General features: G+C 43.1%; 1 protein-coding gene and 1 long non-coding RNA gene across 5 annotated transcripts; one reads left to right on the top strand and one right to left on the bottom strand.

Moving 5' to 3' along the window:
- Positions 1-510: 510 nt before the first annotated feature.
- Positions 511-100,240, top strand: LOC110535871 (nuclear receptor subfamily 6 group A member 1-A). 3 transcript variants are annotated; one of them, XM_036935694.1, is made up of 11 exons: positions 511-707; positions 18,028-18,075; positions 57,360-57,383; positions 87,189-87,419; positions 88,083-88,138; positions 90,317-90,486; positions 91,020-91,253; positions 91,495-91,749; positions 93,009-93,130; positions 94,951-95,103; positions 95,238-100,240. In XM_036935694.1, the coding sequence occupies exons 1-11, from the start codon at positions 641-643 to the stop codon at positions 95,375-95,377; spliced, it is 1,500 nt and encodes a 499-aa protein (XP_036791589.1). In that variant the 5' UTR covers positions 511-640; the 3' UTR covers positions 95,378-100,240. The 3 variants fall into 3 exon arrangements, with proteins under 3 accessions (XP_036791589.1, XP_036791590.1, XP_036791591.1); XM_036935695.1 differs by lacking the exons at positions 511-707; positions 18,028-18,075 and adding an exon at positions 19,248-19,565; XM_036935696.1 differs by lacking the exons at positions 511-707; positions 18,028-18,075; positions 57,360-57,383 and adding an exon at positions 73,708-74,007.
- LOC110535872 lies at positions 27,323-41,725 on the bottom strand. Of its 2 annotated transcripts, none has more exons than XR_002475333.2 (3): positions 41,333-41,725; positions 32,364-32,448; positions 27,323-27,428 (listed from the first exon to the last, which is right to left on the bottom strand). It is a non-coding gene; the product is annotated as an uncharacterized LOC110535872 (long non-coding RNA). The 2 variants fall into 2 exon arrangements; XR_005034671.1 differs by having other exon boundaries at positions 32,369-32,448.
- Positions 100,241-108,775: the final 8,535 nt, after the last annotated feature.

Raw genomic sequence — 108,775 nt, 5'->3', positions numbered from 1 at the left:
TCCGTTAGTAAGGATTTGAGTTAGATGACAATGCACAAACCACTCATTCTACGAAGCTTAATTAACAATGGTTCGTTTTGGCCAAATAATCTAAATAGATATCAGAAATATAATGGTGATAGACAAGTGACAACAACATTTTGCATACTTTCCCCCAGAATCACCTTTCAATGGTCAATCACGTTGGATTATTATGGCCATTATTTTTCACAGTCCTTGAATACCATTTTAGATTATCCAAGTCAACTTTGTATAACACTTAATAACAATACTTTACCGTTCTAAACTGTTGCAGAAATCTGACGGCCAACTAATTGCCAACTCAGCGGAATGATGCAACTATGTAGGTAGCCGCACCACCCCCAACTACAAACACCGTGGCCAAACCCTACATAACCCAGAATTCCTGCTACAGCGCGTGCGTCATTGCGTAATGTTCAGGGTGCAGGTTTGTGTAGGTATGGGGGTGTGGAAGAACTGTTATTCTTACTGACACTCGAAACCATGGGGCTACGGTCCGTCCAGTGAGACAGGAGCGCATCAACGCAACGAAGACAGCTAATTGCATTATCGAATTTAAAATAGTGGTAATAGGCGCCCTGTTGATAGAAAGGCGCGCATGCAGCTTTTATGAAGGAGGATGGAGATAGAGAAGAGGACGAATGGGTTCGATTACCCAGAGAGAAACAATGCGAAGTCCGTTAACGGTACGTGTTCGCATCCTTGCTCCAATTCCATTAGGAATGTATAGTGGATGTTAACACCAGGCTGCTTGCTTTCTATAGGCTACATTTGATCAAGTTTTTTTATCAGGTTTTGTGCATGCGAATCTATACATGTGGAAAAAACATTTACAGTCATTGGGGAAAACACACAGGCATATACATATATCAATGTCCTTACATTCATGATACATTATTATACAATTACTGTAGCATAGTTAATCATCCTGTTTTCTATCCTACATCATATTCTGCTTATTCTATGTGGGGTGTTATAAGGTGGAAAAATATAGTATCCTTCTCACGAGCTGTTAATTGCCTTTCAAAATGTGTCTTACCTATGGGACTTATCTGACCCAGTGTGCTCCCTGCGATCTATATGATAGGCCTACTTTTGTTAGTCAGTCTTGATTCTTGCATATTTCACACTGTGATGGGTTTGTGGGTCGTTTGTTGAGAATAGAGGTAGGAATGTTTTTATTTGGACGTGGGCAGTCAGCGGTCTTTTGAAGATCGTAAAAGGTGAACTTTTGAACTTGGAGAACGCCCTGAAGCTATTAGGTTCAGTCACAAAATCCTGTGTTGGCTATTACCACCACAAAACATGGAAATGGCTGATGACCAAGACAATGCAGCGAGAGAAAGAGAGAGAAAACATTGCGTTTTAATAATTCAATTAATCCAATTGGAATGACAAATTGGCAACATTGGCTTAGATCTGTAAATTGACCAATTCTCAGTAGAGAGATAAACATATTTGACATCGTTTTAAATCGAATAAATCAACACAGTTAGAGGCTATTAAAGAGTAGCTATACGCCTATATTGTTTGATCATTTTTGGTGAGATGATGCCATCCATAATTGCACTATGTGTGATCTCCTGTCATAGCTATTTATTGAGGACCCAATTCACTATTCCTTATAAGGCTATACATCACATATTCGGTTATATTTCGTTTTTAAAATGATTTCTCTCATGCACGAAGGCAGGTTGACAAATATCGACACGTTGTTTCAAGGGAGGGACATTAGTGTCTCATCCAGGCGCCAGTGCCTCGTGCCCCAGTGTGGGTGTGAAGATTTATTGTCATTTCGAGGATTAAAATTCCTTAGGCCTTGACGAGGAATAGTAATCGAAAATGACTGATCGAATTTAAAGTATATATCACATTATGCTAGTGGACCATAAATTAATTGATTCATCTTATCTTGGCAAGAATAAGGCCGAAATGCACTAATTCATGGTTTAGTATCAATAATGTTAAACCGTGTAGCCCACTGTAGGTTATTTAATATTTAATCTGTGGCATTTATATAGCCTAAGGTTTTGATTCCTTTCATGTATGACAATTCGTTTTTGTGTGTGCAAACATTATTTCAATGACAAATGTGGAGATTCACCAAATTGACTAAAATACGGGATTAATAGCTCATTTTGGGCGGGTTCGATGGAACTGAATGATTTACATTCGTGTACAAATGTTACATTTAAGGTATTTACCTTTACTGTAGTTACATTTATAATACGTTATTAGAAATTGTGCTTATACACTGATCATAAACGTTATCACATAGTTTAAAATAAAATAAAGTAGCTAATTTAAATTAAATTAAGAAAATACAAGTATGGCGTGTTGTTCATGTTTATTTGATTTGGCCTAAACCTCTTAATAAATACACAAGTAAATATGAGTATTTTTTACAGATTCTTTACAAATGATTTCCATATCGTTTGCCAATGGTTAATTAACTTGTTCATTATGCAAATGTAAAACATACTTTTAAATAAGTATATCCTGAAAAAAGGGAAACATAAAAAGGTATCTAAAAAGTAATTAGTGGGCCTAACATATTTACCTAAAAATAATAGTTTGGTCCCCCCTTAAATAGTTATATTCTTCAAGGTTCTGATTTCTTCATCAGAGAATTTGAAATGACCCTAAAAGAACCTGACATGTTCAGTTCTATTACTGTAAAGAAATGCATGTGTCTAGATGTTATGTATGTTATATTCCAAATAAATGTTCTTCTCAAATGAAAATAGAGAAAATGAAATACTTTTAAAAGACTATTCATTTGCATCAATTTAACATTACCATAATTACCATAAAATACTCCAATTGTATTTTATTTTCAAGATTATTATGAAGACCTCATTGTGGAATTCCTTCTCAGTTGGTTTATTGACAATTTCACAATGAAACAATATTACAATTTAGTATAGCACTATATCAGGCCATTACTGTGCTGGCTATGCCAAACCTTTTTAAAAAACAGTATAGTCCTCTGGCGAAGAGCCCTGTTGCACTACACCCTATACTACAGTATCACCAGTCACCACTGACAGAATGTGAAAATATTCTAACCACATACTCATTTACTGCTTATCTAATAGCTTGGCTTATCTCTAAATTCATTCCAAGAGAAACTCAATTCCCATTGATCTGAGTGTCAGGACCTCTACATTTTCCTCTAATCAATGGAACAGGTCTGTTTTAATGTAATTGTCTTCACATTAAGTTAAATAGGAAAATAAGTTTGTGTGAATCTGTTGTGGTTTAGCCTCAGGGTGGTAAGAGGGCCTGGCAGATCTCTGCAGACACAGTGAAAGAGAGTGCTTTGTCAGTCCTCCACTCTGGTAGGGGCTGGGGGAGGTGGGCAAGGGACCATGGGGCTTTCCTTTCCCTGGGGGGACAAACTGTGTTGTGGGTGGAGAAGGAGGAAGGGCAGGATACGACCCCTGTGGTGCTGCTGAATGATGATTGAAGATTACAGTAGGGGAGGTGGGGTAGAAGAGACAGGGGGGGGGGGGGGGGGGGGGGGACACAGCAGGCAGATGTGATCCATCATGTCCTTTTTACCAGATAGATTCTTAACCCGACTCCCGGCCATATCTTAGCTCCATCTCTTACCTCCCAATCTGCATCAACCCCGCTATCAGCAGACACAAGACACTGTCCCTCCCTCTACCCTTTAGTTCATTTTATTTAAACAAATGTTGTTGAGAGTCAATACTATGAAGGAAAGACTAGTGGTGACAAATGACTGATTACGTAATTAACCTGATTAAAACTACTTAGAGTTGGCCTTTACAGAGATCAGGAAAATATATTTTTAGGGCAGAATCATAGTAGAGGAATGACAGAGTGTCATTTTGTTGGGTATAATGGAACAAAACAGGAGGATAGAAGTCATTAGAGAAACAGGTCTTTATGGAAATAATGTGCAGGCATAGTGAGAGGTATTTGCTCTGAGAGAGATCAGCAGGGTTGGGTAGGTTACTTTCTAAATGTAATCCTTTACAGTTACTAGTTACCTGTCCACAATTTTAATCAGTAATGGTGCTTTTGGATTACCCAAACTCAGTAACTTAATCTAATTACAATACTTTCAGTTGCTTTTAGATTACTTTCACTGCAGGTTAGCGTTTTTCGTCATGAATCTTGTTTTGGAGTTAGCTCTCCAGAGTGGTCACTAGCTGGCACAGCCACAAAGTCATAAAATCTGATGTTAAACCCTATCCTTAACCACACTGCTAATCCTAATGCCTAACCCTAACATTCAATTAAACAAGTGCTATTTGCATGTGAAAAATGAATGCCATATGCCGCATTTGCAATAGGCCTATTGTTAAACAAAAATTGGTGACACTTTGATATCTCAATAAATTGTAGCTGTTTAAGTCTATCAATCAATCAATCAAATTTATTTTATATAGCCCTTCGTACATCAGCTGATATCTCAAAGTGCTGTACAGAAACCCAGCCTAAAACCCCAAACAGCAAGCAATGCAGGTGAAGAAGCACGGTGGCTAGGAAAAACTCCCTAGAAAGGCCAAAACCTAGGAAGAAACCTAGAGAGGAACCAGGCTATGTGGGGTGGCCAGTCCTCTTCTGGCTGTGCCGGGTGGAGATTATAACAAAACATGGTCAAGATGTTCAAATGTTCATAAATGACCAGCATGGTCGAATAATAATAAGGCAGAATAGTTGAAACTGGAGCAGCAGCACAGTCAGGTGGACTGGGGACAGCAAGGAGTCATCATGTCAGGTATTCCTGGGGCATGGTCCTAGGGCTCAGGTCCTCCGAGAGAGAGAAAGAAAGAGAGAATTAGAGAGAGCATATGTGGGATGGCCAGTCCTCTTCTGGCTGTGCCGGGTGGAGATTATAACAGAACATGGCCAAGATGTTCAAATGTTCATAAATGATCAGCATGGTCGAATAATAATAAGGCAGAACAGTTGAAACTGGAGCAGCAGCACAGCCAGGTGGACTGGGGACAGCAAGGAGTCATCATGTCAGGTAGTCCTGGGGCATGGTCCTAGGGCTCAGGTCCTCCGAGAGAGAGAAAGAGAGAAGGAGAGAATTAGAGAACGCACACTTAGATTCACACAGGACACCGAATAGGACAGGAGAAGTACTCCAGATATAACAAACTGACCCTAGCCCCCCGACACATCTATCAAATGTGTACAAGTTTGAGCATGTGTCTGTTAGGAGATTGAGCAATAAAAGCCCCACTGGTGGTCTTCTTAAATGAAACTTGTTTTTGAGAGTACAATAGATCTACACCGGGGGAGTTTTTATTCCATAGGCTGGGATTCATGCTATGCAGCTGTTGCAAGAGCGCATTTTTCATTGGCTGTTCACTGGGTCATATTCATTATGCCGATTCTGTTGAAAAACGTTTCTTAAACGGAAGCAAACGGGAGGGACCTAAATTAATGTGTCCAGTAGAAGCTCTTGTTTTGCTCTGTTTGCTTCCTTTTGGTTAAACAGTAAACAGTTTCGATAATGAATACACCACTGGTCGCAAAAACAATGACTGATAGGCAGCTTCAACTTCTTCAATTCAACTATTATTGGGTTAAAATACACATATAGGCCTACATTTGCCATCCACAACAACTATGATCCGTAACTCGCAAATAGCAAAATGATAGATCAGTGCGATTTACATCAATGCGCCACTGAGCCTAGATATCAATAATAAGTGATAGGCTATCTGTATTGACCGTAGGCTACACCACTGCTGTCGTCCTAACCTCCAAGTGTTTATTCAAGTTGGATAATCTTTGTATGCCAACAACAGTCACATCGTTGGAAGACAGATTGGACGGTAGCCTATACAAAAGCCTATTCCGGCTCTTTTCATGCCATCCATCAAACACATTTGGTGTGTCATCATAGTGGTCTCTAAGTTGCGGTCAGACTTGCTCAGGCAGAATCAAACTTACATTTTCACCTTTTTTCAATGCTGATTTGAATGTCATTGAGAAAACAGAAATGTGTCAAACAAATGTTTGTATCTGTAATCTGAATACAATATTTTTGCTGGTAACATAACAGATTACAGTTACCGTTTTTGTGTAATCTTTACATGTAGGCTAATCTGTTACTCCCCAACCCTGAAGATCAGCCACTTCTATTGCTTTGTTATACTGTTAACGGAGATTTATCTGATATGTATATATTTTTTTTAATTCAAAGACACAATGCAGATCTATTATGGATTTGTGTATAGGACCAACATAAAAATGTTCAGCAAATCTATTAGATTTGACAGATTTCTACAAATAAATAGAAATGTATATGTCATTTTGGTATTACAGAATACTGATCATGATACGAGCATCAAGCTCTATTCCTCGTTGTCTTGATAGAGAATGCCATGGCAAAATTCACCAAACAATGACAGTGACTAAATTATGACCATTGCCCAAACATGTACTGCCTCAGCAGAGCTGTTAGTAAGGACACAATGTATTGCTGCTCCTGGGTGCTCCTCCTGTCCCGGTGCACTGACAGTAAGTGCCGTTACCAGGCAACACATTATTTCGGTCATCCCTGTAATGATACAGAGAGCAGAGGATAATTAGATCGACGACTGGTGACCCAGCAACCAGCAGGCCTCAGGAATCAACACTTCACACTGTAGAGTCAACTCAGAACGTACACGACTCACACATAACAATACCGAAATCACCAGACGCATCATAGTATTTAAAACATTCTCCTTTTTCTTTAGTATGAAGATGTAAATCGCAGGACATAATCAAGTCCTTTTGCGTGATTTGTGTCTGTCTTGCAGTCAACACACTGGAAAGCCAATGCATTTGCACCTATGGGCTGAGACTTATGGAGATGTGGCTCTTGAGGCAATAATGGCCAAGTCTCTGTCGACCCCCAAACAACCCAGGAAAGTATTTACAACCTCCACTTGATCCATGAGCTAGAGGAGAGCCACTGAGCCGGCCTCGAGGAATAACAAGGCTAGTTACTGACAGGCAGGCAGAGATGTTTTGTTCCTTTATCCAGCTAGCAGCCCAACAGAACACAGAGTGGAACCCTTAAGGTATGGACAAGGAATTAACAGCTGGTATTGAGATGCAGGGGGGCTGGCGTGGCGAGTCATAAAGTTTTTTGGGGGAGGAGGCAGTACAGTAAGGGCATCAAGGCAGTTGGTACAGTGACATCGCAGATGCGTGAGTCTAGGGCCAGGCTTTTGTCAGGGCTCTGTGATATTCAACACGTTGGCCAGCCAGGAGCCGTAAACGTCTACAATTTGAGTTTGAATTTGGGTGGAGGATGAGTTTACAGGGAGCTGTAAAACACTGAACTTGGTATGTAGAGTAGGGATGCCTTTCCTGTGGATCTCACAAATCAGAGCCAGGGTATTGCTACAGGAGACAGTTGTTACGGGCTATAAAAGAGCGGCTTCCCCTGACTCTGACACATTTATTCAAATTAGCCCCTCAAACTTAGTGCAATCAACACTAGAGTAGTGACGGATGTAGTGTACCTGTGTTTGATATACATCTCTGTCGATAAAGATATGGCAGGTCTCTCACTCATTCATTCTTTTGGAAAGGAAACAGATTTCATTAATGCGACGTTCATTTGTTACCTGAGCCATCTGCACTGATTTAAGGCAGCACAGTGAATTACTGACCCTGACATTTCACAGTCAACAGCAAAGACACACAGTCACATTCCCAATGACTGTTTTAGCAGGAATCTGCTAACAATCTGGGCTTTCTAAACTTTCATCCTCATCACTTCACAATCCTCACAAACTCTTTGTTTGTACATGATTGGCCAGTGGACATTCTCCAACTCTCTTTGAAAACTTGGAGGACTCAGAGAGGCTCAAAACAAAACTCAAGAAGATAACATGTTCCTTATAGTGTCACATGAATGGTGCCATAACTTTTCTCTTATTTATTGGCACTCATTTAATAAGATAATTATTATCATATGCCCTTGAGCCATATGTGTGTGTGTGTGTGTGTGTGTGTGTGTGTGTGTGTGTGTGTGTGTGTGTGTGTGTGTGTGTGTGTGTGTGTGTGTGTGTGTGTGTGTGTGTGTATATACTACGCTATCCAGCCCAGTGCGTGGTAATAAAACTCTGACCCCTGTTATGATGAAAGGGAAGTTGATCCTTTGAGCGTGTCGGTCGACCAGCTGTGAATGACCCCCGCCCAGCCCCTCTGTGGCTCTGACCAGGGCTTGACCTGAGAGCTGAGCTGAGGGGGCTGGTGGGATTAGTGCCGATAAAGACATACAGTCAGCATCTTTAACCAAATCACCTACTCTAACAAATTACACCAACATGGCTAGAGGACAGAAAAAAGCATATAGAAATGAGCGAAAGTGACATTTACATTTTTTCACCCCACTTATATACTGCAGGTCTTAGAATCTCAGATCTACTGAAGACTGCATTTAAGGTTAATAGGTTGTGTTACTCATACTTTAGGATACATTTTAGACTGAGTGCGGGACATAGGCCACGTTTACACAGGCAGCCCAATTCAAATATATTTTTTCAGTAATTGGTCTTTTGATCGATCAGATCAGCTCTGAAAAAGATCTAATGTGGTTGGTCAAAAGGCAAATTAGTGGAAAAAAGATCAGAGACCCTGTTAGAGGGAGTGAGCCGCCCATCCGAGATTAGGGAAGTATGCATTGTTAGGCTGGAGGGAGCAGAGGGGAGGACAGAGTAGACATTGTGCTGCGTGGTATTACATACTGGGGTCAGAGGTCAGGTGTAGAGGCCAGAGGGATGACCACAGCACAGCCTGTGGATCTAATACTGGAGTTCCTCCGCAATCTGTCACATTTCATATCCATGATGGTGTGATGAATAGTGCTGGGCACGGTTTCCCGATAGCGATGGAATGTATCTTTTAACAATGTATCTTTCCTACAATGGCCAAAAATGTTCACTGATTGAGACAGGTTAAAGAAGGTATTTTAAGCCTTGAGAGAATTGAGACATGGATTGTGTAGGTGTGCCATTCAGAGTGTGAATGGGGAAGGCAAAATATTTAAGTGCCCCTGATAAAATGGCGCTGGAGAAGAAGGCAGACGTTTTAAGTGTTTTGTGTGTTTATTTGCATTGTTTGTAACTTATTTTTTAAACTTAATTTGTACATAATGTTGCCGCTACCATCTCTTATGACCGAAAATAACTTCTAGACATCAGGACTGCGATTACTCACCACGGACTGGCAGAATCCTTTTTTTCCTTTAACGAGTCTGACGAGCCCGACACAAACAATATACTGCTTTCTCTGGAAAAAGTCCAGATCCCTGTGATTTGCATGAAGAGGAGGTGGAGTAAAAGAGGCCGGGAGGGTAGGCGATCGAATTAACCCCCACTTTCCTCCATTCTGCTAGCAAACGTGCAATTTTTGGAGAATAAAATAGATGACCTACACAGAAGATTAAACCACCAACGGGACATTCAAAACTGTAACATCTTATGCTTCACGGAGTCGTGGCTGAACGACGACACTATAAACATACAGCTGGCTGGTTATATGCTGCACTGGCAGGATAGAACAGCGGCGTCTGGTAGGACAAGGGGCGGTGACTATGTATTTTTGTAAACAACAGCTGGTGCACGATATCTTGCTCGCCTGAGGTAGAGTATCTCATGATAAGCTGTAGACCTCACTATTTACCTTTTCATAGCTGTTTACATACCACCACAGTCAGAGGCTGGCACTAAGACAGCATTGAATGAGCTGTATTCCGCAATAAGCAAACAAGAAAACGCTCACCCAGAGGCGACGCGCCTAGTAGCCCGGGGACTTTAATGCAGGGAAACTTAAATCCATTTTATCACATTTCTATCAGCATGTTAAATTTCCAACCAGAGGAGAAAACTGGACCACCTCTGCTCCACACACAGAGACGCATAATAAGCTATCCCTCGCCCTCCATTTGGCAAATCTGACCATAATTCTATCCTCCTGATTCCTGCTTACAAGCCAAAATTAAACCAGGAAGCACCAGTGACTAGATCAATAAAAAAGTGGTCAGATGAAGCAGATGCTAAGCTACTGTTTTGCTAGTACAGACTGGAATATATTCTGGGATTCCTCCGATGGCATTGATGAATACAGTCATTGGCTTCATCAATAAGTGCATCGATGACGTTGTCTCCACAGTGACCGTACGTACATACCCCAACCAGAAGCCATGGATTACAGGCAATATCCTCACAGAGCTAAAGGCTAGAGCTGACACTTTCAAGGTGAGGGACTCTAACCAGGAAGCTTATAAGAAATCCCTCTATACCCTGCGACAAACCATCAAACAGGCGAAGCGTCAATACAGGACTAAAATCAAATCGCACTACATCAGCTCTGACGCTCATCGGATGTGGCAGGGCTTGCAAACCATTACAGACTACAAAGGGAAGCACAGCCGAGAGCTGCCCAGTGACACGATCCTACCAGACGAGCTAAACTACTTCTATGCTCGCTTCAAGGCAAGCAACACTGAAACATGCATGAGAGCATTAGCTGTTCCGGAAGACTGTGTGATCACGCTCTCCGCAGCCGATGTGAGTAAGACCTTTAAACAGGTCAACATTTACAAAGCCTCAGGGCCTGACAGATTACCAGGACATGTACTGCGAGCATGCGCTGACCAACTGGCAAGTGTCTTCACTGTCATTTTCAACCTCTCCCTGTCCGAGTCTGTAATACCAACATGTTTTAAGCAGACCACCATTGTGCCTGTGCCCAAGAACACTAAGGTAACCTGCCTAAATGACTACCGACCTGTAGCACTCACGTCTGTAGCCATGAAGTTCTTTGAAAGACTGGTCATGGCTCACATCAACACCATTATCCCAGAAACCCTAGACCCACCCCAATTTGCATACCACCCCAACAGATCCACAGATGATGCCATCTCTATTGCACTCCACACTGCCCTTTCCCACCTGGACAAAAGGAACACCTATGTGAGAATGCTATTAATTGACCACAGCTCAGCATTCAACATCATAGTGCCCTCAAAGCTCATCAATAAGCTAAGGACCCTGGGACTAAACACCTCCGTCTGCAACTGGATCCTGGACTTCCTGACGGGCCACCCCAGGTGGTAAGGGTAGGTAACAACACATCCACCACACTGATCCTCAACACAGGGGCCCCTCAGGGTCCTCTCCTGTACTCCCTGTTCACTCATGACTGCATGGCCAGACACGACTCCAACACCATCATAAAGTTTGCAGATGACACAACAGTGGTAGGCCTGATCACGGACGATGATGAGACAGCCTATAGGGAGGAGGTCAGAGACCTGGCCGTGTGGTGCCAGGACAACAACCTCTCCTTCAATGTGATCAAGACAAAGGAGATGATTGTGGAAAAAGAGAACCGAGCACGCCCCCATTCTCATCGACGGGGCTGCAGTGGAGCAGGTTGAGTGCTTCAATTGCCTTGGTGTTCACATCACCAACAAACTAACATGGTCCAAGCACACCAAGACAGTCGTGAAGAGGGCACGACAAAACCTATTCCCCCTCAGGAGACTGAAAAGAACACTAAGGCTGGTCATGGCTCACATCAACACCATTATCCCAGAAACCCTAGACCAACTCCAATTTGCATACCGTCCCAACAGATCCACAGATGATGCAATCTCTATTGCGATCTCTGCTGGGTTTTAAACGCTCAACGGTTTCCCGTGTGTATCAAAAATGGTCCACCACAGAAAGGACATCCAGCCAACTTCACTGTAGGAAGCATTGGAGTCGACATGGGCCAGCATCCCTGTGGAACGCTTTCGCCACCTTGTAGTCCGTGCCCTGACAAATTGAGGATGATCTGAGGGCAAAAGGGGGTGGAAATCAATATTAGGAAGGTATTCCTAATGTTTTGTACACTCAGTGTAATTATTTCACAATACTGATGATGGTTCAGCTCCTTGAGAGATATTACTTCCTGGCACAGCATTGCGCGCATGTTAGGCTACACATCATTAAATATATTGAGACAAATATATTAGCCTACAAGTAGAAAAATATAACTAAATTGATTGAACATGAAATGTATTTCAATTTGATTGAAATAGTCATATAGTCTACTGTTTATATTTGAATGCCGTCATCTCAGTTTTAATGTGAAGCATCTTTTTATACATCACTTGTTTGTATCAATTTGCAAAGACATTGGCAACTTTGCATTTGTAGTCACTTTGTTCTGAGGTTATCAGCGGTCACATAGAGATTTGGGGCGGCAGGGTAGCCTAGTGGTTAGAGCGTTGGACTAGTAACTGAAAGGTTGCAAGATTAAATCCCTGAGCTGACAAGGTCTGTCGTTCTGCCCCTGAACAAGGCAGTTAACTCACTGTTCCTAGGCTGTCATTGAAAATAAGAATTGATTCTTAACTGACTTGCCTAGTCAAATAAAGGTAAAAGAAATGTAAAAAATGTGATTCTATGTTTAGCGGAGATCTTCTGTGTATAGAGTCCAACAATGCACTTACATGTAGGTAGGTGGTCTATGAGTGGTCTGAGGCAGGCGTTAACTTATGAGGGTTTTCAGGTGCAAGGTGATGATGGTTTTGGAAAACATCTCAGAGATTTAACGAAGCTCCTACAAAGGTTCTTACGATAAACTTAGTCTTAAGATGCATTTGGTAAAACCCGGGCCCTGCATGATTAACCAAAAATGGGGTTATTTTTTGTTTTTTAAACAGCTAATTGACCTGAATCGGTTACATTTTTGAATTCCATTTAGTTTGTGCACATTTCTCTACAAGACACTGCAGCAGGTAGCCTAGTGGTTAGAGCGTTGGATCGAATCCCCGAGCTGACAAGGTCAAAATCTTGTTGTTCTGCCCCTGAACAAGGCAGTTAACCCATTGTTCTCCGGTATGCTGTCATTGTAAATAAAATTTTGTTCTTAACTGGCTTGCCTAGTTAAATAAAGGTTAAATAATTACTTTTTATCAGATCAAGCCTGAACTGTGTGATGGAGTAGGGAGTCACAGTTTCCAACAGGCCAATATTCTACATAGTTTTGCACAGAAAACATGGTAATTAACTACAATGACCATAGTCCATTGCCCTCCTACTTGTCCGGTCTGTGTATCTCGTTTACACCTGCTACGCTAGGTTAGTCTGGGGCAGACATGGAGAGGGAGACAGAACAATGTGCGGTCGAGAGGGATAGAGGGCAGTTGCTTCGCAAGGTATCTCTACCTGAAAATACATTATATAAGTGATTGATAGTTGGTATTCGGCAGTCATGAAAGTATGACTTATTTACTTTGAAGAACTACTAAAATAGTGATTTTGTCAGACAGCATAGGCAGCAGCTCTATAGAAATGAGACGATGACTTGGAATGAAATAATAAAGTCATCAAATAAAACAAATGTAATATACACAGTGGCAATTTTAGCATGTAAATCTTGGTGGGGCAAACTCCCCCCAAATGTTTTGGGATGCATGCCAGCAAAGCCACTACACAACACAACACTAAACAATACATGAATTGCACTAAAAAGGTCATAAACGGTGCACACAAACGGTTAGGGCCTACATAAAGCGGTCCCACCAGCAGAGTCCCAACAGCAGTCCCAACACCTTACCACTGCTACACCTCAGCGGAGCCTTGTCTGGCAGCGAAACAGTTAATTCAGCCTCATTTACTGGCTTTTATAAAAAAAAAACATAGCTGATATGGCTGACTTGCTTAATCAAATATGGTTTCTACTGACAATTGAGATGTTCAAACTATGGCAGAAGGGGACGACGAGAGGATAAGTAGCAATCCATAATTTCAATTAAGACATTACTGAGCGAGCTAGGATGTACATAGTCAATATAACTATTTGTTCAACATTTTTGATATGTACCTCGGCAGAATTCAGAACATGGGCCGTTCTTACAGTATTCTCCCTGTACACCAAGTCAGAACCATAGGATAAATAAAGGGGGCATATAAGCAGAAAATGAAAGCTACATGTGCACAATATGATAAATTATGAGGGAAAAATAAACCAAATTCAGTGCATATGATTAGTTATAAGTCAGGGAAGTAATTTGGGGACCTGTTGGGTAGCACTCCTCTTAGATTTTGGGAGCACTATAGTCACGTAACAGCCCCAGTCAGGTAACATTGACCCTATTGGTAACAATGACCCACGTCAGCCAAATTACCCTCTGTGACCCACCCCAACTTAGGAAGCATTGACCCTCTTAACTTAATGTCAGGTAATACAAAGAGAGCCCACTAATATCAGGTGACAGTGTATCACACCCCCCTATACATCTACCCCATCTGCTTCTTCAAGGCTTTCTAGAGCATGGAGCTGAGGGCAAACTGAAACCTTCCTTAAAGACGTGCTTCACTGTCTCTCGGAACAGGATGACTTGAACACTACCCACAGGCTATTGGTCTGTGACACCACACTGGCTTTTCATAGCAGGTGATTAATTTGCTCCTGTAATGTAGTGGAAACAATTGTATATCCGTGGCTGGTTTCTCCCAGGAATCTCCTGTCCCCGTGGGCCGATATATCACTGATGTCACTCACCATTCCGCTATGGAGAATAAATATTTCCCTGTGTACAGTAAATGTCTTGAGTTCCTAGTAAATTACATTTACTGTACATGGGGAAATATTTACGCTGTCTCCACGCTGTCCCCATAGGATAATTATTCTTGGTTCCAGCTAGAAATCTTTTTGGTTCAAAGTAGAACCCTTTTGGGTTCCATGTAGAACCCTCAGCTTTGCACCCGCACTCGCTCCCATTCCTCATGGACATGACCACTAAGTGGACATGACAGACAGAGTGGGCGGATTCCATTATGCCGCGGGAACCGTTCTACAGAGTGCCTTTCTCTATTTGAACAGTATTTTGCGTTGCGCGGTCATGTCGTCAACAACGCAGCATGGTGCATGGTCCAGAAACATACAACTTGTTTTCATTGGGAAGGCAGATAAGGCATTTTTATCAGAAGCAGAATCCTGCTCATTACTCCACGTGCTTAATTACATCACTTTTATTATGAGCCCATTTCCCCGTGGGGTTTGAACAGGCACCTGCCCAGCAGGCAACACGTTCCAAAGGGAATGAAATCAACTTTCACCCGGTGCAAAAACACACCTACCTGGGCGCCTGGGCCAGATTAATCGAATCCCCTCAGTGGCATGGAGCTCAGAGACACACAAACAAAGGAAACATTACTATCAACAGCACCTCTTTCTCATAAGTGTAGCAAGTTTTCATGTGCACCAACAACATCGCATCCACTTGGAGGATTGCAAACAGGTAAATTACTACATTTAATGATGTTGAAATGCACAAATAACTTGACCAAATATTTCCTTGGTACATGCTAGCCTTGTGCACAGTAAAAAAAAGGCCCTGCTCATGATACTGGGAAAACAGGATAAGAAGAACAATATAAACATTTTGAAGAAATTAATTACTAAATATATGGGGAAAACATGAAGACTCAAAACAATTTGTAATGGGAATTAAATAAGGCTTTCTTGAGTCAACTTGGTCAAATATATGACTACCTCCCTCCCCTTTCTACTGACATGATCAGTCAATCACTCACTCGTTCACTTCATCCTTACCTCCTTTCCTCTCTCTTTGCATCCTCCCCTCTCTCCCCCAGTCCTTCCCTCTCTCTATCCCTCCCTCCCTCTGTGCCAGGCCTCCCAGTGTGACATGTGATAGATGTGATAGTGTGTGTGGGTGAGATAAGGCCAGGGCCAGGCTGACAGGTAGGTAGGGGCCACTCTACTCAGATGACAGGGTGGCGTGCCTCTTCACTGGCCAAGCAGAACACTGGCCATCTGGGGCAGACGATCTGGGACAGTGATGGACTGACTGATCTAGGGGCTAGGTGGATGTTAATGGGGAGAGGCAGTGTGCTGAAATGGAAAGGGGATGGACTTACATGGGGGCCATACTAATGGGAGGGGACTTACTATTACACTCTGTTGCATGTACATTACCATCTATAACCTATGCACCACCATTATCTCACACGTACTCTCACCATATGGATCCTGTTGAAAAGGAATGCTGCCATTGCAAGGCATGTGGAAATGATTGTATTTCTTTGTCATACAGTAACATATTTGGAGCCATGGAGGTCTCTCAAATGAGTTTCAGATTTGATTTACAGTAGTTTTGAAGCTCACTGGTTGTGCTTCTCTTAATCCTTGTTCGGAATACCTGTGTAGGTGAAGATCCTAAATGTTTATATGACATATTCCCAACTGTCCTTTCTTTTAACGTTTTAGTATGGTGCCAAGAGGTTGTTCAATAGGTTATACTGTATTTACATTAGTGGGGGCTGTGGGGGGAGAGCTGAAGCAGTGGGTTAGCTGGTGTTCCCCAGCCTGTAGCATGGCTAATGTGATTAGCTTTAGCATTGGCCCTACTGGAGTCATGTCACGGAGCTGGTTACCAGAGCTGAGCAGCTAATTAGCATGTGTACTGGTGGTAGTAAACCTGCCCTGGAGGGATCCTAGAATCCCCAAACTCACAGGAATACTAGAGCTAGAGGTGAAAGAGTTGTGGAAGAAGTAGTTCTCCCTCTCTCTATCGGAGGACATGTTTATTATTATTTAGAAATGACAACAGTAGGAATCGTACATTGACTGGTTGGTTACGGCAATATGCACAGGTACACCATCTCGCCACTGTGTTTATTTTTTGTAGCTAGAGCTGAGGCCCTAAGTATAGATTTCTCCATGAAAAACCTTTACAGTATTTTGATTACTGGTGTGAGTTCTGTCAAGCATGCCTGACCTTCTTATCCCCGTGGAGGGAAGAGAAAGGACAAGAGCCAGTATGCTATTTTGATTGCGTGCTGATTGTGTTCTGGAGGTTGCAGAGGTTTTAGAGGTGAAAGGTTAAAGATGCGGGCCTTCTTTGTTAACACACAATAGGCTGCAGTGGAGGAGGCTCTGGCACAGTGAGCTGACAGGACAGGCAGCTGAGATTAAGTTGAGACGTGAATAGGTAGGTCTTACTGAAATATACTGTCAGGGTGGCACCTAAGTCCTCAGGGAAACTTAGTCTTAAAACTAAGAACATTTGTCCCTTTGAGGTGCAGGGATGTTTTCTTGTCTTCGGGGGGGGACAAGTACTCAGAGCCACTACTGATCCTACATATCACAGTTTAATATTCTGCTTTTACAGCTATCAATGAATACTTCAGTGTATATAGTCAATCGGGTGTCAGGACGATTAGAAAAGAAGGGGCCACACACCAGAGTGCTTTAGAATTTTTCATTCATGTTTTAGCCAATCTTCTTATTTTGTAAGGGTGTTAATTGTTGGCAATATGGAGTTGAGTGAATGCTTGTTTGTGCTAATTATTGGTTACACTGCATGTGCTTGGGAGCAGGCTGTAATTCATGGCTGTGTGTGTGTGTGTGAGAGAGAGAGAGAGAGAGAGAGAGAGAGAGAGAGAGAGAGAGAGAGAGAGAGAGAGAGAGAGAGAGAGAGAGAAAGAGAGAGAGAGAGAGAGAGAGAGAGAGAGAGAGTAATGGTGTGTGTGTGTCTGAGTTGGGCATATGTGACTGTGCCTGTGAGTCTGATATGGGCATGTGTGTGTGCGTGTTGGTGCATTGTGTTTGCTTGAGGAACACCATATGCCAGTGTTCAGTGGAGGGTGCAGGGGGCGTCTGGCGTGTGTCGGGTCAAGGGTCAGCTGTTGATAGCAGGGCGGTTTGCTGACATGGCGGGGTGGGGGGTGGCCTATAATGGAGGGATATACCGCCAGGGAACTTTACACACACTACTGTTTTGCGTTTGAATGATTGCTTGTCATTGAGTGTGTAAGTGAGAAGTGGACTGGCGTCTAGACCGAGTGCACAGCACAGATGGTATGGCACCGATGGACCAATCACAGAGAGGGTCTCACTTCATAGTCAACATGATGAATTCGTGTCTACAGCAAAAGCTACTGTAAGGGATCTCTGATTGTCCTTCTGTCTTCACATTTCTCCTTTGTTTTTCAGGCTTCTACGGTGACCATCCCTTGGAAGCTGAACCAAATAATGGGATAGGTAAGTTGACTTGTTATGTATTTATACTTCATGATAGGACAAATACATAATGACAAAGTAAGTCATTCATGTGATTTCCTGTTGGCAAATCGCCGATTGATGTTCTTCCGTTCATTTTCAGTTGAAGATTTTCGTTTGGAGTATTGTGACCAATTTGATCCAGATAGATCATGTCTAATTGTGACTGGGGATATTTCTTCCACACATAATTTAATGTTGGACCTGATACATTCAACCAACAGCAATACAGTGTGAATGGCAATATATGTCACAGCTACTGTATGCTTTGTGGATGGCAGTGAAAATTGGCTAAATAACCCCCTCTAGTGGCGAGATAGAATAGTACATGTACAGGTCCTAGGTGTAGTAGGGAGATAGATGCCCAGATAGGATACTATCACTCCCCCAGATGTTATCTGAATAAACATTCATTACTGACAATATTGTGTTAAATGTAACCCATAGTTTAGGATATGTGGATTTCAAAAACAAAAACAACACTCTAGTAAGCCTATAAAACGGAGTTGATTGGGAGCAATGCTATTCTGCTGCCTCACATCACTACATCCTTTGACATCATTGATTTTGGCTCCTTTAATAAATAATGAGGCTGTTTGCTGACTGTATACAACACTCTGTCAATACACAGTGCCCTCGTAAAAACATGCTGAAAAATTAGAGCCACTTTGTGCTTCATATGGCCTGTTTATTTTTTTTTTACTAGTGTAGACAGTTTTCCGGCAACCCAGCTCCCCCTGAAATGTAAAATGTCGGCCCAATTAGAGCCACTTTGTGCTTCATATGGCCTGTTTTTTTTATTTTTATTACTAGTGTAGACAGTTTTGCCGGCAACCCAGCTCCCCCTGAAATGTAAAATATCGGCCCATGCTCGGCTCTTCATCCTTCCAATTTCAGGGGAAAATAATTGATACAGTTTTTGCTGTTCCTCTTGCCTTTCCGATTACTGGATCTGCATAATAACCGTGTCTTCAATGTAGCATGTGACTCCTTCCATCTCCACCAGGGGGACATGTTCATCTGAAAATAGAGTAGGAACCGGCCTACAACATGATGCGCGAGTTGCCTCATAATCCCCTCGGGCGGGTTGAGGATCATGAGAATAAATAGAAAACAATACCCTAAAAAATCTATAAATATATAATTCTTGTGCAATTCATATCTATATGCTACATTGAGGTTTTTATTTTATTATTTTAGGCTATCTGGCATTAGTGGGTAAGCTTTAGGGCAGGGTTTAACCATTTAATTGTTGGACATAAAACACTAAAAATTTCAGCAAATCAGCTGTTCCCACCTATTCAGGCACATAATAGTGAGACACGTGATCGTATACAAATGTAAGCAAGGTTTGAAATTATTATGCTTTAGTCAAATACTATATCTGTTTGGGCTTATTGCAGTCAATTTAGTCTACACATGATTTATAGTTATGTTCTGGCAACCCGAACATCCGCTCAAGAAAAAAACAGGTATGCGACTGAATCTATTTCATGTTCCCTGCTTTACTGCACGTACGCAACTTGTTTTGCCGTTTCCAAAAACATTTGAACATCGATCCATGGAGGCAAAAAAATAACAATGCCGGAGTTTAATTCGATAAGAGAAATGCGGCAAAATGGAGAGTTGAAAATACAGAGAAGTTAGGGCAGAAAAGTAATTTTGGTGAAGTGGTAAAATAGGATGTGTGGTGGTTGTGAGGCGCAATGCAAATGTGAAAGTCACAAGATGGGGACTTTCAATAGAGCTCGTTAGCTTGTAGTCCTAAAACCCAGAAATGAGTTACCTCTGGTTCGTTCAGCTATTCCTATGGGGAAAGAATAGGGTTTTAGTAGAAAAAACAAACATCTCCTAACCCTGTGTTTACCACAGACCTTCTTTAGATGATCTCATAAAACAAAACACACCTCCTAAACATGTTCACCACAGACCTTATTAGGATGATAACACAACTACATGAATATTCCCATAGGATTTGTCCAACAAACCATGGCAGAGTTAGTGCCTACAAAAAAAAAAAAAAAACGGCATTAATATTGCTCTCTATAGACCTAAAATATGTCAAGGGAACTGTAGCCTACTGTTCATCTGGGATAAATGTAAACTGAAATCTGGACACTGACTCTAGGTTTCACATAGCCTTCATATTTACTCCTGCAGAAGTAAGCATTTCTAGCATTAAAATGATACATCAAATGTAGGCAACAGTTTTACTCTGGAACAGATATATGGAGAAGTATGATTTATTTTCAGCATCTTGAGGGAATGCGAATGCACAGGTAGATACCATCTGTAGAGGTGCTATGTCAGCATCATATTTGATAGTATTTCAACCACATGAAATATGCATCCAAGCCGAACATGTTAGGTTGTTTTCAAAGCTTTTTATGTCCTTACAACCGGTCAAACTGACGTCATTGCACAGTAAATCTTTCCAGTTATCTGTTGGTTATTGCAGTTTCTCCCCCTCCCTAAATGTCTTTGCTCCGTGACAGAAGCAGTGATGACTTAACCGATGACAACTACAGTGAGCTCCAAACAGTGACACATTTTTTGGTTTGTTTTGTCTCTGTACTCCAGCACTTTGGATTTTAAATGATTCAATGACTATGAGGTTAAAGTGCAGACTATCCGCTTTAATCTGAGGGTATTTTCATCCAAACCATGTGGGCGGTTTAGAAAATTCAGCACTGTTGTAACCCCATTTTAGTAGTATTTGGACAAATTCACTTATGTGTATTAACGTAGTCAAAAGTGTTGTATTGGGTCCCATATGCCTAGCACACAACGACTACATCAAGCTTGTGACTCTCTTTGTTGTGGTTGTGTTTCATATTGTTTTGTGCCCAACAGAAATGATTGGTAAACAATGTATTGTGTCACTTTAGAGTCACTTTCACTGTAAATAAGAATATAATGTTTCTACATTTAATGTGGATGCTACCATGATTGTTGATAATCCTGAAAGAATCATTAATAATTATGAGTGAGAAAGTTACAGACGCACGAACATCACACCCCCTAAATCAGGCAACAACAAAAAATCCTGCACCCCCTATCCAAAAATCTTTCTGCCATCTCTGACTGTAGACTACAGCGTATGATCTAGGTGCGGGCCTCAGATTTTTGTTACTTTATCACACATAATTGGGCGGTTGTGGATGGGTGTTAGCAATTGCGGGCGGGTGCGGGTGAACAAACAGCTGCCCTATGCACCACTAGTCGCAGCCTCGGTTTCAGATACTGCAAGATAATGGAGTGGAATGGAATATTTGCACATAAGTCCCAAAATATGTAAATTGAACAAATACATGGTAATGAGTTTTCTCTCTATGAACAATCCCCTCAGTTTTGTAAAGGATCTAGTCAGGCAGTTCTTCGTCACCCTATGACCGTGTCTGTGTTCTATGGGCTGCTGTGGGACCATGTGGTTGCAGCCCCTCTTTCTCCTCTCACCGTGGGGCAACAGGCTGGTGGAAAGGGCAGTGCAGGGGTGGGGGTTTTGTCCAATGTTAAGGTCCAGGTTCAGGCGAAGTTCATTTGAGATGCTCCCTTCTCTTCGCCCTGGCTGCGGAGCCAGGTGGCAGAGGTCAGAGGTTAGACTCAGTTCAGAAACTCCTGACCCCACCGTGACTCCATGCTGGCCTGATTGTGTGCAGCTCTACACTGGACTTTCTTAGCAGCCTCTGTGTCCTGGCCCCTATAAACCTGTGGGAGTCAGTAATAAGTGGAAGGAAGCTTGGGGGAACTATTAAACCAGTGCACAGAAAAAGACTGGCATTGTTGCCCCCCTAAGGGAGGAGGCATGGATTTATGAGGCAAAGCCTGATTGGGTTGTAAACTTGAGGAGGCGGGATCAGAGAGTACTCATGGACAACACTAGTCTCCCTCAGCCTATTCACATCTCAGGATGCCTCAGTGCATGGAGTGGGCAGGGGTGATGTGGGGGTCAAGGGGCTGTAGAGTGTGGAGTGTGGAGGGGGGCTGAGGCAAGGCTCCATGAGCTTGTAAATGCTGTGACAGGGGTGGGAATCCAGAGACCCTCATTCAGGGACCAAAACACAGTTCAGAGGGCAAATAGCTGAGTTAGCAACAGCTGTTTTCACCACTACACAGTAGATGAAGTCCTAATCTTGCCACCACTCAAACTCTCCTAAAACAGCAGAGAAGGGGAATGTAAAATTGAGGAATTTAGCAGCTGTGATCTCTCTCGTTCCTTATAAATGCTTTCCCCGTCATCTCTGTGAACCTGTAAAAGGCAGATCAATATTTACTAATGTTAAGCTGGTTTATTTTAATATGGATGTGCTTTCTTGTAGATAATTGCTTTATATGTGGAATTTAATAGTCATATTGTCTTAACTTGTTAGAGATGAGAAAGTATGGTTAATGACGTTTATTGAAAATGTGGAAAAGTGGTCGTCCCTCCCCGATGGGAAAGTGTTTACAACCATGAGCTCGTCTATGGGTGGGTGTCTCGTGTGTCACTCACAGCAGCAGGGATGGCTCCACCCCCTGGTCACCTCTAGTCTGACCTGCCTCTGTCCCAGGCTCCAACCCCCCACACCCTCACCATACCTACTCTGTCCAAGGGACACAGTTGACCAATCACTGCTGATTCTGCCATTTCGGAGGTTATCAGTCGCTTGGAGTGGCTCCCTTTGTCCTATTGTCAGTCATTAGCAGCTGTCCATTCACTACAGTGGAATTGGGCCCGGGAGGACTTTCATTGTTCATCTTTGCCCTGAGAGGGTGCCAGTGGCTTGTCGGTTTTTCGCATTGATCATTACATTATCTCTCATTGTAGCTACTTCAATACCACTTAGATGACTGAACATATTTAATTTGGCCAAATCAATGATTAGGATGAAATGCAATGTAGTTTTCATTGGTAACAGCAAAAAGATACAGTTCCTAGTGAACTTTTACACATTCCCTTGCACAGTTGTCACATTTTGCTGCCTTCAAATGTAATCTGAAAAGGGATTCAATTCTACCAACTCTGCACAACTCTTAGGGTGACATACACTGAGTGAACAAAACATTAGGAACACCTTCTTCATTTCGAGTTGCACCCCCTTTTGCCCTCATAACAGCCTCAATTCATCGGGGCAGAGACTACAAGGGGTCGAAAGCGCTCCACAGGGATGCTGGCCCATGTTGACTCCAATGCTTCCCACAGTTGTGTCAAGCTGGCTGGATGTCCTTTCTGTGGTGGACCATTCTTGATACACACAGGAAACTGTTGAGTGTGAAAAACCCAGCAGTGTTGCAGTTCTTGACACACTCAAATCGGTGTGCTGGTTTTTAATATTTTGTCTTGGAGTCCAGAGTGGCGCCAGCGGTCCAAGCCACTGCATCACAGTGCTAGAGGCATCACTACAGCTCCAGGTTCGATCTGGGTGACCCACGAGGCGGCACACAATTGGCCTATCGTTGTCCGGTTTAGGGAAGGATTTGGCCGGCTGGGATGTCCTTGTCCCATCTCGCTCTAGTGACTCCTTGTGGTCGGCCGAGCACATGCACACTGACTTCAGGTCACCAGCTGTACGGTGTTCCCTCCGACACATTGGTGCGGCTGGCTTCATCGGTGCGGCTGGGTTAATCGAGAAGTGTGTCGAGAAGCAGTGCGGCTTGGTGGGGTCGTGTTTCGGAGGATGCATGGCTCTCGGTATTTGTCTCTCCCGAGTCCCTACGGGAGTTGCAGCAATGGGACAAGACTGTAACTACCAATTGGATACCACAAAATTGGGAGAAAAAAGGGGTAAATAAAAAACTAAATTGTATATATTTTGTACTTGCCCATTCACCCTCCATGTCTCAATTGTCTCAAGGCTTCAAAATCCTTCTTTAACCTGTCTCCTCTGCTTCATCTACACTGATTGAAGTGGATGTAACAGGTGACATCAATAAGGGATCATAGCTTTCACCTGGATTCACCTGGTCCGTCTATGTCAATGAAAGACATAATGTTTTGAACACTCAGTTTATAGCCATTGTTTTTGTCAAAAATTGCCCAAGCTCAGTAAATTTGGTTGGAAATCATTGATGGAGAGCAATATTCAAACCAGATTTAAGGCAGAGACTGGACCACTCGGGGAACACTCAACACCTATTGGAAAGCCATTCTGGTGTGGCTTTGGCATTAAAATGTATGTAATTGTCCCACTGAAAAATAAACTATCCCACGGTATCTATTCAGAAGACTTGAGGCAGCGTTTCCTCTAAATTTTACCCTGGGCTTTTCTCCTTTCATATTTCTTTTGATCCTGACAATCTCCACAGTCCCTGACGGTGACAAGCATACACATAACATGATGCTGCCACCATCTGCTTGCAAATCAGAGACAAGATGTTAATATTACTGTCCATCAATGATCCCCAACCAAATTTACTGAGCTTGAGCAATTTTGACAAAAACAATGGCTATGTGTTGCCCTAAGAGTTGTGCAGAGTTGGTAGAATCTTATTCAAAACTATTTACAAGATGAATTCGTTGCCAAAGGTGCTTCCACCAAGCATTCACTCTGTGAAGACATACCTAATTAAGAGATCTTCATGTTTTATTTGTTCCTACTTTAGACATTTTCTATACTTTTTCTTTCACTTTAAACATGTGGAGCAGGTTGTGTAGATCTGTAGGGGGAAAAAATCGCATTTAATCCGCTTTTAGATTTTATTTTAAGGCAGCAAAACGTGACAACTGTGCAAGGGTGGTGTAGACTTTCACTAGGCACTGTATGTAGGATCAGTAGTGCCTCTGTATTACTTGTCCTCCCTGAAGACAAGAAGACATTATGAAAGATCCCTGAACCTCAAAAGGGACAGATGTTCTTAGTTTTTAAGTCTGCAAGACAGCGTCCCTGAGGATTTAGGTATCACCCTGACAGTGTATTTCAGTAAGACCTACCTATTCATGTCTCAACTTAATCTCAGCTGCCGGTCCCGTCAGCTCACTGTACCATCTCAACGGTTTCCACAGATACTTGTGTTTGTATGGTGATGTCAGCACCCGGTACACGCGTGAACACACGCGTGACTAGTTGGATTATGAGTGAGCGGTGTCGGCGTGTGGGATGTTGTGTTACAGCTTAGACCTGAGTGGTTCTTCTACTCTCAGAGCAGGGGGCTCTGAGACAATGCTGACCTCAGGATCTGCGACTGGAGTTTTGTGTCCATTTCATTGTTGTTTTGTTGCTTCGTTGGCTTTTGTCACTCATCAACCCCTCAATGGTCAAACGGGACATCACGGCTCAGGAACAGCTAGAAGATGCACTACTAATTCACAGCCTCAATTCAAACAACACATTATTTCATGACATAACACTACTATGTGTGATTCATTATTTCCGTTCTATTTCTAGGTGGGCATAGAAAAAACATTATTTTGTTATCCACCTTCTTGATTTATAGTGCATTGGGTTGAATGCATTACACGGCCTGTCCACCCTTGGTAATGTGCAGTTGTAGCCACAAGGGGGTAGTAGTCACACAGTATTGTTTTCACAGGATCTACTTTATGACTTCCAGTTGTAGGTTGGACTCAGTGAACTCAAAACTCATATGGAAATACTTGGCCTCGTCCCAATATATGCTTTTCCATTGTCCTCACATAACTGGGCGAAAAGTTTGACGCACTTTTCGAAAAGTCATTTAAGAACAGACGTTTTTTCATTCCCATACGTCTACGTCATATCAGACTGCCGGCCTTTACTGTTGTTTCAGATTCATTCCTTTATTCATTTGAATTACATCCCTGCGTGAAATGGAGTTGATTATACAGTGAGGAAGGACAGATGCTTGAGCAGTGCATTTTCAGATTTGACATCTGTGTGTGCTGAAAAGAGACTGAAAGAGTAAGTGAAAGTATAAAATGTACCTCTGGGAATTTGACTTTCTTTACTTTTGTCTTGTTTCGTTGTTGTTGCATTTGATTGTCAATGGTCTGTTTTTCCTCTGACACAGAGATCACATGTTATCTTTAAAACGTATTCATTTTCTATTAAAGTTGTCTACAAGGGCATCGTAATTGAAATAATGTTTCTTTGTCAATGCTTGTGTTAGCCATTTTACATTTGAGTCATTTAGCAGATACTCTTATCCAGAGCGATTTACAGTAGCAATTAGGGTTAAGTGCCTTAGGGCACATCGGCAGATTTTTCACATAGTTGGCTCAGGAATTCAAACCAGCAACCTTTCGGTTACTGGCCCAATGCTCTTAACCGCTAGGCTATTCAGCAGTCTTGGTGTATTTGTGAAGTGTCCAAGTGCTGTCCCATCTCTACATTTTCACCTTTAATCATTTATGATCGTCCCAGATTTGATTCATTCCCCATTTTGCTTGATGCAACTTGCCTTGGCGTAAAACTCGGGTTCAAGCCTTCAGAGTGTTTCAAGGTCACCCAGAAGTGGGCCAAGCTGTTCCCGGTGTCAGTCCTTATAACTTCACCGTGTGTGATGACAAAGCCGAGCTCCAGCGGAATAAACATGCAGGTCTTTGTGTGGGTGACTAATGTATGTCACAAGCAGCCCCTTCTGAGTGGAGAGTCTCTTTGCAGTACACCAGCCTCCAAGGACTTACAGTCTCAGAGAAATCTGGGAATGATGTTGTTACAGACTGCTGTAATTGTTGTGTGTGAAATGTGTATCATGTTTTAAAACAGTGAGAGGCATTTTAGTTTCAATAAATCATTTTCTATACCGTTAGTAGGGTATATGACAGGCCATGATTCTAAATAAGAATTTGTTCTTAATTGACCTGCCTGTTAAAATAAAGTTACATGACAAAATTTTTAAAATGAAGGTGGACAGAGTGACAGAATCTACTGTAGTTGCGATACTGGTGTGCTGTGTGTTTTTAAGAAGCTAGTTCAGAGACAGGGGAAACCCAGGCCCGTTTTCGTTGTTCCCTCAGACTCTTTCCCACTGTAAAAAAAAAAAGATAAAACATGCATTGGGTCTGGACTGGCTGAAAAACGTCAATGTGTTGGAGATTTCCCAGCATGTTAACATAACCTTACAGGGCCATTACTGACAGATTATTTCCATATGTCTGTATCTCCTCCAATTACAGAAAAGGCCAAATGAACTTTCCAAAAATCAAGCATGCTGATTGTTTCACTTTTTATTTAAGGTCAATTTGAACCGAAACTGAAAAATGTGTGAAAATGTGTTGTTCCACCCCTGTGATTGTTCTTGCCACATCTGCTGAGTTGAAACTCTATTTCAGGCTCTTTTGTTTTGGCATAAAGAAAGCGTGAACACTCCCAGCTGTTTGGTGAGTGCTTCAGCCGGCCTTCCAATACTGGAGCTCTCTTCTTGACCACAGGTCTCCTCTGAAAAAAGGAGATTCTTTATTTCTAAGCAACTAAATAAAGGGTACATAAAAAAAGGAAGTGAAAGGACAACTAAACAGTTAATCCTGTGACACAGGGTGTCGCTGTCCTCAGCTTCCCGTAACCGAAGGGGAAATCATTCTGAAATAAAAGTACTGTGAAAACGTGCACTGATCTTATGATGAGAAGATTATGAGTCACTTCGCCAAAACACATGATCTACCATAACAACCCAGGGAAATGGAATTACATTGCCTTGCAAAAGTATTCAGACCCCTTGGATTTCTTCACATTTTATTGTGTTAGAAAGTGGGATTAAAATGGATTTAATTGTAATTTTTTTTGTCAACGATCTACACAAAATATTTTTTTTTACGTCAAAGTGAAAGATATTTAAAAAAAATCATAACTAAAATAGAGTCGATGAATAAGTATTCAGCCCCTAAATTAGTTGAGGAGTAAAATGTGGCTTAACACATCACATAAGTTACATTGACTCAGTATGTGTGGAAAAAAAATAGTGGTTGACATACCCGTCCTCTGTCCCCCATACATACAACATAAACTCAGCAAAAAAAGAAACGTCCTCTCACTGTCAACTGAGTTTATTTTCAGCAAAATTGTGTTTTGATTGAAATTGAACATGACAAGATTCAACAACTGAGACATAAACTGAACAAGTTCCACAGACATGTGAGTAACAGAAATTGAAAAATGTGTCCCTGAACAAAGGGGGGGATCAAAATCAAAAATAACAGTCAGTATCTGGCAGAGGTCGACCGATTTTAATCGGAATGGCCAATTAATTAGGGCCGATTTCAAGTTTTCATAACAATCGGTAATCTGCATTTTTGGACACCGATCATGGCCGATTACATTGCACTCCACGAGGAGACTGCGTGGCAAGCTGACTACCTGTTATGTGAGTGCAGCAAGGAGCCAAGGTAAGGTGCTAGCTAGCATTAAACGTATCTTATAAAAAACAATCAATCTTAACATAATCACTAGTTAACTACACATGGTTGATGATATTACTAGTTTATCTAGCTTGTCCTGCTTTGCATATAATCGATGCGGTGCCCATTAATTTGTCATTGAATCATAACCTACTTCGCCAAACGGGTGATTTAACAAGCGCATTCGCGAAAAAAGCGCTGTCATTGCACCAATGTGTACCTAACCATAAACATCAACGCCTTTCTTAAAATCAATACACAAGTATATATATTTTTAAAACTGCATATTTAGTTAATATTGCCTGCTAACATGAATTTATTTTAACTAGGGAAATTGTGTCACTTCTCTTGCGTTCATTGCACGCAGAGTCAGGGTATATGCAACAGTTTGGGCCGCCTGGCTCGTTGCGAACTAATATGCCAGAATTTTACATAATTATGACATAACATTGAAGGGTGTGCAATGTAACAGGAATATTTAGACTTGTGGATGCCACCTGTTAGATAAAATACGGAACGGTTCCGTATTTCACTGAAAGAATAAACATTTTGTTTTCGGAATGATAGTTTCCGGATTTGACCATATTAATGACCTAAGGCTCGTATTTCTGTGTGTTATTATAATTAAGTCTGTGATTTGATAGAGCAGTCTGACTGAGCGGTGGTTGGCAGCAGCAGGCTCGTAAGCATTCATTCAAACAGCACACACTATTTAAACCAAATTGAACATGTTTCATTATTTATTTGAGACTAAATTGATTTTATTGATGTATTATATTAAGTAAAAATAAAAGTGTTCATTGTTCATTCAGTATTGTTGTAATTGTCATTATTACAAATATATATATGAAAATCGGACGATTTAATCGGTATCGATTGGGTATATTGGGTCCTCCAATAATCGGTATCGGTATCAGTGTTGAAAAATCATAATCAGTCGACCTCTAGTATCTGGTGTGGCCACCAGCTGCATTAAGTACTGCAGTGCATCTCCTCCTCATGGACTGCACCAGATTTGCTCGTTCTTGCTGTGAGTGTTACCCCACTCTTCCACCAAGGCACCTGTAGTTCCCAGACATTTCTGGGGGGAATGGCCCTAGCCCTCACCCTCTGTCCAACAGGTCCCAGACGTGCTCAATGGGATTGAGATCCGGGCTCTTCGCTGGCCATAGCAGAACACTGACATTCCTGTCTTGCAGGAAATCACGCACAGAATGAGCAGTATGGCTGGTGGCGTTGGCATGCTGGAGGGTCATGTCAGGATGAGCCTGCAGGAAGGGTACCACATGAGGGAGGAGGATGTCTTCCCTGTAACGCACAGCGTTGAGATTGCCTGCAATGACAACAAGCTCAGTCCGATGATGCTGTGACACACTGCCCCAGACCATAACGACCCTCCACCTCCAAATCGATCCCGTTCCTAAGTACAGGCCTCGGTGTAACGCTCAGTCCTTCGACGATAAACGCGAATCCAACCATCACCCCTGATGAGACAAAACCGCAACTCGTCAGTGAAGAGCACATTTTGCCAGTCCTGTCTGGTCAAGCGACGGTGGGTTTGTGCCCGTTGTTGCCGGTGATGTCTGGTGAGGACCTACCTTAAAACAGGCCTACAAGCCCTCAGTCCAGCCTCTCTCAGCCTATTGAGGACAGTCTGAGCACTGATGGAGGGATTATACGTTCCTGGTGTAACTCGGGCAGTTGTTGTTGCCATCCTGTACCTGTCCTGCAAGTGTGATGTTTGGATGTACCGATCCTGTGCAGGTGTTGTTACACATGGTTTGCCACTGCGAGAACGATCAGCTGTCTGTCCTGTCTACCTGTAGCGCTGTCTTAGGTGTCTCACAGTACGGACATTGCAATTTATTGCCCTGGCCACATCTGCAGTCCTCATGCCTCCTTGCAGCATGCCTAAGGCACATTCACGCAGATGAGCAGGGACCCTGGGCTTCTTTTTTTTTGTGTTTTTCAAAGTCAGTAGAAAGGCCTCTTTAGTGTCCTAAGTTTTCATAACTGTGACCTTAATTGCCTACTGTCTGTAAGCTGTTCGTGTCTTAATGACTGTTCCACAGGTGCATGTTCATTAATTGTTTATGGTTCATTGAACAAGCATGGGAAGCAGTGTTTAAACCCTTTACAATGAAGATCCTGTGAAGTTTTTTTTTATTTTTACAAATTATCTTTGAAAGACAGGGTCCTGAAAAAGGGATGTTTCTTTTTTTGCTGAGTTTATGTAAGGTCCCTCAGTCAAGTATCACAGATTCAACTACAAAGTCCAGGGAGCTTTTCGAAAGCCTCATAAAGGGCAGTGATTGGTAGATGGGTAACAATAACAAATCAGACATTGACTATCTCTTTAAGCATGGTCAATTTAATAATTAGGCTGTTTTTGATGTATTAAACCACCCAAACACATTAAAGATACAGTCGTCCTTCTGAACTGAGCTGCAGGGAAGGAATTGAACCGCTCATGGATGTTGCCATTGGGAATTTTAAAACAGCTACAGAGTTCAATGGCTTTGATCGGAGAAAACTGAGGATGGATCAACAACGTTGTAGTGACTCCACAATAATGACCGAAATGACAGAGTGAAAAGATGAATACAAGTATACAGAAGAAAGATGTTCCGTCCTGCATGCAACAAGGCACTAAAGTAATACTGGAACGAAATATACTTTTTGGCCTAATTGAAAAGCCTTATGTTTGGGGCAAATCCAACACAACACATCAGAGTAACTTCCTCCTTATTTTCAAGCATGGTGGTGGCTGCATCATGTTATGAGTATGCTTGACATCGGCAAAGTTGATTTTTCAGGATTAAAATAATTGGGATGGAGCTAAGCACAGGCAAAATCCTAGAGGAAAACCTGCTTTCCACCAGACTTAGAGATGAATTCACCTTTCAGCAGGACAATAACCTGCAACACAAGGCCAAATCTACACTGGAGTTGCTTACTAAGAATACAGTGAATGTTCCTGAGTGGCCAAGTTACAGTTTTGATTTGACTTAAATCTATGGCAAGACATTAAAATGTATTATTCTTAAAACATTTTTTTGAATTTTTATTTCACTTTGACATTACACAGTAGTTTGTGTAAATTGTTGACAAAAAATTACAATTAAATCAATTTGAATTCCACTTTGTAATATATATATATATTTTTAAGAAATCCAAGGGGTCTGAATACTTTTGCAAGGCACTGTACATGGTAAGTACAATTACATAGTGTTGAATCTTTGCAATGTTGTTTTTACTCCTGGATAGTACAGTAGAGTCTACAGTAGAACATAGAACATTAGTGCTGGCTGTATGTTATCTGTTCTCCTATCCCATCACTCGGGGTGTTTGTACCGCAGTCTGCATTCATTGATCAGTGAGTTGTTCTCATGTAAACCCACCGACAGCAATGAATGTTTATTGCAGCATTATAAGGTAGACCTCTTAACTAAGTCCAGTATGGGAAGTAACAGAAGATGATGTAAAACCAGGATATTTACAGGAAGTGTCTGTCTTCATCCCTCTCTTCTTGCCGAGTGTCTCTTTAAAGGTGGCCCTCAGGGTACATTTAACGGTCGATGGTTTTGGACAGATGCTCAAACTCACCGACAGCGTTGAATGTTTACTGAGGGCACCAGGAGAAATGTCTTGTCCTTTAGTTGCCACACTCACGTCCCTAGATCAGCAACCACTCGCATTTGTTCAGCAACCACTACACCACATAATTTAGGCTGCTGTTTTCAGGCCAGCACTCATTTCTCTTGGCCAGCATGTTCAATGTGGACGCCCAGTTTGTTACCACCCATGTTGTTGTTGAGTTGTTAATAGATTTTGATGAGGTGCCAGCAGGGGAGGAGAGGAGAGTCATGATGTTGGCTTTCCCGAAATAGTGATTCCTGCAGCTGTGGTGAAAACCATAGTCATCTTCCTCTTCTGCTGCTGCTGCGATGAAACTTGTGACTGCTAACAAGACTCTTACCTTACCTAGCCCAGAGCAGCGCCTCTTTCTCCCCCAGCATATTCCATCTCCTCCTCACACACGCTACACATCCCAGTCCCCTGTGCTGTGGGGAGAACAGACGAAGAAAAAGGAAAGAGCCTGAATATAAAATCGAATACGGCACGTCAATCAATCCTCCAAAAATGTCTTGGAGAAATGGAAGCATGTTGTGATGGTTAGCGCGTGTTGTAGAGATCCCCCCCCTACAGCATAAACCATTGCACTGTAGCATTGTTAGTAGTTTGACGGCTGTTCCCTTTACCCTGCTCTGAACCCCAGCTCTGTACTGCACGGGGAACACAGCATCTTCCTGTTTCAGCCTCTTTGAGGTTGGAAACTCATGCGGTCATGTTTTATTCATGCCATTTCCCATTCCTCCTCTTAACTGTGTAACATGCAGCAGGGATTTGAGACACTTCTCTTGCTTTTGTTCTTTTTTTGTAATCTTTGGCACACAAATCTGGCATTTAGGATGGGTGGGAAAAGCCTGGTTCAAATATTATGGAATATAATGCAACTAATTAGTTTTGTTGAGGGTTTTAGAATGTGTCTCGTATAGAGCACTGGATTACAGGCTTCCTGTCTCTGTTAGTTCCATCAAACATGAAATAATGCTATAATTGATTGGTTCTCCAGACCTCAGTTTCCTGCGTTAGCTTTGTCTCTACACCTTAAGGCTGCTTTACGAGACCCATGAAATAATAGACTGTTCGGGTCCTTTTGCATTCTGACACAGTTCACTGAGGCATCACTATGCCTTTACTGCAGTGTTCTGTTGTCATGTTTCTCACATTCAGTCTAATTTCATATATTCCATGAGCGTTAATATCTGTAGCAAGTTAGCTGATTTACAGAGGACTTAACAAAAAATGGTTGGAAAAGCATTCTTCTCTTATGTCTGTCCTCAGTGTTCCCCCAGTTTCAAGGTAAGCAGTGATTGTGTTTCAGCCTGGTCAGAGATTCCTAAAATGAATTTCTCATTGGGTTGGCTGTGGTCCCTACCTTCCTTGGCACTTGTACAATTTAGCTGTCTGCCCCAAGACACACAAGGGCTTTTCATTCTGGAATATCTCTTTCCTTTTCCCCTCTATTCATTTGACTGAACTTTTATCCTGTTTGCATGCAGAACACATTGGCAGGCTGACTCAAATCCACACATGCTGTACTTCCTTATGAAATAGTTCTGTCTCAGACCGCCCAGGCTGATATCACTGAAACAATCTGTCATTTTCCCTCGACTTTGCATTAGGGAGCAAGCTGTGAAATTTGAACTGAGAGTTTGGGACTGTTTGTGAGTGTTTGATTGAGTTACCGATAGTGAACCAGTCTGTAGTGTCTGTAGTGAGAGAGCGAGGTAGGGCCACAGAGTGAACTGGATTTACTTTACCACTGTCACTGAACCCACTTGAACCCTGCGGCATCAGCACATTCCAGAGGTCAGAAATGAGAAAGCACACAGTGTACTCTCTGACTGGCTGACGTCATTGTGCTCAAGTCCATCAACAGGATCCAGGATTGTAACGTTACCTATCTGACACTAAGAAACCAGGTCAGACTTATGAACATTTGATCTAATACAATGTACAATAGACATGAGGGGACTGCATTTAAACGTGTATATATTTCAATATTCCGAGGACATTTTCTTCTGACTGTGGGAATGTGTTGAAGACATTCTGTCACCTACTGTACGCACTCTTAACCTGACACATTCCGGTTCTAAAAATACTCCACCGAGTTTCTTCAGGCATGAGACATGCCCTGACATATACATCACACTACGTGTCTGACTGTCCGTCAGCATTACACAACGACCTGGGACACTGTCATTTAATCTCATAGCTTCTTAACCTTTTACTGCAGTGGGCCACACAGAGTGTTTCTTGGTGGTCTTGAACAAGTCTACTTTGAAACAGAAGTATACACTTCACACGTTTATGGGCTTAAAAGAAAAGACGATACAACTCCCGTACCATGTCAGATATAGAGTTGAAATGAATTCCATTTTGAGTTTGCATCCCAATATTACACTTTTTTTACCCCCTTTTCTCCCCAATTTCGTGGTATCCAATTGTTAGTAATTACTATCTTGTCTCATCGCTACAACTCCCGTACGGGCTCGGGAGAGACGAAGGTCGAAAGCCATGCGTCCTCCGAAACACAACCCAACCAAGCCGCACTGCTTCTTAACACAGCGCGCATCCAACCCGGAAGCCAGCCGCACCAATGTGTCGGAGGAAACGCCGTGCACCTGGCAACCTGGTTAGCGTGCACTGCGCCCGGCACGCCACAGGAGTCGCTGGTGCGCGATGAAACAAGGATATCCCTACCGGCCAAACCCTCCCTAACCTGGATGACGCTAGGCCAATTGTGTGTCCTGGGAGGCCCCGAATATTACACTTTATATGAATCACAGAAGACTGAAATATAGAAAAACTGTTTGACATAGAAACACCAGATTTGTCAGTATTTTATTTATTTATTTTTATTAATTATGAAATTCTGAAAAATATTAATAGCATTCTACCCATGAGGCCACTAGGATCAATTGACTGCAGGAAACTGCTACAGACACATTTAATCACTTCACAGAGTGGTCTGAATTTTGATAGAAAACGCAATCAAACCCAACAAATATGCCTTAATTGCCATGTCAGTCAGAACATGTCCGAACAAGTAAGATCTGACAAATTTTTAACTGGCAGAATTGCAAATCTCTTCTAAATTAACTCATTTTGTATTAGATTTAGTGTTGCAGCGGGGTAGTATCATATGAAGTGTCACGTTATAGTGGAATAGTAGTTGATGTCTCCTACAGTTTCGTCTAGCTGCTATGGTATGCATAGTTGTAGCAGCAGGGTGTAGTATTATGTGATATGGTATGATATTCAGAGGCTCAGGTGGAATATAGGACCACCCCTGGGTTCCCCAGCGCTGAGGGACTACTACTCTGAGATCTCTCCCAGGCAGAGCGCCAAGCCTCAGTCCGCCACGCCAAGCCTCCAGAACTCTCCACGTGCCACCTCTGACTCTGCCAAGGCTCCGGGTGTTTAATTTCCAACTCTCAGCCCGCCAGCTAGAGCCATTTTTTCTCTTTAATGCCAAAAGGCACTGAGTTAACCTTCAATGCTCACAGGCAGCGCATTCTAACCCTCCATGCGGTCACAGTTAACCTCTTCCTTCACATAAAGGGAAGAGGCTAACTGTGTAAGAAGACAAATAACTATTACAGAGGGAGTGTTGTAGTGCTATAGAATGGTACTAAACACTACATCACTCCCCTCGGTCCTTAGTCTGGGCTGTTTGTTATACGGTTCAATATCTATCTCCTCACACATCCACTGCATCTGGTAATCGTTCTCCCTTGTCACACACTCAGACTGCAATCCTCGTTTGTGTAAAACCAGTTGTAAAATGTGTTGGGATCGGACAACATCTCTCTCTCTCTCTACTGATGAAGTGAGATCACTCCCTCGGTCTGCCATCTCATGTCATCTGTTCACTTTTGACCCCACAGTGGATAGGTCCTGTCACCTCAGCCTGGTTCTGCTAGAGCGATCCTGAGAAGAATATGACGTCATCGTCGCTCAGATCTGAAGCAGCACTGGCTCGGTTTAATCAAGCTGATGAATATGTTATAAGCTCTTTCATGAGAAGTTTTGAAGATTGCTAACAGAAAAAGGGATGGAGCCCTTTGTGGGTGTCTACTGGATTTAGCCGTGACATTTCTCTGGTGTCTGCTGTCACGTCTGTCTCATTGGTTAGGTGCACTGGCGCCATAAACACGGGCTTTGTCACAGACCAAAATCCACAAATGTGGTCCTATTATGCATTTTTATCAGAGCTATAGTACGGCCGTAGAGTCCAGTTGAAGATGCTTTAGTTATGTGGTTAAAGAACGCATAACCAACATATTCTTCTTAACATACATTTTTTTCCCCCCTCAAGGTTGACCGCAACAAAAAGTTACACAACATTTGTTTATGGCACATAATCCCTGCTTTAATCTGTTGTGTAGACGCAGTGCAGTCATGGCATCATCTCCAAGCCCAGAGGGTTAGCGTTTCTCCTCTGACGACTGTTTGCACTCACTGCACTCTGGATCACAATAAATAAGGCATGCAGCTGCCCGCCATCTCTCCTTCCCCTCCCTCTATACTCTCCTCCTCCCTCCTCTTCTCCCGCCTGCCTCTCAACCCCCCCCCCCCCCCCCCCCCCCCTGCTGGGGGCGCGAAGGAGGGATGTCTCACACGGTGAGATTTAAAATAGCACGGAGGGGCAGGGAGGAGAGGCACCGCACGACGAAGCAGTGCTGATTTCATATTTCCGTTATCACTAGGAGCCAGTGGACTGAGCCAGCATGGGAATGACCTGAATATAGATGGAACTTTCATTTGTCCTGGAGCTGTGCTGCCTTATGGCAGGTATTGACACGCCAAGTCAACCTTTGTTCTCGGTAGAATTCCACATAAGGCACGAGCAGGATGGCCGTGGATGTTGCCAGGAACCCTTTTGTCTTCTCTGCATGTCAGTAGTTCATGTGTGGGCCGTGGCATCTTATCTTCTGATCTTCCTCTAGAAGACAGACACCTAAGTAAAACTCAGACGACAAACCCGTGCCCATCCATCAGTGTATGGGACCACTCAGAGAGCTGAGCATCTCTATTCCTCAGGAGTCTGCCTCTGCGTCACAGCGTGAGCCTCGGGCCCTGCAGCACACTGATGACAGTGAGGCCCCCGCCTCCACACAAAGTACACTCTGTCCTGACTACTTAGCCTTTCCCATTCTATGTATGCATAGCAGAGCTTGGGCATGGTCAGGTATTGGCATACCATTTGGCAAGTGTCACTCATAATATTGCTGATTTGATTTCACTAAAGTAGCACATTACAACTCTACAATGTCCTGTGCTGTTAATAAACCTCCATGCTTTCCTATTGGCTCAAAGTACATGTAGCTTTCTGCTGTGGTGTACCAGTCAGTGGAGCAGAGTTGAAAGCATTGATCCAGAGAGTTAGTTAGTTGTATAGAGTCTTAACCCCCCTTCCAGGCAGTTCCTTCCTCTAGCTGCATGAAGAAATCTCAGCTGAATTCATGTCTCCTTTCAGATTTCTAAGAGGCGTTAAACCTTTCTGGATTAAAGTAGGTAAGCTGACAGGCAGAAGATTGTATTAGCTGGTGTGTTGGCACAGCTTTGAATTTTATTTCCTTCTCGCTGACCTGGTAGACAGCATTGTTGTGTTTTTCCATTTTAAATTACAGCAAAAACATCCGTAATGTTTCTTTCTCTTCCCATGTTTTCTATCGTTCTCTCCCTTTCTCACTCTACTGTTCTCTCTCTCTCTCTCTCTCTCTCTCTCTCTCTCTCTCTCTCTCTCTCTCTCTCTCTCTCCATCTCCCTCAAAGCACTGACAGCATACTTCTGTGAACACATAATTTATCATCTGCTAAGCCATGCTGATTATAGAGCTTTCCCCACAGCCCTTATCTGTTGCTGAGCCTGCTTTTCACTCCACAGCTGCCAATTATATCCCGGCCCGGCCGGCTGGCCTGCAAACAGACCTGGTCTGTCAGCCAGCTGCAAACTGATGGAGGGCTTGGAAATACATGTTATAGGCTTACCCGTACACAGGGAATAGAACAGTTATGGTTTGATATCGGGACTTGACCTCAGTGAGTGTTGCATTAGGGTGATAGTTGAATAGCATTACCTTAAACCAGGCGATGGATGCCAGGATGATGGTGGTGATGTGACAGTGCTCGGTTATTAGGAGAAGAGCCTGTGGGGAGGGTATGTATTGCATGCAGATAGCGGCTCCCCGGCCTCTCAGCTGATGTAATGTGACGTTTGATTGTCAGTGTAATGGGAAGAGACGTGCACATCAGAGCAATGTGGGTCAGAGAGGCAGATGACCAGCCTGCAGCCTGTATCTGCTGCCGCTGCCTAATCTGCTCTAACACAGCCAGAAGGGACTCCTAATCGACCCTGATATTCACTGAGCCCACATTACGCTCTCTGCTCTCTGGTTCAGCATAGCTGTGGAGGGGGATGGAGCCTCAGTTTGTGACGGACAGCGTTTCCATTATACAAAGATGTATGTTTCCTGATTTATGTTTTCTGATGATATAAGATGTTTCGCTGAGAAATATTCAGTGGAACAACAAAATTATTCAGCTTCAAAGGAAATAATCAAGACCTGATCCATCCCTTGTTTAACGGCCCACGAACCATTAAAACATACTGAAACCGTGTAGGAATGGACTAGGAAGTTGAGAATCCTCTCCTTTCCTTCTGTGATCTCCGATCGAGTACAGAGCGATGACAAGAGACCGTTCAGGAAACTAGAATCTCTATTTATATGTTACGCTTAACAAGGCAAGTTCACTTTAAGCATGCCAAATTCATGCCAGATTTCACACTTGAGATGTATCTCATCTGGGCTCCTTTTTATTTGATGTAAGAACCACACTGATCGGATCCTTCTCCACGGTCTTACAGGTTTTAAAATATTTGTGAAGAATTCGGAAATGTATATTTGAGAATTCTGTGGTGTTGCAGTAAGATATCTACCGTATGCAGTGTGCTGATGGAGAGTGCTGGATTCCAACATGGTCATCAGGGACAGAGATTGTACTAGCGAGAGAGAGAAAGGGACGTTTTGCAAAGGTTTGTAGTGCACATCTGTGGGGTCTTAACAGCCCCGTCATAGCCAGACAGAGGTGACAATGAGGCCTTGAAGTCTGGTGACATTTTATGCTCAGACTGCTTTTTTACAGCTATGGAAAGGCTCTGGAGAATCTGCCACTGCTTCATCAAAGCCAGCAATTTCCTGTCCATTTCAACCCCCATCCCACTACCCTGATTCCACGTCTGCTAATCCCACCCCCGCAAACCCCCTTGCCCCCCCTTGCCACCCTGCCGGCGCCCCTGCTGGCGCCCCGCCTGCCCGTTCCACTCCACTCTGTGCTATGCTGCCCTGGGCTGGGCTAGGCTAGGCTAGGCTATGTGGCTATGCGCTTTGTGTCAGTAGGCTTGCGGCTGAGCATTAACAAAATCCTCATTGTCTAGCGCGGGAGTGGTAACTCGCTGTCTGGTTTTCTATTCAAATCCAGGTAAAGGGGCCTGAGAGATCCAGCCTCATAGCAAAGTCCAGTCCCAGCGCAGGGCAGGCTACAGGGCCGGAGGACAGGTTGCACAAGCTCTCAAACCCTGCACCCGAACACACTCCTATCTCAGCCTCAAAGATCAACAAGTGATAGCGAGTGATTCACAAATGCTTTGACCCTAAAAATCTGTTTCGGACTAAAGCGAATACTTTCAATTCATCAATAGTCTTTCATTGATTCCTCTAATTGTTGACTGAGATTGAATGTAACTTCTTGCTGCCAGACTTCCATCGTGGCAACGCAGATGTCTATCAGAGTAACAAGACTCTACATGTAAAGGCATCTCAAAGAACTACTTGTACTGGGGCTATATCCTGGGGATGTGGTACACATATGCACACCAAATACTTTTTCTCTGTTGATTCTCCCCAGAGCCATAGCTGTTTTTAACGATGCCTATGGAAGACTGTCTGTCTATAGTCCACAGCTGTGCAGTGATAACGTTTGTTTTTAAAGCTGCTTTTCTAGTGTCATCAATGACGTGTCCGTATATTATTGTAGTTTCAAAAAAATACTTGTTGTGGTATTTTCACGTTTTTGTCATAATCCGTCTTTAATGTCTGTCCTCCTCTCTGTCACTGTGTCGGTTTGTTCATGGGATTTGGGCAATGTTTTTGGTGTTACTAGTCCCTCTCTCAGACAGCTTTTGTAGTGGATTAAGGGCTTTGGACAAAGCAGACACGACAAACAAGATAGCTGGGGACAGGCTGTATTTCCTGTCACTCAATACATTCCAACTCCTCCGACCCCCCCCCCCCCCCCCCCCCCCACACACACACACACACACAACATGCTGGAAAAAAACACCAGCCGTTCTTATAATTACACTCCTCTCTCTCTCTTCCTCTTTCACTGCTGTTTATAAACCTTCTTGGACATCCTACGTTGCATTTTTTACTTCTCAGCCTCCGAGCACGTTACTACTTCCCAGCAGCTATGTTTTTTCTGTGTACAACTAGAGTCAAAGAAAGGGGAGGGGGAAGAGAGAGACTCTTTGAAAAGCTAGTCAAAAGTGAAGCATGGTCACCTCTAACCCGGGCCAGGCATCCCCTCCTCCAGCACCCTGAGCAGCAGCTGGCTGCCTATCTCTCACTGCTCTAATGGCTGACACGGCGGTCTGGATGGGGCTGAACGCTTTTGTCCACAGTTCCTTTCAGTCAAACAACTACTACTGCTACTGGGCGCACCCAACATTCCCAGGGACCAGCGTTATGAAACACACGCAGACATACAGGGAAACGCACAGGGATGCATTCATTCACACACACGCACACGAGCACATACTTACACACACACACACACACACACACAGACATACTTTGTCTACCGCACACAATCTCTCTCGAACTCGCTCTTTCACACAGACCCTCTGTTTAAAGCACACATGCTCTCTTTAAGACAAACTGTACCTCGCACGCATACTCTCCAATGCGTACACACACGTTATAATAACCACATACAAGCATGCCCTTTTAAAGACAATCCAATACTTACACAATCCTCTTCTTTATAGACAGTCATATTATCAATAGGTAAGTGGAAATCATAATTGCAGTTCTAGTACACTCAACTAAGCCATCAGTGAGCACATACAATAAGGCGCTCATTCAGAAATAATGCATAGAAGAAAAGCTTAGAAGATTGTGCTAATAAGGCGTATAATGGGGAGAATGTGTTCTATTCAGAGCCACTCAGACATCATGCAGAGGGGAGCGACTGGTACAGTGTGGCCAGAGGTGAATTGTTACAAAATACAGATTGTAAATGAATAGATACTCACTGAAATAATAGCGGATAGTTATTGTTGAAGTTCTCTGCTTGTCTCGTCGATGTTATTGCAGAACGTGGAAAAGTGTATAGGTGGGAGAAAAGGGAAGGAAAAAACCCTCCGTAGCCGGTCGAACAGCCAACTTCCCTCAAGTGCACACGTTGAAAAGTTAGTGTGGAACTGAGGGGAATGGGTTCTTCTCCCTCCCTCCCTCCCTCTCTCCCTGCCTCTGTCCCACACACACACAAACACACATACTCAAACACATTCACACACGCTGTCCGATCTTCTGATGTCCTGCCCGATCTGTCTGTCTCTCTCCCTCTTTCTCTTTCTCTCTCTTTCACACACACTCTAACTCTCTGTTTTTCCTCCCTGTGTCTCACCCCACTCTCTCTCACTCTGTTCCCCCCCCCCCTCCACACACACACACACACACACACACAGACGCATACAAACATGCACATACACACAGAGGAGCTTGGCTACGCAAGTTATTAAACTGCTCCACATTTAATTGCATGAACTATATATGAACCAGTTGATGGACAGGAGCACATTTAGTCATGTGTTAAAGAGGAAGAGCAGTTATTGGCTGAGACTTTGAGAGCCAGGGGCTAGGGCTCAGTGATTGGGCAGTGTTCAGACCATTGAAAGTAGAGCCCTCTCTATTGAATGGCTACTGGTGTGGGTGGGGCCTGTGTTTGGGTGACAGACTGGCTCTGAAAAATGATCCTGAGAGTTCAGCTACTCTGCCAACCAGAGCAGCCTATGCAGAGAGTGGGGTGATGTTTAGTATTTGTGAAAGGAAGGAATCTGCTCACCAGTAGTTTTATCATCGAAATATAGTCAGTATTTTTTTTAATGACACACTTTGGAGTATACAATGAAGAATATAATCTAAAATGTCTTACCCAACTATTTTGAATAAAAACATGTGTAAAATATATTTAGCATCATTGGACGGTACATACAAGAACAATTCTGATCTCATAATAGTTTGAAACGGATTAATTTGAGTCTCCTCGGCTTTTGTCTTGTCTCGCTTGCCAAGGATGGCGATTTCTCTCTTCGCCACCCAGCAGAGGCCGGCTAAACCCCTAGTGTCCCACAGAGCCTTACATCTACATGTCTCCCTGAGATGCACTGGCTGGATACAGCCCCACACTCCTCCCTTTGTGTGTCTTTCCCCCTCTCTCCCTCTCCCCTCATCTCTACCCAGTGATGACGACAGGCCGGGCCCGGCAGTGCTGCCAAGCGCTTTCATTCACACCTGATTAGATCACAGTGACCTCGATAACATCACTCTGCTCCACGCCCTGCGCCACACTGGGACACAAGCCTTTTGTTTGGGATGAGAAAATACTGTGTCTGCACAAATTGACGCTAAATTAGATGGAGGGGATATTAATGTAGAAATGTCTCAAGATGTGAGAGGGGAGAATGTGCACGTTACAGAATAGGTGGATATAATATTAATTATAATATTACTGTAATTGTACAATATTTCTTGTCATTTCAAGTGGAATGTGTACATGTAGGTATGTTATAAAGGACCGAGGTGGAAATATTGATTCATGGAGCCGGTGACGGCTGAAAATGACTGTCTTTCAATGTTTTTACATTTAGTCAGAGTAGAGGAGAGTTTGGGAGCCATGGCTGTGTGTTCGCGCGTGTGTGTGTAGGTGTGTGTTTAGGACACAGGACTGACATCAGTGCCATCTGAGACAACCCTACATCCCGATGACGATGAAAGCTATTTCAGCACAGTGGTTTTATGAGCATGATTGCATCATTCTATTTTCAGTAACCTACATTAACATATTGGGCGATTCCAAGGTGGCATGGCCCCGCAAATATTTTTGGTATCACAGATTATTCTGCCAATTTTCACATAGAAACCTCATTTGGAGGAAGGATATTACATACATACATTTGTATCACAAGTTGTTTTTGAGAAAATCATGATTAAAGTGGCCATTTTAGGGCCTTTTTAGACTTACTGTATACATGCCTCGTGGTACATGGTACAGACAACATTGTGGTGTCATAATACTCTTTATAGTGTGTTCTAAAATATGGATTATGTCTATATTCTGAATTTTTTTTTCAATTATTCAACATTAGAGTGCCCATTTTGATTTTGATTATTGTTTGGACATATTGTTTGAAACAATATACTCTTCAAACACATCACATTTCCAGAGTGGGCTCTCTGCTATTTTTAAAGAAGTTATCCATTTTATACATAGAAATGTACATTATTGTTACGCTCGTCGTCGGATGATAAATGACCGGACCAAGGTGCAGCGTGGTAGGCGTACATTCTCTCTTCATTTGAAAACGTAACACTTGGAAAAAACAAATAAACACAAACCAAATGTAAAGCTAGTCATGCATAAAGCAACAAACAAAGACAAGATCCCACAAAACCCAAAAGGAAACTGACAACTCATATCTGATTCCCAATCAGAGGCAACGATAGACAGCTGCCTCCGATTGGGAATCAAACACACCAACATAGAAACAGAAAACCTAGAATGCCCACCCTAATACAACCTGACCTAACCAAAAATGGAGAAATAAAAAGACTAAGGTCAGGGCGTGACAGTACCCCCCCCCCAAAGGTGCGGACTCCGGCCGCAGAACCTGACTCTATAGGGGAGGTTCCGGGTGGGCATCTATCCTCGGTGGCGGCTCCGGTTCGGAACGTAGCTCCCGCTCCGCACACTGATTCCTCCACCTCTGTGGAACCGGACCGTGGATCGTCGCCGGAGACTCCGGACCGTGAATCGTTGCCGTAGGAACCGACCGTTGCTGGAGGCTCTGGACTGCCGACCGTTGCTGGAGGCTCTGGACTGCCGACCGTTGCTGGAGGCTCTGGACTGCCGACCGTTGCTGGAGGCTCTGGACTGCCGACCGTTGCTGGAGGCTCTGGACTGCCGACCGTTGCTGGAGGCTCTGGACTGCCGACCGTTGCTGGAGGCTCTGGACTGCCGACCGTTGCTGGAGGCTCTGGACTGCCGACCGTTGCTGGAGGCTCTGGACTGCCGACCGTTGCTGGAGGCTCTGGACTGCCGACCGTTGCTGGAGGCTCTGGACTGCCGACCGTCGCTGGAGGCTCCTGAGTGGGGACCGTCGCTGGAGGCTCCTGAGTGGGGACCGTCGCTGGAGGCTCCGGGCCGTGGATCATCACTACAGGCTCCGGGCCGTGGATCTTCACTACAGGCTCCGGGCCGTGGATCTTCACTACAGGCTCCGGGCCGTGGATCTTCACTACAGGCTCCGGGCCGTGGATCATCACTACAGGCTCCGGGCCGTGGATCTTCACTACAGGCTCCGGGCCGTGGATCATCACTGGAGGCTTCATACGTGGAGCCAGAACAGGTCTCACCGGAGTGAGGAGACGTACTGGAAGCCTGGTACATGGAGCTACCACAACACGTCCTGGCTGGATACCCACTTTAGCTCGGTGAGTGTGGAGAGCTGGCACAGGACGCACTGGGCTAAGAAGGCGCACTGGAGGCATAATGCGTAGAGCCAGCGCGGGATATACTGGGCCGTGGAGGCGCACTGGAGACCAGGAGCGCTGAGCCGGCACAATCCGTCCTGGCTGAATGCCCACTCTAGCACGGCAAATGCGGGGAGCTTGCACAGAGCGCACCAGGCTGTGGATGCGCACTGAAGGCACGGTGCGCAGAACCAGAAAACGTGGCACTTGAACCGTGACCAACTCCTCATTGTATTTCCGCCTGTTTCCACGGCAGGCTCTCATGCCCTTCCTTTACCTCCTCCAATGTCCATGATGTCCTCCACTCCGGGGCACGCTGCTTGGTCCGTGGGTGGTGGGATCTTCTGATACGCTCGTCGGAGGAGGATAAATGACCGGACCAAGGTGCAGCGTGGTAGGCTTGCTAAAGTCAGGGCGTGACAATTCTAGGTCATTAACCAATCACAGCCCTCCTGTAGGATTGCACATTCAGCAAATCACCAGCAAAGGGACTTCCCTTTGAATCCATTTTCACATTCACTGTGTGGCGGTGCTCGTGTGGTTTCCAGGTGTTTTATTCCATTCCATTTGCTCCGTTCCAGCCATTATTATGAGCCGTCCTCCCCTCAGCAGCCTCCACTGGTGTCATGTACGGTTCACGGACCATTGGGTCTTACAGGAGGCTCGTATATGTCTAAAAAGTACCTAAAATGGACACTTTCAACATGATTTTCCCACTAATGGTTTGTGTTACAAACGTAAAAAGCATATCAAACATCCTTCCTTCCAGTGAAGTTGCTTTGTGACGATTTGCCAGAACATTCGGAGATACCAAAAATATTTTTGGCCCATGCTGGTATGGAATCGGACGATATTTTCATCTACATGGATATAACTGCATCTCTGTTTGCTATCCATGCTATTTATCAATGTTTCTCTTATATCTTCCTCTGATGAGCTAGTGTGATTTCCACATGTTCAGAGAACCTCTGGTACAGAGCTGAGGCATGGGGGCCGATGGGGAGGGGAGGGGGAGCACGTCATGCAGCTGTGCCTCTGATGACAGGCCTGTCCTCGACCTGCCCTCCATCAGACTAAACACAGACCTGGACAGGCTCTCTGTGCTGCCTGGCCCTAGCTGTTTACTGCCACACGCCATCCTACAGCTCACACGGAACCTACGGTATAGTACAAAAACACGCTATCGTGAGCACGCGCACACACACGCTCGCACTCACACTCGCGCACACACACAAACACACACATAGGGACAATACCAGTATCACTAATTTTTTAAAATCCATTTAAAAAATGTAAACACAAATCAGACCAGGCTGACTATTAGGTTAAAAACCTGCTGTATGTAAAATATTGTGTGCTTTGGGTTCGAGCCCAGGCTCCTTTGCAGCCGTCTGCGACCGGAGGCCCATGGGGCGGCGCACAATTGGTCCAGAGTCGTCCGGGTTAGGGTTTGGGTTTGGGGGGTTTGGCCGGCAGGGATATCCTTGTCTCATCACGCACTAGCGACTACTGTGGCGGGCCGGGCACAGTGCACACTGACCAGGTCGCCAGGTGTACGGTGTTTCCTTCGACACATTGGTGCTCCTGGCTTCTGGGTTGGATGTGTGTTGTGTCAAGAAGCAGTGCGGCTTGGTTGGGTTGTGTTTCGGAGGACGCGTGGCTCTCGACCTTCACCTCTCCGAGTCCGTGCGGGAGTTGCAGCGATGAGACAAGACTGTAATTGGATACCACGAAATTGGGGAGATAAAAGGGGGTTAAAAATATATATATTGTGTGCTTTAGCTTGGAAAATAAATACATGTAACTCTGGAAGACGACATGATGATGTTTGCTTCCGACATTAGGGCTGTTTTCCTAAAGAAGTTTCCTTGCCACGATACTAACGAGTATCGCAACACTGGTAGTAGTCACTTTAATAACTCTACCTACATGTACATACATGTACTACCTCAATTACCTGGACTAACCGGTGACCCCACACATTGACTCTGTACAGGTACCCTCTGTATATAGTCTCGCTATTGTTATTTTACTGCTGCTCTTTAATTACTTGTTCCTTTTATTTCTTATTTGTATTTTTAAACTGCATTGTTGGTTAGGGGCTTGTAAGCAAGCATTTCACTGTTGTATTCGGCGCATGTGACTAATAACATTTGATTTGATTTAATTTAGTATCGTCCCGGCCCTATACACAGACACACACACAAACACTTCCAATGAACACACACACACAAACACACAGTCTCATGTTTTATGGGGATGCTCTGTTCATCATGTCTTCTTTGATACATCAAAGCATTTTTTTTGTGGGTGTGGATGTGGGGATATGGGTTAGAGAGTGCTGCTGGATCACACATTGCCCATGTTGCATCACACTGAGTTGTGTGTTTCAGGGAAAGGTGCAGTGCCTCCTGTTGAGGTTCAAATAGTGGACGTGTCCTCTGTGTATTCATTGGCCATCTGAATGGATGGTCCCAGCAGGGTTTTGTGACCGCAGCAGATCTGAGAGAGTCATGCCTGCCCTTTCTGGGCCACGGGGAAACTAGGTCACTGGGCTGTCAGTTGTGGTAGTGCATGCATGTGCGCGCGCGCGTGTGTGTTTAACGTTGTAAAATAGGGCTTTTACATAAGAGTGGGATGTGTTCAACAGATATGCAGTACCACTGTTGCAGAGATTCTCTCACACTGCAGTACAACGAGATAGACAGAGACTTGGTTGAGATCCCTAACAACGTCAGAAAGGCAGGCTCTTATTATCATAGTCAGTGTGCAGCGTGTAGAGAGAGTGGAGGAGATTAGATGCTTCTGGCCTTTTGAAGTACATTTCCCAGTCATTGTGTGATGGCAAACTCCATCATGTATTTGAGGCAGCACTGATAAGGGGCATCTGTTATAATTGCAGTGGCATTAAAAACCCTCGTGAGAAATAATATAAAACTATCTCCTCTCCTTGTTTAAATGAAAACGTTTCCCTCATTTCCAGTAAGTGTCATTACTGTGTGTTATTGTAAATCCAAAGAGGCCGGCATAACAATGAGCACATAGTTATAGGAATGCATTTCCAAATACCCTATATATACAAAAGTATGTGGACACCCCTTCAAATGAGTGGATTTGGCTATTTCAGCCACACCCGTTGCTGACAGGTGTGTAAAATTGAACACACAGCCATGCAATCTTCATAGACAAACATTGGCAGTAGAATGCTCTTACTGAAGAGCTCAGTGACTTTCAATGTGGCGCCATCATAGGATGCCACCTTTCCAACAAATTTCTGCCCTGCTAGAACTACCCCGGTCAACTGTGCTGTTATTGTGAAGTGGAACGTCTAGGAACAACTATGGCCCGGCCGCGAAGTGGTAGGCCCCACAAGCTCATAGAACGGGACCACCGAGTGATGAAGCGTGTAGCGTGTAAAAATCGTCTGTCCTCGGTTGCAACACTCACTACTGAGTTCCAAACTGCCTCTGGAAACAACTTCAGCACAGGAACCGTTCATCGGAGCTTCATGAAATGGGTTTGGAGCAGTGGAAACGCGTTCTCTGGGGTGAAGAATCACGCCTCACCATCTGGCAGTCAGATGAACAAATCTGGGCTTGGCGGTTGCCAGGAGAACACTACCTGCCCCAATGCATAGTGCCAACTGTAGAGTTTGGTGGAGGAGGAACAATGGTCAGGTGCTGTTTTTCATGGTTTAAGCTAGGCCCCTTAGTTCCAGTGAAGGAAATCGTAACACTACAGCATACAATGACATTCTAGACAATTCTGTGCTTCCAACTTTGTTGCAACAGTTTGGGAAAGGCCCTTCCAGAACAGTTTTTTTTTTTTTTTTAGATCGGTGTGGAAGAACTTGACTGGCCTGCACAGAACCATGACCTCAACCCTATCGAACACCTTTAGGATGAATTGGAACACCGACTTCGTGCCAGGCCTAATCACCCAACATCAGTGCTCGACCTCACTAATGTTCCTGTGGTTGAATGGAAGCAAGTCCCCACAGCAATGTTCCAACATCTAGTGGAAAGCCTTTTCAGAAGAGTGGAGGCTGTTATAGCAGCAAAGGGGGAACCAACTCCATATTAATGCCCATGAATTTGGAATGAGATGCTCGACGAGGAAGTGTGTACATTTGGTCATGTAGTGTATAACATGTAAAAGTCACAGTCCATAATCTGTCCGTTTTCATAGATCCCTTTTACACTTCAGCAACTATTTCACCAGAGTGGTAAAATAATTGTTGGTGTTTTGAGGGTTTGATGGGATAGTTTTTAATCTAACCCCTTGTTTTGTCTCATTTCTCACTTGTTTGGTAACTATCTTTGAGTCAATTTAGTAATAGTCACTAGCCCTCTCTTGGAATGGGAGTTGAAGGAGAAGACTTGTCTCGGAGGACGTTGATATTAGTGCAGTGATCGACCTTCACAGTGTTAAAAGCGGAGCAGGGCTCAAATTGCAGGGCTGGATGTCGAGGTGGTGCAACCATTTGATCTCCTGTGTTGGTGTGTGCTGCTCGGCTCTTTGAACTTCACTTTGGACTGTTGGCTTCTTATGATTGGCTGGGGTTGGGTGTCAGGATAGGGCTTCTCTATGAGTCCTGGCCTGGTGCGTTCACTCACAGTGGGGTGAACGGGGGCACAGGGAGAGGACCTCCCCCCACCCTCCAGGACCCAACGAGTGAGGTCAGGGTAACTGAACGTCCCCAGGGGCCCGAGGGGAGCACCATGACAGGATGTCCCTGAAGAGCTGTGGTGACAGGCATTTAGCCCTCAGATCCTGTTGCAGGGTGTTGTTGATATGCAACAGAGCAGCGCCAGACCAACCACTGCAGACCTCGGAGGTGTCTGAACATGCCCGGCCTGCCCTAGGACATGTACTCACTCCCCACTCATCCAACCCCTACCATACCTGCCTTACTCTGGCCCCATACCTGCCTTACTCTGGCCCCACACCTGACTTACCCTCGCCCCACACCTGACTTACTCTGGCCCTACACCTGACTTACTCTGGCCCCACACCTGACTTACTCTGGCCCCACACCTGACTTACTCTGGACCCACGCCTGACTTACTCTGGCCCTATACCTGATTTACTCTGGCCCTATACCTGATTTACTCTGGCCCCACACCTGACTTACTCTGGCCCCACACCTGACTTAGTCTGGCCCCACACCTGACTTAGTCTGGCCCCACACCTGACTTACTCTGGCCCCACACCTGACTTACTCTGGCCCCACACCTGACTTACTCTGGCCCCACACCTGACTTACTCTGGCCCCACACCTGACTTACTCTGGCCCCACACCTGACTTACTCTGGCCCCACACCTGACTTACTCTCGCCCCACACCTGACTTACTCTCGCCCCACACCTGACTTACTCTCGCCCCACACCTGACTTACTCTGGCCCTACACCTGACTTACTCTGGCCCTATACCTGTCTTACATCTGGCCCCACACCTGTCTTACTCTGGCCCTACACCTGACCTACTCTGGCCCATACCTGACTTACTCTGGCCCCACACCCGACTTACTCTTGCCCCACACCCGACTTACTCTTGCCCCACACCCGACTTACTCTGGCCCCACACCCGACTTACTCTGGCCCCACACCCGACTTACTCTGGCCCCACACCCGACTTACTCTGGCCCCACACCAGACTTACTCTGGCACCACACCCGACTTACTCTGGCCCTATACCTGCCTTATTCTGAGCCCATACCTGATCCACAGCATACACACTTAACATCCCTTCTCCAAATGAATATATATACAGTGGGGCAAAAAAGTATTTAGTCAGCCACCAATTGTGCAAGTTCTCCCACTTAAAAAGATGAGAGGCCTGTAATTTTCATCATAGGTACACTTCAACTATGACAGACAAAATGAGAAAAAAAATCCAGAAAATCACATTGTAGGATTTTTTATGAATTTATTTGCAAATTATGGTGGAAAATAAGTATGGTCAATAACAAAAGTTTATCTCAATACTTTGTTATATACCCTTTGTTGGCAATGACAGAGGTCAAACGTTTTCTGTAAGTCTTCACAAGGTTTTCACACACTGTTGCTGGTATTTTGACCCATTCCTCCATGCAGATCTCCTCTAGAGCATTGATGTTTTGGGGCTGTTGCTGGGCAACACGGACTTTCAACTCCCTCCAAAGATTTTCTATGGGGTTGAGATCTAGAGACTGGCTAGGCCACTCCAGGACCTTGAAATGCTTCTTACGAAGCCACTCCTTCGTTGCCCGGGCGGTGTGTTTGGGATCGTTGTCATGCTGGAAGACCCAACCATGTTTCATCTTCAATGCCCTTGCTGATGGAAGGAGGTTTTTGCTCAAAATCTCAAGATACATGGCCCTATTCATTCTTTCCTTTACACGGATCAGTCGTCCTGGTCCCTTTGCAGAAAAACAGCCCCAAAGCATGATGTTTCCACCCCCATGCTTCACAGAAGGTATGGTGTTCTTTGGATGCAACTCAGCATTCTTTGTCCTCCAAACACGACCAAAAAGGTCTATTTTGGTGTCATATGGTCAGATGAAATTCTCCCAATCTTCTTCTGGATCATCCAAATGCTCTCTAGCAAACTTCAGACGGGCCTGGACATGTACTGGCTTAAGCAGGGAGACACGTCTGGCACTGCAGGATTTGAGTCCCTGGCGGCGTAGTCTGTTACTGATGGTAGGCTTTGTTACTTTGGTCGCAGCTCTCTGCAGGTCATTCACTAGGTCCCCCCGTGTGGTTCTGGGATTTTTGCTCACCGTTCTTGTGATCATTTTGACCCCACGGGGTGAGATCTTGCGTGGAGCCCCAGATCGAGGGAGATTATCAGTGGTCTTGTATGTCTTCCATTTCCTAATAATTGCTCCCACAGTTGATTTCTTCAAACCAAGCTGCTTACCTATTGCAGATTCAGTCTTCCCAGCCTGGTGCAGGTCTACAATTTTGTTTCTGGTGTCCTTTGACAGCTCTTTGGTCTTGGCCATAATGGAGTTCGGAGTGTGACTGTTTGAGGTTGTGGACAGGTGTCTTTTATACTGATAACAAGTTCAAACATGTGCCATTAATACAGGTAACTAGTGGAGGACAGAGGAGCCTCTTAAAGAAGAAGTTACAGGTCTCTGAGAGCCAGAAATCTTGCTTGTTTGTAGGTGACCAAATAATTATTTTCCACCATAATTTGCAAATAAATTAATTAAAAATCCTGCAATGTGATTTTCTGGATTTTCTTCTCTCATTTTGTCTGTCATAGTTGAAGTGTACCTATGATGAAAATTACAGGCCTCTCTCATATTTTTAAGTGGGAGAACTTGCACAATTGGTGGCTGACTAAATACTTTTTTGCCCCACTGTATATCTAACAAAGCTGAAAAGAACCAAACCAATATTTTTTACCCCTTCAGCAGCACACATTTAGTCACTGCATGGTTTACATCAGAATGGGAGGAGATATTCTGTCTGGGCTTGCTTCATGTGGTTGAGTCTTCCACTGTGCACATTTAGAGGCCCAAGAAAGGGAAGCCAACCCAACCAATGAAATACACATTCCCTTCACTTTTATGTTTGTAATGAGACGGTTGGTCATTGTGTGAAGTCTTTGTTGGTTCCTGGGGTTATTGTACTGCATTGTGTTACAGAGATCCTCCCCTCATGTAGCCTGTGAATTATTGAGATGGTTTGGGGAAGCCGGGTGGCTCAACATGAAGAGTATATTTTTAGCCTCTAGTCACTAACTGGAGGTCTGAGAAAGAGGTCTTTAGGGGGGACACTCCCTTTTCTCTCTGTTCTCTCTTCCATACTCACCCCCACTCTTTTATTTTCTTCCAACCCCTCCCATTCTTTTCCTAGCCCTACTCTCAACTCCTCTGGCTTTCTTTCTTTCTCCCTCTTCTCTTTTCCACATCTTTTTACAACTGTTATTTATTTCACATGAGAGGGGAAAATGAAATAAGTAGTGTTCTGATATCAGAAATAGAAATACATCTTGTGATGAATTAGTATACTTCATGGTTCAAGGTTTATATGAAATATTTCAACACATGGCACGAGGGTGCAGTGAGATGGGTTGGACGATACTTATCTCGTCAATCATCTTGGGAAAAAAACGTATACTTAAAAACCGAAAATGAACCAGTCCCCCGTCGTTAACACAATAGAAAGGTCAAATGAACCAGTCCCCCGTCGTTAACACAATAGAAAGGTCAAATGAACCAGTCCCCCGTCGTTAACACAATAGAAAGGTCAAATGAACCAGTCCCCCGTCGTTAACACAATAGAAAGGTCAAATGAACCAGTCCCCCGTCGTTAACACAATAGAAAGGTCAAATGAACCAGTCCCCCGTCGTTACCACAATATAAAGGTCAAATGCATCATTATCTAAATGTTGAAAGTGCGTCGGCTACGGAGAGAAACAAGATGGTGCAGTTTGAGGCAGAGAGCGATGCGGGTGTTAGAGATGGGGGTATGAGCAGGTCCACCTGGGCAGGGGGGATGTTGTGGATGTGTGTGTGCGTCTGTATGTTGTCGTTTGTATAATAATCGTACAAAAAAACCGAATATTTAAAATTTGAGAACCTTGAATCGTCATGGTCGCCTCTCTACTCATGGATACAGAATGTTAGCATCATGAGGAGTCTGCCTATTCTGCCTGTGCCTCTTTGTATGGAAGAGGAGCTGTTGCACTTGCAATGCAAATGTTCACAAGAGGCCATTGGAATAATTAATTGATGCTTTGATATGCGATAATGGAAGTAGTTAGGAATAATTTATATGACAAATATTTTTTGTGTGTCTTCACCATCCACATAGTCCCACTCCTCACTACTTCTTGTCTCTCTCTCTCTCTCTCTCTCTCTCTCTCTCTCTCTCTCTCTCTCTCTCCTCTCTCTCCTCTCTCTCCTCTCTCTCCTCTCTCCTCTCTCCTCTCTCCTCTCTCCTCTCTCCTCTCTCCTCTCTCCTCTCTCCTCTCTCCTCTCTCCTCTCTCCTCTCTCCTCTCTCCTCTCTCCTCTCTCCTCTCTCCTCTCTCTCTCTCTCGTGGCTGAACAGGTCCCATTTATAATACAGCTCCTTCCATAATTCATCCATTCCACTCGATACTCCCCCAATACCTTATTTTCCACTTTGATGCAAATTTGTATAAATTCTGTGTCCCACTGACAAAAACAGAATAAACCAAACAAGCACAAAGAAGAGGAGAGAGGAAGTCAGTGCAGTCAGCATTCATTTCCATAGCCCTGTCTCTGTGATTTGATGCTCTGTGACATATTGAGTCTAATTTGTAGCCTAAAGAACTAAACAGCTATGGCCTATTTTGTTGTTCTGTGTTCGGGTGGGTGATGTCACCATTCCTGCCTTTTTAAGGCTGACCTGTCTTCAGTGGTTAGTGTGAGGATGTCAGTACTATTTCTCTGGACCACTAATAGAGGGTTAAGGGGCAGCAAGCCTTAGTAAGGTGGTCAAGCAGAGATCATAGGCTCAGTCATTATAACAGTCATTATAACAGTCTACTATCTCTGCTCAGCATTCCTGCAACATTATTTTGTGGAAATAGAATTTGATGTCTGAGAAATTAAGTTTATTGATTGGACACAAATTTGCCCTTATAATTTTATAGGATTCATATAATATTCAATAAATAAAAATATCAAAAGTCACCCACAGATTCCCCACTCCCCATGCCAATTTCAACCCGACAACCAATATACAGTATACGTTCTCTATGTCTGACAAGTAATATGGCGCTGCAGCTTGGAGTATTGTTTCTACATACTATGTAATGTATTCCCAGGGAATTTGGTGATGGTTAATTTCACCAATTCAAATAAATTAGTCAATTAAGTTGTTAGGTTTATGTGTCACGGCTGTTGAAGGAAGAGGACCAAGGTGCAGCGTGGTGAGTGTACATGGTATTTTTATTAGACAAGACGCCGAACAAAACAATAAACACTACAAAACAAACCTTGAAGCTAAAGGCTGTGTGCCGTAAACAAAGTCAACTTCCCACAAAGACAGGTGGGAAAAGGGCTACCTAAGTATGGTTCTCAATCAGAGACAACGATAGACAGTTGTCCCTGATTGAGAACCCTACCCAGCCAACACATAGAAATACAAATAATAGAACATAGAATACCCACCCCAAATCACACCCTGACCAAACCAAATAGAGACATAAAAAGGATCTCTAAGGTCAGGCTGTGACATTATGTACCATTATACATCCTGCTATTACCAGGTTCTGACCACTAGATGGTCCTGTTACTGTTACTAGGTGACATTTTTCACCCCTCAATATTAAATGGATAGTTCACCCAAATTACACAATTATATATTGGTTTCCTTACCCTGGAAGCAGTCAATGGACAGCAATCCATGCTTTGGTTTTGTTTACCTTGCCACGGTTTATTTTTTCACCCCAATCTCCAGCGCCCGCTACACTCTCCACCACGTGGCCTCAAACCGCACCATTTTGTTTCTCTCCACCTTGCCACTGTTTCAAATGCTGACTTTTTAGCATTTATAGTACAAATCAAATGCAAGTCAATGGTAACAATTTAATCATGTTCAGTGCATTCAGAAAGTATTCAGACCCCTTCACTTTTTCCAAGAAATGTACAGCCGTATTCTAAAATTGATTAAATTAATTGTGTTCCTCATCAATCTACACACAATACCCCATAATGACAAAAAAACTGAAAAATCACATTTACATTAGTATTCAGACCCTTTACTCAGTAGTTTGTTGAAGCACCTTTGGCAGCCATCACATCTTCAAGTCTTCTTGGGAATGACAATATGAGCTTGGCACACTTGCATTTAGGGAGTTTGTCCCATTCTTTCTGCAGATCCTCTCAATCTCTGTCAGGTTGGATGGGGAGCTTTGCTGCACAGCTATTTTCAGGTCTCTCCAGAGATGTTAGATCGGGTTCCAGTCTTGGCTCAGGCTGGGCCTCTCAAGGACATTCAAAGACCACTCCAAAGCCACTCCTGCATTGTCTTGGCTATGTGCTTAGGGTTGTTGTCCTGTTGGAAGGGGACTTTTCACCCCAGTTTGAGGTCTTGAGTGCTCTGTAACAGGATTTCATTAAGGATCTCTCTGTACTTTGCTCCGTTCATCTTTCTCTCGATCCTGAGTAGTCTCCCAGTCCCTGCTCTGAAAAACATCCCCACAGCATGATAATACCACCACCATGCTTCACCGTCGGAATGGTGCCAGGTTTCCTCCAGACTCATGGTCTGAGAGTCTTAAGGTGCCTTTTGGCAAACTTCAAGTGGGCTGTCATGTGCCTTTTACTGAGGAGTGACTTCCGTCTGGCCACTCTACCATAAAGGCCTGATTGGTTGAGTGCTGCAGAGATGGTTGTACTTTTGGAAGATTCTCCCATCTCCACAGAGAAACTCTGGAGCTCTGTCAGAGTGACCATCGGGTTCTTGGTCATCTCCCTGACCAAGGCCCTTCTCCCCCGATTGCTCAGTTTGGCTGGGTGGCCAACTCTAGGAAGAGTCTTGGTGGTTCCAAACTTCTTCCATTGAAGAATGATTGAGGTCACTGTGTTCTTAGGGACCTTCAAAGCTGCATAAATTTTTTGGTACCCTTCCCCAGATCTGGGCCTCGACACAATTCTGTCTCTGAGTTCTACAGACGATTCCTTCGACCTCATGGCTTGGTTTTTGCTCTGACATGCATTGTCAACTGTGGGACCTTATATAGACAGGGAAAGGGTCAGTTGGGGAAAGGGAAAGGGCCTAGTCAGTTGTACAACGGAATGCATTCAACTGAAATGTGTCTTCCTACAGGTGTGTGCCTTTCCAAATCCTGTCCAATCAATTGAATTTACCACAGGTGGACCCCAATCAAGTTGTAGAAACATCTCAAGGATGATCAATGGAAATAGGATGCACCCGAGTCTCATAGCAAAGGGTCTGAATACTTATGTAAATAAGGTATTTTTTATTTTAATTTTGAATACATTTGCGAAAATGTCTAAAAAAACATTTTTGCTTTTGTCATTATGGGGTATTGTGTGTATAAAAACAAACAAAAGCATGGCCTGTATCCTTTGTCATAGTAAATTACTCTATACACTGTCTTTCCTGTGTTATATATCCCTCTGATCCCCTGTAGTCTGTGTTCACGTGATCTAAGTTTTCGATACGTCTCCATTGGAACGTGTAAGAGCAAGAACACATATTACTAATTTGTGCTTTTGAGTTTCCTGAATGTTCCAAGACATAGCATACCTGCATACCTGTGCTCTCAGACTGTACAGGCCCAGCCTGTCTGCCCAAGAGGCCGGGTGGTACGCTGTGAGTGACAGCTAGACACAACATGGTCCATCAGCTGGGATTGGGGGCCAGAAGATGCTTGACTGAATATGAATGAAAATTAATATGGGTCTTGGCAAGAAAGACTGTAGATTTTTGTGAAGCTATGAAAAAGGCAGAGTGATTCTTTCTATTTGAGTTGAATGGTGTTGATACTAATTACTGTGTGTTAATGTGTTCTGTTTCTCTGTTTGTTTTACAGATGGAATGAATGACAGCAATCTTGGTAAGTGGCACAAACACTTTGTTTATAATTGAATCTATTTTCACAAGGAATCTTCCTGAACCTCCATTCTAACCATGTTCAGTCACTGAACACAGTGGAAGTAAATGATAATGATAATATCTGCATTAGCAAATGCCAGGATTCATGTCCTGCAACTCTTCAGATAAAGCTCCCATCTGGTAAAGTAAACCCCAGCATAGTTTCTCTCTCAGTGAGTCAGAGCAAACAGCAGGTCAGGTCAGCTCAGGACAGGTCAGCTCAGGACAGGTGTTGCTCTCTCTCAGGTCATTGTGTAACTCAGTCAGTCAGTTCACTTCAGGTTTTTAGATTTTTTTATGTGCCTGTAAAGTTGAGTCTGTCTGATTATCACAGTAATACAGACTTGGGGATAGCCTACCAACCAGGCATGGAGGTTTTTTTACATTCCTCCCTTCCACATGCTGCACACAGGAATGTGACTGGGTCTGGGACGTCCAGTCAGGGGTGTGTCACCACCAAGGAGAGGGGTGGGGGTTTGGGAGGGGACTGAAAACAGTTGGACCATCCTGGCTTGGATGAAGCCTGTGCCCATGCCCACCTGATTAGAGGTATTTTCCAGCCAGCCAGGGTGTAATGACAGAATTGTGTTATTGTCCCTTCCTGCAGCCCCGGCTGGACTAATAGTCATGTTAGCCTGGGGCAGTGTGTCATTAGCTCCCCACCCATATCCCAAATAAGAGGCAGGAGCTCTGTCATTTCACAGCTAAATCACAGGGCTCTCTGGAGATCACAGCAACTCTAAAGCCCTTGTGCAGGCGCCTACCCCTCACTCAATATGTAGGGCTTATACAGACTGTATCAACACAGAGACATGACTGTGACATTGATGAAACAGAGGCGAACAGACCTCAATGAGGCAAAACTGTGATATTTGCCGATATAGGCCTACTGTGGTCATTTCATCTAACTGCTATTGGGAAAAATATATTGCTAATAATATTCTAATAATTCTAAGATGATTCATGGTTATCATCACATAGATGATTAACAGGCTAGCGTAGCGTAGCATCCATCAGAGCTCCCACTAATCTGCTGTGATTAGCCTAAGCCCTCTACGCCAGGCTCGGGAAGGAAGGACTGAGTGATGAGAAACTTTTCTCTGCTCAGAGTTTTGCTTATTTGTCTGGAATTGCTTGTCAAACTGGTAATTACACTGCCATTGGTTTGGATCCTCCCTATGGTGCAAAACTGTCCTCACAAGAGCCGCAGACATGCAGGGTTATTTTAATGTCGTGCACAGGCTATGTCATAGAAAAAGCTGTATGGTCTCCTGGTATTGGCACAGTAAAAACTAATATGCAGTTTACAAAAAAAAAAAAAATGTTTTAACAAACATTTTACTCCATATTGATCCACTTTTATATAATTTTATGTGTTCACTCTGTAGGCTTCATAGGACGATGTAAATAGATGGCTCGTTCGTTCTTCCAATATTTGCTTGACTTTATTACTTTAGTTAAAGGGCCATGCTACGGTTGGTGACACCGTCTAATAATAATCCAGGCTCAATTATACAATATACATGACATTCTTTTAGGTCAAGAACATGACCTCCTCCGTTAGGATTCGTGTCTGCTTCACTTTGCCCTTTAGTAGGCTGTGTTGTGTAAGGGCCACAACATGAATAATGTTGGTATTTGCGAGGCAGGCTGTGCTGAGTGGAGAGCTAACTGGAGCAGGAGAATGGCGCTGTTCGGCGAGGTTCACGGCTGTTATTCCTACAGGCGATGAGCGTGAAAGGAACTAATGCCATCTGACAGTTCTGGAGCGGAAAAGGAGGAGAGAGAGAGGGGAGGGGGGGTATGAGAAGAGGTAGATGGGGGGATGATGGAGAGGGGAGGGAAGAGAATACATGGGGGGGGGGGTTGTTGGATGAGGCAGACAGGGAAAGAGGGGATGAGCTAGATATGGGGAAAGCAAGGATGAGCAAGATGGGGGAAGAGAGGGAATGAGCTAGAGAGGAGGGATGGAGCAGCAATGAACTAGATAGTGTAGGGACCTCCACTGTTCACCACCACAAATAATGTAATATGGGCTCTATAGATGTTATCAAGACACATGAAAAGTAGACAGGAAGACGACGGTTTGAAATGCCCGAGGCAAACTCTGACATTTTATCGCAGTCAGGCAAATCCAGTGTGGGTAGTATGTGTGATTTAGCTGGGGACAGATTGGCTACTAGCCTGTCATTCTGAAATTGAGCCTCTAACAGGATTCTTATGATAAGTCCTCAGGGGGGGTTCAGTCTAGAATATTTCTAACAGAGGTGAACCCGGTCATTTCATAGGATGCTGGGATAACTCTTAGGGCTGGAAGATGGAGAGAAAATGGACAGGAACATGAGGGATAGATCGACTGAGAAAAGAGGGTCAAGGCGGCTCGCTAATGAGGATTATAGAGATAGAGAAAAGGGACATGGCAAGTGAGGGAGGGAGAGATAGAGAAAGGGGAAATGGTGGAAGGTGAGAGAAGGATAGACAGCGAGAGGAGAGGAGAGGGACAGGGACAGGGACGCGCGGGAGGATCACACTGTAATTTGGCAGGCTCCAGGCCCACTCAGTCTACAGCCGGCTCCTTTTGAAGGAGGAGTAGCAGACAAGGATCTGCACCCTGCTGTCTGTGAAACCTGTCATTATCATGTTGGCTGAGAGAAGAAAAAAAATGGCTTGATGTCTCATCCTTAAAAACACACAAACCCCTCTGCTCCTAAATACCGGACAGCCCAGACGCTTGATGTCAAGACTACCTCTGTGTTTTAGTAGCTTTACTTATAAAACACAGTGTTTTAGGCCTAACCCTATTAACCCTCTGTGTTTTAGTAGCTTTACTTATAAAACACAGTGTTTTAGGCCTAACCCTATTGAATGTGGTGTAGGTTAGGGGCAATACTAGTCCACTCTGGTTTAAAATGTAGAAATGGAGCCATCAGATGATTTGTTTGTCACATGGGGTGGCAGGGTAGCCTAGTGGTTAGAGTGTTGGACTAGTAACCAGAAGGTTCAAACCCCTGAGCTGACAAGGTAGAACGGCAGAACGACTGTTCCTAGGCCGTCATTGAAAATAATAATTTGTTCTTAACTAACTTGCCTAGTTAAATAAAGATTAATAAAAACATTTGTTATACATCATAGCTGAGGACAATGGCTTTCACCTAGTTTTACCAAAGATATTTTGTTTCAAAACCACACATTTAGTGTGGTGTTATTACTAGTCTTATAGTAGTAAATCTTTAGGTTAGGGATACGACTATAGTGATTCCCTAAAATAGAGACAGCAATGCTCGTCTCTGAAATAAGCAGGGTGTGTTGTTTGATCCCAGGCTTATGGTAAAAGCCAGACTAAAACCCTCAAACACTGCGTCTGTGAGCTGGCCTCATACCCGTTCATCATCTGTCTATCTAGCACGGTATACCTGTCTGTTGTAGGTGACCATAGGTGGAAGAGATTGTAAATTGGTGGTGCCTATGCGTGTCTTTGTTTGTAAAATAGCTAATTGATTCACGTTGGCGTTAGCTATCTCTTGGTCCCCTGGGCGAGTGGTCTTGAGAGGGTTTACTATTATCTGTTGTCTCCCTCTGCTGGTGAATCCTCTGAAGTCTGGTCATGTTGAGGCTGTAGACCCCAAACCGGGTTCTCTGCAGCACTAAACGGCCCTCCCCTCTCCTCCTCTGCTTACGGAATATAACATCATGTTTTATCTGTAGACTGGGTTAAGGGTTACCACCTAAATACTGTCAAAAATAGCTTTTGTTTCCCACATTGTAGAAAGCTAGCTAGTGGTATGGATATTTGAAAAATATAGTTGTTCTTTTTGGGGTTATTTAATAGGCACTCTCAGTAACCAGTGATGTTTTTACACATCTATCCCCACATAGCTATAGGCATATGGATTTTCGTCTTTGAGAAACAGATTGCTAATTGTTGACGTACTGTGCGTTTTAGTTACCGTAACAGGATATGAATGTCTCTAACTCAGTACTGTTCAGTATTGCAGTGTACCCAAAGCCAGGGTGTTACCACTTTACTTGCGTTAGCTAGAATTACACTGATAAATAATGTGCGAGTTTCACCACCCTGGACTGACTGCCAGCTGGAGACTATGGAATGTGTGTGTGTCTGTGTGTGTCTCTCTCTCTACAAGACAAGCCTTCTACTGTATGTTCTATGAGGGCCCAGCTGGCTAGGAAGTTAGGGGTAGTGTATCTTCATCCAGTACTTGTGTGACACCAAATGGTTGTGTCCTGTGACTTTACAGGTAGAAACAGAGAAAGAGTTACAGTATGTTGGCAGTGGTGTATGAATTCACAAAGTCCTGTTTTGTCAAATGCCCTGTGTTCTGTCATTGGTTTGATATTTTTGCTTGGGATGAAAAACAGAATATATTGGAGATATTAGCATAAGTCTTGTCAAATGGATCACAAATGGATTCTAAAGATTCTCTGTTTTTACTGTTCAGTCACGTTGACACTGGCCAGTTCAGTTTTAGTGTCTTCATGTAAGATACTGTAAATCTTCATGTAAGACACTGTACATCTTCATGTAAGATACTGTAAATCTTCATGTAAGACACTGTACATCTTCATGTAAGACACTGTAAATCGTCATGTAAGACACTGTAAATCGTCATGTAAGATACTGTAAATCTTCATGTAAGACACTGTAAATCGTCATGTAAGACACTGTAAATCGTCATGTAAGACACTGTACATCTTCATGTAAGACACTGTAAATCGTCATGTAAGATACTGTAAATCTTCATGTAAGACACTGTACATCTTCATGTAAGACTGCAAAAGTTCAGTGACTTTTTCCACATTTTGTTGTGTTACAGCCTGAATTTCAAATGGATTAAATTGAGATTTTGTGTCACTGGCCTACACACAATATCCCATAATGTCAGTGGAATTATGTTTTTAGACATTTTAACAAATGAATAACGCTGAAATGTATTGCGTCAATAAATATTCAACCCCTTTTTTTATTGCAAGCCTAAATAGGTTCAGGAGTAAAATGTACGTAATAAGTTGCATGGACTCAATAGTTAGTGTTTGACATGATTTTTTAATGACTACTTAATCTCTGTACCCCACATATACAAGTATCTGTAAGATCTGTAAGGTCTGAATTTCAAGCACAGATTCAACCACAAAGACTGGGGAGGTTTTCCAATGCCTCGTAAAGAAGGGCACCTATTGGTAGATGGGTCAAAAAATAGAAGCAGACATTGAATATCCCTTTGAGCATGATGAAGTTATTAATTACAAAGATACAGGCGTCCTTAAAACCTCTTGAAGCTAGGGGGCACTAAGTCGCCAGCAATTTTAATTCTGTGTCGTTAACACACCTGATGCCCAACTTCCATCAACATGTCTCCTTCACCACTAGGGGCGATAGAGTCCTAGACCATTGTTACTCTACCCCACAAGCAAGCATACAAGGCCCTCCCTCGTCCGCCTTTCGGAAAATGAGATCATGACTCCGTACTCCTGCTTCCTGTTTACAAGCAGAAGCTCAAACAAGAAGTACCCGTGACTCTCTGTGTTGAGAAATGGTCATCAGAATCAGAGATCATGCTACAGGACTGCTTTGCAAGCACTGATTGGAATATGTTCCGAGACTCCGCCGATAACATCGACTAGTTAACCACCTCCGTCACTGGCTTCATAAGGAAATTCATCGCCGACATTGTTCCCACAGTGAAGGTTTGCTGCTTTCCCAATCAAAAGCCCTGGATTAACAGAGGTTGGCGCTAAACTTAGCCCGGAGTGCGGTAGCCCTGTGCTTATCGCAGACAACCCTGAGGCTATTGCTGAGGACAGGAACAAGTACAAGAAGTCCCACTACGACCTCTGCGGAGTCATCTAATTAGAAAAAAGACAATATAGGAATACATTGAAATCATATTACACACTCCAAAACATGGCAGGGCAGTTCATTACGGATTACAAAGGAAGACCCAGACATGATCTGCCCAATGCTGCCTCTCTACCAGACCAACTTAACGTATTATATGCACGCTTCGACAATAACAACACCATACCGTGCGTGAGGGCCCTCACCGAACCAAAGGACTGGATGATCTCGCTCTCTGAGGCCAACGTGTGTAAGGTCTTTAATCAGGTCAACACTCGCAAGGCCGTGAGGCCGGACGGAATTACAGGGCGTGTTTTCAGAGTACGCGCAGATCACCTGGCAGTCAGCTGGCAGTCATTTTCAACCTCTCCTTGTCCCAGTCTGTAATCCCCACATGTCTTAAGGTGACCACCATCATTCCTGTTCCCAAGAACTCTAAGGCTTCATGCCACAATGACTACCGCCCTGGAGCACTCGCATCTGTAATCATGAAGTGCTTTGAGAGGCTGGTTATGGCACACATCAACTCCATCATCCCAGACACCCTAGACCCACTCCAATTTGCATTCCGCCCCACAGATCCATAGAAAAAACGCAATCTCAATTCCACTCCACACTGCCCTCCGACCTGTATAAGAGGAATACCTATATGAAAATGTTGTTCATTGACTATAGCTCAGGGTTCAACGCCATAGTGCCCTCCAAGCTCATCACTAAGCACAGGACCCTGGGACTGAACACCTCCTTCTGCAACTGTATCCTGGACTTCCTGACGAGCCGACCCCAGGTAGTGAGGGTAGGCAACATCCCCTCCCCCACACTGACCCTCCACACGGGGGCCCCACAGGGGTGTGTGTTTAGTCCCCTCCTGTACTCCCTGTTCACCCACGGCTGTGGGCAATTCACGAATCTAACACAATCATCAAGTTTGCTGACGAAACGACAGTAGTAGGCCTGATCACCTGCGATGATGAGACAGGTCAGTGACCTGGCAGTGTAGTGGCGGGACAACAACCTCTCCCTTAACATCAGTAAGACCAACGATCTGATTGTGGACTATATGAAATTGGGGGGCGAGCACAACCCCTTCCACATCGACGGGGCTGCAGTGGAGTGGGTCGAGAGCTTCAAGTTCCTCATTGTCCACATCACTTAAAATGGTCCTCACACACACAGTCGTGTAGAAGTCAGGAGGTTGAAAAAGTTTGGCATGGGCCATCAAATCCTTAAAAAGTTCTACAGCTGCACCATTGAGAGCTTCTTGACTGGCTGCATCACTGCTTGGTATGGCAACAGCACCGCCCTCGATTACATGGTGCTACAGAGGGTGGTGCAGACAGCCCAGTACATCACTGGGGAAGAGCTACCTGCCATCCAGGACCTTTATATCAGGCGGTGTGATAGGAATTCCCTGAAAATCATTAAAGACTCTATCCACCCAAGCCATAGACTGTTCTCTCTGCTTCCGCACGGCAAGAGCTACCGGTGCATTAGTTCTGACACCAACAGGCTCCTGACCAGTTTCTATGCTAAGACTGCTAAATGCACAATTCCAAGCGGCTGGAGTGGTATGAAGCTCGCCACCGTTGGACTCTGGAGCAGTGGAAATGCATTCTCTGGAGTGATGCTTCACGCTTCACCATCTGGCAGTCCAACAGACTAATATTTGTTTGGCAGATGCCAGGAGAATGCTACCTGCCCCAATGCATAGTGCCAACTGTAAAGTTTGGTGAAGGAGGAATAATGGTCTGGGTCTGTTTTTCACCGTTCAGGCTAGGCCCCTTAATTCCAGTGAAGAGAAATCTGAATGCTACAGCATACAATGATATTCTAGGCAATTCTTTGCTTCCAACTTTGTGGCAATAGTTTGGGGAAGGCCCTTTCCTGTTTCCCCCGTGCACAAAGCAAGGTCCGTACAGAAATGTTTTTTTGAGATCGGTGTGGAAGAACTTGACTGGCCTGCACAGAGCCCTGACTTCAACCTCCATCGAACACCTTTGGGATGAATTGGATCGCCGACTTCGTGCCAGGCCTAATCATGCACATTGTGAATAAGGTATTGGAACTGACTCTGTATATCGCTTTTTACTTTCTCCTGTTCTTCTTATTTCTTATTTTTATTTATCGTGTTTTTGTTCTACCTCATGTAATTTTTTTGTACTACAAAAAGGCATTTCACTGTACTTGTGCACGTGACAATTAAACTGGAAACTAATCTTTGGGGGTGGACGTGACCCCGGAGCCTGTTGGAGAGTGAGGACAGCCCTCATTAAGGCAAGCTCACTTCACACCCCTATCCTTCACCATCTATCTTACTGACTCACAATTTATATCACCATTATCCTGTATGCCATTGCTTAGAGAAGGAACATATTTGTTGTGTGTTTTAAAAGAGAGAGATTAACTGTAGATGTGTTTGCGGTGTAGAGTGGGTTATGTCTCATTGGTTGTGTCAACTTGCTCTATTAAAATGGGCTGTGGCTTTTTGTGATACAGAATCTATAGTCTTCTCCATATGAATGTGGTTTGAATATTGTGAATATTTTACATTGGGTGTTTGTGGTTTATGTGTAGATGTATGGGTTATTGAGAAAGAAAAGGGGGTATGTCTATTCCTGTTATACAGGATAGTCATTGCCTCCCAACTCAAAAGGAATTTGCCAGTATGCTTGGCCAAACAGGAAAGGGAGGGGGAGGGGAGGGAGGAGCAACAAACTAAATACTACCCTTTGTTACTCTGTTTAGGGAAATGCAAAAAAACGAACAATAAGCTCTTTCCAATTGACATTTGATTCAATTAACATTTCAGAAACAGCTTTACATGATCACTATTGTTGTGTCCTGGCCTTTGTCTAGTGGGATCACCCCTAATGAATACACTTCTCATATATGTCTTGTGGTTATTTCTATTCATCTTCTTAGATCAAGTTGTGAACATTCCCTCAAACATTTTAATAGTTTTTAAGAAATAAGTAAAAAAAAATGACACAAGTAGTCAACTGGGAATCAACTGATGTTATGTGACAGAAAGCGCTGATGTCCCCCAGCCAGTGTTCTCTCTCTGTGTGCTCAGCCTGTTGTGCAAGAGCAGACAGTGGGCCACATATATAACCTCCCTCATTGTTTAACCAGATAAAGCAGGGCTGTTTGGGATTTAGATTAGCAGCGATACAGGGAACAGAAGCCATAAACCAGGCCTGGGACATCCATGAGACATGTGGAGATAGCCTCTACCTGACCTGACCTGTTGAAGAACAGTCATAATGCCTCTCCACATCGTCCTAATAACTAGCCAAGTAAATTGCAGGCAACATTATCCCCGCCGTCTCCTGTGACTTCAAAGTTAAAGGCAAAATAGCTGATTATGCTGTTCATCTTCGCCGTGTGCAGGGGGGGGGGGTGTGAAGGTACTAAGGTCAAGGGTGACATATGGCCAGTTCCCATGGCCGAGCTCCCCACTCATCATCATCAGGCTTGGTTTCCTACTAGCATTGACAAACTGAGGTTATGCCCTTCAAAACATGTAAACAGAGGACATTTCCTTCAGAAGTACAGATTTGCCAAAAACATACAGTATGGCATCTGCCTGTGCCAAGTATAACCTATTAAAGTGTAGAATGGTGCATTGACGGCATGACTAACAATCTCCGTATTTCTAGCATATAAAATCAAAGTGCAATAACACAAACAACCAACATTTGACCTAATTGTGAGTAGTGCATATAAACATAGATTTAATATATAGTAAAGTCCCTGTGGAGTAACCTTGACATAGTGACATATGGCGTGAGACTCTTTAGGGTATTACTGTAAAGTAATCTTGGAGACGGCGAGACTTGTCTATTACACTACTAGAGCAGGTCTGTCGATGGATCAGCAATCTGCTATATTACCAATGGTGTAAAGTGATGGATCAGCAATCTGCTATATTACCAATGGTGTAAAGTGCTTAAGTAAGAATACATTAAAGTACTACTTAAGTCATTTTTTGGGGTATCTGTACTTTGCTATTTATATTTTTGACAACTTTTACTTCACTACGTTCCTAAAGAGAATATTGTACTTTTTACCCCATACATTTTCAAATGTTACATTTTGAGTGCTTAGCAGGACAGGACAATAGTCCAATTCAGACTTATCAAGATTATTCGTGGTCATCCCTACTGCCTCTGGCTTGCGAACTCACTAAGCACAAATGCATCTTTTGTAAATAATCTCTGAGTGTTTGAGTGTTCCCCTGGCTATCAGTAAATTTTAAAAACAAGAAAATGGTGCTGTCTGCTTTGCTTAATATAAGGAATTTTAAGTGATTTTTACTTTTGATACTTGAGTATATTTTAGCGATTACATTTACTTTTGATACTTAAGTATATTTAAAACCAAATACTTTTACTTTTGATACTTAAGTATATTTAAAACCAAATACTTTTACTTTTGATACTTAAGTATATTTAAAACCAAATACTTTTAGACTTTTACTCAAGTAGTATTTTACTAGCTGACTTTCACTTTTACTTGAGTAACTTTCCACTAAGGTATCTATTGTATACTTTTTCCACCACTGTATATTATTACTACGACTGATTTCAAGTTTGAAGTTTTAATGTCACATGCACAGGTACAGTGAAATGCCTTGCAAGCTCTAAACCCAACAATGCAGTAATCAATAACAATGTAATATAAAACTTATAAGGTAGAACTAAAACACACAAGAAATAAAAATAAGAAATAGGAAGAACACGAGAAAGTAAGTAAGCATACAGGGTCAGTCTGTTCCAGTACCATATTTACAATGTGCAGGGATCCTGGAGTGGTGGAGATGGATATGGTGACTGGGAATCGAGATATATGATGAACCGAGTAGCAGCAGCGTATATGATGATTGTATGTGAGTGGTTGTGCTTGTGTGTAGAGTCAGTGTCAATGTATGTGCATATTATGTGTGTGTGTGTGTGAGCAAGTGATGAACTGAGTGTTTGTGTGCGTGAGTGAGTGTGCATAAAGATAAAATAAAATACAAGGGTCAACTCAGATAGTCCGTGTAGCCATTTTGCTAGCTATTTAGCAGACTTCTGGCTTTGGGGATAGAAGCTGTTCAGGAGCCTGTTGGTGACAGAATTGATGCACCGGTGCCGACTGCTTTGCTTGATGTAAGGAATTGTATACAGGTGGGTGAAGGCAGTGTGGAGTGCAATGGAAATTGTGTCGTCTATGGATCTGTTGGGGCGGTATGCAAATTGGAGTGGGTCTAGGGGGGCTGGGATGATGGAGTTGATGTGTGCCACAACCAGCCTCTCAAAGCACTTAATAATTACGGCTTAATAATTACGGATGTGAGTGCTAGAGGGTGGTAGATGGTGGTGATCTTAAAAGATGTGGGGATTACAGACTGGGTCAAGGAGAGGTTGAAAGTTACAGTGAATATGCCTGCCAGCTGTTCTGCGCATGCTCTGAGAACGAGCCCTGGAAGACCGTCGGGCTTTGCGGCTGTTGACCTGATTAAAGACCTTACTCATGTCGGCCTCACAGGGCGGGATCACCCAGTCTTCTGGGTCGGTGGCGGCCCTCACACCCAGCACAGTGTTGTTATTGTCGAAGCGTGCATAAATGCATTGATTTCGTCTGGTAGAGAGGTATCATTGGGCAGATCACGGCTGGGTCTTCCTTTGTAATCTGTAATAGACGGTAGCCCCTGCCACATGTGTTGGAGCCTGTGTAATATGATTCCACCTTATTCCTATATTGTCCTTTTGCTCGTTTGATGACTCTGCGGAGGTCATAGTGGGACGTCTTGTGCTTGTTCCTGTCCTCAGCCGTAGCCTCAGGGTGGTCTGCGATAGCCCTGAGTCCCGTAGCCCTGTGCTTTAGTTTAGCGCCAACCTCAGTGTTAATCCAGGGCTTTTGATTGGGGAAGCAGTGGCCCTTCACTGTGGAGACAACGCCAATACATTTCTTAATGCCAGCTTGTTATTTTTCTTGTCCTGGGGTGGAATGTATAGAACAGTCACGATAACAGCTGAAAACTCCCTTGGTAGGTTAGAAGGGTTGGCATTTGACCATCAGGTATTCCAAAACGGGTGAACAATGACACTTCCACCGCGCTCGAGTCAGCACAGCAGTTGTTGTTGATGAAAAGGCAAACTCCTCCCCCTCTCGATTTCCCTGACTCCACTGTCCTGTCCACATGGTGAATGAAGACTTCGAGTTTGATAGCCATGTGTATCTTGTCCAAGAGTCATGTTTCAGAAAAGCAGAGAATATGGCAGTTTCTAGAGTCCCATTGGTAGCAAATCCACGACCAGAGGTTATCCATCTTATTATCAAGTGACTGTATGTTGGCCAGTAGAATGGAGGGAAGAGGTGGCCGGTTTTGCCTGAAAGACATTAATGGGGGTGTTCACAAATGCTTCCAACTTAAAGTCAATGGCTTTTTAAAATGTTATTAGCCTGTGTGTTTATGCAGTTTTCAAAATTATTCCACCAATCTTATAACCCCTTTGGGTGGATGTCAGTGAAAGAAACTCTACCACAAAAGTGTATTTTGAACACTCAAATATCTGGGCCCTAAAAAACACCCACCATGAACGCCCACTAAATTTGCCAAATAAGAGGCAAACAAAATAAAATCAACACCAAATTTAAAGACAGGCAACAAACTAAAAAGTGGAGCAAAATTAAAACTAGGAAGATCAGATAAATGATTGTTTTTTTACAAATCAAAATAGAAAACGCCAACTAAAGGTGTTTAACCCTCCAAATAGCTCAAGCCAACTGGAGCACTGGGCCAGCCGCTCTTAAATAGGTGAAACACCTTCTGACTAATGAGATGACAAGCCAGCTCAGGTGTAACACATACTGACTAACGAGTTGACAGCAATCGTTGCACCCAGCGTGCTAACGTCCAACCTCAAAATATAATTGGAAAAACCAAAGCCTGTAACAGCTCTCTCTCTCTCTTTCGCTCTCTCTGTGTGTGTCTCTCTGTCTCTTAATTAAATTCAAAGAGGCTTTATTGTAATGGAAAATGTGTTTACATTTTCAAAGCAAGTGAAATAAACAATCAAATTTAACAACAACAAAAAACAATTAGAGTAAAAATATTTCAAAAATATAAAAACATTTCTAGTGTTATATTATCAGCGATGTACAGTGTTTAAGAAATATGCAAATAATTGTAGTACGAATAGTGGGGGAAGATAAATAAACATAAGTATTGGTGGTATTTACAATGTTGTTTGTGCTCAACTGGTTGCTCTTTTCTCATGGGAATGGGCCACAAATCTTGCTGCTGTGATTGCACATTGTGGTATTTCGCCTAATAGATATGGGAGTTTATCAATGTTGGATTCGTTTTCAAATTGTTTGTGGGTCTGTTTGATCTGTGGGAAATGTGGTCTCTAATGTAGTCATACCTTTGGCAGGAGGTTAGGAAGTGCAGCTCAGTTTCCACCTCATTTTGTAAACAGTGAGCACAACAATAAGTTGGGTGAATTTTGGCCCATTCCTCCTGACAGAGCTGGTATAACTGAGTCAGGTTTGTAGGCCTCTTTGCTCACACCCGCTTTTTCAGTTCTGCCCACATAATTTTCTATAGGATTGAGGTCAGGGCTTTGTGATGGCCACTCCAATAGCTTGATTTTGTTGCCCTTAACCTCTAGTGACACCCCATCCCGTGAACGGGACCGTTGTCATCATCAGACACTAATTAGCATAACGCAACGGACATAAATATTCCTATTCATGAAAATCACAAGTGAAATATATTGAGACACAGCTTAGCCTTTTGTTAATCACCCTGTCATCTCAGATTTACAGCCAAAGCTAGACAAGCGTTTGTGTAAGTTTATCGATAGCCTAGCATAGCATTTTGTCCAGCTAGCAGCAGTAACTTGGTCACGGAAATCAGAAAAGCAATCAAATTAAATTGTTTACCTTTGATGAGCTTCGGATGTTTTCACTCACGAGACTCCCAGTTAGATAGCAAATGTTCCTTTTTTCCCAAAATATTATTTTTGTAGGCGAAATAGCTCCGTTTGTTCTTCACATTTGGCTGAGAAATCGCCCGGAAATTGCAGTCACGAAAACGGCGAAAAATATTCAAAATTAGCTCCATAATATCTACAGAAACATGGCAAACGTTGTTTATACTCAATCCGGGACAATTTGTTTTTCAGTAGGACCGATTGGAGTAATGGCTACCTCAGTATTTTACGCGAGAGTCACCCTGGGAGCCATCAGGTGACCACTTGTGCAATGTAGCCGCCTACGGGTATTCTTCAACATAAATGCGTAAAACTACGTCACAATGCTGTAGACACCTTCGGGAATACGGAGAAAGAGTAATCTGGTTGATAGCCCATTCACTGCTCAATAGGGATGCATTGGAACACAGCGCTTACAAAACATCAGGCACTTCCGGATTGGATTTTTCTCAGGCTTTCGCCTGCAACATCAGTTCTATTATACTTACAGACAATATTTTTACAGTTTTGGAAACTTTAGAGTGTTTTCTATCCTAAGCTGTCAATTATATGCATATTCTAGCATCTTGTCCTGACAAAATATCCCGTTTTACTACGGGAATGTTTTTTCTCCAAAAATGAAAATACTGCCCCCTAGTCACAAATTAAGCCATTTTGCCAAAACTTTGGAAGTTTGTCCTCCAACACCACTTTCCATCAATTTGTATAGCAGACCCTCATGCCAAATTGAGTCAAAAGCTTTTTTGAAATCAACAAAGCATGACTTTGTTTTTGTTTTGGCTTGTTTGTTTGTCAATAAGGGTGTGCAGGGGGTATACCTGAACTGAGGATAATGTTGAAGAGTTTAAGAATAGCCTATTTGAATTTGTGGTCTGTATCATTTTGTTTAGTATACCGTCAACACCGCAGGCCTTTTGGGGTTGGAAGGTTTGTATTTTGTCCTGTAGCTCATCCAATGTAATTTGAGAATCCAATGGATTCTGGTCGTCTTTAATAACTGACTCTCTAAGTTTTGTAAATTATCATGTATATGTTTTTATTCTTGGTTCTTTGTTATATGGCCGAAAAAGGTTTGAGAAGTGGTTTATCCATACATCTCCATTTTGGATAGGTAGCTCTTCATGTTGTTGTTTGTTTAGTGTTTTCCAGTTTTCCCAGTGATTTGATTCTATGGATTCTTCAATCACATTGAGCACTTTTCTGTCATGCTATTACTTAGTTTTTTCTTAGTGTATTCTTGTACTGTTTTAGAGTTTCCACAATATTTTCTGTGTCTCTGTGTTTTTGGTTGGATATGTTTCTCAATTTATTTGTAAGGTTTTTGCATTCTTCATCAAAGCATTTCTCATTGTTGTTAGTTTTCTTTTAGGTTTTCTACTTGAATTTTAATGTGATATGTTAGCTGATAGGTCAGTTATACTGTTCATGCTTCCTACTGCAAAGTTTACACCTTCACTATTGCAGCGCTCTCTCTTGGTCTCTCCCTCTCCTCCGTGGCATTTGAATGTGAAAAGCCTCTTATGTGTGACTTACTTAGGTAGGTTATTAGCATTGGCATGGGGGGTGGGCTGTGTGACTGTGGGGCTGTGGGAGAGTGAACAAGTGGCTGCAGCATTAGCAGGGTGGAGCCCAGGAGGGTGGGCTGAGACCTCACTGGACAGGACAAGGGTGATCCTAGGAGAAGAGGGTAATGGGTATAGAATCATTAGGGTAGCAGGGTACAGGGTAGCAGGATAGCAGTAGAGTACGTGGTCCACTGGTTCAGAACTGGACCATTCATAACATGGCTACTTAGAGAGGACACTGGAGGGAATGAAGGAGGAAACCCCAGTGGATTTGTAAGGCATGACCAAATAATTCACAAAACTAGTTCTAGGAGTACACTATACCGAGCAATTCATTGGGGAACTGTATGAGTGGCTGAATGTTGTGATGTAGCTCTGTGGGCTCATTTTCTGGGGTATATTTGTGACAGGAAATGTTGGATCATTATTGTGGACGGAAACATATGCCTGCAGGAACAGATAAATATCATTCATATCTTATCTTGTACTTTTTAAGCCATTTCTAGAGGCTTTGTTTTATTTCTTCCTTTGCACTGTTCCTGGTTTGATACCTAGCACTGACACATTGGTTAACTCTATTTGTTTCCAATTGACAAAATGACTCAATTAGTTAATGTCCGTGTATGTTGTCAGCTTGAACCTGTTTATGCTTGAACCTGTTTATGCTTGAACCTGTTTATGCTTGAACCTGTTTATGCTTGAACCTGTTTATGCTTGAACCTGTTTATGCTTGAACCTGTTTATGCTTGAACCTGTTTATGCTTGAACGTGCACTTTGGTCCTCTGTGAAAAGTGCCAGAGGCAGAGGGAGGGGAGGCTAATTTGGCCAGGGAAAGCATTGTTCATCAACAGAGAAAATAGTACTATCAGTTCCACTCAGATAACCCCTAGTCGTCATTGGACCTCAAGCCAAGCCGTGACCCCATGGCTTGAACTCTGTGGTCATGTGACCAGGCAGTAAAGTGGCCAGTGGTGCTGGCTTAGAAGACTATGCTCAGAGAGAGGGCAGGCTGTGGAGGGAGGAGGTTGTATGTCAGAGCGAGAGAGAGCAAGAGGGTGAACAAGAGAGAGAGAGAAGAGTCATGAGGCCAAGGCTCCCATGCCCTGTGGCTTTTTTTTAGCGGAATCTGTGCTTGAATGGCGTCCTGGCAAACTGGGAGAAGCATGAAATGGATACATGGGAAGGTAAGGGAGGATGCGAGAGTGAAAGGGGTTGGGTCTGTTGCCTTTATGGCTCATACTCTATGCACCCCTAAATATGCATGTATAAATGAGAGAACAGGCTAGCATTTGGTCGGTGCGAATCATTTTGGTTTCCTTTTTTTTTGCCATCATCAGATTCGCTAGCATTCTGGCTAAGCACTTTGTTTTCATTCCATATGTTTAACAATAGATGAGGATCATTCTGGAGTTGAACAAATAATAAATCAATGAATTATGTTGTTGTTCCACTGAGGATTTTAAACAACATGATATTGAGAAAAATAGAATGAACATAATGTTTTTTTTTTGTTAAATGAAATTTAGACAATGGTTTTGTCAAATTATTTTCTTTGTTTCCTATTTTCTTCTTGGAAAAAAGGACTGGTTACAAACCCATTATGTAATTCTGTTTTGACCAGTTTGTTACTTTTGTTGCAGCTATACTTGCCAAGGTATACATGTGATATATTTGTTATTTCAAATATGTTTTTGCATTTTGTTGCATAATCAATGAATTTCTATGAATTAGTGAATACAATATTGTACAAAGTCTTTTCAGAGTATTTCAATATATTTCATTATGTGTGTTAATTTGGGTGTAGTAGAGTATTTGTGTGTATTGGTATGTATATAGTTGATTGTGTTGTTGTGTCCTGGTGAGTGAAGTTACATATGTATTGATCTGTGGTATGTGTCTGTGGCCCATCTGGAAAAGGTTTTTGTCCCCAGTCAGCATTGTTTATGTGATAGAGGAGAGGTTAGGATTGCTTCACTGGGCAGTTTTAACCCCCAGGGTTAGCTTAGCTGTGACTACCTTCCCAAACCTAACGCAGTTTCACTTTATTTCACTTCATGTCAGGGTATATATAATAAGTAGCTAATGTACTGCCTCTCACTGACTGTTGGAGTTTTTACAATATTTTATGTTGATACAAATACCTTTAGTGTAAGTTAATGGAAATTGCTCATTTACAGCCCAAACCAATCCACTCAGTCAGTCCTACTAACTATCATGTCCTTAGACTTTGCAGATGACTCAGACCTCTGCAATGTTCTCATGTCTCTTTCCCAGGTTAGTTACAAATCAATGTAGTGTTTGTTGGGACACAGTGAGGAGTTTTGTTGGTATGGAAGATCTTTTCAATGTGGAATCAGTCATATTATTTCATACATGAGTAGTATATGACTTGTAACTCAGTGTTACCACAGTTTCCACCAGGAATTGGTCTAGAGACACCATGTTGAATGGACAACCAGATCAAGAGCTCTTTGCTGGGCATTACTTGTTTGATGATTGGTTCTACATTTTAGCAGACAAACATTTTGTATTTGAAGCTAGTGCACCAAACCGAAATTAGAAGACACAAGAACTAAATTTAAGAACGGGAAGCATAGAAAGAGCACACATAGAACAGATCTACCGCTCCTTAGACTTGCTTTCATTGAGAATGACAGGCTAATAACTCATATTTCCATGTGAATTTGGTTGGATTGCCCAAAAAGTTACATATTGCAGCTTAAAGAGTTGAATTTTCTGGGAAGGGAGGGGTTACTGTATCTGCTCCCTCCCCCATGCTAATCCTATCCAGTCAGCGTTAGAGGTTGTGTTTCTTCTGCAGCTGAAGGAGGGTTAAATCCAATCAGTCTTTTATAATGCTAAGTAGCCCGCTGATGCCTTTCCTGTCTCTCAACACACCACGTCACTCTGGACTTGCCAGGAAGTCCTTTTTCTTACAAATTCTGGTTGGGGGGAGTGTGTGTGTGGGGATGAGGGGGTAGGGGGATAGAGGCTGTGTGTGTGAAGATCAATAAGAGTGGGGGAGGTCAGGAATCGTGGCTTCTGTAATGCAGGCTAAATATAGCTAATGCCAAAGCCTCTTATTATGGCCGTCTAGGGCCTTTTCGATCATTCCATTCAAACCTTTATGTGAGTTCTGATCCAGACAAACCAAACCATCAAGTCCACCATATCTCAGACTTTTGTCTCCAAGGGAAGTGTTATTTAAACTACCAGTACCCATCCCCCGATGCATACGCACTTTAAATCTAACACAAACACCATCTGATACCCGTTATGAACAAAGGACCTAGTTTGACCTGATAACTTTATTGATTTTTGAAATCTTACTACAACCCCCTTACACACACAGACACACACACACACACACACACACACACAGACACACAGACACACACACACACACACACACACACACACACACACACACACACATAGATAATATAAAGTGCTTGATTGCATTATACGGTGTATTTCCCAATACAGGAAGAGTCTGGTCATAGGAAAGATGGGTGGGAGTTAGCCTGCTGAACCTGTTAGCCTGCTTATTCTGCCTCTAGGAAGCCTCACGTCATACTGAGGAGTTTTGGGGGAAACAGACTTTTATTAAAGAGGGAGTTTATATGGCCCAGTGTTACAAGCGCCTGTGTTGTTAAATACCACCATGTGGTTCATATTGGGTTGTGCTGACTGTTTAGGCTCCACATTAACAAGCACACTGTCAAACTGCTGCACTGGAGCTCTGCAAGCATACTCACGTTTGACAACAAAGAAATAGTATTTAAATATGCAAAATGTCCTACTTTTGTCACCGGTTGGTTGAAACATTGCATTTGGACTTTTATTGAACACTATAGTAATTATATAATCGCTCCGACATAGTGTGCTCCATTCTGTGAAGAGAATCAATTAGATATGTGTCAATGGTCATGTTGAATTTAAAGATTGTGATGAGTGGCCTTTTCTTGATGTATTTTAGGGAACGATTTGTAACTGTTGCCACTGCTGAGAACCCATGAATATTGATTACATTCCAATAATGAGATCAAAGACCTTCAAATGTACCTTTAGGAAATCAATGGCCCTCTCAAAAGTGTTTATGTTAGGGCAGAATGTAGAAGTTGACAGGAGAAAACATAGTGAGCTCTCTCTTCTATCTGTTGTCTCAAGACTTGTTGCTGTTTAGGACAAAAGAGAATTCAAGACAACATTACCCTTCATTCTGTTACTGATTCATTTGTGAACTTAATAAATGTTTTGGAATGAGCTGGATTATGGAAATCAGAAACAACATTTACTTTAATGGAATCTCTGAAATATCTAACAAACTAGTGACTAATACAGTATTAATTAGCATATAATTAACATGGTATCTGGCTGGAGTCTAATTACCCAAATGCTAATGATCCAGGCTATAATCCCTGGTAAGATCTCAGCCCTCCGCCCTGAGACAGTACTGTGTGAGAGGGGTACATTTTATCCAGTATGCGATGTCAACAGGCCAACATTGACATGACAATGAGCCAAATCTACAACAGCATAGAAGTAAAAAATATTAACATAACACTATGGAGACAGAGAGAGACCAAACAGCATGGTGGCTGACTGTTGGAAAGGTGTATCTCTGGCCCATATTGGTTCTATCTTCCTACTATCTCACCACCGGCGGAGAAGAGGTATTCGGAGTGGGCTTCTAGTCCGACTCAGGAGGCGTGCACACCATCCACGCGCTTCCTAGTATATTACTCGCTAATGTAGACAAACTCATGGCGAGGATCTCCTTCCAGAGAGACATCAGGGACTGTTTCACAGAATCATGGCTCTCTCGGGATATACTGTTACCGTCCATACAGCCAGCTGGGTTCTCAGTTCATTGAGCAGACAGGGATAAAGAGTTCTTTGGGAAGAAGAAAAGCGGTGGTGTATGTTTCATAATTAACTACTCATGGTGTGATTGTGATAACATACAGAAACTCAAGTCATTTTGTTCACCCGACCTAGAATACCTCACAATCAAATACAGACCATACTACCTCCCAAGAGAATTCTCTTCGATTATAGTCACAGCCGTGTATATTCCCCCTCAAGCCGATACCACGACGGCCCTCAAGGAACTACACTGGACTTTATGCAAACTGGAACCCACATATCCTGAGGCCACATTTATTGTAGCTGGGGATTTTAACAAAGCAAATTTGAGGAAAATGCTACAAAAGTTCTATCAACACATTGACTGTAGTACTCACTTAGGAAAAACACTAGACCACTAGTGAGATGCCTACAAGGCCCTTCCCTGCCCTCCCTTCGGGAAATCAGATCACGACTCCCATTTTGCTCATCCCTTCCTATTGGCTAGTCTGACAAATCGGAATCCATGCTCCAAGATTGTTTTGATCACGCGGACTGGGATATGTTCCGGGTAGCCTCTGAGAATAACTTTGACATAAACACAGACCCGGTGACTGAGTTAATCAGGAAGTGTATAGGGGATGCTGTTCCCACGGTGACTATTAAAACCTACCCAAACCAGAAACCGTGGATAGCATTCGTGCAAAACTGAAAGCGCAAACCACCGCATTTAACCATGGCAAGGTGACTGGGAATATGGTTGAATACAAACAGTGTAGTTATTCCCTCCGTAAGGCAATCAAATAGGCAAAACGTCAATACAGAGACAAAGTGGAGGCGCAATTCAACGGCTCAGACACGAGACATATGTGGCAAGGTCTACAGACAATCAGGAGGGTAACACAGTGCCACTGATGCGGCCCGCTCCCAAGGACTGTGAGCTCTCGTTCTCCGTGGCCCGACGTGAGTAAGACATTTAAGCATGTTAGCCCTCACAATGCTGACGGCCCAGACAGCATCCCTATCCGCGTCCTCAGAGCATGCACAGACCAGCTGGCTGGAGTGTTTAAGGACATATTCAATCTCTCCCTATCCCAGTCTGCTGTCCCCACTTGCTTCAAGATGTCCACCATTGTTCCTGTACCCAATAAAGCAAAGGTAACTGAACTAAATAACAATTTCTATGAAATGCTTTGAGTGGCTAGTTAAGGATGATATCACCTCTACCTTACCTGACACCCTAGACCCACTGCACACTTCCCTATCCCATCTGGGCAAGACATCAGAATGCTGTTCATTGACTATAGCTCAGCCTCCAACACCATAGTACCTTTCAAGCTCATTATTAAGCTCGGGGCTCTGCGTCTGAACCCCGCCCTGTGAAACTGGGTCCTGGACTTCCTGACCGTTCGCCCCCAGGTGGTGAAGGTAGGAAACAACACCTCGACTTCGCTGATCCTCAACACAGGGGCCCTACAAGGGTGTGTGTTCAGCCCCCTCCTGTACTCCCTGTTCACCCATGACTGCGTGGCCATGCATGTCTCCAACTCAATCATCAAGTTTGCAGACAGCACAACAGTAGTAGGCCTGATTACCAACAATGACAAGACAGCCTACAGTGAGGAGGTGAGGGCCCTGGCGGAGTGGTGCTATGAAAGTAAACCCTCCCTCAACGTCAACAAAACGAAGGAGCTGATCATGGACTTCAGGAAACAGAAGAGGGAGCACACCCCTATCCACATCAATGGGACCGCAAGTTCCCTGGTGTACACATCTCGGACAATCTGCAATGGTCCACCCACACAGACAGTGTGGTGAAGAACTCGCAACAGGGCCTCTTCAACCTCAGGAGGCTGAAGAAATTTGGCTTGGCCCCTAAGACCTTCACAAACTTTTACAGATGCGCAATTGAGAGCATCCTGTCGGGCTGTACCACCCGCAACCGCAGGGCTCTCCAGAGGGTGGTGTGCTGCCCAACGCATCACCGGGGGCACACTGCCTGCCCTTCAGGGCACCTACAGCACCCGGTGTAACAGGAAGGCCAAAAAGATCAAGGACATCAACAGCCTGAGCCACGGCCTGATCACTGTGTTCTTTCCTACTGTATTTTAGTCAATGCCACTCCGACATTGCTCGTCCTAATATTTATACAGTTCTTAATTCCATTATTTTACTTTTAGATTTGTGTATTGTTGTGCATTTTTAGATACCACTGAACTGTTGGAACTAAGAACACAAGCATTTTGCTACATCTGCAATAACATCTGCTAAATATGTGTATGTGTTTGATTTGATTTGAGACAGATAGAAAGAGCGGTCGAGAGAGTCATCATGTACTGTACTTAATTAGGAGAAAGTATGCACCCTTTCCTCCCATAAAGGATTGAGTATGGATAGAGAGAGATGTAAAGAAGGGAGGGAGGGAGGGAGGGAGGAATGAAATTAATAGTGGAAAAGTACAGCAGATCCCTTCAACCCCCGCTGCCTTTCAGCTGGGGATGATTGTGATGGAAACACAAGACAAAACCGCTGAGTGAAATACCCTTCAGCAGGCCTTGTGGTGAGGTGGAAGAGGGAGGAACCGAGGGAGAGGAGGCAGTCACAGGACCCAGACTATAGAGAGAGAGAGGGTAGAGTTCAAGATGAAGCAAAGGCTTGACTTTACAACTCTCCCACATGTCCCGTCACTTTGGATTTATCACCCCCATCACATGATCCACGAGAAGCTGGGGGAGGGGAGTAGACCAGAACCAGGACAGAACCAGTTTGATGGACTGGACCACTGACTGCCATACAGGGAGGGGTTGGTGAGGTGGAGTCAGAGTTTGATGTGACACATTGGGATCAAGTGTTGGTGATTATATGGTGGCCATGCACTTGAAAGAGAGGGTGACAGATTTGGCAAATAAGCCTCTGCTGGTGTGAATGAAGGAAACTAACGATCATTGTGTTTTTCTCATTGAAGGAAGTCAGGCATTTCACATGGGATGCTCAATTAAATATATGGTTTTGATGCCTTCTTTGAATTACCACATGTGCTGAAATAAAACAGACAAATGGCTCAAGGCGTCAGCGTTCTTCAGTTCGGCTGTCGGCTAGCCAAAGTCGGGTAGTCGAACCGAACGAGTGGGCTCGCATGCTTCCGAAAAAGACGTTCACTTCAAAAATGAAGAAAGGGGGGGGCAAGCAGCAATATTACCCCGGGACAGTAGAGGGCAATGAGCTGGTAATAGCCATCTACGCCAAACAAGGAAGTGATGACACATCCGAGAATAAAATGGTGTACAGAGAGACAGTTGATTGGATGTGTGATTTGCCAGGGATCTACTAGATCTGATCTACCTAGCAACTCATAATAGAGATCCGGAGACAGAGAAGATGTCCGCTAAAAGTTCACAATGGTTGATATAGGGGCATACGGCCGAGAGAGCTATGGTGGAGTGTTTCAAGAGAGTTATTTTGGGTCCAAACTGCTGAAGAAGACCTTTTACCACCGCCAGCTGTCCTGTCAGGTACCACAACATCAAGTCCTCATGTCTTCCTGGGAGATGCAGCTTTCCCCCTACATGAGAACCTCATGCGCCCTTATTCGGGTATGAAATAATTCAACTTTTTCTGTTTCTAATTCCCCTTGTTGCTGTATATATGTATGCATCTCTATATGAGAAGTGCAATTTTATCAAAGCTTTTGGAACACGGTTCCTGGAAAATGGTATGGTGTTTTTGTTGACCAAATGTATATATCTGACATTCTCTTGTTACCTCTTATTCACAGGTGTCCGTCTCAATAAACCTGGCTGTACCTGGAACTACCACCACTCGTCGGAGAGTCAGAGAATGCTGAGAACACAGAGTTTCGAGCTGAATTGCATCACCCCTACAGTTGACCAATCATGGACGAAGGGGCGTAGACTTCGCCTTCAGAACTTCGGCTGGCCCTTGAGAATGTATTTTGTGTGCGCGAACAGTCGACAAAACCCTAACCAAACTCCAAAACGAACAAAAACATCCCAAAATGTTGTCATAATATATGTACGAACGGTACCGAACCATTTGCGGCCACCTTTATTGAGGAGGAGAGGATCCATAGTGTAAAGCAGGGCTCTCCCATCCTGTTCCTGGACTGCTTTTAATTATATATTTTTTTATTGAACCTTTATTTTTTTTAGACAAGTCAGTTAAGATCAAATTCTTATTTACACTGACGGCCTACACCGGCCAAATCCACACGACGCTGGGCCAATTGTGCACCGCCCTATGGGACTCCCAATCACGTCCAGTTGTGATACAGCCTGGAATAGAACCAGGGTGTTTGTAGTGATGCCTCAAGCACTGAGATGCAGTGCCTTAGACCACTGCACCACTATTAATTAGCTGGTTAATCAGGTCAGTTAAAACGGGGGTTGAATTGAAACCCTACAGGAGGGTAGTTCTCCAGGCTTGGAAAGCCGTGGTGTTAACCTATGTGACCTCTCACAGCTTGTGTTTGAAGTAAAATATCAAAACAGAGCAGGGTTTTGGGCGGTCTATAACATATGCAAGACAATGCAGAAGGTGGAGCACCTTTTTAGGTGGCCATTTTGAGAACGAGGAGAGCTCTGAGTTCAAATGAAGGGGGAAAGTATGTGGGTCCTGTCCTCTTTTCTGGCAGACTTAGTAGAGGTGTTATTCTATTACACACAGAACAGGGGCTTTAATGACCGAAAGGCTTTTGATTTAGACCTTAAGGTGAATCTTCACTGATACCTCCGCCCTTCCTTCAGCGTCAAGCTTTGTCCTCATTGTGCTCCGAGAGCCCACTTTTTAATCGGACTCAAGTCACTTTATACAGAACCACTATAATAGAGTACTACAGGACATCAAGTTCTTACGTGCTGCGGTATGTAGTAGTGGGTAAAAGCATACTGATGACACTTCTATATTTGTTACTGCACTCTGGAGTTGCTTCTGGCAGGACGTTTCTCCATTACGTTGTTAACTGTATGGCAGTGCGAAAGACCCTCGTGACATGAGTGTTCCTTATGGAAGAACAAAAAATCGGTGTTGGGGTCAAAACATAATCTATTACAAACCTCAACAAGTTTGTTTTGAGTAAGAGCTCCTCATTGTTCTCAGGCTGGTGGGATGTTCACGTTAATGACCAAGGATTACATTTGAATCCGTTGGCGGGGCCCGAGTGAGCCTTTTGTGTGTGTACAGTATGACGACCCCAGAAGAGCGTCCCGAGGAGACAGAACTTAAGCCTCATAGGTAATCCCATTGGGCTTTAGAGCTCTTCCATTCCCCATTCAGTAGATCTGGGAGAGGCTTTATGCTCCTTAACATTTCTCCTGCTCTGGCTAATTGCCTCTAGTAAGAGGAACCATACCCTGGGCTCTGAAAGCCCACTCTGCTCCTTCTAGTAACAGGAACCTTACCCTGGGCTTTGAAAGCACACTGCTGCTTCTAGTATACTTAGAGCAGGGATGGACATATAGGACCTCTGTCATCTCTTTGACAGGATGATGTCTGATTCGGTTGCAGCTCTATTTAAGTTCTAAAGAAGATGAGGTTACCACTCAGTAGTATTAGTTTAGTGTTTTATCAGTCCACAAGTGTGTCCTTGTGGATAGTACCTGAGGTCTAAAAGTTGTTATCTGCCATTTTATTAGCTTTTGGCCAATCTTATATGTTCACGATAATCAGTAATTGGTTTGGACTGAAATAGGTTCCGGGACTCATTTTGGGGGCCTGTACTGTTTATATTTAGGTGCAGGAGCTCCACAAGCTAAATACATTTGAACAGGAGCTCAAGCAGTAGCCCAAGTCGAGCACTGATGACAGTGAATGTGTAAGGTAAAGGAAGCCTTTGCACAGTATGGGTTGGCATGGGTTTGATGACCTTGTTGCTTTAGATCACTGCACCCATGTCTCCCTCTTATATCTGATGGGTTAGTCCATGCCTGGATGAGGGGAAAGTTCATGGCTATGTGAACTACTGGTTGACCAAAGGCCGTCAGTAAGAGACTTACCTCAGAGCAGCTAGGGTTAATTTTTGGGTTCAGGAGAAGGTAGCATTAACCATGACCACTATAGCTGAGTTCTCACCAGTCTCCTTCAGGACTGGGTTATGGGACCAACAACCCAGTCGTCATTATTTACTATTGGTAGAATCAAGTGAAAGCAGTTCAGTCTGCTCTCAGTTTGCTCACTAACTATGGGAGCGCATCACAGGAGGCTGTTGAGGGGGAGGACGGCTCATAATAATGGCTGGAAGGTAGTGAATGGAATGGAATGGCATCAAACACCCAGAAACCATGTGTTTGATGTGTTCGATAACATTCCATTTATTCCACTCCAGCCATTACTATGAGCCCATCCTCCCCAATTAAGGTGCCACCGGCCACCTGTGGAGAGCACAAACCGCACCGGATCTCCATCTAACGTTCATCTGACATTCGCACCGCCGTTCGGTGGGGTGTGTTTTCGGGACCACCTGCCGCCAGTGACTGCCGACATTTTGGGAGTTCTGTTTGAAGCACACTCCCTACTTTAATGTTTGCATATTTTGCATTGCTCATTTTATATGTATATACTGTATATACTGTATTCTATTGTGTTTTAGTTTATGCCGCTCCGACATTGCTGTCAGGTATTTATATATTCTTAATTCTATTCCTTTACTTTAGATTTGTGTTTATTGTTTTTGAAATTGTTAGATATAAATTGTTAAATATTACTGCGCTGTTGGAGCTATAAACACAAGCATTTCACTACACCCGCAATAACATCTGCTAAACATCTACCAATAGTAAATAATGACGACTGGGTTGTTGGTCCCATAACCCAGTCCTGAAGGAGACTGGTGAGAACTCAGCTATAGTGGTCATGGTTAATGCTACCTTCTCCTGAACCCATAAATTAACCCTAGCTGCTCTGTGACCAATAATCGCAGTGCAAGAGGCGTCACTACAGTCCCTGGTTCGAAACCAGGCTGTATCACATCCAGACGTGATTGGGAGTCCCATGGGGCGGCGCACAATTGGCCCAGCGTCGTCCGGGTTTGGCCGGGGTTGGCCGTCATTGTAAAGAAGAATTTGTTCTTAACTGACTGATATATAATCATTTTTAAAACATTTTTATTATACTTAATAATGGATGATGATGATAAAGCGGGGACAACAAACCCCATGGAATTGCTGATTGACCAACAGAAACTGGGATGGGATGCCTTTTTAACTGATATCATAATTAGAAAGCTAAGCCAGTAAGGTTGGGGTTGTTCTGCGTTATCTCTTCTTCTGGCAGCCGTTGCTTCACTGGGCTATTCACTGTAACCATGGCGTCAACCCATCTGTTCAGAGCTTTTATGAGGGGGGATGGTGCGGGGGTGTGTGTGTGTTGGTGTGTTGGTGGACGGGGGTTGATCGATAGGGTAGCACTAACACGGTGGACAGCAGAGAGTAGGGAAATAGGTTTTTCTGTCTAATTCATTCTCTGTCTGCATAGTGTTTTATTATCTCACCTAGAGGTAGATGGGGATTATGCCAGCTAAGATTTTAAACAGCTTTTTTTGAAGTTTGGTGTCCTCAAAGTGTGCTGGTCTGCAGATTGTGCCGTTTCTGTGGGGATTAGTAAAGTAACTAAGGATGTCAGGAGTTCACAGAGGATTGTAAAGTCTTCCATTTAAATCCTTAGTTGCTTCGTCTCTTTTTGGATTTATAAGTGGATGACCCACTGATTCTTGAAGAATGTTAACTATAAATGCCGTAATCAAATCAAACTTTATTTGTCACATGCGCCAAATACAACAGGTATTTCACCTTACCGTGAAAGGCTTACTTACACGCCCTTAACCAACAGTGCAGTTCAAGAAGAGTTAAACAAATATGTAATATATTTTTAAAATAATTTAAGATAGTAACACCTTATGCACTTCGTTCAAGTGTCGTTCCCCATCAGAACCCAAAAATATAAGATTGGAGTAAAACAATGTTTGTAATCAACATGCATCTAAACTGTATAGCCTCAAAACATGGTTAAAACGATACATTTGGGATCATGTATGGTCAGTCCTTGCATCCGTAGCTCTAGTAGTTACATTTCTCCAGCCCAATCCCTTAGCTTTTTTAGTAAAATAGGAGACAACACATTATTGTTTCCGTTGAGGATTCTAGCTTTAAGTACATCTCTCTATGATTCCAGACTCCAACACGCACACCCAATGGAACGTGTGCACACACAGACACATGAAAGCAAGAAATGTCACTCTATAGAGATGAATGTAAAGCCAAAAGCTATTTAGCATCAGCGATATTGTCATTTGGGGATAAGGGCTAACTGTAGTAAGCTAGGTGTTTTGAGCTTTATTCTGTTTTCACATCTGGGTCTCTCGTGGCCACCACATGTTGTTAATCTGCTGGCTAACCTTAAACTCAGAGCACTGTGTAATTTAACCAACTATTTTTGAATGTGCTTCATTTGGAACATCCTGTTCCACTACTTCCTCAACGGCAGCCCTTCCCTCGCCTTTACCCAAGGCCCCCAAATATCCCCCAACATGTGTTCCAAGTTACTGCCCTCACTTTTGCTCTGAACAACATTTTACATTTTGAAACTCTCAGAGGGAAAAGCTGCACCATATATACCCTTTGAGGAAACAAGGTTTAGGATAAAATGTAAAGGCTCTGGTCTGCACTGTGTTTGCCTTCTAAAGAAGATAGCTGTGATATGAACCTACCAGTTGGACACTGGGGGCTGCTGAGGGAAGATGTCTCATAATAAGGGCCTGATTTGGGTGGATGGAATGGTGTCAAGCATATGGAAACCATGTGTTTGATGTGTTGGATAACATTCCATTTGTTCCACTCCAGCCATTACTATGAGCCCATCCTCCCCAATTAAGGTGTCACTGCACGCCTGTGGAGTTAGAGAATCGTTAACTGTTAGTTGGTATATTTTAACAAATATAAATTCCCTTGTCACACCAGCGTGTTATGCTCACAGTGAGAGATTTAGATCTTATGCGGGCTTGTGTTTCAATGTACTCTATCTATCTATGAAAAGGGGAGTGAATCTAGTCAGGTTTCACCGAGTGGTGTTAGACTATAGTCACACTGAAGAGTTGAAATGACGCTGCCACTGTGTCTAAGGGAAAGGAGAGCCTGTAAACAAATCACCAGGCAGCCCAGCGTGTGTCGTTTAGCCTGGCCCTTTCTCTGCTCAGACCTACTGAATAAAACATTCAAGATGTCTGCCCATTCTTCCTCCTAACATCCAACTGGTTACACGGGTTGGCTACACTAAGTTCCACGACGATGGTTAGAGCTGTAGGGTACATATGCTTGGTGAGGACTTATGGCGACGGGTTTCTTTTCAGATCTGAGAGCAATTTTGATCATGCTGCATTTTCTCCGCAGATATTTGTCTTTATTATGTCCAATTTGTCATTGATGTTACTTGAATGTTGTGATATGTGGCAGGCGTCTGTCGGTTTTCCGTCTCCTGTTCTAACAAGTCATTCTGTCTCTTCTGTCAGATGTTGCAGCTGACCCACGTGTTTGCCTCATCTGTGGAGACCGCGCCACAGGCCTGCACTATGGCATCATCTCCTGCGAGGGCTGCAAGGGCTTCTTCAAGCGCAGCATCTGCAACAAGCGCGTGTACCGCTGCAGCCGCGACAAGAACTGTGAGATGTCGCGCAAGCAGCGCAACCGCTGCCAATACTGCCGCCTGCTCAAGTGTCTACAGATGGGAATGAACCGCAAAGGTAAGAGGAGACCAAAGAGGCAAGAGTGACGAGCAGACAAGAGCCACGTATGCAGAGGCCTAGAATTCTGAGCTGAATGTACTGTACTAGAACCATAGTGGATTGTTCTAGAACCACAGATTTCACTGGATAAGCTCCATGGGGGGTTTCCACTAGATAGCACAGCCACAAGGTCAAATTGGCTATATATCGTAAAAAAAATCTGGAAAACCAAAACAATGTCATTTAAGGTTAGGCATAAGATTATCAGTGTGGTTAGGGTTAATGCTAAGGTTTAACATGTGATTATAAGAAGATAAATGGTATAAATTGTTAGGGGGGGGGGGTGACTTTGTGGCAGTGTTAACTAGTGATGACCCCACCCTCTTGTCAGCTCGCAGCTAGGCCCAGCTCTGTTGTTATGCAGCTAGTGCTCTCTGCTGGATTGACTGTGTAGATGAAGTTTCACATTTTGCTGTACTCTTTCCTGATGATCTGCTGTGGCACAATCATAGCAGCCACCAGGTGGAGCCATAGTACCAATGTTGCTATCACTACTCCTCTAGGAATTGTTCTGTACTTTAGTGTTTTTTATGTCTTGAAAGCCAAACATAGTATTTTTTTTAAACCATACAGTTTGTTTCTCTTATTGTGGTGCTTATGGCTGTTCTGTGTGTTTTCCAGCAATCAGGGAAGATGGCATGCCAGGAGGGAGAAACAAAAGCATTGGGCCTGTACAGGTAAATATTCACTGTGCACTCTACCACAGCTAATTACAGCTAGTTTCCCACAGTGGCTTTGATATTGCAGAACTGTTCTGAATTGTTTTTTTATTTATTTAAATTGCTTACTAAGAATTGTTATGTAAAATACTGGTAATTTCTAACCCATTGCCCTGAACTGTGATTATTATAAATGAAATTGAACCCATTGACAGTGATTTCATGCTCACATTCATTTATAATTTCATTAGCTGGCTTTAAACAAGGTAATTGGGCAAATCAGCATCCCTAATTGCTTGCAGCACCAGTCATTATTTACAGTGTTCAAGTCAATCTATGTCATTAACTCCTCCCGAGTTGAAGTGATGAGAGAAGATCGAAAATTAGGGGGTAAAAAAAACACACACAAAAAAACAATAAACAAATCTGTCATTAACAATAGAAGGATTAGCCATGCTTTTCAAATATCATTTTGGCATAGCTAAGATGTGGGTCATTCCATGTCATTTCAGCAAGCCATGACACCCACCCTCTCAGATTGTTCTGAAATCGTGTCTGTAGTTAGAAACAGATAAGATAAGCCTTCCGGAAGCATTATTTTGTTGAAATACAATTTGATCTCTTAGAAATTAAGCTAATTAATTGCACACAAATTGGATATATATTTTAATAATTATTGTACCTAACATCCGATTTGGACCAAACTTTTTGGTAACCATGAGTAAGACATGAGGAATCCAAAAGAAGCAGTCAAAAGCCACCCACAGACCCCCCCACATCCCCCACACCCCACATCAATCCCACTCCAAAAATAAGTATATAGTATCGGTTCCCTATGTTTGAGAAATATTATGGAGCTGAGGTTCTGAGTATTGTTTCTTCATCCTATGTAATGTATTCTCAATGAATTTGGCAAAATAAAAAAATGTTCTCCTGTTCAGAGAAATTAGTCATTGAAGTTATTGGGTTTGTGTCCCATCCTACTGTACATCCCAATTAACAAGTTCTGACCACTAGATTGTGCTGTTCCTGCTAATAGGTGATCTTTTAAAAAATAATATTCCCCCCAGCCACCATTTATTAAAGTGATAGTTCACCTAAATTACAAATTAAATATTGCTTCTTACCTTGTAAGCAGGATGGGACATAAACCCTTCAAAGAATTACACATTTTTCTGAACAGGGGAACGAAAACATCAACAAATTCACTGAGAATACATTACATAGGATGAAGAAACAATACTCCATACTACTTGTCAAACATAGGGAACTGATGCTATATACTCATTGTTGGGGTGGGTTTGGTGTGGGGTATGGGGGGCTTTTGACAATTTCTTTGGATTACTCATGTCTAACTCATTGTTAGAAAAAAGTTTGGCCCAAATCAGATGTTAGGTACTATAGTTATTAAATATATGAATCCTATATATTAAAATTGCCAATTTGGGTGCAATCAATAAGCTTAATATTTTAGAGATCAAGTTATATGTCAACATTATAATGTTGCAGGAATACTTATCTGTTTCTATCAACAAAAACTATTTCAGAACAATTTGAGATGGTGGGTGTTGAAATCCTCTTTCTTGTGTTTTTTTGAAGTGGAACGACCCCTGTATGTGTGGGTGCGTGCGCATGTGCATGGTGTGGCCTTGTGCCTCTGTGGAACAAGTTGTCCTAGGATAATTATACCCTGGATAACAGTGCTATGTTAATCCATTCAGATGCTTGAAAACAATGCTGTAGTATTAACAGCTAAAGACTTGAAGTACCCAGGGGAGTGAATTATAATAGTTAATGGGCTTGCCAATGCCATGACTCTTTACATATTCTCTCTCTCTCTCTCTATTCTCTTTCTGCTCTCTCTCTCTCTCTCTCTTCTCTTTCTGCTCTCTCTTTCTTCTCTCTCTCTTCTCTTTCTGCTCTCTCTCTATCTCTTCTCTTTCTGCTCTCTCTCTCTCTCTTCTCTTTCTGCTCTCTCTCTCTTCTCTTTCTGCTCTCTCTTTCTTCTCTCTCTCTTGCTCTTTCTGCTCTCTCTCTCTCTCTTCTCTTTCTGCTCTCTCTTTCTTCTTTCTATCTATCCTCTCTCTCTCTTCTCTTTCTGCTCTCTCTCTCTCTCTCTCTCTCTCTCTCTCTCTCTCTCTCTCTCTCTGTCTCTCTCTCTGTCTCTGTCTCTGTCTCTGTCTCTCTGTGTTACAGATCACAGATGAGGAGATTGAGCGGATCATGTCAGGACAGGAGTTTAAGGAGGAAGCCAGTCTCCCGGAGCACACCTGGAGCAACAATGGTGACAGTAGTGACCACAGTTCCCCTAGCAACGGCGCCTCCGAAGGCAACCAGCCATCACCCGCATCCACTCTGTCATCCAAGTGAGTTAGCAACTCCTCTACATTAGGGAGCATCGTAGCCATTGTCAGCAGTTTGTCCATTTACGAAATAATGAACTGCCTCTGACATCTCATTGCCAAGTTAGTAAGGTGTTTGCCACTAGAAGAATGCCTGAATGCAATCTATTCAGAGTTAGCAGTGATATCTGTAGAATGAATTCGTACCAGTGTCTGCTGTTCTGGCTATGGAGACATGCATAGTGTCTATCAACAAGCATCAAGGCCAAATATAGTCTATGTAGTGTGGTGGTATCTATTTGAATCTCTCTCTGTGTCAACATCCACATATCTATATCAGCCATGTACTCTGATTATGTTAGAAATGCACAGAAATAGTTATTTATCAAATCTCAACAACATGAGCACACTTAACAATTTCTGGCATTTAGTGTAAGTACAGCATGTAGTTGAACGACTATTGTGAGTAAATTATCTCGCGGCAGTGACAGTTCTACTGTGTTTTCCATAATGTCTGAGGTGTGAGTGTGTTTGATCATTGTGTTTTCTCTGTCCAGTCGCTCTGTAGAGATGAATGGCGGCTACACGGCGGCTCTCAGGGACCAGTACATGAACACCCCCATGAACACCCCCTACCAGCTTCTACCTCACCTCTTCAGCTACCATGCCCAGTCAGGCCTGCTGGCCCCACAGCCCCGCAGCCTCTACCCCCAGTCACACCCCCTGGTGCTGCAGCTAGTGGCTGCAGAGGACCTGGCCCCACTGACCACCCCCATGCTGATAGAGGATGGGTGAGTATGCCTGCTTAACCGGAAATATCTGCTGAGCACTCAAACCGTGGCATGTTTTTTTTGACACAACAATTCCAGCAGACATCTATCTGGAAATGTGTTTTACAATATGAATTGTTCAGCCATGTGACCAGGTCAGCTACAACTCCTGGCCCAATACAATAACATGAACACTTTGCTGTTATGAAGCCTGTTGATATTCACATCCGCGTCTCTCTGTCTCCCCTGTTATGTGTGTCAGGTACAAGGTGACTCAGGTGGAGTTGTTTGCGCTGCTGTGTCGTCTGGCCGACGAGCTGCTGTTTCGTCAGATCTCGTGGATCAAGAAACTGCCGTTCTTCTGCGAGCTGTCCATCGAGGACTACACCTGTCTGCTCAGCTCCACCTGGCAGGAGCTCATCCTGCTCTCCTGCCTCACCATCTACAGTGCGCAGATCTTTGGAGACTTGGCCGACGTCACCGCCAAGTACACGCCCTCTGAGGACGAGATGCAGGGGTGAGTATTGCCTGACAGTGGGATCACTGTCAGGTTTAAACAATGATACTAGGTTGTGTTCACAGGTTTATTTTGGAATCATTGTATGGAAAGAGACCATTTAGCTGGGACACCCTCCTCTTCTGCCGAGTGGCGCAGCGGTCTAAGGCACTGCATTTCATTGCTTGAGGCGTCACTACAGACACCCTGGTTCGATTCCAGGTTGTATCACAACCGGCCATGATTGGGATTCCCATAGGGTGGCGCACAATTGGCACCGGGTCCTCCGGGTTTGGCCGGTATAGGCCGTCATTTAAAAAATGTAAATAAAATTCTCCTTTTGTGTTGGCATTCAGGCATCAGATGTTAGAAGGCAATAGTGTTTGCTTTCCTGGACTAATGTTATTGTAGTATTTTTGGGAGGTGTGGTGGCTGAATACGGCTCTTAAGAGAAGGGATGATGTCAACATTTGAGTTGTGTTTCCTTCTGCAACAACAGTCTCCTACAGAGACCACCGTTCCACTCTGTGAGTTCACCATCTCTAAAGGCTGTGATATTTCGACCATTACATCAGGGTATATTGGTTTTGGAAGTGTGCCAGTGAACTGTCCTGTGAGGTGGATGACTCCTCAGGACTGTGGCTAGCACTGTCTGGGCCATTATGAAATACAGGTCTGTCCCTCTGTCCCAGATTGGCCATAATACTGTGGGGGCTTTTGGCTGTGTGTAAATCAGACCAGAATTATCAGCCCTTTTGGCACACTTCTTCCTCATTTTCTATTGGATTTACGGCTGGGTTGTGTTGCAAAGGCCCATTTGCCTGCAGTTTGCACATTCAAAGAGAAGGTGTTTGATTTACTAAGCCAGTGCTAAGCGGTGTGTAGGCACATGTACTAAAGTGATCAAGATTTAAGGGGAGCTGCAGAGACGGTTATAGAGATTGATGAGTACAGTTGTTCAGTTTGCCGTGTTTAAGTACATGCTCCTTCCTTAAAGCTAAAGGAAATGTTTAGTCAGCGAGATGAATGTCCTTAATCACTTGTAGTGGTTAAGCCCCCCCCCCCACCCCTACTGCTCATCCTCTTATTACGGTCATGATTGAATCAACTATCATAAATCTACTCTCCCATAACTTTGTTATTTCTTTGTGATTTTCCACTTCTGTAGCTGTGTGTACAAGAGCTGGTAGTCTTGTTGATTTTGTGGGTTGTTTGCGAGTGAGCGGGCGTGCGTATCACATTTCACAATCTCACCATGTTTTTGTATGCTTCCTCTCCAGGTTCAGTGAGAATGGCATGGAGGTGATGGAGAGGCTGATCTATCTGTTCCGCAAGTTCCACCAGTTGAAGGTCAGCAACGAGGAGTACGCCTGCATGAAAGCCATCAACTTCTTGAACCAAGGTAACGCACACACACACACACACACACACACACACACACACACACACACAGTCAGACACAGCACTGATCCTTCAGGGATTTTCTGAACTGCTCTGCTGCTCAGATGCTTTATTGAATAAAAATAATGCAAACGTCACACATATACAGTGCCTTGCGAAAGTATTCGGCCCCCTTGAACTTTGCGACCTTTTGCCACATTTCAGGCTTCAAACATAAAGATATAAAACTGTATTTTTTTTGTGAAGAATCAACAACAAGTGGGACACAATCATGAAGTGGAACGACATTTATTGGATATTTCAAACTTTTTTAACAAATCAAAAACTGAAAAATTGGGCGTGCAAAATTATTCAGCCCCTTTACTTTCAGTGCAGCAAACTCTCTCCAGAAGTTCAGTGAGGATCTCTGAATGATCCAATGTTGACCTAAATGACTAATGATGATAAATACAATCCACCTGTGTGTAATCAAGTCTCCGTATAAATGCACCTGCACTGTGATAGTCTCAGAGGTCCGTTAAAAGCGCAGAGAGCATCATGAAGAACAAGGAACACACCAGGCAGGTCCGAGATACTGTTGTGAAGAAGTTTAAAGCCGGATTTGGATACAAAAAGATTTCCCAAGCTTTAAACATCCCAAGGAGCACTGTGCAAGCAATAATATTGAAATGGAAGGAGTATCAGACCACTGCAAATCTACCAAGACCTGGCCGTCCCTCTAAACTTTCAGCTCATACAAGGAGAAGACTGATCAGAGATGCAGCCAAGAGGCCCATGATCACTCTGGATGAACTGCAGAGATCTACAGCTGAGGTGGGAGACTCTGTCCATAGGACAACAATCAGTCGTATATTGCACAAATCTGGCCTTTATGGAAGAGTGGCAAGAAGAAAGCCATTTCTTAAAGATATCCATAAAAAGTGTCGTTTAAAGTTTGCCACAAGCCACCTGGGCGACACACCAAACATGTGGAAGAAGGTGCTCTGGTCAGATGAAACCAAAATTGAACTTTTTGGCAACAATGCAAAACGTTATGTTTGGCGTAAAAGCAACACAGCTGAACACACCATCCCCACTGTCAAACATGGTGGTGGCAGCATCATGGTTTGGGCCTGCTTTTCTTCAGCAGGGACAGGGAAGATGGTTAAAATTGATGGGAAGATGGATGGAGCCAAATACAGGACCATTCTGGAAGAAAACCTGATGGAGTCTGCAAAAGACCTGAGACTGGGACGGAGATTTGTCTTCCAACAAGACAATGATCCAAAACATAAAGCAAAATCTACAATGGAATGGTTCAAAAATAAACATATCCAGGTGTTAGAATGGCCAAGTCAAAGTCCAGACCTGAATCCAATCGAGAATCTGTGGAAAGAACTGAAAACTGCTGTTCACAAATGCTCTCCATCCAACCTCACTGAGCTTGAGCTGTTTTGCAAGGAGGAATGGGAAAAAATGTCAGTCTCTCGATGTGCAAAACTGATAGAGACATACCCCAAGCGACTTACAGCTGTAATCGCAGCAAAAGGTGGCGCTACAAAGTATTAACTTAAGGGGGCTGAATAATTTTGCACGCCCAATTTTTCAGTTTTTGATTTGTTAAAAAAGTTTGAAATATCCAATAAATGTCGTTCCACTTCATGATTGTGTCCCACTTGTTGTTGATTCTTCACAAAAAAATACAGTTTTATATCTTTATGTTTGAAGCCTGAAATGTGGCAAAAGGTCGCAAAGTTCAAGGGGGCCGAATACTTTCGCAAGGCACTGTACATGAACAGTAGCTAAGGTCCTCTCCTCAATGTGTCCCTGTCTGTCGTGCAGATATCCGTGGTCTGACTAACGTCTCCCAGTTGGAGCAGCTAAACAAGCGCTACTGGTACGTGTGTCAGGACTACACTGAGTACAAGTACCCTCACCAGCCCAAACGCTTCCCCGAGATCATGATGTGTCTGCCAGAGATCCGTTTCATGGCAGGTAAGTTGGGGCATCTATCAGGGATTGGCATGGCGGGCGGTGTATTACGAAATGCTAATATAAAGGTCCATAACAAGGTAGGCGATAGGATAATTGCTCTGTACTCACACCCTGTGAAACATGTTTCTTTCCAGGCAAGCTGGTGAATGTTCCCCTGGAACAGCTCCCCCTTTTGTTCAAAGCAGTCTTGCACTCCTGCAAATCCAGCCTAATCAGCTACAGGACAGGAAGTTCCCCCTGTCTGACTTCTACGGGTACCTCCCCTGGGAACTGAGGCCTGCCCTGCTGGCTCTAGGACCGCCCCTTTACTCAGAGCTGGCCTAGGGGGCAGGGCAAGGGACTGGTCCTCCTTCCTGTGAATGTGACAAGCAGCTAGTTTTATAAAGCTTTTTTTTTCTCTATATATTTATTACATGACAGAGCTGAATGTATGCTGATTTATGCTGTGCACATGCTTCTGTACAAACTAAATGCACAGTGACGCATTGGTCTTTGGAGTTTACAAGTGTGTATCCGATTGCTCAATGTGTCGGTGTTGCCATTGTTAGAACTTGATTTTAAACATTTATTTTATTCGGAGGGGGCCGGATATAAATGAGTTGACAAGTGTTTTGAGACTACCTCAGGAAGATGTTGTTTCTATTTTCAGGTACCTTTTTCTCGCCGTTTTGAAATGAAGAGTTGCCCAGTCTAAATCCAATCCCTGTAAATGCTTTAAACTCCTGAATCATAGATTGATAAGTAGGCATTTACCACGAAATTGACCAAAGGCATTGCTGTACGTTGAACCAAAGATTTTTTTAAAAGCGTTCACCCCTGCAATCAACAAATGAATGTTCACTACAGGTGTATTGTCCCCCTTCTTGTCGTATTTTTCTATACTGTGTTACACACACTATCTCTTACAGAACCCACAGACAGACTTCCTGTAAGGGATGGGCTGGTCTGTTTTGAACATTCCTAGACTTTCGGTGAGGTGACACTTAGCTGGATTGTGGGATCTTCGTAGAAAACGAGCATACGGGTATTTTCTACAATCATAGACTGCGGAACAAATTAAATTGCAGGGGTAGGGGACGTTTGCTGTTAGCTGTATTGATTTTTGTTGTTGTTGACCAAAGTGTTATGCAAAGCTTTTTCAAGCAGAACCCATAGATGGGCGATGAGCCGATAGCTCAATGTAATGATTTCTTATCAATGAAGGACCCGACTAAGAAATTAATCAATGTGCGTCGGAGCTGGAGGAGAGACCTTCTGCTGACAGACAGACACACAGTGCAGCTGGTTCCCATCCTAACCCCTAACGATGAGACACCACAGACAAAGGCCCCACTGTCTTCCCTCCTAGTCCCTGTAGCACCCATCTGTTGCTCCAGACATACAACTTTTAGCCCTCCACTGGTACTCCCTTGCCCAATCCTTAGCCTCTGCACATGCTCATTGGGTTGGTGGTCCGGTCCGCACAGTTAGGCTAGAAGGAAATGCTGGCCTGCTCATTTTTACTACTACATCTTTAGACAGTGTTGGGTTCGGAATGCTCAGGTGACTACTTTTTTGGCTGTAAAAGCGGAGAGACGGAGGAGACATTAGGGAAGGACTAGAGGTTACTTCCGGCTTGCACATCATCTAAGACAGATATGCACATTGTTTAAAAAAAAAGAAAGAAGAAACATAAAGAGAAATAGGTTCTTTATTTTTTAAGTATGAGATGATAATTTTTCCCACTTGAAGAGTCTTTTTTGATCATTCAAGTTTTAGCTGTTTCCTAGTAACCGTTGTTTGAACATTTGGGGCAATGCAGTCCTTAAAATGACTCTCTTTTATGCGTGCTGTGGTGAGGCAGGACACATTCTTTGACCATGAACTTGGCAAAGTCCCCACCCTGCATGCTCCTCTCTCTCAGGTCCTTGTGGACCTGTATTTAAACAGGGTAAAGTGAGTGTTGTGTATTGCATTCAGGAGTTATTCAGTGATCACAATGCTGATGTACTTGTAGGATTCGTAGTCGTAGGATTCAGGACATTGTAGGTCCTTCTTAGAAGTTGTTTTCTTTTTCAAATAGTTTCCTGTTTTTATGAAAGTGAATGTGTTGGTTTTAAAGGGCATGTTTTGGAACAGATTGTTTTTGACCAGATTTTAAACAACTGGTGAACCGGTGCTCCCAGTTCAGTGTTGAGATGATTTGGCTGAAGGTGGCCTGAGACAGGGCCGAAATGCCAGAGATGTCCCCTTTCCAAACTGAGCATGCTTAAAATAACCTCAACTATCAGGTAGGCTTACTCTCTCCCTTCATCACTACTGTAAGTCCAGCCTCGTTTGTCTTGCTCAGCCTTAACACTACTACCTACCTGCCTTAAAGGAGTACTCCACCCCCCCCCAAAAAAATCAATGTTTTGTTATTTGTTTCATTTGTCCATTGTTGACATAGTGCCAAAAATGTTTTGCTGGTCAGCAATCAATTTTCAAGATATGATATTAAAATACAGAAATCCTCCCCATATGATGCATCTCTGGGTGGAATGTTCCTTTAACACTGTACTATCTTATGCCCTGAACCACCCTTTGAATACTTTCACCAATGGTGTGTTCTTTGTTTCAGTAGTTTTCAAGTAGCCACCTTTCCATCTTTTGTTTTTTTATACATTTTCAATGTTATTGTTAAAACTAGAATCCTTAATTAGAACAATAACCCCGCCTTAGTTTTGGTAAAAAGCCTGAGGGATGGGCCTGGAGAAATGTAACCACTCTAAAATTCATAGACAGAGCTATGGATGCAAGGACTGACCATCCATGACATGAATTCTAGTTTTAACCATGTTTTGAGGCTATACAGCGTTTGTTTACATTGACATTACAATTCTTTCTGATGGATGTTGGATGTGATTCTATCAACTCTCTGCTGTAATTTAAGTTCCAAAAGAATATAGTGTTTACGGTATTGATATTACAATTCTAAATTGTTTATGGATTGGTCACTCTTTACTATTACCAAAGACATGTTACAGAGTTGATGAGTAAAATGACATCTGCAGACAGGGAATTAACTCGGCAGGAGACAGGCACCTGTGAAACTGGTAAATATTATGCGTCCTTCACATGCAAAGCCTTCACTGTATTCCCCAGTGTCATTTGGGCCTGAGGTGTGGAGTTTTCAACTCCAATATTAGAACAGAGTCACACACCGTGGCTTCCTACTTTTCTTTCAGTTGACCATCTGTGAACAAAGCAGAGAACATTGAGGTGTGCCAGAAGTCACGGTGGAGAGTAGCCAGCCACTGGTCTGGGGGGCTCAGTGCATATGGCACTCCTAAACTCAGGGATCAGACATTTTTAGGGTACTTGTGTTTGAGATCCTAGCCCAGTGCTGCTGCTGCCATACAGTGTCACTCTGGCCACCATACATGAATATAGGGACTCTAAGTGGCAGGTTCTTCGTTGCAGTCTCTTTTAAAATCAAACGTCACATTGCTACCTTGCTGCCAACACCTCTCATGTTTTGAAACACATGTAATACAAACTCATTACCATTCTTACTATTTTCTGGAATGTGTTTTTACAGATAATGGATATGTAATTTGCAATTTCTATACTGAAACTACCTCTTTTTGTGTGTCATCACGTTGCTTACTCTCACACAGGTAATGTTTTTTAAAAAAAATCATATTTATTGGTTTCATTGCACCAATGTTCTGTTATTTTGTGTCTCTTATTTCATCCAGTTACCTCACTGTTACCTATTTTGCATGTAAACGTTTCCGCATGTGTTTTTCCGTGGTACCTCAGGACAAACTGCAGCCTCGCCCTTGGTGGATGGGAGTCAGTTTACACCACCGTGCCAGTTTACATTTACAACCTTTTTTTCTGCGATCGATCATGCAGTTTACAACGTGATCAATGAAAACGGATCAGACTTGATGACTTATCTACCACGTCATGACCGTACACTACCAATCATTAACACCCCTGATTACCATACCACAAATCATTTCTGTGGGAATCTCGGCATACTGTATGTAATCACATGCCAAAAGGCGGTTACCATTTGTTCACTTTTCTGCGGTCGTTTTATCAATACTTCCCATTTTACTGGTGAATCAGTGTTTCTTTGTACAGTTCATATCGCAACACATAACCCAGTATGGTATTCCAATCAATGTATTGTGTTCCTTCACTATATTTATATAGTTTTCAAGATGGGGTGTACCAAACAATGTAAAGGCAAAGTGTAAAGACTTTAATAGGGTTAAATGATCAGTATCATGTTTGATATTTAGAATGCTGCTTGTGAGTGATTATTCATTAGAATGTAACTTTGGCCCTTTTGCCATTTCCTGTTAACATGTTTTCCTTCACTCATCTCAACAATGAATGGTTTTCTGTTATAACAGTGTCATTACAAGCTTATTCAGTGTTATTACAATTCATTCGTTGAAGCTCCTTATTAAGGAGCCCACAATGGGGCAACTAGAGCAGATAAAATCATAACATATCTCAGGGAACAACGTCTTAAAGTATTCCCATTGAATCTGCACCACTGGATACGCAGATGAAATGCATTACATTTTTATCTGCCATGTTTGTTTTTTTCTCCTTAAAGGGATACTTTAAGGGATCCCCAGAGTCAGATGAACTCATGGATACCATTTTTATGTCTCGGCATCCAGTACGAGGGAAGTTAGAGGTAGTTTTGCGAGCCAATGCTAACTACCGTTAGCTCAATGAATGGAACTCCATGGCAACATCTAGCATGCTAGCTGTTACCATAGATTTCCAGTCATTGCGCCGATTCAGAGGGGTTGGGTTAAATGCGGAAGACACATTTCAGGTGAAGGCATTCAGTTGTACAACTGACTAATGCTAGTTAGAAGTTGCGCTGACGCTAGTTAGCAACTTCCTTCAAACTGCACACAGAGATATAAAATGGTATCCACGAGTTCATCTGACTCTGGGGAAGTAGATTAAGGGTTTCATTGCCAAAATCCTGAAGTATCCCTTTAAATCATTTTGAAAAACCTCTCTCATCTGCTTTTCTTACTTGAACTACCTGTGACAAATGTGATCCATATGTGTTAAACGCATGTTTAGAATATGTTAGGACTTGAAACCAAATAAATGTGAACGTTATGCAACTGTGCAATTGTTGTCGTGTCTATTATTATTTAACAGGTAGTGACCGGTGTGAAGAGGCTCTACGCTTCCCTTTTGTTTGATGCTTATTTGCTGTACAAAAAAGAACCGTTGCGATCTGATCATTCCATCGGATAGTATTACCGTTTTTCTCAATCGCTAACACACAATTTCTGAAACCTTGCTCCATTTCCTGAAAACATTAAACACAAAACCTCATCTTCAAGCACTATTTACATAACCTCTGACTCCTCTTGCAAAATGAAACATTCGCCTCAAAACAGTTTTACCTGTGTTCAAAATCACACTGCTATCATAAACAAAGTGATCAAAATGATATACACTCTCAAGCAGTCAGTAAACAATACACCGAAAAACAGAAAACACATTGTTCAAAACATACAATTCTCAGGGAGAAGTACATTTTTTATCTAAAACAAAGAATTCGATTTTTCCGTCATTGTCTTTTGATGAACGAAAACATGTTCTATCATAGTAGCTCAAAATGTATCAGAAATTACTAATTATTACTACTGCTTTGCTCTTTGCAATTTAGTTTTTTGTTCATTTTTGTTCTGTTTGCTCTCTGAACTGGCTTATATTGTTTGTGTCGCATCATTTGAAACAGGTTAATTCAATTTTGAGTGGTTGTGTTCAATCAATGACATATGTTCTCTATTTGTATTTGATTGTTGCCACTTGTGTTTACCAGTATGGATGACAAGTGCATTAGAGTGCAGAATGTGTTTTGAGAATGAGAATGTGTTTAGAGTTTTGCTGAAAAGTCTAAGTGAGATCTGCAAATTGTGTTTTACCATGTGAAATGGTTTAAGGTATTGACAACAGACTGCATAATTAGCTAAATGAGTCCAGGCAACTGAGAACTTTGTTCAGCCAATGGGTTTTAGTGTTTTAGCAATTGAGAAAAACTGTAAGCTTACCAAGACATGTACATCTAGGGTTTAAGGGACATACTCTTTCTCTGTCATTTGAAGCCCGTCAGCAGATTTTGGATGGGCCTAATCTGTGTGTCCATGACCCATCCAGCCTAATTTGTTTTGCAGACTGAGAAAGCCTATCATTCACACACACACACAAAAACAAACCGTTCCTGCATTCGAGGGAGAAAGATCTGTATCTAGACAACATGAATTATGATCATCTACATTTAGGGTGTAACTAAAACGCAGGACCAGGGACAGGACCACAGTACACTGCACCTTTTGGTAGAACCTGAATGCTAAATCTGAATGGAACTGCAATGCATATGGAAATGTAAAGCAATGAATCTCAATGTCGTCCTTAATATAGTCAAAGAAGAGGAGGAGATCGAGGCCAAACACACGATCGACAGTAACATTGTCCTGTTTAGGTTATCTGGAGACTGATCAGTGGAGCTGCTGCTTGCATCATGTCTGTGATCCGGCCCAGGAGTGGTCCATTGGCAGAGGGGGGCCTACTTATCTGCTCAAGGCTGAGCGAGGCGAGGGGATTTTGACAGGCTGTACTAACAGCAGCCCCTCTTCTCTCCCCTGACAGGATCCCCTCCTTCACTGACTGACCTCCACTCTCAGGCCCACTCAAGGCTGGAGGTGTGGAGTCCCTTTCAATGGAGATGTATCATGCAGGGATAACAAAGGGTATGAAGGGGAAAATGTATCCTGTGCATGGATTGTGTTGAATATGATGGTGTATACCTGACATAATAGCAAAACCTATCAATACCACTATTTACTATCTACCACTCACAATAGAGAAATGGGCCATACCATGACAAATGCAGTATACACAATTCAATGCGTTATGATAACACTATAAAAGTCACAAAATCAATAACATTGTCAAGACCAACATTTTCAGAACCAAACATGGTTATAGTATGTGTTGTGCAACATTTTCAAAGCTCCCTGTCAGGACAGGGTTGAGAGATCTTAATTGCAGGCCCCTGCAGCGTTAGGTTTTAGTTGGCCCACCATAGCGGGAGCTGCCCTTTAGAAATGCCACCCTCTGAGCCAGGTTCTCTTATCAGAACTAAAAGTCCAATATCCTATCTCTTTGATAAGAGCCAGAGGTTCGATAAGAGAGTTGGAGCTGAGATATAAGAGCACAGTACCACAGACTTAGGGGAGGATTGCTGCTTTGATTAAGATGTAAAGACAATCTAGAGGAAATGACATCTTTACTTGTCTTGCCAAGGGGTTTTGTCATAACAAGCCTTTGGGATTCACGCACGCATTCCTCCAACTGCACTATCGTTTGTTCATTTTGTTCGCTCAATGCCTTGACGATGTATGCTGTAATGTGACTTGGTAGCAGTGGTGGTGTCGGTGTTTAATTGAACTAGCCCCGTGACACCTGCCTGTGCTTTAGGTTGAGCCCATTTACGTTACTCTTGGAGACATGTCAAGGCTAGGCCTGACCCCCCTCACCAAAATGAGAGAGATACAAGTGAAGAGAGAGAGAGGGGGATGGAGAAAGTGAACGTGTGTCAGTTGGCGGAGGGTGAGGAATGGTGGGACTGTTATCGTAAGGCAGCGGGGCTGGAGTGCGCCAGGGTCAAGGGGAACAACATGATAGGGCTCCCCCAAGGAGAGTGGGGAGATGTGGAGAGGGGGGAGACGAGAGAGAGAGGGGGAGATGACCACACCTGGAGAACCCACGCTTCAGGAGCGTGGCAGAAAGGACACAGGCCAATAAATCCGAGAGGACACTGATAGGCCTGAACTGTCAAGGCTGAAAGACCATTGAATCTCCATAATGATCTTCTGGTTGTTAAAGGAGAAATCTGCAGTTTAAACAATAACACAGTTGGGCCTGGTGTGTATTTACCCCTCTGTTCCCCCTCATGTCCTTGTCGGTGATTGTTTGTTGTAAGAGCTCGTGCACGTCTGTCCTGGTGTGTATTTACCCCTCTGTTCCCCCTCATGTCCTTGTCGGTGATTGTTTGTTGTAAGAGCTCGTGCACGTCTGTCCTGGTGTGTATTTACCCCTCTGTTCCCCCTCATGTCCTTGTCGGTGATTGTTTGTTGTAAGAGCTCGTGCACGTCTGTCCTGGTGTGTATTTACCCCTCTGTTCCCCCTCATGTCCTTGTCGGTGATTGTTTGTTGTAAGAGCTCGTGCACGTCTGTCCTGGTGTGTATTTACCCCTCTGTTCCCCCTCATGTCCTTGTCGGTGATTGTTTGTTGTAAGAGCTCGTGCACGTCTGTCCTGGTGTGCGGCAGGTTAAGTACCCATTATTTTATTGCTCTGTTTTCCGGTGGGGTTTTTGTTATTAAACTGTGCCGTTTGGAAACGCCGTTTTTGCTCTCCTGCGTCTGACTTCTCTGCCACCAGTACACACCCCTTACAAACAGGAACAAATGACATGTCTGTTGAGTTTATATGGAAATAACGATCGAAAACGTATTTAAATAATTTGTTTATATTGTTTAAGATATGTTTGGCCTTATAAATATACATATATTTTAAACATATATATTTTGTTCTTGTCTCCTCAAATTATCTGTCTGGTGTCAGAGATTTATGATGGACAAAAAGCTATAAATGCTACAATCTTACCTAATGAACAGCTACCAGGCTGTTGTAACCTTGAATGGGCTTCTGGCAGACGCCAACATTTGAACATCTGGTTGTCCAGTTAATCACTTCAATCTGATTCCCTTCACTAGAGCATGCTCATAAATGGAAACAACATTTTAATAAATGCTCATATCAAACATTGAGCGATATAACCCTGATTCTCAGGGCCAGGAAATGAAATTGAGGGAAAACAAATGAGATTTTGTTTAAAGTTTTGTTTTTGCGTCTATAACACTTTGGAGGCAAAAGAGATTGAGGACTTTTAGATCTGTCTCCAAATTTTGAGAGGAGAGTTTTGGTCAAGGACAGCCCCAGGAGGTTTGCCAGGCGGTAACAGTAATATCTGTACTGTACATGTTAAAGTGGCTGTACTGTCCAGAGAGTCCATATTCACAGATCCACCTCAAACGTGTATTATAGTACACTACTCTGTACGAGACAACTGGGTTGCGCCTCTCTTTCTCATTACTGAATGTTTTGCCAAACAAACATTTATAAATGTGGTTTCTGAAGATTCCTGACACGTTAAAATGTGGAGGACAGAGAATTTTTGGACTGAAGTGAAAGCGGAATAATATTCTGAAGAGAGATGTGCCACAACAATGGACTGTATAGGCCCTTTTGATGCATACCAAGTTGATACTGCATGAAATTACTTTGACTGCTATAATGGATTATCAAACCAAAATATAGTGAGTGATATGTTTAAGTGTGTGCAAGGTTTCATTTGAGGATGACCTTGTGAGGGCATGTTTCTATTGTTGTTGAACACAAAGCTGACTTCTCAAAAAAGCACTAACGGAAAGGGCTGTTAAATTTCAGTAATAAGTCAAGGCCACGGAATGGTGTTAATGTATTGAGGTGCTCCATCTATGCTGTAGGCCTTGGCTTGCATCTCCCAGCATCAATAAGGCTAAGCACAAATACTGAAAGGGCTGCATTGTTTTATTGGTTTCTCACAATTATTATTCAATACCGTCTCCTACTAGCTTATTATTACTACTTACTTACTTACTTACTACTTACTTACTTACTAATTACTTACTTACTTACTAATTACTTACTTACTTACTAATTACTTACTTACTTACTCAGTGGTGTAAAGTACTTAAGTAAAAAATACTTTAAAGTACTACATAAGGAGCTTTTGGGGGTATCTGTACTTTACTATTTCTATGTTTGACAACTTTTACTTTTGCTTCACAACATTCCTAATGAATACATTAATAATAATGTACGTTTTACTCCATACATTTTCCCTGACACCCAAAAGTTCTTGTTACATTTTGAAATGCTTAGCAGGACAGAAAATGGTCCAATTCACACACTGATCAAGAGATCATCCCTGGTCGTCCCTACTGACTCTTATCTGGCGGACTCACTAAGCACAGATGTTTTGTTTGTTAATTATGTCTGATCGTTGGAGTGTGCCCCTGGCTATCTGTGAATTTCAAAAATCAAGACAATTGTGCAGTCTGGTTTGCTTAATATAAGTCATTTGAAATGATTTATACTTAAGTATACATACTTTTTGACTTTTACTCAAGTAAAAACATTTCTGGGTGACTATTAAAGTATCTTTACTTTAATAGTTTAAACTCAAGTATGACATTTGGATACTTTTTCAACCACTGTACTTACTAATACTACTTACTTAGTACTTACTTCCTATAACAATTAATAGATAATACAATCCCCAATGCTCACAGTAGGCCTGCTGTGCATGCTTCAACCACTACTGAAAGAGTGTTTGCTTTTGTCGTCCTTGGTAGTTTATATGCATTACGACGGTAGTCCATATACATAGAGTAGACCACCAGAGGGCATAACTCCAAAATAGTCATAACAGATACACATGTTCATCTTGTCCGTCATATTTCATCAAACCCCATGGTCTATTGTAAATGTGACTAATATGGATATATGAAACTCTTTGAGGGGAAAAAAGATTTGAGTTCCAAAGTAATTCTAGCTCTAAGTTAAGAGTTTGTGGTTTTAATCTTTGACACTGGCGGAAACCCCTTGCACGTTTGCTTTCTTAAGATGCTATTGTAGTTTGACCATCTTTGCTCCTCCTCCAAGTGTTTTGTTTGGTTTAGTTTGTGCAGTACCCTTACCCAAAGGACAAACGGAAGACACTGACATGTGTATTGAGCCAGGGGTTATCGTTATTGTTCATGCTTGCTTTGTGATTTGCTATTGACAAGTAGAAATGTAGTCTCTCCATATGCGTATACTTTTCTTCGAAAGCAGTCTCCACTTTCTTCTGAGAAAGCAGTGTCCTTACACTTTCTTCTGTATCGTGCAGATAGCTCCTCTTTGAGGCACGACTGACCCAATCAATAAACGGTTGTTACACCTGGGTGAGATGGCTACACATAAACTGACGTTCTACATGTTGCATCCAGTCAGTCTGTTCTACTGTAATTCCATCCTTGTCTGAACCATCAGCATGTATTTTCCATTGCATAATTATAGAATGAATGCATTCAATTAAATGTTCATAGAAAATAATAGGTACTTTTTGAATGACTTTTCTTGCGTGACATATTTACTCTTCTTTTTGGTTTTGTTGATGTGTCACATGTAAAAGAGATTAGCATAAATGCCCTTTCACCTATAAAGCAATTGTTTTCCGATACATTTTTTTTTATCCCAGAGATTCTGCTGTTTTAACAGAAAATAGCTGCAGAGGGCAAAATGAGCAAAATATAAATGATGAAGTCAAAACAACATCGAAGCCCCATTCCTGCTCTTTATTTATTGTCCTAATATATCTCAGAGACAGAGACAGAGCGCTTCTGATGCTGGGGTACCATTGACCTGTAGCCACAGCACACTCGCAAAACAAAAGAGTGCTGGAGACAAACATTAGATAGGCCATATTTCTGGGATTCATTGACAAGAGGCCTAGCCTGGTGTCTGCCTCTGCAGGCCCTCTTCCTCCTCCTCACCCTGTCCTGACAGTAGGCTCAATGTTTGTTTTCTGCCTCTTAGATATAATAATAGGATGTGTTGATAGCCTAATCAGGGACCTTGTTTTTGCCTAAACTGAGACCTTGGAGGGTCACTGCCCCATACTCAGATCCTTCACTGCAGTGGGCTCAGGGCACTATAAGATACATACAACAGGAGCTAATGCCTCTGTTACAGTAACAGTTAATGCTGCTGGTGCAATAACAACCAATTAGAGGTTTCTTTTTCATTCCGTCTTTGCAACGGTGAACCGTATGTGAATAGTGTAATTCAAATGTAATAGTTTAAAACTCCTGCTTTGCACCACCTCATAGGATAATAATCATGTCTACAACCTGCAAACAATGGGCAGAATGGAGAATGGAGCAAATGTTTATCATGATTCATGAACAGGAATTCCAAAAGACATACCTTGTGGGTTTTGTATTTCTCCAGCTATGCAGACCAATTGATACAACTAGAATGACTAGATAACCAAATGCCTGGCGTGGTCTTGCAATGTTTCAACACAAACGTTATGAGCTTTTACACATTCAAATAAGAGGTTGAATCGATCTTGGCTTTCATGTAATTATAATAGACAGGCACTTGAGCACAATATCTTAAAGGTTCAATACAGCTGTTTTATCTCAATATCAAGTCATTTCTGGGTAACAATTAAGTACTTTAATGTAATTTTCTTCAATTACAAAGGTAATAAATAACCCACAATTTCTCAAGCAAGAATTTTGCTAGGACTGTCTGGGAGTGGTCTGAGTGAGGGGCCTAATTGGACGAGCCTAATGGGAGGGATGTGTAACCTCATAGTGTGGAAATATATATAAAACAAAGGAAAATTGAATTTTGGACTGCACTGGGCCTTTAAGAATATAGCATCTCTATACAATATCTCCCCTCACCGAACCTATGTTCTAAATCCACATCATAAACTGGGTGGTTCGAGCCCTGAATGCTGATTGGCTGAAAGCCGTGGTATATGTGTGTAACCACTTTATAATAGCAATAAGGCACCTCCGGGTATCCAGTCACTCTGTGTTGCGCCGTGCGTAAGAACAGCCCTTAACCATGATATATTAGCCATATACCACACACACCCCATGCCTTATTGCTTAATTATACAACGGGTGGGTCTAATCCAGAATGCTGATTGTTTAAAACTGTATTCCAGTCAGTGTGTATTCCACAAGTAACCACCAGGCTAAATCTATTACATTAAAATGCCTATTTACTCTGTTCCATCTGACTGCACAATCCACTGGCTCATCAGCCCAGCCAAGCAATTTATAAACTTGATCTCCACTATAAAAAGCATCTAGACATTATCTCACATTTCTTTTAGTCCAACATTTAGTTTTCAACAGGGGAAGATGTGTATAAACTTCGCGGTCTGTCTCTCCGACATTTGGAACATTGTTTCAATATTCAAATTTGTTCATGGCTCTCATGAGGACCGACACAGGAATGGAAGACCCAGAATGACCTCTGCTGCAGAGGATACGTTAATTAGAGTTACCAGCCTCAGAAATTGCATCCAAAATAAATGCTTCACATAGTTCAAGTAACAGACACATCTCAACATCAACTGTTCAGAGGAGACTTGTGTGAAAAATATCCAGCTGTCCCATAGCAATGAACATGTTGGGAGTCAGGACTAGACAGACAGGCACACAGTGTTTCTCAGCCAATCGAAATCATGAATCAACTGGCATCATTTTTATGGATATATATAAAGAAATGTAAATTGAAAAAATGTCAAACCCAACGAAGTGCAGCTAGTTTGCATTCTTTCCAGCTTCAGTTTGAAGTGATTGTGTTAGCTGTGTTGTTGGCTTGCTCCTCTGGACAATAGTGTCAGAATGAACTGAACAGATAGAATGAATCTAGCCGGCTTGGGTAGCAACCCTCAATGTGTGTTGGCACTATATCTTGTGGAAGGATGAAATAATATTTTTTATGAAAATATGTCAGTCATTATTCGAATATGTTGG

Source organism: Oncorhynchus mykiss, chromosome 11 (assembly GCF_013265735.2).
Source record: "Oncorhynchus mykiss isolate Arlee chromosome 11, USDA_OmykA_1.1, whole genome shotgun sequence".
NCBI lineage: Eukaryota > Metazoa > Chordata > Actinopteri > Salmoniformes > Salmonidae > Oncorhynchus > Oncorhynchus mykiss.
The sequence above is the reverse complement of the archived record's forward strand: the minus strand, read 5'-3'. Positions and strand labels throughout refer to the sequence as shown.

What these genes read in the sequence shown, in the direction of transcription:
- LOC110535871 (XM_036935694.1), top strand. Translation starts at nt 641, where the DNA reads ATGGAGATAGAGAAGAGGACGAATGGGTTCGATTACCCAGAGAGAAAC. An exon ending in CCCATGCTGATAGAGGATGG is followed by an intron (nt 91,254 to 91,494) that starts GTGAGTATGCCT and finishes TATGTGTGTCAG; the next exon opens with GTACAAGGTGACTCAGGTGG. An exon ending in CATCAACTTCTTGAACCAAG is followed by an intron (nt 93,131 to 94,950) that starts GTAACGCACACA and finishes TCTGTCGTGCAG; the next exon opens with ATATCCGTGGTCTGACTAAC.